The sequence below is a fragment of the Hyla sarda genome, chromosome 5 (genome assembly GCF_029499605.1).
Source record: "Hyla sarda isolate aHylSar1 chromosome 5, aHylSar1.hap1, whole genome shotgun sequence".
NCBI lineage: Eukaryota > Metazoa > Chordata > Amphibia > Anura > Hylidae > Hyla > Hyla sarda.
The window spans coordinates 232966071-233110249 of NC_079193.1; the positions used below are offsets into that span (position 1 = coordinate 232966071).

The following is a 144179-nucleotide window of genomic DNA, read 5'->3' on the forward strand; positions in this document are numbered from 1 at the left end:
AATGCCCAGTTGCCTAAAGGAACCAAACAGATCGCTTTGCAGAGGCCTTGTTAAAAATGAAAGAGGCAATCTGATAGGTTGCTATGGGCAGCTGGGCAACTTTTCCCCTGGACAGGTTTTGATAAATCTCCCCCTATGTTCCCTAAATACCCACCTATCAGGAGAATGAGTGGGTAGAGGTGGTTCTCAGCAATCTCCACCCTTCGTCCCTATTATAAGTCTAAGGGGCCATGTGTAAGCTGAAAATTTCTGCAAACCAAGGAGAGGGTCTTCTGATCTGTGGGGGTCTCAGCACTGAGACCCCAACATATCAAAACTTTTGACATGTCTAAATTCTAGATCTCCACTTAACTTCAGTACTGTTAGCTTAGAACTTTGGGTCCTAAAATGGCAAGTATAGGAAAGAGGTTCACATACACCTATATATAGAACAGAGAAAACATATGTTGAAAGCTAAATAACTGTTTAAATTGGCATAAAAGGAAGTTATCTCTAAATATTCAGTTAAATGTCATTGTAAATTGTCCAAATTGGTGCTCTCCACCTATATATACATAGCCAAATTTACATTGAAAAGAAGGAAAAACAATCTATATAATGAATTCATTATATACTGTGCACCCATACATGAACACACTAGGCCCCAAAAATACACACCATGCAAAAGATACGTCTCCAGTGTTTGTTCTGAAGCTGTCCTTACTAGATGCCAATCTGGCTTCTTCTTGCCAGGCCTGGGATTAATAGGGATTAATTTACAGGGTGGGCCATTTATATGGATACACCTTAATAAAATGGGAATGGTTGATGATATTAACTTCTTGTTTGTGGCACATTAGTATATGTGAGGAGGGAAACTTTTCAAGATGGGTGGTGACCATGGCGGCCATTTTGAAGTCGGCCATTTTGAATCCAACTTTTGTTTTCTCAATAGGAAGAGGGTCATGTGACACATCAATCTTATTGGGAATTTCACAAGAAAAACAATGATGTGTTTGGTTTTAACATAACTTTATTATTTCCTGAGTTATTTACAGGTTTCTGACCACTTATAAAATGTGTTCAATGTGCTGCCCATTGTGTTAGATTGTCAATGTAACCCTCTTCACTCTTCACACACTGATAGCAGCACCGCGGGAGAAATGCTAGCACAGGCTTCCAGTATCCGTAGTTTCAGGTGCTGCACATCTCGTATCTTCACAGCATAGACAATTGCCTTCAGATGACCCCAAAGATAAATGTCTAAGGGGGTCAGATCGGGAGACCTTGGGGGTCATTCAACTGGCACACGACGACCAATCCACTTTCCAGGAAACTGTTTGTTATGCCGAGCGCTCCGGGTCCCTGCTCCTCCCCGAAGCACTCACGGCGTTCACCTTCTTGCAGCGCCCCGGTCAGACCCGCTGACAGGGAGCGCTGCATTAATGTCACCGTCCTCACCCGTCCTGTTCCCCGACGGCTCTGTCCCGGCGCGCGCGACCCCGCTCCCTAGGGCGCGCGCGGGCTCTCTGCGATTTAAAGGGCCAGTGCGCCACTGATTGGCGCCTGGCCCAATTAGTGCTCACACCTGTGCCCTCTCTATATTACCTCACTTCCCCTTCCCAGTATTGCCAGATCTTGTTGCCTTGTGCCAGAGAAAGCGTTTCCTTGTGTGTCCCAAGCCAGTGTTCCAGACCCTCTGCCGTTGCCCCTGACTACTATCCTTGCTGCCTTCCCTGACCTTCTGCTACGTTCCGACCTTGCTCTTGCCTAATCCCTTGTACCGCGCCTGTCTCAGCCGTCAGTTGGGGTTGAGTCGCTATCGGGGGGAACGACCTGGGGTTACCTGCCGCTGCAAGTCCATCCCGCTTTGCGGCGGGCTCTGGTGTAAACCAGTAACCCCTTAGACTCCGTTCCCCTGGTACGGCCCACGTCATCACCTCACTGACACAGAGGATCTACCACCAGTATCCTCACAGTATCCGGATCCTGACACTGTTCACCTAGGAATGCTCGGACCTGACACCCATAATGTGGTAGTGCACAATCTTGCTGGAAAAACTGAGGGAACGTGCAAGCTTCAGTCCATAAAGAGGGAAACACATCATCAAGTAGGCCACTGGATATGCAAAATTGCTACATGATGATGTGTTTCCCTCGTTATGTACTGAAGATGGCACGTTCCCTGAGTTTTTTCCACCAAATTATGGGTGTCAGGTCCGAGCATTCCTAGAGGAACAGTTTCCTGGAAAGTGGATTGGTCATCGTGGGCCAGTTGAATGGCCCTCAACGTCTCCCGATCTGACCCCCTTAGACTTTTATCTTTGGGGGTCATCTGAAGGCAATCGTCTATGCTGTGAAGATACAAGATGTGCAAAACCTGAAACTACGGATACTGGAAGCATGTGCTAGCATTTCTCCTGCGGTGTTTCTATCAGTGTGTGAAGAGTTTGAGAAGAGGGTTGCATTGACAATCCAACACAATTGGCAGCACATTGAACACATTTTATTAGTGGTCAGAAACTTGCAAATAACTCATGAAAGAATAAAGATAGGTTAAAACCAAGCACATCATTGTTTTTCTTGTGAAATTCCCAATAAGTTTGATGTGTCACATGACCCTCTTCTTATCAAAAAAACTAAAGTTGGATTCAAAATGGCTGACTTCAAAATGGCCACCATGGTCACCACCCATCTTGAAAAGTTTCCCCCTCACATATACTAATGTGCCACAAGCAGGAGGTTAAGATCACCAACCATTCCCATTTTATTAAGGTGTATCCACATAAATGGCCTACCCTGTACATTGAAAAGGCATGAATAACAATATAGAGGAGATGCATAATATATAGGAGGCATGGTGCATTATATATATGGAAGGCATGAGGCACAATATATAGGAGACATGAGGGACAATATATGAGAGGCATGAGGCACAATATAGGGGAGACATAAGGGACAATTTATGGGAGGAGTGGGGACAATATATGGGAGGCATGAGGCACAATCTATGAGAGGCTTGAGGAACACTTTATGGGAGGCATGGGAGACAATATAGGAGGCATAAAGGGAAACATATGGGAGGGTAGAGGGACAATATAGAGGTGGAATGAGGCACATATATAAGAGGCATTAGGGACAATATATGGAAGATATGAGAGAGAATATATGGGGGCATGAGAAACAATATTTGGAAAGCGTAACGCACAGTATATGAAATGCATAAAGGACAATATATAAGAGACACAATATATGAGGTACTAACTGCATACATAACACAGCATCATGAGACAAAACATGCAGGAGAGATTCCATAGTCTGATGCTACTGCTATTATATGTCCTGGATGTGCTTTGCTCTGTCTCTAACTTTAATATCTCACCCTTGCTGCTTTCTGGCCACAACAATCTCTCCCTCTCTATTAAAACTTTCATCCTCTTAAGGACACTCCAATCTCATACACCTACAGAAACCTACGTACCATAAATACACAACAACTTATAGACAATCCACAGTCTTCACTGTCCCCAATCTCTTCCCTCTTTTGCCACAATCTGGCAGCCAAATATCATGACACCCTCGAGTCTACCCTGGACAAAGCAGCACCTTCTACAACAACTTTCTGGCACAAACAGCAGCAGCCCTGGCACACGCAAAGAACTCGCTTTTTAGGTGTGCTAGGTGGCCTGAACATCCGTAGAGGAAAACGGTGTGGATTTTATTTTTTATCAATAGAGCCTGGTCTACACAATAAAAGCACCACAGATGTCTCATCAGCCAACTCTGCAGTGGTCATGAGAAGTTATCATATTGATCCGGGCAGAATGAAGAAGATAAGGAAAGAGAAAATCTATAATGAGAGAAGACTTTTGCCTCACTAGATTTATAGAGTAGCTGTCGACTCTCCTGACTTGACAGTTTTAGTAAATACTTTTAGTAAATACTATTCCTCATAGAATAATTCTGAGGTATATTTTCTCTGTTATTTCTTATGGAAAAGTATGGCTACATGAAGAACTTCTGCAGAGCATCTAATTGATTTTAACTATAAAATTCCAGCTCCAGTATGAAGCAGTAGAGTCGTGTGACTAGAGTCGTGTGAAGTCTTGTAGACTGCAACTAAAAACCCAAAATTAAAAAGTAATTGAAAATCATTTTTGTTTGCACTTGATGAAGTGACACAACAACATGATGTCATGTTGTCATGTGTGTTACCATTACCTCTTTGATACGGAATGGTAACACCCAATTGTCTGTTAATTGATATAAGCATAACAAGGGGTTACTGTTTAATCAGAAGTACACTAGCACAGAATGGTGGAGTTATAGTGAGCCAAAAGTGAGGTGGTGGTGGTAAGGGGGACCTATGGTTAACTTAATCCATTGCTGTGTGCATTTTAAAGGACTGAGCTCCATCTGTAGCAAAAGCAACATACTGTAGTGCATAACTGCCTGCATTTTCTTTTCTTTTTTATTATTATTAAATAAGTTCTGCAGCAATATGAAATGTGCATCACAAAGAATAATGCACCCCCGGCTATAAATTATAAACAATATAAGAAGTCACCTTGGAGTTTCTCAACCTGTATAACAGTAACTCCCATAAGTGAGTACATCCCATACATTTTTGTAAATATTTTACTATATCTTTTCATGTGACAACACTGAAGAAATGACACTCTGCTACAATGTAAAGTAGTGAGGTCACAGCCTGTAAAACAGTCTCTAATGTTTGTCCCCTCTAGAAAACTCAACACACAGCCATTAATGTTTAAACCTTGGCGACAAAAGTGAGTACACCCCTAAGTGGAAATGTCCTAATTGGGCCCAAATTTTCAATATCTTGTGTCACCACCATTATTTTTCAGCACTGCCTTAGTACTCTTGGACATAAGGAGCTTAACAGGTTACCAATAGAGCCCTCTTCCACTCCATGGCAACATCACAGAGCTGGTGGAGGTTAGAGACTTGTGCTTCCCCCACCATCCTTTTAAAGATGCACCACAGATGCTCAATAGGGTTTAAGTTTGGAGACATTCTTGGCCAGTCCTTTAACTTTACCCTTATTTTCCTTAGCAAGACAATGGTCATCTTGGAGGTGTTTCGGGTCATTACGATGTTGGAATACTGCTACAGCCAAGTCTCTGAAGGGAAGGGGTCATGCTCTGCCTCAGTATGTCAAAGTACATGTTAGGATTCATGATTCCCTCAATGAACTGTGCCAGCAGCACTCATGTAGGCCCAGAGCCACCATGCTTGACTGTTGGCAAGAAAAAGTTGTCTTTGTATTCATGACCTGGTTGCTGCAACACACGCTTGACACCATCTGAACCAAATAAGTTTATCTTGGTCTCATCGGACCACAGGACATGGTTCCACAAATTTATGTCCTTAGTTCGCTCACCTTTAGAAAGCTGTTTACAGGCTTTCTTGTGCTTCATCTTTGGAAAAGGTTTCTTTGTGTGATGGCAGCCATGCAGACTAATTTGATGCAGTTTGCAGCATATGGTCTTAGCACTGAAAGGCTGACCCCCCCCCCCCCCCACTTTAACTTCTGCAGCCATGCTGCAGCACTCATTTATTGATTTCCCAAATAGAACTTCTGCATATGATGCTGAGCATGTGCATTTACTTGGTTGACAATTTCATTTCAAGGCCTGTTCTGAATGGAATCTGTCCTGTTAAGTCACTGTATGGCCTTGCCAACTGTCCTACAGCTCAGTCTCAGTGTTTTGGCAATCTTCCTATAGCCTAAGCCATCTTTATGCAGAGTAACATTTGTTTTTTTCAGATCCTCACATGTCATTGCCATGAGGTACCATGTTGAACTCCCATGACATTGGAGAGGGGAATTGGCCAATTAGGCCCAATTTGGACATTTCCACAATTTGGATGTACTAACTTTTGATGACAAGCTTTAGACATGGTTAATGGTTGTGTGGTTAAAAGGTTGTGTGTTGAGTCATTTTAAGGGGACACAATATTAACCCCTTAAGGACCAAGCCCATTTTCACCTTAAATGGGCACTGTCACCAACTTTATTTTTTGATATGTTGTAGTACTTATGTACCACAACATATCTCTAATATACTTTTATTTTTATTTTTTTCATTAAAAAGGTTTAATTTACATTTAAAAACCGGCCACTGAAAAAGGACTGATTTTGGAGTGGCAATCAGTCCTTTTTCAGTTAGGCTGCACTCGCTCCCTTCCTGTCAATCAGACAGGCGGGAGCGAGCGCATTGGCTCCCCGGCCACTGGCTGGGAGGCCACTCCTCCCGCACATCGCCGCTGCCTCGTTGCCGACGCAGTCCCTGCACGCCCGCTGCCGGACTCTGCAGTAACTGCAAGTGTAATGAGGGAACGGGGTATGCAGGGCGGGGGAGGGAACGGGCTAGTGCCGTAGCGGGGGGGGGGAACGGGCTAGCAAAAAAAATAGGATGGTGGGAGCTACCGTTTAAGGACCAGAGCGTTTTTGCATATCTTACCACTGTCACTTTAATAACTCTGAGATGCTTTTACTTTTCATTCTGATTCTGAGATTGTTTTTTCGTGACATATTCTACTTTATGTTATTGGTAAATTTTCATCGATACTTGCATCATTTCTTGGTGAAAAATTCTAAAATTTGATGAAAAAATTTTAAATTTTGCATTTTCTAGCTTTGAAGCTCTCTGCTTGTAAGGAAAATAGACATTCCAAATAAATTATATATTGATTCACATATACAATATGTCTACTATATGTTTGCATCATAAAGTTGACATGTTTTTACTTTTGGAAGACATGAGAGGGCTTCAAACTTCAGCAGCAATTTTCAAATTTTTCACAAAATTTTCAAAATCGGAATTTTTTAGGGACCAGTTCAGTTTTGAAGTGGATTTGAAGGGCCTTCATATTAGAAATACCCCATAAATTACCCCATTATAAAAACTGCACCCCTCAAAGTATTCAAAAATGACAATCAGAAAGTTTGTTTACCCTTTAGGTGTTTCACAGGAATGGCAGCAAAGTGAAGGAGAAAATTCAAAATCTTTATAGGGGTAATAGGAGAAAAAGCCCCCCAAAATTTGTAACCCAATTTCTCCCGAGTAAGGAAATACCTCATATATGTATGTGAAGTGTTCGGCGGGCGCAGTAGAGGGCTCAGAAGGGAAGGATCGACAATGGGATTTTGGAGAGTGAATTTTGCTAAAATGGTTTTTGGGGGCATGTCAAAATTAGGAAGCCCCTTTCCCAAAAGTGCTGTTTTTTTCCCCAAATTTACAATTTTTACAAAGGGGGATTTTGGGAGAAAATTACATATCTTTGAAACAGTGGGCTGTGCAAATGAAAAAGTAAATTTTTCATTTTCACGGACTACTGTTCCAAAAATCGGTCAGACACCTGTGTGGCGTAAATGCTCACTGCACCCATTGTTACATTCCTTGAGAGGTGTAGTTTCCAAAATAGGGTCACATGTGGGGTGGGTCCAATGTTCTTGTACTATGGGGGCTTTTTAAACACACGTGGCCTTCAATTCCAGGCAAATTTTCTCTCCAAAAGCCCAATGGCGCTCCTTCTCTTCTGGGCATTGTAGTGTGCCCGCAGAGCACTTTACATCCACATATGGTGGGGTATGTTCTTACTCAGAAGAAATGGGTTTACAAATTGTGGGGGGCTTTTTTTCTATTTTCCCTTGTGAAAATGAAAAATTTGGGGTAACATCATCATTTTAGTGAAATTTTTATTTTTCATTTTCCCTTTCAACTTTAACGAATGTTCGTCAAACACCTATGGGGTGTTAAGGCTCACTATACCCCTTGTTACGTTCTGTAAAAGGTTGTAGCTTCCAAAATGTGGTCACATATGGGTATTTATTTTTTTGCATTTATGTAAGAACCACTGTAAAATTAGCCACCCCTGTGCAAATCACCAATTTAGTCATCAAATGTACATAGTGCGCTCTCACTCCTGAGCCTTGTTGTGCGTCCGCAGAGCATTTTACGCCCACATATGGGGTATTTCCGTACTCAGGAGAAATTGTGTTACATATTTTGGGGGTCTTTTTTTCCTTTTACCTCTTGTGAAAATAAAAAGTATGGAACAACACCAGCATGTTAGTGTAATTTTTTTTTTTTTTTACACTAACAGGCTGGTGTAGACCCCAACTTTTCCTTTTCATAGGGGTAAAAGGAGGAAAAGCCCCTTAAAATTTTTAGCGCAATTTATCTCGAGTACGGAAATACCCCATATGTGCCCCTAAACTGTTTCCTTGAAATACGACAGGGCTTCAAAGTGAGAGAGCGCCAGGTGCATTTGAGGACTAATTTAGGGATTGCATAGGGGTGGACATAGGGGTATTCCACGCCATTGCTTCCCAAACAGGGTGCCTCCAGCTGTTGCTAAACTCCCAAAATGCCTGGACAGTCAGTGGCTGTCCGGAAATGCTGGGAGTTGTCGTTTTGGAAACACTGCCATGTGATACGTTTTCATTTTTATTGGGGGGGACAGTATTAGGGGGTGTATATGTGTTTTACCTTTTATTATGTGTTAGTGTAGTGTAGTGTAGTGTTTTTAGGGTTCATTCACATGGGCAGGGGTTTACGGTGAGTTTCCCGCTAGGAGTTTGCGCTGCAGCGGAAAATTTGCCTCAGCTCAAACTTGAAGCAGGAAACTCACTGTAAACCCACCCGTGTGAATGTACTGTGTACATTTACATGGGGCGGCAAACCTCCAGCTGTTTCAAAACTACAATTCCCAGCATGTACTGACAGACCGTGTATGCTGGGAGTTCTACTTTTGCAACAGCTGGAGGCACACTGGTTGGAAAACCTTCAGTTAGGTTCTGTTACCTAACTCAGTATTTTCCAACCAGTGTGCCTCCAGCAGTTGCAAAACTACAACTCCCAGCATGTACTGATCGCCGAAGGGCATGCTTGGAGAAGTAGCTATACAACAGCTGGAGGTATGCAACTACAACTCCCAGCAGATACTGATCGCCGAAAGGCATGCTGGGAGATGTAGTTATACAACAGCTGGAGTTACGCAACTACAACTCCCAGCATACCGAGACAGCTGTTTGCTGTTTGGGCATGCTAGGAGTTGTAGTTTTGAAAGATCTGAAGGGCCACAATTTAGAAACCACTGCACAGTGACCTAAAAACTGTGGCCCTCCAGATGTTACAAAACTACAAATCCCAGCATGCCCAGACAGCAAACTGCGGTGTGGGAATGCTGGGAATTGTAGTTTTGCAAGATCTAGAGGGCCACAGTTTAGAGACCCCTGCACAGTGATCTCCAAACTGTATCCCTCCAGCTGTTGCAAAACTGCAAATCCCAGCATGCCCAAACAGCAAACAGCTGTCTGGGCATGCTGGGAGTTGTAGTTTTGCAACATCTGGAGGGCTACAGTTTAGAGACCACTGTATAGTGGTCTCAATACTGTAGCCCTCCAGATGGTGCTAGGCGATCCTACTCCCCGGCTTCAGTAGGATCGCCGCACCAGGAAGCTGCATCGCCGTCCTCTGCCGCCCGCCACCGATCGCCTAGGGTAAGTGAACCTCCGGTGCCAGTCACTGTTGGTTCCCCCGTTCTGCCTAGACTACTGTGGGTGGGCAGAACGGGGGAACTGAACTTTAACCCCCGCCTCCGATCTGCTATTGGTCGGTCGCTTCTAACCAACCAATAGCAGGGATAGGAGGGGTGGCACCCCTGCCACCTAACTCCTATCCCTTCAGGGGGATCGGGGGGGGTCTTAGACAACCCTGATCCCCCTTATTTTCCGCTTCACCAAACACCCGTATGACCCAGAATCGCCGCAAATCGCTGGTGGGAATTCACAGTCTCAGGACCCCCCTGGGCATTGTCATGGGATGCCTGCTGATAGATATCAGCAGTCATCCCAGTCTGGTCCCCGCCAGGCACGCGGCGGGGACCGAAATTCCCACGGGCGTACAGGTACGCCCTTGGTCCTTAAGTACCAGGATGACAGGGTGTACCCATACGCCCATGGTCCTTAAGGGGTTAAACACTGTTATACAGGCTGTGCACTCACTACTTTACATTGTAGCAGAGTGTCATTTCTTCAGTGTTGTCACATGAAAAACTATAATAAAATATTTACAAAAATGTGAGGGCTGGACTCACTTATATGAGATACTGTACATGTACTCAACTTGCAGCCATGTGCTTTTATATGGTCATGGAACTCCTTGATAAACTGTTATCCTTATAATTTCTTGTTGGGACAGCAGTACCGACATTTTATGCAACATTCTATGAAATGTGTGTTCCCAGAACATTTACCTCAGGCATTGGTGACATAGTGCCACCTATATCCTGTTATTAATGTTCGTAGCTTGCGCTGTAGTGTTTGCTGTAAAGTTCTGTCATACTTATAATGAATGTTTGAGTATACTTTTGATATATTGTGTATCTGTAAATGTTGAACTATGTCACAATAAACAGTACTGGAGACATTTCTGTGAATGCCTCCGATTTGCTGATGGCAAAAAGAAAGACTAAAGAGCTTCACAAGAGCAAAACCTTCTGCTTCAAGTTAGAATTTGTTTTGACTTTCTCTAGGTCATTACCTTCTTAAAGGCCATGCACAGTCATGCAAGTAATTTATCATTGCTTAAGGACAGTCTCTTTGTCTTCCCTTATATAATGCTTTTTCAGTGTTCATATTGATCTCCATGGAACTAAATCTGATTCTCTTCAGTTTCAGCCACATAACTCACACATATCTTAAAGCTGCTCTGTGGCTCTTTACAGGGTCTGAAAAAAGAGAAAACAACAAATAGGCTGTTTATCCCCACATTGTACAGTATTCACAGTAGATGCCATGCTTGTCATAGTAAATCTTTACTTATTTCAACAGAACACATATTTGCATTATAGGATCAGGCTTACTTAACCTAGGATAGGATCATGTTACTTATAATGCTAAGTAAGCCATTAAAGGGAATCTGTCACTATGTGTACTCTACCCTCTCTGAGGGCTGCATTAAGTCATGACAAGCAGGCTGATTTCAGCGCTGTGTCGTTTCTGTGTGACAGTTTGTGAAAAAGTACAATTTATTTGTTGCGAGTTGTTTGTTATGAGTGCTGTGAAATAGGAGGATGGCGTATTCATGAGCTGTGGGCTCCCCCTGTCCTCCTGCCCTTGACTGACAGCCTTCTCCCTATGTACACTGTCAATCGGCAGCAGGAAGGCGGGGGTAGCTCACAGGTCATGAATATTCCAGACCCTTAGTTCACAGCAAGCGCATTGCACTACAACTAAACTGCAAGTTGTGCAAGATGACACCATAGTCACACATAAATCACACATCATTGAATTCAGCGCGCCTGTCAATACTACATGTTGTTCACGAGCGGTGACATAAAAGTGATGACAGATTCCCTTGAGGAATTTAGTTTTGTTTACTGCTTTAAAAAAATTCCTGTGTATATAATAATGAGGGGGGGGGGGGGGGTGTTATCCAATACTGCACAAAGAAACAGGGGTGCTGTTGCCCAAAACAACCAATCAGATTCAAACTTTGATTTTTAAAAAGGCTGGAATCTGATTGGCTGCTATGGGCAACAATTTCACTGTTCCTTTGCACTAGGTTTGATAAATAGACTATAAACTAGAGAATGAAACTAAAAAAGGATAATTATAGGGTCGGCCATACTGATTGTCGTCAGTCCAACTTCTGGCAGTCGCACTGCTCAGCGTGAAAAGGCCTAGAATTCTGCTACAAAACCGCACTCCATCATCTTCAATGGGAATCTGCAGAATACTATATGCAGCATGGACTTTCCTAATGCAGTTTGGAAAACCCACATCCAGAAAGTGTCATTTCATGTGTAATGTGTTCTCGTGAGGATTCAAAGTAGGTTCTGCCAGTCAAAAAAGCCCCTGCAAAATGTGCAGCATTCAGAGTTAAAATACAGGTTGGAAATGTAAGGGTGTGTCCCGAGATTTCTGACACAGATAAGCAACTTATTTTTGGCACAGGGTTGAGGAGTTCTTTATGGTCTGAGAGTTACTGTATCTGGAAAGTGCAGCAGAAAAAGGACCAACAAAAGACCACAAAAAGCAAGAGTCCCCATATTGACCTTGTATTTGTCCCAACATCTTCTGCCAGTCCACTGGCTTACAGGAACGCAGTACCACTCTTACACTACTCTTAACCCTTAAACCATGTTGTAACGTCCGGAAGCTCCTCAGTAGACAAGCTCAGGCCTACACCTTTCAGACCACAGCTGGTTTCCCAGACACCTTATAGAGTGCCACCATAAGCCCTCCAACTGACATTAAACAATGCCATAAAATTATCTTGCCAACTCTCCTACCAATATGTGGTGCAGTATTTAAGGGCCACAATCCTTACTTCTACATCATTGTCAAGTGGTTCTACACCGACACTGTTACGTTCCTCTGCAAGCTAGCAACCAAGGAAATGAACATCTGCACTGTCCAGCAATACTGCTAAGTACACAACATGGTATTTGCTGTAGACACAATATGAAAATGCAATAAAGTGGCCAATAACATCAGCTTCTTCAACCTACATGTAATGTCAATCGTAGAAGAAATCAGCGGCACTCACTAATAGATGCAAGGCTTCTTTAATGTGGGGGGATCAAACAGGATACACGAAGATAACTGGAGACGTTCCACAGGTAGAGTGACACAGTGTTTCACAGGTGTCTTCTTCCGGCTCTATGCTGTGACGTGGTGGTGGTGCCCCTTAAATACGTCAACAACGTATGCCAGTGGCGCCCTTCATCATGGCAACAGCGTACACTACACTTCTAGCGCATGCACTCCGCTCAAACACAGAGAGCGGAGCGCAGGCACATTACAAACCCAACCTACATTTACCTTATGTGCTGCTGGGGACCCCCGTGCACAATGCCAGAATAGACTGCATTAAAGGGGTACTCCGCCCCTAGACATCATATCCCCTATCCAAAGGATATGGGATAAGATGTCTGATCACAGGGGTCCCCCCGCTGGGGACCCCACGATCTCACTGCTGCACCCGACATTCGTTTAGAGTGTCGGATGCAGCACCGGAGGCTCGTGACATCAGGGCCACACCCCCTCAAAGCAATTCTATTGGAGGGGGTGTGAAGGCAGTCACACCCCCTCCCATAGACTTGCATTGAGAGGTCATGGCTGTGACTTCATGATCATCACACTACAACCCTCTAGTGTTCCACCTAATACCCAGAGAAAGTAAAAAATCCCCATGAGGCAGAAACCAATTTTCCTCATTTGTTGAGCTAACAATTCCTTTTTGACTCCAAGTCTGGCAATTGGAATAAATCCCTGGATCCACGTTCAGAACACTAAACACTCAGACCCTGACCAATCACTAAAACAAGATGGGAGAAGTGTGGGCTTAAAGGGGTACTCCGCTCCTAGATATCTTATCACCTATCCAAAGGATAGCGAATAAGATTTCTGATCACGGGGGTCTCGCCGGTGGGGACCCCTGCGAACCCGGCTGCGGCACCCCAGACATCCAGTGCACGGAGCGAACTTTGCTCTGTGCTGGATAACTAGTGATGCGGGGCGGAGGCTCGTGACGTCATGGCCATGCCCCCTCAATGCAAGTCTATGCAATGCAAGTCTAGACTTGCATTGAGGGGGCGTGGACATGACGTCACGAGCCTCCAGTGCTGCACCCGATGCTCTAAACGAATGCCGGGTGCAGCAGGGAGATTGTGGGGGTCCCCAGCGGAGGGACCCCTGTGATCAGACATCTTATCCCCTATCCTTTGGATAGGGGATATGATGTCTAGGGGGGGTACCCCTTTAATGCAGTCTATTCTGGAGACGCTCCTATAATGCAAGTCTATAGGACAGTCTTACTTGCCCTTTTTTTCCACAAGTTTGATAAACTGTATTTGTTAGAACTTTTGCCTCTCAACACTGAGAAACTGGCTTTATATCAAACCAGGGGCAACATCTGCATGGCTTCTGATGTTCTCCTTCTGTTTACATGGTTTTCTAGACTGTGAACCTTTTTGAGGACATAGGCTGTTGTGAGTGATGAAAATCTCTCTACAAAGGTATTGGATATAGGCACTTTATAAGCAATACCTAATAAATAATAATAATGTATATGATGCATTGCTTTTGATTTGTTTATATAGCTACCTACAACCTCTCTTGCTTGTAATAGAACGAATCTCCTTGAGCTAAAAATCAGACATCAATATGTTGTATCTGGAATGATAATACAAGAAATTCTTTGAACATGATACATGATGTGTGTTATTGTTAAAGCGAAATGCATGCAGCGATTATGGGGAAACAAACTACAGGCCACGCTTGACATTGAAAAATGAAGCTGACACAAAGGTATGCAACACTCACGCCCCTTTTTATTTTAGCACTGACCTCTCCTATATATGATAAGGGCTATAGAACCAGGGGAGCATCTAAGGACATGATCCTTCTCAGAATTCTGTCAAACAGGCATTTAAATTATTATATTTTCCTACATAGCTGACTAATGAAGTCAGTCTGCCGGAGTGCACTTGAGGATATCTCCCTGTGTGGAAATGTACATGTTCCACTGCTGCCTCTCACTTTCTGTATCCTAAGCTGAACTTCTGTTCTGTCAGACCTGTCTTGCAGCTATACTGTAAATTGCCATACTGTACATTTAGTTAGTAGGCTCAGACCCATTTAGAAGGGGAAAAAAAAATAAACGCGAGGAGACGTCACACATGTATAAGCCTTATATTATCCATTTAACAGCAAGCTCCAGGTGGCAATGTAATCTCTCACATTTTGGTGAAAGGTTAATGAAACTGTTTAGACAGCTCCATCGTCTTTACCTCCGTCACCGGATCCTGCTGATTAATATGTCTGATTTCGCCCTGAAATCCCATTAATCTCCCACTATGGTCGAATGTTGTACATATACTTACACATTACACAGTGCCCACAACGCATTAACGCTCGGCCTTTTTGTAAACTCCAAGTGTAAGAGAAATGTATCCTGACTATGGTGACCATTTTTATACATCTCTGCAGAAGTGAAATCTAAATGTATCCTTCTATCATCTCCTCGAAATATTTCAAAACTAAACATGAATATATCAGCTTACTGTAAGGTTGCCAATGCTCTTCTTGGAATATAAACAGCTCCACAGTTAACAGACACTGCTCTGCTTTAGATTATAGGCAAGGTCCGGACCGGCTCAGACTTGACTTTGTAAGAGGCTGTCCTGCACACTAGCAAAGGAAAAGGGACTTGTTTACATTAAACAGATATAGAAAGTTTTTATTTGACTCTATATCTCCCCTAAAAGCTTCAGAAATCTCTGTATATTAAAGGTTTTAAGCTGCAAGTGCTAAATAATGTGGTGTAGATGGAAAGCGTTTGTGCTTATTTAGGAACTTTAGGAAGCTTGGCATTCTGTACTGCACAGGAACATATCAATTTCCCATCTAATTTTCTGGCCTTATAATGAAGATGAAACTTTATTAGAGAAACCTTATCCGCAGGACTTGTGAAATAGCTGTAATACAGGATGCGAAGGCCAAGAGTGATAATATATTTGAGCAGGATGAATAGTTTGTGCCCTACGGAAATAAACAAAATAGCAGGATGTGGAAGATGTTGGTATGTGGTGGTCTTTGTATGTGGTGGAAAGGTATGCTTTCAAAGGTTTTCTGGGATTTTTTTAGTGCTTGCCTATCCTAAGGATAGACCATTAAAGGGGTACTCCGGCGCTTAGACATCTTATCCCCTATCCAAAGGATAGGGGATAAGATGCCTGATTGCTGGGGTCCCACCACTGGGGACCCCCATGATCTTGCATGCCGCACCCAGTTAAAATCAGTCCCCGGAGCGTGTTCGCTCCGGGTCTGATTACTGTCGATCACGGGGCTCCAACCCGTGTGATGTCACGCTCCGCCCCCTCAATGCAAGCCTATGTTAGGGGGCGTGGCAGGTGTGTAACCAATTCTACTTTGTAATGACCTCTCATTTTACCATAAAATGTTCGGCAAACCCGCAAAATAGTTTTTTTTTAGGGAGGAAATTTAAATGAAAACCACAATTTTGCACATTTTGGAGGGTTTCGTTTTCACACGGTACACTTTACAGTAAAAATGACATGTGTTCTTTATTATGTGGGTCAGTACAATTAAATGATACCCCTCTTTACATACTTTTCTATTATTGTATCACTTTAAAAAAATCTTAAACTTTTTGTACAAAATCAGTATGTTTAAAATCGCCTCTTTTGACCACCTATAACTTTTTCATTTTTCTGTATATGGGGCGGTATGGGGGCAATTTTTTTTGCGCAGTGACCTGTACTTTTTACTTATACCACATTTGCACATATGAAACTTTTAAATCACTTTTTATACATTTTTTTTATAAAACGTGACAAAAAAGCAGCATTTTTTTATTGTTTACGCCGTTCAACGTACTGGATCATTAACATTTAATTTTGATAGTTTGGACATTTACACATGCGGTGATACCAAATATGTTTATTAAAAATATTTTTTTGCACTTTTTGGGGGTAAAATGGGAAAAAGGGGCAATTTTAATTTTTATTGGGGGAGGGGATTTAAAAAAAATATTTAAATGTTTTTTTTGTTTTGTTTTACACTTTTTTTTGTCTCCATAGGGGACTATCTATATCATTCACTTGATTGCTAATACTGTCCAGTGCTATGCATAGGGCAGAAGAACCCAGGAGACAGCAAAGGGCAGGTGAGGGGACCTCTGGCCACCATTTTAGATGATCGGATCCCTGCAGCAGTGCCGCGGGTGATCCAATCACCTATTTGAACGTGTGCTTTGCTGCAGATGCTGTGATCTGTATTGATCACGGGATCTGAGGGGTTAATGGCGGACATCAGCGCGACTGTTGCTGTCCGCAATTACCGGCTGGTCCCCGGCTGCTCATAGAAGTCGGGAACTGCAGTACATGATGTGAGCACTGCTCCAATGCTCTCGTCATGTACAGGACGTAAATGTACCTCCGCACCAGGACGTATATTTACGTCCGTGGTTGTTAAGGGGTTAAAATCAAATCAGTGGGGTCAACCCACAGCATCCCCACCAATCAGTCTTTCAAGCACAGCTCCATAAATTTGGTAATGGCTGTAATTGGTACTACAACATGTCTCAGTGTAGAAAATGGACAGAGCTGTGACTTGCAAGCAACAAAGCCATCTGATTGGCAGGGGTGCCAGGAGTTGAGTTGAGCTGATGTGTGGCGTGCAATGCCATCATCCTGGGGGGATGAGCCTAGAAAGATGACAACAAGACAGAGTTAGAAAGAAAGGCAGAGAGTAAAGAGACAGTTTTGTGAAAGGCAATAAAACATGCTGCTTGCCTGCATGCATTAGGCCTTGGTCTATATGTTGGAAAGGGTTGATCCTTTGTAACAGAATCAGTTGTGCTGCATTGACAAGTAGGGCCTGGGCTTTGTGAAATGCTGGTGACATTACTGATTCTTGGGTTACAGATGGGTTCACTGAGGAGAGGAATTGGATTTCTGTACTATGTGCTGTCTTAGCTACTGTTAAAGCTGTTTAGGTGTGGTGACATGGGGTGGTGTTGGTGGAAATACCTGATCACTTCATGTCGCCAGGGCACCGTTATCCTATACATGATCCGAGATTGGAAACAGCTTCTCCTGGGCCAGACACGAGGAGGAAATTAACACACCAACGTCAGGTTACACATAACTTCAGCAGATGGTAATACACTTACAGCTAGCTTTTGATGTGAGAATGCAACATGGGAGCCCTGTTGAGACTTGTGGTGCTTACACCAAACAGATTAATCCTGTCTTGGGAGACAGACGATTGAATCCTGGTTTCTAGGGTCCTGTCAAGGTACTGAAGACTGATCCGCTGAGGCATGAATTTCCTCCTTGCGAGTAATCCTTGCAAGATGAAGATGACCTTTTGAGAGATTAGATTTGAAGTAGGCCTCTCCTCAGAGCACACAATACACAACACACCTGAGCTAAGCTGTTGCTTAGGAGCCTCGCTAAGGTGAACTAACAGTGGACTGAACCAGCAGTGGACTTAGTAACTCCTCCCCTGCACCTTACTAAACAGGGGAGACTTTGGGGTTCTCATTGGCAGGCAGGGTCACATGGGGTTCACTGCAGGGTCTCATGGGTAGCACCCTTAAAGGCACAATAACATATAAAACATATATACATAGAACAGAATTAATTTAAGAAAAATATATTTTCTGACATTAAAATATACAAAATCAATTTAACAGTAGAACTCTAGTGAGCCCAACACCTTGTGCTGCCAGGCTGCCCCAGACAGTCCATAGACACGGGACAGCCACTGGTGCTGCGACACCATGTAGGCTAAGTGCATCATCAGCCTCTGAGAGTCTACTAGGAAAGTCCATTAGGGTTGCAGGACAGACTAATTTGCTATTTCCTATCTGTTGTGGAAAGAGAACTGAAGGTGGTCTTTATGGGGGCCTAGTGATTCCAGTAGTGTGAGATAGTTTAGATTGATGAGAAACTATGTCTGGGTTAGTGTGCTTAATGTTAGGGTCTGATAGAGTGAATTTATTGAAAAACAAGTGAGGCTGCCTCAGACCTCAAAATCTATGTGCTACTGGAACCTTCACATGCCTTCTGTTATAGTTCTGCATTTCCAATTCCACCTCCTATTTCTGCTTTGCAAATTTTTATTAATAAAATAAATATAATTATTATAATAAATATATATTGATGATTTCTTATTTTTATATACTGTACATACTCTAGAATGTTACAATTAACTACTGTCTGCTCTAGCACTTAACTTATTATATATTGGAGCGTTTCCAATTTACATTGAAATCCACAGACCACATGTAAACGTATTTATGTAACATATTTCCTTATGGTCAGAAATTTAAAAAACAAATTCAAAAGCAAAAAGCCTATACCCTTTAAAAACAAATGCATAATTCCTATCTATCTATCTATCTATCGATCCAGCTATCCATTTATCTATCTGTCTATCTATCCATCTATCTATTTATCTATCTATCTATCTATCTATCTATCTATCAACAGCGATTGAAATAAGTATTGAACATATCACCTTTTTCTCACTAAATACTGTTTCTTTGACACAACAGTACCTGCTAATTCCAGGACATTATGTAATACTCCACAAGTGGTCCTTGGCTCTTGGACAACTCTTCCTATGATTCTTTTTACTCTCTGTCAGAAATCTTGTGAGGAGCACCTTGTCGAGGCAAACATGGTGAAATGATTCTTTCCACTCCCGTATAATGGTCTCACCAATGCTCACTAGACCATTCAGAAGCTTAGAAATGAACCTGAAACCAACGCCATGGGTATGTCTAAACAATTAGGTTGTGAAGGTCTTGAGAAAGCTTTTTGCTTTTACCCATCAGAGGTAAATGATACTGTCTAGATTTACACAATATATATCTAAAGCAATTGCCAAACATGATGTGAACAAAACCTAAAAGTATCAACAGGGCTGGTGCAAAGATTTTTGCCACCCTAGGCAAAAGCTAATTTTGCCATCCCCTTGACCCTGTCCATTGGCTCCACCCTTTTACATGCCCCCCCCCCCCCCCCTTACTATGGGCATGACACACTATAACAAACCTCCTCCTCATGTAATCTCCTTACTACTGGGGTGTCACACTGCAACAAACCTCCTCCTCATGTAATCACCTTACTACTTGGGTGACACACTGCAACAAACCTCCTCCTCATGTAACAGGATGTCTGGGCATTACATGCCCTTACTACTGAGGTTTGGTGGTGTTGTGCGATTGGGTTAAGTGTGAGCAGAGAGACAGTGAACGGTAACTTGCGCCGGGCACCAGACCAAGCTGCGCCCCCATCAAGAGGGCGCTCTAGGTGGCTGCTTTATTTGCCTATAGGTGGTGCCGGCCCTGAGTATCAATAATGAGTGCCTGGGTGCTATATTTACTTCATGTAATGCCCAGAAATCCTGTTATCCACCAACAAGGCATTTGATTTAGGAAGTATGAGCAAGTCATTCTATTTTTAATAATACTAAATTTCACACATCATTATTTAAAGAAAACAAAAAAAACTTAATCTAATGTGCGATGTGAAGTGCCCTACAAGTGCACTACATGCAGTGCTTTTTTTTTGTATTTTTTTTTTACATTTTTCAATAGGGATCTGTATAGTAATTGAAAAGCACCAGAATTAATATACAATTGCAACAAAACAAAAAAAGCCAAAGATGCTGGTTTAAAAACACAATGAAAAATGTTTTAAGGCCTTAGCCAGATAACAATATGTGAGACCTGGCGTCCATTGTAGAAGGGTTTCTTTAAAGAGTGGAATGTCACATGCCAGAATATTTTGTGATAATTCCATTTTTTTGTGCCTCAGTACGCTAGGTATATTTTGACAGATCTGTTTGAGGAAGTGCTCAGCCAAACCTGTCATATTTGGTGAATATTTACTTGCTAGCTGTGAATATTGCTGCCACTGCTCTATGTCTTATACTTCTAGGAATCATCTTTTTGGATATACCACAATACATAACATGTGTGCCTTGTATGTCCTGACATCAGTTTTTTTAGAAAGCTGCACAAGTATGATGTTTTTATTTATTTATTTGCTATTTTCAGATTGAAACCTACTTCCAAATCAGTATTTTATAGGTAACCTACTAGATCTAACATCTAGGCCTAAGGCCTACACTGCACATGGTTTGCCTATGTAATGCCACTTTGCCACTCATGGCATGTTCACACGGCAGATTTTTTGCATAATATTTTCCCGGAAAATTCCCTGGGTACATTCTGCAGACAGCAGGTGCTGGCAGAACATGACAGCACTAGGACTGCTCAGAAATGAGCCATCTCCATAGATGGCAATGCAGTTCTGAGCAGATTCCACAGAAAGAATTGACACGTCAATTCTTTCTGCAGAGATTTTTCTGGCAGTTTCTACTTGGAAATTCTGCCATGTGAACAAGACCTCACTGTCTGGGATTCTGTGCTGGACACAACTTAAATTGGTAAGGCTGGGTTCACTTATGTCCGGCATCAGACATAGATGAACTCAGCCTAGATCTGGATGCAACTGAAGCTTCAACTGATGGCACAACTGATGACACGTTTTCATCAGTTGTATGGCATCCGGTGTCCATTGTTTCTGGACAGCGGTCCGGTGCCCTCCTGCGTTTCCAACCATCCGGTGTAAAAATTGAGATGCTGGATGATTGTGAACTGTCCCATTCAAATGAATAGGATCAGTACTAGCATCACTTTCCCTCCAGTGCACACCAGAGAGAAACTATGCCGGACAACTGATATATTCAAACTCTGCCTTACAGGGGTGCTTTGCACATAAAAGCACCAGCAGGATAAATGAGCCTAAAAACCAGGTGGGTCTGAAATCTAACAACAGATGTGACTTATCCTATTGTACTTGTAATCAGATATGACTTTGCATGTTGACCTTAACATAAGGCTTGTGTTTGCATACTTGGCAACAGATGTGCTCAGTTGTATGCACTTACAACCAGACATAGACTGACACATTATATGAGGTGTCAGATACAATATGGTATAGCATGTTATATTTGGTGCTGTGACCCTCATGTCATATTTTCTCTATATAAGTTAGCCTAACATTTAGGCTACCACCAATATTTAGGACAGATGTAATAACTTGTGCCGACACAAAGCTGAACAGTTGCACATAGTAGCCAATAACATTCTAGCTTTTATTTGTTGGGCAGAATAGAAAATCATTGACTGGTAAGGAAATCTGTTCTGCGTCTTGACTGCATTAGGTTTTGTACTTCATCCCTATTGCTGACATCAAGGGGCAGACTGACAACACTCAGGGCCCCCTGCGATGCTTCGCCGCTGGTCACACTTCTGCCCCCTATTCAACCCAAATCCCTTGACCAGCCCTACACACAAAATAAACTACATAAACTACATTTTATATATAAGAAACACTTTAAAGTAGATAAAATAATATTCCATGACCAATGAGTAAATATACATCACTACACAATAACTGGATAATACTGCCATACTGTACTGAATAAAACCACTATACACAGACCAGTATACTATACAGGATCTGTATAAAATATAGGTGATTATATACAGGAACATATGGCGTTAGATATCCACTGTACACAGGATGGGGGAGATTTATCAAAACCTGTCCAGAGGAAAAGTTGCCCACAGCAACCAATCAGCTCGCTACTTTCATTTCTAACAAGGCCTTGTTAGAAATGAAAAAAGTAGGCTGATTGGTTGCTATGGGCAACTGGGCAACTTTTCCTCTGCACAGTTTTTGATAAATCTCCCCCGATATGTATACCATATAAGTGATTACAGTTACATAAAGGGACTCACAATTGCGTCTTTTCTTCTCCGTCTGGATCAGACTGCCATGTCGATCTCATCTAAGGACAAACATGTTAGACTCTGCATTTTTCCAGTGCCCTCCCCTCCTCTACAAAATCTTCCCATTTATAGGCCCACAAACTGTAATAATGCCCTCTTTGGTGTACTGCACAGTAAAAGGGCAGGTAGGTAGGTAGCCAGGTAAATAGGTAGGTAAATCAGAAAGCCAGATATGTAGGTAGGTGACAAGCTAGGTACTTTAGCAGCCATGTGTGAAGACCAGGTATGTACATAGTTAGGTAGCCAGGTATGTAGGTAGGTATCAAGATATGTGGGTAGGTAGTTAGGCAGCCAGGTATGTAGGTAGTTAGATAGGCAGGTATGTAGGTAAGTAGTTAGGCATCCAGGTATAAAGTTAGGTAGCCAGGTAGTTAGTCAAGTATGTAGCCAGCAAATCCCCTCCACCCAGTGGCAGATCCAGAGTCTAGTCTCGGGAGGGGCACTATCAGAATATTTTTTGTTAGCGGACAGAAAATAAGACATTGCTTACGGAAGTTACAGGTAGGTAATGTCCTCAGGAGGTAGTGGCCCCTAGTAGATCATGCCCCCAAGTAGTTAATGTCCCCCAGGTAGGTAGTTATGCCCCATGTTGGTTAATCCCCCAGATAGCTGCCCTTCGATGAAAACCCCCTATGCAGGTAGTAGGTAGCCCTCCTATTAGTTTGGTAGTTTGTCCTCATATTAGCTAGGCAGGGACATAGTAGCTAGTCCTTCACATTTGTGTAGGCAGCAGAGTTCCCCCACAGTAGGTGTAGGCAGCAGAGTTCCCCCAAAGTGGGTGTAGGCAGCAGAGTTCCCCCACAGTGGGTGTAGTCAGTAGAGTTCCCCCACAGTGGGTGTAGGCAGCAGAGTTTCCCCAAAGTGGGGGTAGGCAGCAGAGTTCCCCCACAGCGGGTATAGGCAGCAGAGTTCCCTCACAATAGGTGTAGGCAGTAGAGTTCCCCCACAGTAGGTGTAGGCCGCAGAGATCCACCACAGTAGGTGTAGGTCGCAGAGTTCCCTCACAGTAAGTGTAGGCAGCTGGGTCCCCCCACAGTAGGTGTAGGCAGCGGGGTTCTCTCACAGTAGGAAAAAATAAATTATGCTCACCTGATGTCCCATGCAGTGATCTCCTCAGCAGCAGGGCCTGCATCTTTGTTCCTCCACAGTGCAGGCGCTGATGAGTGATGTCATCAGCGTCTGCACTGCGCAGCGGGGGCAGTGGTCACGTCTCCTCTGTGTAGGCGCAGATGCTATGCTCACACAGAAGGGACGCCTTCTCCTGTATGTGGGTCTACCGCACATACAGGAGAAGGCAGCGCTGTCTGCTGGGGATCCGGGTCCTCCGGGTCCTCAGTGTCCCGGATCCTCAGGAGCGGCGGCAGTGGCGGGCCCTGTACTCGGCCGAGCACTTGGACAACGTCCGATCAGACCAGCCGGTCAGTCCACCCCTGCTGACATAATTAGTTCTGTGAACATTTAGTAATTTAGGTACGTTCAATTGGTGATATATCCTCTGACCAGCCATAGTGTTAAAACCCCTGACAAGTGAAGTGAATACCTTGGTTGACTTGTTATAATGGCACCTATCAATGGGAAATATATAAGAGGAAGCAATCGATCAGTCAATTCTTGAACATGATTCTTTGGAAGCTGGAGTAAGGATTTAAGTGAATTTGATAATAGTCAAATTGTAATGGCTAAATGACTGGATCAGAGCATCTCAAACATAGGATGTTTCCAGCATGTAGTAGATAGTGTTGCTCGCGAATATTCGCAATTCGAATTTTATTCGCGAATATCGCATATTCGCGAATTCGCGAATATTCGCGAATATAGCGCTATATATTCGTAATTACGAATATTGTTTATTTTTTTTTTTTTTTTTTTTTTTTTACAGTACACATCACAGTGATCATCCCTCTCTGCTTCCAGCTTGTGTGGTGTAAAGAAGGCTCTAATACTACTGTGTGAGACTGGTGTGAAAATTTTCGCATATGCGAATATTCGCGTATGCTAATTTTCGCATGTGCGAATTTTCGCTTATGCAAGTTTTAGTATGTGCAAATTTTCGCATATGTTAATTGTCGCACATGCGAATATTCGCATATGCGAAAATAAAACGAGAATATTACGAATATGCGAATATTCGCGAATATGACGAATGTTCGTCCATATATTCGCGAATATTCGCAAATTCGAATATGGCCTATGCCGCTCAACACTAGTAGTAGATGGTACCTATTTAAAAAAAAAAAGTTCTAAATAAGAACAACTGATAAACCTGGGACAAGGTTATGGATGCCCAGTGCTTACCAGCTTGCATCCAAGCAATGAAGGCTTCATCCTTAACAGGTTATTTGGTAATTTAGCTTATAACAAGCAGTACTAAATGCCAAATCAGTCCCACAAGGGATTGTATTCTGCTAGATTTTTGGACCCATTATTGTGTCAGGTTGACATTTTACAGTAAAGTGTTATATTTAACCCCTTAAGCCCATTTTGGCCTTAAGGACTCAGACAATTAAATTTTTACGTTTTCATTTTTTCCTCCTCGCCTTCTAAAAATCATAACTCTTTTATATTTTCATCCACAGACTAGTATGAGGGCTTGTTTTTTGCGGGACCAGTTGTCCTTTGTAATGACATAACTCATTATATCATAAAATGTATGTCGCAACCAAAAAACACTATTTTTGTGGGGAAATTAAAAAGAAAAATGCAATTTTGCTAATTTTGGAAGGTTTCGTTTTCACGGCGTACAATTTACGGTAAAAATGATGTGTGTTCTTTATTCTGAGGGTCAATATGATTAAAATGATACCCATTATTACATACTTTTATATTATTGTTGTGCTTAAAAAAAAATCACAAACTTTTTAACCAAATTAGTATGTTTATAATCCCTTTATTTTGATGACCTATAACTTTTTTATTTTTCCGTATAAGCGGCGGTGTGAGGGCTCATTTTTTGCGCCATGATCTGTACTTTTTTTTAAACCACATTTGCATATAAAACTTTTAATAAATTTTTAATATTTTTTTTTTATAAAATGTATTAAAAAAGTAGCAATTTTGGACTTTTTTTTTTTACGTTCACGACGTTCACCGTATGGGATCATTAACATTTTATTTTAATATTTTGGACATTTACGCATGCAGCGATACCAAATATGTCTATAAAATTTATTTTTTATGCTTTTTGGGGGTAAAATAGGAAAAAACGGACGTTTTACTTTTTTATTGGGGGAGGGGATTTTTCACTTTTTTTTTACTTTTACATTTTTTTACATTTTTTTTTTACACTTGAATAGTCCCCATAGGGGACTATTCATAGCAATATCATGATTGCTAATACTGATCTGTTCTATGTATAGGACATAGAACAGATCAGTGTTATCGGCTATCCTCTGTTCTGGTCTGCTCGATCTCAGACCTGAGCAGAAGACGCCGGGAGCCGGAAGCAGGAAGGTGAGGGGACCTCCGTGTGGCGTTCTGAATGATCGGATCCCCGCAGCAGCGCTGCGGGCGATCCGATCGTTCATTTAAATCGCGCACTGCCGCAGATGCCGGGATCTGTATTGATCCCGGCACCTGAGGGGTTAATAGCGGACGCCCGTGAGATCGCGGGCGTCAGCCATTGCCGGCGGGTCCCTGGCAGCGATCAGCAGCCGGGATCAGCCGCGCATGACACGGGCATCGCTCCGATGCCCGCGGTTATGCCCAGGACGTAAATGTACGACCTGGTGCGTTAAGTACCACCGCACCAGGACGTACATTTACGTCCTGCGTCCTTAAGGGGTTGATAAATGGGGAAAAAAAAGGTTGTCCTGTTAAAATAAGGGAATTTGTTTCTTATTAATAAAGCAAAAAAAGGGAACCTGTTATGTCTAAAATGCAGTAGAATTCTCAGCATGTTATAGAGTAGCAGGAGCTGAATTACACACTGCTCAAAAAATAAAGGGAACACTAAGATAACACTTCCATGATCTCAATGAATGGACTAATTGTATGAAATACTTTCGTCTTTACATAGTTGAATGTGCTGATGACAAAATCACACAAAAATTATCAATGGAAATCAAATTTATCAACCCATGGAGGCCTGGATATGGAGTCACACTCAAAATCAAAGTGGAAAACCACACTACAAGCTGATCCAACTTTGATGTAATGTCCTTAAAAAATGAGGCTCAGTAGTGTGTGTGGCCTCCACGTGCCCGTATGACCTCCCTACAACGTCTGGGCATGGTCCTCCTGAGGGATTTCCTTCCAGACTTGGATTAAAGCATCTGCCAACTTCTGGACAGTCTGTGGTGCAACGTGGCTTTGGTGAATGGAGCGAGACATGATGTGCCAGATGTGCTCAATCGGATTCAGGTCTGGGGAACAAGCGGGCCAGTCCATAGCATCAATGCCTTCATCTTGCAGGAACTGCTGACATACTCCAGCCACATGAGGTCTAGCATTGTCTTGCATTAGGAGGAACCCAGGGCCAACTGCACCAGCATATGGTCTCACAAGGGCTCTGAAGATCTCATCTCGGAGCCTAATGGCAGTCAGGCTACCTCTGGCAAGCAAATGGAAGGCTGTGTGGCCCCCCCATAGAAATGCCATCCCACACCATTACTGACCCACTGCCAAACTGGTCATGCTGGAGGATGTTGCAGACAGCCGAACGTTCTCCACAGCGTCTCCTCACATGTGCTCAGTGTGAACCTGCTTTCATCTGTGAAGAGCACAGGGTGCCAGTGGCAAATTTGCTAATCTTGGTGTTCTCTGGCAAATGCCAAACGTCCTGCACGGTGTTGGGCTGTAAGCACAACCCCCACCTGTCGACGTCGGGCCCTCATACCACCCTCATGTAGTCTGTTTCTGACCGTTTGAGTGGACACATGCACATTTGTGGCCTGCTGGAGGTCATTTAGTAGGGCTTTGGCAGTGCTCCTCCTCCTCCTTACACAAAGGCAGTGGTAGTGGTCCTGCTGCTGGGTTGTTGCCCTCCTATGGCCACCTCCATGTCTCCTGATGTACTGGCCTGTCTCCTGGTAGTGCCTCCATGCTCTGGACACTATGCTGACAGACACAGCAAACCTTCTTGCCACAGCTCGCATTGATGTGCCATCCTGGATGAGCTGCGTTACTTGAGCCACGTGTGTGAGTTGTAGATGCTGTCTCATGCTACCACTAGAGTGAAAGCACCGCCAGCATTCAAAAGGGACTAAAATATCAGCCAGGAAGCATAGGAACTGAGAAGTGGTCTGTGGTCACCACCTGCAGAACCACACTGAAGAGTGATTGACTTGGAGTTACATTGTGTTGTTTAAGTGTTCCCTTTATTTTTTTGAGCAGACTATATAGTTTTGTGAAAAAAAGGTTTAGGATAACTTTATATATATTCATGTAAATCTCATGTAATTCATGTAGATCTTTCTGATTAAGTTGTCAAGTGGGCGGTCTAACTCAATGATTAACCGCTATATGCCTATAAGTGTTCATGTAGAGATGGCTGTCAAACACTTAGTAGAACCATCAAATTGACTACTTGACTACCACAGAATGAGTAGAGATTTAAACGAATAAATGACAAGTTATACTGGAACTTTTTCCACAAAACTAAATATCGCTCAGCTCTACCTGCCCTATAACATGCTGCCTGCAGACTGGACTGCATTTCAATGTGATGAGTCCCTTTTAATATGTATGTATATATATATATATATATATATATATATATATATATATATATATATATATATATAATCCAAGTCAGATGTGTTTGACATATGTGTTTCAATGCACAGTACACCTAAAGGCAGTATGCTTCATCTGTATATATTGCATAAAATGCTTTACTTTCCCTTTAACAGTGAAAACATTACAACATTGTCCTTCTGTTAAGTGATATGAAAAGGGAATCTTACAGATGAAAGTGTTTTCCCTGTGGCTAAATGTGACAGATGCTGCTCAACTAACTTTGATATCCTACAACACAATACTCATGTATTGTGAATTATTTAGAATCGAAAAACGCTCCCGTCGATGTGCCTGCACTTTATTATGGCTGTTCGAGGCATATCAACAGTTTTCATAGGTTAGCTGTTGTTTTAATGTTCCTATTAATCCTGAACTAATACATTTGCTTTCCTCCAATGTATGAAAATTGTATCAAATGTCCTCATAGAAATGTCGGCTAGACAATGCAGCAATTTTAAGCTGGAAGCCTTTGAGATCTGCATTTATTTCTCAAATACTGGATTAAAGTTGTCCTCAACGCAAGGTCAAGATGGAAAAGAAGTATATTGTTAAGAGAGCAACTTCAGACACACAAGCCCTCTCCGCTTTAAGGATTGCTCTTTTTTCTAGCACATGATTGCTATTGGCTGTAATCTTCCCAATCCATAATCCGGGGGATGATCTTTAATTACGGCTGCTTTGCACCTTGTTAATAGTAGTTAGTTGTGGCATCCTGTAATTTAGACTACTCCATAAACCCTTCTACTTTATTTTCATTACTTACTAGATTTGTTCTTCCATCCTCTTAATTTTAATTACAAACTAGTTTACAAATTGGTGGATGTTAATTCTATACAAACTGCAAAGGGGAAAACAAATGGTAAGCCGTTCCATGCCTTCTAAAAACATTGCCATTTCGGAAACAGTCAGCATACCAGCAGACACTGTCTTTAAGACAAAAGAACATAGAAAAGAAAATATATCAGTATTAAAGCATTCAGAGCAATACCCTCCCAATTCTCAGATGGAGCACTGGCAATGCAATTTATTTTTATAGTGGTCTAGTAGTCCCTTACACAGTCATAATGGCAACCTGCAATGTAGTTTCCATTGAGCCCTTTGGCGCTGTTGTCAGTCATGTCTCGCTAGGCACATTATCTAATGGTACCCTGACTGAACTTCTGTCATACAAAACATGTTTCATTTTGAAATACAATCCACTAAGGTTTTTGAGCCCTCAAATGTTGTGGCAAATATACAAACATAGGAGAGTTAATAGCCATAGTGTTACTTCATAAAGACTTTATTTAGAATAATACTGAAAAGAAACACAATCTCTGAAGAAATGAGGACAATGCTGAAAGTAAAAGTATTGTTCTTGCACAGGTCAAAGGGTTTTATTGCTGTTATGGTGGCGAACTGGAGATATTTGTAAATATACATATTCACGATATGCGGTATTCAGCCATTTGTGAATGTGTATTTCTTTTCTCCATATAAACCCATGCTTGTTCTCAGATGGGCATAGACAATGATAGAAGTAGATACTAGTAAATTAGAATCAATCACTAATTTTAGCAGCAGGTACAAGCTCTTTCTTCTTGAGGACCTTGACTGTCTCATGAAAGATCATAAACACAGCTCCAGTTTTTAGCCCTTCCAACCACTTTTATTATGAAATATATAGATGATTCCCCTTCAGGCCTATCAAGCACCACACTGGAGACCTTGGCTTGGATTGAACCCTCTGACAAAGGGCTGGAGACACTATGTACGGTCTCTGAGGACCAGCTTGGGCATGAGGTGACTGGTCAGTGTATTGACAATACTAGGAACCATCTTTAGGGAGGAAGTGTGGTAGATTGACTTACAAGGCAGCTGATATGCAGTTTAAATATTGGGGTTAGAGGGAGAGGTGGCATTTTAAGTGTACCACTATTCAAAATCACTATCCACAATGTACTTACCTACATATCTACATAGCTACTTACCTACCTGGTAACCTACCTATATAGTTATCAACCTACCTTCTTACCAACTTAGTTACTTGGCTGCCTACCAAGCTAGCTGCATGACTACCTTCATAGCTACCTGGCTACCTACCTTCCTGGCTACCAGCCTAGCTAAATAGCTACCTATCTGGCCACCTACCTACCAACATATTTACCTACCTACCTAAGCATGCATTTACTTAGAGGCCATACTTACCTATAGTAAGAACTAATTAATAAGGCAACAATCTAACTACTGCTGGACATATCTAGTGATAGGTGAACTACCTGTCTACTGTGTGCGATATACCTACTTAATGGAAGACTTATTGGGGGGCAGCATAGCTACCCAGCTACCTACCTACCTATGTAGCCACCTACGTATCTACATAGATACTTACCTACCTAGCTACTTATTTATGCTTGAGAATGATGGCATGATGCCTTTGAAATGTCGCATCCACTGCTGACCCTGGGTCAATAAACTATGTTTTTTTCACGTACCAATGGAGTGCTGTTGGATCTTTGTGGGCTTGGATCTTAAATATCAGTGTGCGACTGGGACTGTGTTTGCATCCGCTTGCACCCTGCACCTTGGTGTATCCACATTACTTACCTGGCTGTGCTGCTTCTACCATTGGAGTTTACTTATCTATATAGGGACAGAAAAAAGGCTATTCAGTTTCATGAGTATATCAATCTAAATAACTTTAATCTACAATTTACATACAATTTACAAAACAATACTATTGACTTTCTTGATGTAACTCTCCCTGGAAACCCGTCCACCCATACCATTCATAGTAGTTTATACCTCAAACCCACTTCGGGCAACACCATACTTCATGCCACAAGCTGCCATCCATATCACACAGTGAGAAATCTGCCCATTGGCGAATACATTAGAGCCCGTAGGGCTTCATCATCCACAGAGACATATAACAATACTGTGAAGGACATAGATAAGAGATTGAAAAACAGGGGATATAAATAATCTGTGCTCATCATAGCCAAAGCTATTGCCGATAAGAAAAATGTAGAATATCACCCACAGGGAAATATGGAGAAAAAATCAAGTAAATCATTTCACAAGAAAAAACTACAAAAAAAATCACTTTTTCTACTCCATATTCTCCTCAATTTAAAGATATCTGTAGTATTCTACAAAATCATTTACCGGTAGTTTACCAGGATGCCACAGTAGCAGACATTCTTCGACAAGGAGTCAGATTGGTCTCAAGAAGAGCCAGGTCCCTAGGTAACCAATTTATCCCCCAGTGAATATCGGGACACTACAAATACTACAGCCTGGCTATCCACCACAGGTTTCTACAAATGTAATCAGCCTCGCTGCCTGATGTGCAAATATGTAATCACATCTCAAACTTTCACTTCAACTGTCAATCAAAGAATTTTCCATATAAAATCACTTATCAACTGCAATTCCACTCACGTAGTTTATTTGGCTACATGTCTAACATGCCAATTACAATATGTGGGGTGTACCATTAGAAAGCTAAAGGCCCGCATAGCAGAGCATGTGAGAAGAGGCTCGCCTACATTGGGATTTAACCTGACTCATAATGTACAGTGGTCCCTCAACATACGATGGTAATTCGTTCCAAACGACCCATCGTTTGTCGAATCCATCGTATGTTGAGGGATCCGTGCAATGTAAAGTATAGGCATCTGTACTCACCTGTCCCCGTCGCTCCGGACCAGGTCCTCACCGCTCCCGCTGCTGTTCCAGGGGCTCCCGATGCTGTCCCGCTGCTCCAGTGTCTTCTTCGCAATCCTCCGGTGTCTTGCGCATCTTCTGCAGGGTCCGGGCCTTGTTTTCCGGTGACGTTATTACGGCGTGCGTAGTGACGTAATAACGACGCCGGAAAGCAAGGCCCGGACCCTGGAGAAGATGCGCAAGACGCCGGAGGATCGCGAAGTGGACCCGGAGCAGCGGGGATAGGTAAGTGAACCTGCTGGGGCACATTACACTGCTATCCGACAGCAGCTTAAGCATTTTGCGCTGTTGGATAGCAGTTAATGCGATGGCCCCGACATATAAAAGCATCGTATGTCGATGCTGACATCGACATGCGATGGCCTCTGAGAGGCCATCGTATGTCGATTTTATCATATGTCGGGGCCATCGTAGGTCGGGGGGTTACTGTATCTGGTCTCAGCAAACACATTCGTGACATTCACGGAGGTGGCACTTCGAGTGTCAGCATTTGTGGCATACAGAAAGTGCAACAACCTCATCGCGGAGGGGATTGGTCACGCCTGGTACACTCTCGGGAGGCATACTGGATTTTGTCCTTGGACTCCTGAGTGCCAGGCGGACTAAATTACCGCAACGATCTTATGTATATTTTCTAACCATTCTCACTATTGTTTGCTTTTTTAGACATGATTATACTGTGTGGGTTATTTTCTCCCAGGTGTTAATGTAGATTTTTTTCAGGCGCAAAAATACTAGCCTGTTACACTATTTTATGACTTAGACTCTTGGTCTCTCGATATACTGTGAGGTCTTTGTATATATGTTCATTTAATTTTTGCCCATGATATATTTTCATAATTTACTATTTATTTATTATTGTTTATCTATTCCGTGGCATTTGCTTCTACTGATATAGTGTACACTATTGCTATTGGGACATCTCTATAGATATTTAATTTAATTCATATGTCTAGTCTGCCATCGTGTATTTATCTACTTATTTTTGGTATATTTCATCATTATCTTATAGTATCATGATATGAACGTATTGTGTTTATTTTGAAACGCACGTTGGAGTGGTGCTATCCCGGTTTCTGCTAGTGTATTCTATCTTTTTGGTACGATTTTATTAGGTCTGTATCCCTTACACCTGCTCAGTAGGTTTGCCGCTACATGCACGTTGCACTTTGGTTATATGCAGTAATCTCACTTAAGTCTTAAACTCGTTTTTGTGCAAATATATATTTATGTGCAATAAGTGCAGCATAGTAACTTTTTGTATGTGCAATAGGTGTGCTGTTGCCACCTCCACCACAGTCCTCACAATTTTTATATTTTTCTTGGGATATATCCTATACATATAACCACTAGTACTGTTTTCATCATCTGTGCAGAACCGGTGATATCACCATTTTGTTGTTGTATTCGTCTTTCCAATATACATGTTTTTTATTAATGCCTTTTTCTACGGAAATAATAGATTGGTGTCTTTTGGACACACACTTCTTTTTAAAAATGACTCCGTTGTTTTCTCTTGGTTTTATGTACCTTTATTTACCCTCAGCGAGATTACAGCAGGTATCATCCATTACAGGTTTTCTTGGACGCCTCTCATCCAACTCATGTTTTTAAGAACACTTACTTGTTCTCATCACCGGATCTGACGTCACACGCCGACTCCGGGTGAAGCTGCATCGCTCTGGTAATTGTTTCACACATTGCAGATATAAAAGGAAGCATTTTCCCATTATTCTTTGCCATGGCTAAGGGCTAGTATAAAGCCCGAAACGCATTGGAGTTTCTTTCATCCCATTTTTTTCTCCATGTTTTAAATGGTTCTATTAAAGATTGGATTTTAACAGTATCTCTGCTGTGAAGCTGGATCCATCGTTGTTTTTTATCCTTATCTATGTGGCTACTTACTTACTTACCTACCTACATAGCTACCTAACTAGCTACTTAGCTACCTAGCTACCTACTTACCGACCGGCATTGATAGATAACTAGCTACTTGGCTACCTACTTACTTACCTATCTAGATAGCTAGCTAATTATCTACGTACCTACCTAGCTACTTGGCTACCTACCTACCTTGCTAGCTACATGGCTACTTACCTACATTCCTGTCTAACTACCTTGCTAGCTACCTACCTACCAACATGTTTACCTATTGGAGGGTTGATCTACCTACCTAAGGATGTATTTACCTATTGGGGGGGCTACCTACCTGAGGCCATACCTGCCTATGGGAGGAATACCTAATAAGGGAATTATATAACTAATGTGGGAAATATCTACCTATAGAAGAGCTACCTGCCAACTGTGTGGGCTAGACCTACTTAAAGGAGATATCCAGTGGTGAAAAACGTATCCCCTATCATAAGGATATGGGATAAGTTTCAGATCGCATGGGGTTCGATCATCGGGGCCCCCTGCGATCTCCTATATGGGGCCCCTACAGCCCACAGGAAGGGGGCGTGTTGACCACTTCACAAAGCCCCCTCAAGACAACTCTATGGCAGAGCTGGAGTGCTGCCTTCGGCAATCTCCGGCTCTTCCATAGCAATGTATTGAGGGGCGTGTCGGCCACCGCTTCATGCGGTGGTCGACACCCGCTATCTGGCCAGCAAGCCGGGGCCCCGTACAGAGAGATCGCAGGGGGCCCCAGCGGTCAGATTCCCAGCGATCTGAAACTTATCCCCTAATCTTAGTATAGGGGATATGTTTTTCACCACTGGACTACCCCTTTAATGGTGGACCTATTAACCTACTCACTTTTACTGTGTGGGACGCCAAGAGGGGCAATATTACAGTTAGAGGGCCTAAAGATGGAGAGATTGTAGAGAGGTGAGAAAGGCATTGAAAAAATGTGTAGTCTAAGATGTTTTTCCTGGAGAAGCTACAAAGATGAGTTTTGGCTGGAAGAAATCAATATGACAGTTTGAGCCTGATGGAGAAGAAAAGAGGGAGGATGGCAATTGTGAGACACTTAAAGGGGCAATCTGATTGGTGGGTATTTTTTTAGGATTTTGCCCATTTTACATTAGATAAAAAATAAATAAAAAATGTTTGCATACCTCCAGCGCTCCTGTGGTACGTTCGGTGCCTTTCTCTGGTCCCTGGCTGCAATCTTCTTCCTGTCAGAAATGCATGCACAATGGTCAGTAGCACACAACAGTATCAATTACTTGAAAGCACTATAGTGGTAGTCCTGATTATAAATCCACAATTTCACATAGCAGCTACGCTGTATAAAAGCATCAATAATTCTCTGTATGTGTTAACAAGTATAAAAAAAAAAACTTCCAACAAAATATGTAATAAAAAAAAAAAACTGTTGCTTACTTGTTCTCCCAGGTTAATCACTTCTGCCAATCCCTATTTACAGTACATGCCATAAGCAATGACATGCTATATAATTGTCCTCAATAAACTTATTCCATATCTGCTGGTGTGGATTTCTATTTTTTTTTTTCTTTCTATTTTTTAAATTAAGTATTCAACCTTGTCACCATCCGGTAAGTGAATGTGTTGCCTCCTGATTCTGTAATATTGATCATATACACGGTCGCAGCACATGATGCCAGCAAGTGTTTAAATGCTACATATCCATCAGTTTTAAATAAAAACATTTTTGTTTGCCTTCAATTGTTATTTCTTTTCCTTATTTTATCTTATGTTAACATATTATATCATTTTAACCTTTAGGGCTAAGCATTGCTATTATATAACATTGTTGCACTCTTATCTTATTCAGGAAGATAATAATAATAATAAAAAAAACATTTCCAATGAAGAAGAATTTGAACAGAATGCAATAATGGAGGTGGAGGAATGAAAATTTCCCTCCCTTGCTGTTTCCATAGCAGGATGGAAGAAAACATATTAGACTCGTCCACAGTATGTGGGCTTACAATGGCTTTTTGCAGTGTTGTTGGGGAGAAACTGCCACAAGCGAGCTTACGGAGCGGCACCACCTAATCACCTGGCTGCTTTCCAGCTCCAGAATGACCCAATAAACTCTCGAGGATTTCTATTCCTGCTGTCTGATTTGCTTCCTCTCTCCTCGGAGCCCAGAAACAGTTGAAATCTAAACACTGCCTTGACAACTGGAATAAAGCGAGAAGAAGGAGGTGGTGGGGGGAGACAGGGCAGATATCTAGCAGCCAAATGGAATCAGCATTTTATTACTATAGGCAGGAAAAGGGAAGAGGGAAAAAGTTGGAGCAAGGAAAGTCAATTATGGTTAGATTACATGGAAGGAAATTACTAGATATTAAGACAGTGAATGCAAGGTATGTATATAGATCGATTCCCTTATCTTACAGTGTAGAAACTAGATAGTAGATAGGACTCTGATAGTCTGAATGTTTTTACTGTGCTGACACTAACATTAGCATTATAGTTAAATGTGCATACTGTCTTGTTTGTAAGATATACATTACTGACATACATTAGTTTAGGTTGTTTTAGCAGTTTTAGAATTCCCACCCCATGAATTCTATGGAAAGCTAACCTTTTGCAAACAATATATTAACGCAACAATGTTCTCCAATTTGCATTTTAGTCCAAACTGGAAAATGATGCTATTTACAATGCTTCAGAGGTAAAGTTAATTGAGAGCACCATGAAAGCGTTCCTGTCAGACACCATAAAAACAATATTTTTATGCCTCTATCACTTATATGTGTTATAAAAATAACCCTTTCATTAGCTCACATTGTTAGAAATCCTCTCAGGGAAAGGGGGCGTGTCCATCACTTGTGGTTGTGGGAGGTGATTGGTGTGTCTGCTCATGCAGCCTTGTCCATATGTCAATCTTGTCTATGACTCATGGACAAGCCTGATGCTGTTTAAGGACTGGTCAGCGTCCCAGTAGGTATGGGGACCCCTTGTGGTGGGATTTTCAGGAGCCGTTTTCTTTTTGAAATATTCAAAAGATTTTAAACAACCATATTACAAAAGGTCTTTAATTTTAAGGTTTTTGGATCTGACAGTGCCTGTTGAAGTCACTTGCTCACAAAGCAATTTAGCTGTGAACTAGTTACACCAATCTTTTTTGGGGCACACTTGAAAAAAATATTTTTACTTCAGGGCACACCTACCAGGAGCCCCTCCTGTATGCAGTTCGCGCCCTGTGGGTAGGACCCACCTGTAGATAGCTTACCCCCTATAGATAGCTTGCAGGTATCATGCTCACCTGTAAGTAGAAGACCCTAAAGGTTGAACCCATTGCAGGTAGTTTGCCCAGCCCCCCTGGAGGTAGGACAACCAGTAGATAGTTTTCCCCTGTAGCTAGGACCCCTGTAGATAGGACAACATGTAGGTAGTTTGCCCTCCCGACCCCTTTAGTTATGACCCCCAGCGGGTAGTTTTCCCCATGTAGGTAGTTTGTAGGTTGGACCTTCCATTTGAGGCACTTTATATACTTAATTCTGTCTACTTGTCCTGTGCTGTAGAACTGTAGCTCTGTTTTGCTTTCCCATTTTCTAGTGTGCCGGATGGTTAATCTGTCAAAATCATAGAGTCCTATGGAAGCTTCCTCCATAGAGTTACACTTCGCAGGCACAGTGGAAGATGAAGAGTGACGTTTATTGTCGCATGCTTCTCCATAAGACACCATGATATGTATAGGAAAACCAGCTAGCACATCAAAGAATGGGGGAGAGGAGCAACCTACAGTTTTGCAGAATGGAGCAGCGACACTGTGAAGTGAGCACCATTAGCTTGTGGCACACCTATGGATGTTTAGCTTCTTTCACACTACAAAATTCTCAGTTTTTAAACATGCTTATGAAGTTTGTCTGAAAACCAGCTGAAAATGGCAGTAACAAAATCCTATACGTCCGTTAGAAAAGCCCATTATAGTCTATGGGATTTAGCCATTTGAACCCGTTATAGTCTATTATTGATAATGGACGTTATTTTGTGATGGAAGATAGTTCGGAAGAAAATAGTTCATGAATTATTTTCTTCCGAACTATCTTCTGTCACAAAATAACGTCCGTTATCAACAACGGACTATAACGGTAAGGGGACCCTCCTGCTGTCCTACAGCTGTTCAGAATGCTGCGATTTTGCCGCGGCGGTCCCGAACAGCCCCCTGAGCTAACCGGCATTCGTTTACTTTCACTTTAGACATGGCGTTAAACTTTGAACGGCATGTACGCCCTCCGTCCCCAACAGGTTAATGAATATATTAAATAGAATAGGACAAAAGACTGACCCCTGTGGTAATCCACCAGTAATAGTCACCCAATCAGAATAAGTACAATCAATAACCACCCCCTGTTTCCTATCACTGAGCCAGATACCCACTTGCACACATTTTCCCCCAGCCCAATCCTTCTCATTTTATGTACCAATCTTTTATGTGGCACTGTATCAAATGCTTTGGAAAAATCTAGATGTACGACATTCAGCGATTCACCCTGGTCCAGTCTGGAGCTCACCTCCTCATAAAATCTGATCAGGTTATTTTGACCCTTTTTAAATATTGGCACCACATTTGCCATGTGCCAGTCCTGGGGAACCTTCCCTGTCACTATAGAGTACTTGAATATTAAAAATAGAGGTCTGTCTATTACTTTACTTAATTCCTTTAGAACACGGGGGTGAATGCCATTTGGGCCTGGTGATTTGTCTATTTCGATTTTTTGTAGGTGGCACTTTACTTCTTCCTGGGTTAGACAGGTGACCTGTGCTGGGAAGTTTACCTTATCTCGCTGTATTTCACCTGGCATTTAATTTCACAGTGAAAACAGTGGAGAAGAATTTGTTTAATATATTAGCTTTTTCCTTATCCCCGTCTATAATTTCTTCCTCATCATGTTTTAAAGGGCTTACACTTTCATTTTTGACCTTTTTGCTATTTATATAGTTAGGGGTTAATTTTACCCTCTTTGGCAATGAGTCTTTCTGTCTCTATTTTTGTGACTTTTATCTGTTTTTTACATAATTTACATTTTTCTCTATAGCTTTTTAATGCTTCTTCACTGCCGTCCTGTTTTAGTTGTTTAAATGCATCATTTTTGTCATTTATTACATACTGCCTAAAATTCAATAGAGATTGTTTGACCCACCTGGCAGACTTATTGTTTCCAATACTGGGTCATTAATTAGTCCTTTGTCTATTTTTCGGACCATGTACTACAACCTTTGGTGCTTATGTTGAAGTCCTTTGTCTTGGCCATGTAGGACTTTTTGTCTAAGATTGCTTATTTATCCTCTCTTAAAGGGGCATGTCTTGGGTGATTTGATGTGTGTGTAGTTTATTCAAACCAATTGGAGATACAACAGGCCTACAAACAGAGGAAACAAATAGAATGGGGATGTTGAGTCTGAGACACAAGGATTCATTTTGTCATTGCTGGAGAGAAATTGCTTTCTGTTTTGTGATGTGTTCTATGCCCAGTGAAAGAGTACAGCCATGAGGACAATGTGGCCCCCACAAATGCTATTCTTTTTATGACTGACCTTGAGGGGTTGTTGGTGTACCAGAGCCACCTGGATTTGCAAAATTGTGTTGTGTGGTTCTAATATATTGACAATATCTTTGCTATCTGGACTGGTTATCAATCCATGTTTTGATGAGTTCAATTCTTTTCATGAAACAGTCAAAGTCACCATGATCCAGTGACTGAATTAAGCTTTCTTGGCACTTTGGATTGCAGTCAGAGCACTAGATTGGTCATCGATCTCTTTACCGAACCAATGGACAAAAAGTCCCTATTGTCCTCTACCTTATACCATCAGGTCTTTACCAAAAAGTCAGTTTAAATGGCTAGATACGATTTTTTCGACCCATTGTGGAAAACTGCACGACAGATTGATATGATCAGGTTATATAGTAGGAAATATGCCGAACATAAATTACTGTATGTTATTATTAAGTGTACAGTCACACAGAAGGAAAATTGAAAAGATTCCCTTTGTATCACGGTTTTGGCTGCACAGCAATGCAAACCATCATGTATTAAGAAAACACTGGCCAATAGTACAAATGCACTAATCTGCAATCAAGATTTTCCATGAACTCCATATTATAGCCTATTGTGGAGCAAGGCCCTTACTGATTAAAGGTCCGCTTTTGATTAAAGCAGATTTGGAAGGCAGTGGGAATGGAAAACAAAGATTTTCACTCCTTAAAGGGGTACTATTGTGGAAAACTATTTTTTTTTATGAACTAGTGCCAGAAAGCTAAACAGATTTGTAAATTACTTCTATTAAAAAATCTTAATCCTCCCAGTACTTTTTAGGGGCTGTATACTACAGAGGAAATGTTTATCTCTTTGGATTTCTCTTATGTCACGACCACAGTGCTCTCTTCTGACCTCTGCTGTTCATTTTAGGAACTGTCCAGAGCAGGAGAAAATCCCCATAGCAAACATATGCTGCTCTGGACAGTTCCTAAAATGGACAGCAGAGGTCAGCAGAGAGCACTGTGGTCGTGACATAAGAGAAATCCAAAAAGATAAACATTTCCTCTGTAGTACTAGAAGGATTAAGATTTTTTAATAGAAGTAATTTACAAATCTGTTTAACTTTCTGGCCCCAGTTGATAAAAAAAAAAAGTTTTCCACAGTAGTACCCCTTTAATGACGAATGGCATTAGTGTTATGGGGCCATTAAAGGGGTTCTCCGGTGCTTAGACATCTTATCCCCGATCGCGGGAGTCCCGCCACTGGGGACCCCCGTGATCTTGCACGCGGCACCCCGTTTGTAATCAGTCCCCGGAGCGTGTTCACTCTGGATCTGATTACCGGCGACTACAGGGCCGGCGGGGTGTGACGTCTCGCCTCCGCCCTGTGTGACGTCACGCTCCGCCTCTCAATGCAAGCCTATGGGAGGGGGCGTGATAGCTGTCACGCCCCCTCCCATAGGCTTGCATTGAGGGGCGGAGTGTGACATCACACGGGGGCAGAGGCGTGGCCTCACATACTGTCGGCCCTGTGGTCGCCGGTAATCAGACCTGGAACGAACACGCTCTGGGGACTGATTACAAATGGGGTGCCGCGTGCAAGATTTCTGGGGTCCCTAGCGGCGGGACTCCCGCGATAAGGCATCTTATACCCTATCATTTGGATAGGGGATAAGATGTCTAAGCACCGGAGAACCCCTTTAAGGATGTATGGAGAGTCAAGAGTCTGGCCACTCCATACTTGGTGGCACCCGGCTACTTTCAGCATCTGAAGGCCGCTGCTGCAATCTCTATTGCCATGTATTTACCAGCTAGATGCCAATGCCAGTTCGACAATGTACTACTATATTTCTGATCTGTGTTACACAGATTCATACCATGAACATGTACATAAGGACTTACACATGTAACAGTTTTGTCTGAAACCATCCTTTAAATGTGGATTGCATTTACAGTTATTTAAAGTGTAAGTCACATATGCACAATCATTGGCTCCTGCATAGGCAAACTCAGGCCTTTTGGATGAATGGGACCTGTGTTCTGGAACTTTGCTGAGCAGCCGCAACACCCAGCATAGCCTGTCTCCCCCGCCCCCCCCCCCCCCCCCCCAAGCTGGAGCTGAAAATCGTGCGAGGTCCAAGTATGGGACTTACGCTTTCATGCCTAAAAAAACTGTAAACAAAAGTGTAATTCTTAAAGGGCCTGTCTGCTTAGATAAGACTCTGTTCCATGCTCTTGTTGGGTATGTTGAGCAAGGAAAGCAATTAGTTCCTAAATTATTCTACTACCTCATACTGAAAGTGCGACCTATATATCTTTTACCTCTAATAGAGTCCGCTAATAGCCACACACACTCATTACATTAACAATAACTAATTACATTGTTGTAATGTATAAGTTGTAGTCATGCTCTCATACTATTTATTGGTAGCCCAGAATGTATGTGCTTACATTACTGTTCAGCAGATGAATGAAACGCCGGTTAAGTCTATATTATCCTATTTATTGAAGCTGTGAGGCTAAATGTTTTGAACACCTCTTTTACATGGATCTGAAAAGCCAAAAGTAATTGTATTCTGTATCCTATGTGACTTTCCCATACTGAGTGTGACAATAGGATAAGGTCTTCAGACACTCATTTTAAAGAACATTTCCATGCAAATAGGCAGTAAGCACAATGTACATGTTTTAAAATTTTCTGGGAAAAACATTTAGGTATGAGAACAAGACATTATCTAATTTTCATTTTTTTCTTATTACAGCATGTGAATTTGTAGCTCAAACTGTAAGTACAACTGTGAGTGGATGGGTTTAGAATTACAATATTGTTTCCATTCTGATTTTACATGGTAGTGTAATGGTATAAAACAGTCAGATGTTTTCTGCTGCTTATAATGTTCTGCAATTTTATGCCCCTTTTTCTCATTTTTCAGAGAACCACTCAAAATTGAATTTCAGTCTAAACATTGGAACACAGATCAGATCATTTTTAAGAACACATAGCACCTGCATAGCTTTTCTTCTCATTTCGCATTCTAAAATCTTGCAAACCAATAAAACTTCTCTAGAAAATAAAAGACCACGAAGCCGCAGAGGAGAATTCTTAGAAACCTGACTATAACACATAGGAGGAATTGGGTTTCCATCAGATAACAAGGTACAATAGTTTGAAAGTCAATGATGAAGGGATTCATTGTAAGTATATCACACAGTGAAGAAAGAAGTCTATTCAATGGCATTTGAAAGCAGTTCTAGAGCTTTTAGTTATTTTAAGATACAGTTTTGAAGATGAAAAATAAACATACCCCTTTGTCCAATTTCAATGTTGTGATGATTCTGAAGACTATGTAAAAAAAAAAAAAAAAAACATATATTATGAATATGTTTCCTCTATAGTATCAAGCAGTAGCAAATAAAGCTGAAATCTGATTATAGTAGAACTCCAGCCAAATGAAATTACCTTTATATAGCTGCAAATGTTTATATAACTTAATATTTGCTCAGCACTTACCCTGTTTCTCTAAGAATTTCCTTCAGACAGGAAGTCCAGTAGTTCTTAGCATACAGGATGACAGTCAGGCACCAGTTTCCTGGCTTCAGCTGCCATTTTGGGCCCAACACATCACTTTACAATGCCTTCTCCTCAGCTTAGAGAGCTACGCTTCAGTGTGCAGTGTGTGACATTCCCTGATTAACTGAGGCACACACACCTCCCTCATCTATATTCACTGCTTCTCAAACCTTGTGACCTGCTCAGCTCTCTCAAAGCAGCCTCTCGCTGCAGCTCACACAGGAAACAAGCGCAGAGGCTAATGGATTGTGTAGTTTGTTTTATGCAGCTCTCAGTTTGATTTTCAAATGCTATTTATGGGGGCTATGGGGGTCCGATTTTGAAACAAATCAGATGGGATGCCTTGTGTAGTAACAATGATATTGTTAAATTTTTTTATTTTTACCACTTGGCTGGATATTTACCAATATGTCATATTATTCCACCAGTCAAATAGTCAATAATTCTATTTCTTTACATTCATGTTTGAGAGTTCGTACTATGGTCAATGATACTTACATTTTATATTGATACAAAGTTGAATGACATTGTTGATATCCTCAGTGAATAGAAACAGGCACCACTAATGATATAAAAAAAAAATGGGTGCAATCAGTGGCTACATATAATCATGACCAAAAAAAAAAAAGAAAAGCTAACCACTATATAATGCACATCACGAATCATAAAGTGCAAAATACAATCTTTATTAAGAACACCATCATAACACAAACACTTAAAACCACTTAAGAACATATACAAAACATGGTGGAGGAAAATAATCCTACTCTACACTAGCCCCCTAGTAGGTATAAATGACCTAATGGGAGGGTCCCTGGATTTAATACTAGCAAGAAAACACCACATATGAGGTAAGAACTGTGGAAGAGAGAATTACATGCATACAATGCTGCAGGGCATAAATGTGAAAAATAATTATAAAATGTAAGTAGGCACGCTATATCAATATACAATTAGGTGAACACTGATTACCCATACAGTGACCAAACACTAATGCCAGACTGCTAACACTGCTAGCAACATTATGAACCATAACAGGGACACCCTCACCAACTAGTGGGAACACCGCTGCCCTTCTGACCTCCTCAGGATTTTTTTTTGTCATTGTTGATATCCTAGCATCACTAGACTCTCCAGGATAAAATTCAGCACAGTGTGTGACCATGTTAACCTCATGTCAGCTTAATTTACTAACAATAGGCAATAGTGATACTCTTCATTCTATTATTGATTTTATTGCCATTGCAGGGGTCTACATATTAATGTGATTCTTGTCTTCAGTCTAAAATAACAGTTACATGGTACCTGATTATTTTGGTAGTCTATATGCCCTTACATTTATTTAATATGTGTGTAATCTATCCTATACAAAAATGGCTTCCATGTACGGTATGCATAATCTTACCTAGTAGAAATAGACTCAGAACTCATATGCAATCAAGTATGTGTAGGTTTATTCTGCATATTAAGCAATCCAACAGATTATTATATGATTTTTCGAGCCATAAGAGAATCTTCATCAGATATCTGAAAATCAGTCAATATACAAATAGTGAAAACATGACCATAAATCAAAACAAAAACAACAAAGAAAAAAGCTAAAGTACTTGCGTGGGGCCAGGATCTGGGGCATCGAAGAAACAAGCTAATTTTACAATGATATGGAGTATTGTTGTAAGTAGCAAAATAGTAATAATCAATCCTGTATCAAAAAACCCTATAGACAGCATAGTGCAGAGTGAGCAAATGTGCAGTACATTATATACAGTTATGCTGTGCATACTATATTTAAATATATACACTGCGGTATATACAGTATAATAGCAAAATATCCAGTGTCCACTGTTGGGTAACCTAGGAAGGTAAATGCGAGTGTAATGGCTCATAGTATAGAAAAACAATAGCATGAGAGGTGGCTTAAGCCTCAGACAGAAATTGTACAGGAGTATGACTCATATTACAAAATTGCAATGCAATAAACTGCAGTGGACACATATTTAAAAGTACAAACAAATAAATATATAATGCAGGATGAAATCAGGTCACATGATCTCCCAGGGAGAACCAGCCACAGAAGGTCGCAGTAAACTAACCTCGTAGAATTTAATAGCTTTGTATATTGTATATGGACTGATATTAAGGATGCATGCATGAAGTGCCATCAAAGGCTCACCAGAAGTCGGTATTCAATCATTTTCCTTGAGATGTAGAGTTTCATAAGTTATGACACACCCAGCTGCCTTATCACTTCATGACTTCTCAAGTAATATTATAGAACGCCGTTGTTTCAAGGCCTTGGCTACAACGTCAGCAACCTGCGACAGTTTTTCATTTTGTTTTGCAAATATTTCAAGCAATTTTTTTATCAGAAAAACTCAATATTATGGGACAACTTTATTGTTTGCAACAGATTCTTGCATGAAACAATTTCTCAGCATTTCCCGACTTCCTTCCGGCACTTCTTTTTCTTCACTTTGAGCCTTTGACCCAATAACAAATGAAGAACTCTCCATGCCTCTCTCTTCTTCCTGCTCTCCTACTTGCATTAGCGATCGTATTTCCTCGTACCTTGTGCAGCCTTAGGCTTTGCCTAGTTACCTAATTAAAGAAGAAAAAAAAACTTGTCTCTTTGCTCTGATATTTGCCCATATAAAAAACATGCTGTTATAACCCTATCACTGAGAAATTTATGACCCATCCTGTGCCACTAACTATTGACCTGTCTATTCTCCCTTTCATCTCTAAACTCCTGATCACTTGGTCTTCTTTCACCTAAACACTATCTCTCTACAGTCTTCTTGACCCCTTTCAATATGGTTGCTATACTGTAAACTTTACACAAAATGCATTTATTTATTCTTCAGTGTGCTTCACTTTGTGTGCTTCACTTTATGGGCCTTAGAGGATACTGCTCTCTCTTTGGGAATAGTTTTAGTTTTTCTGCTGTCTGCGGCAAAAAGTAGAAAAAAGTTTTTTGTGCAAAATATTTGCAGTATACCATCAAGTGTACTTTATGGGGGAGATTTATCAAAACCTGTGCAGAGTTAAAGTTGCCCAGTTACCCATAGCAACCAATCAGCTTGCTTCTTACATTCTTCACAAGGTCTGTGAAATATGAAAGAAGCAAGCTGGTTGGTTGCTATGGGCAATCGGGCAACTTTACTTGTGCTCAGGTTTTGAGAAATCTCCCCCCTATATCTCTATATAATAGACATACAGTTCTCAAAAAATAACAACTCCAAGTCCTGACTGTCTTGCATTTTAAATCTGTATGAAAAAAATGTTAGACCAAATTAAATCTGTATGAAAAAAATGTTAGACCAAATGACTGCCAATCCATTGAACATACCACTACCATACATTCTGAATTTGGCTGTCTGAGGTGCCATTTGTACCTTGGTGCCTGTTCTAGCTGAGCAGTACTTCCTGCTCTTGACTCGACATGCAGGAAGCACCTGCAAAGTTAATCACTGATGGCGGTGATATGCCTCAGTCTGTGATTGGCTTACTAGGCACTTCCTGTGTTTTGAGAAAGCACTGTTAAGCCACAATTGGGAAATACCGGATCAGGGCAGTGAGTCTAACTTTTTTCCTCTAACCCCAGACTATGGGTGATAACTTTTTGAAACAATCCTTTAAAGCTGAAACCATTTACACAGATATCTCTGTACTTGTGGTGTCACAGTACTGGAGTGCGTCCTGTCAGGTAAACATTTCTTAAGGTGCCTACGCTAGGCCCAGCTGCTCAGTTAATTTTTATTGTTTTGTGCTGTATCTTTAAGAAATGTACAGGATATCCTTAAGGAAGTATGATACAGAGTACCCATGTGACCATGATTGCCTAGTGGGAGGCCCCCTAGCTAGGCCATATATAGTGTGGGGGGAGAAGCTATTCAGTTAGTGCATAGTCTTAGCCTAGCGCTAAGTTGCAGCTGCAGTGCAGAGTTCAGTGTGAGCTGCAGTGTTCGGGAGAGACATCAGGAGTGTGAGGTGATTCAAGGGAAGCCAAAAGAAAATCTTCAAGTAAGCGACCACGCCAATCTGCAAGTGTTCCCTGCCCATGAGAAGTCGGAAATTCCTAACTGTGAGCACAAGAGCCAGTGAGTTTACGGGCAACACTGTGCAAGTTCATACCCAGAGGGTATAGCATTAATTGAACACTATTAGAACCCTAGTCAGCGTGGGAGAACTCAGAATTAAGACTACAGTCCCAAGGCTGCAACAAGTAAAGCCAAGTGGGTGTAATAAACTACAAATCACAGCAAGTCTACAGGGCTCCTAAAGGTTACTCTGCATCTACTCTAATCTGCTCTATGAGGATTGTAACATTTACTCGTGTAACCTGGCATCAGTGTATTTATTATCCTGTGCCTGGCCCAGGAGAAGCTGTCCTATCCTCAGACCGTGTAGGTTAATGGCGTCATGCATATATCCAAAGACCCTGCACAGTACCCCCCTAATTGGGCACTACAACCCGTTCATTTATATATTTGTACATTGTGACCAAATAACCTCTAAGACATCTTTTCTGTAAACTAAATAACCCCAAGCTTGATTACCTGTCTTAGTCCTGTAATTGTCTTAGTCCTGTAATCCTCCCATACCATTTATTATCTTTGTTGCCCTCCTCTGCACCCTCTCCAGTTCAGCCATGTCCTTCTTATATACAGGTGCCCAAAATACACAATACTCCATGTGCGGTTTGACTAATGATTTATACAGAAGCAAAACTATGATTCTGTCCTGGGCTCTATGCCTCCCTTGATACATCCCATGACTTTGTTAGCCTTGGCAGCAGTTGCCTGGCTCTGATAAAGTTCAGTTTACTGTCCACCAGTACCCCCAAGTCCTTTTCATTTGAAGTTTTTCCTAATGTTTTATTATTTAGCACATAATTGTAAATGCTGTTTTTATGGCCCAAGTGCATAACCTTTCATTTATCCACATTAAACTTTATTTGCCATGTCTGTGTTCAAGTCTCCAGCTTTCTATGTCCCATCTATAATATTCTATTCTCCTCCTCTGTGGTGATTACCTTTCTTAGTGTCATCAACTCAGCTCTGAGTGAAAGCTCTGGCTGTCTTTTGATTGAATGCCAGTGAGAGGAGATGCCAGGAAGCATGAAAAGTCCACCTCCTTGTCCCTTAAAATAGCCATGGTTATAAATTAAAAATGCTGTCAGATTCTCTTTAAAGGGAAACTGACAGCTTGTTCACCCACACTAAACCCAATTTACTGGATTATAGTGCGGGAGAACACCATTAAAAAGAGGGGTTACTCACAATTATTGGTGAAGTAGTTGTTGAGTTACCTCAGTTTATATCTTTTCTCTGTGCAATGGAGACGGGGAGCCAACTTGCCAAGCTCCCCTCCCTCCTTAATATTCTCTGATTCACCGCCCCTTGCTGATGTGAGAGCCAGCTGGTAAGAGCTTCCGGAAGGCAGCAGCACCTGTGCTCTCCTCTGACAGCAGAGTGCTCACCCCCAGCATACATTTGCATATTTGTCACAGGGGCGGCCCGAACTAAGAATTTTGAGGAGGCAGGGGAGCTCAACAAGCCAGCTCCCCTCCTCCATTGCACAGAGCTGGGCAATAGAAACAAAGATAAAAACGAACCTAACTCAGCAACTACTTCACTGATAAATTCAATTGACCCCTCTTTTTAAAGCTGTTCCCCCACACTATAACCTAGTATAATGGATTTAGAGCGAGTGAACAAACTGTCAGATTATCTTGAAGCAATACAATATGTACTGAAATGCTGCATGATAGCATAATTCTTTTTCTTTACAATCTGTTTCAAATGTAATGTCTTTCTTGGGTTATGTTAGACTGCCGTTTAATTTTGGTGGTCTGAACAGTTTTATGTTCCCTGGCCAGGGAAAAGCTTTTACCTTTTCATCCAATAGCTCTTTGGGTGTGTCTAGATAAGGCCAGCTCAGTCTAGCTTCTGGGCTGGTGATTGACATCCTGTCTTGCTGCTACTTGCTTGACATGTTGCTATAGAGCTCTTGGTGAAGCGCTGTTTGAACTTTAATTCTACTATGTTTGCTTTAGCATGCACTTTGTATGTTCTGGGTTTAAGCCATGGTTATGTAGCATGCTCATAGTAGATTTTAATCTGTGTTTGATTTGTCTTTTTTAGGATTTGTATATTCTTTCTGTTATGTATCTGTACACACTGGGTTTTCTCTTGTATCCGTTTTCTGTGGTTCTGTACCAAGATATCCCTTTTACCTGTCCATGGTGACTCCGGGGAATTGAGAATTAGAGCAAGAGATCTCCATGCTCCATGGTGGACTCTGGGAGATTGCTTTCTAGTTTCAAGACATTCCTGTGTCTTCTGGTGGTTCTGGGGTATTGTGTTTATTCCTTTTAAGCAATAGATCCCATTTACCTTTGTGTAAGGGACTCTGGGGGTATTTATTATTCCCTTTTCCTACAAAGGTTATCTGCAGGATTGAGCTTTTTCCTGTTTGTTCATGGAGTCTATTTTGACTCATCAATTTTCTAGTCTTGTGTTCAGTTTGAACAGTGTCCTATATTTATATCCTGTTTGGTTGATCTCATCTTTGTCCTTTGTACTTCTACCTGTTTGGGAACAGTGTCTTATGTTCCGTTTGCCTGTTTATATTCTGCCCTGTTAGTATTTGTATCCTGTCTTGTGTATCTGGTTGTCTAGTAGTTTTCCGTTTCTGGCCAGTGACCGATACTATGTATTTGTGTTTTTACTCCACTGCACTTTAGCGCAGGAAGGGACCAGCGTCAAATTGTCGATCCATCATTTAGGATGGATGGGCAAGTAGGCAGGGAGAGTGGTTTTAAGGTCAGTTTAGGGCTCACTCTCCCTGTATCCCCCAGTCGGTCCTGACATCAACTTGGTCTTCCAAACCATCTACTTTACCCTTTTAGCGATATAAGAGCATTTTGAATGATAGGGTATGAACATGTTGTACTTGGTTAGTGTAATAACTGCATGGTTAGGTAAAGTACTTTTTTCTGTTTACTCTGTTGTTGAGTGTTCCAAAACCCAGATTTTTTTTCCCTCAAAGGAATGGAAACGGTATACTACGAATGTGACTGGAATAACATTGCCTCGATTTGAAGGCTGTTTCTCCATATAGTATTCTTCAGTGTTTCAGAATAATTAGAAATTGTAAACCATAGCTGTTTGGTGAGGCTGTCACCATTTAACATCTCAGCTAATATTTTTGATAGATTTCCAGTTTAGAAATATAGGAGCTTTAAAATTTAGTAAATGTAGTTCAAGGTCATGGAGCGGGAGGGGCTACATAGTCAGATTTTAAATTACTTTTAAACAATAACCCTGTGTATTTTTTTTTCTTATTTCATTAACTTTACAGAGTTGTGAAGTAGCATTAGTAAAAAAACAGTCAGTACTTTTCTAAGTCATAAAAGTTCACTTGTATATTTTATTGCTGAGGGAATTTCTAAGGGGAACTCTGAAATCTGAGACTCCACAGTACATTGATTGCCAAGATTCTTTCATGTGAAGCTCAAAGACCTTAGCTCAGGTTCAGACTCTCTAATAATACCATACGTTGCAAAACGGCATTGAGTGAGTTATTGAGTTGCAGTTTACAATATTGTAAAGGTTTTGTTAAAGTGTATAGCCTTAATAAATGTGTAAAATACAAATATTACATCTGCTGAAATTATACATGTTTATCCCAACCATTCTAACACAGTCCTGCAGATATATCTAGTGTTTCACCAGCTAGATCTAGTGCATGAACACTTAGTATCAGAACCACATGCTGTTCAGGATTTTCCTATATCTTTTCAGTAGGGTGAAGTTGCAGATTCCTAGGCAAGTTATAACAATCTTAATCTTTTATTTGCACAGTAAAAAAAAATCTGATACATTCTTATCAAGCCAGCAGCTTTTCATATTCCCTTTTGCAGCATAGGATTGTTATGACTCCAGTCCACTCTTTTAGCTAGGGACACTAAGTATGACTGTGTTACTTAGGGGTACTCAGCCCCTAGACATTTTATCCCCTATTCAAAGGATAGCAGATGAGAGATAATGGGAGTCCAGACGCTGGGACCCCCAGCAATCTCCAGCCCGGAACCCCATCATTCTCAACATTTGTATTCAGAATGCTGACTTTGGGTGGTGGCGGTCATGTTGTCATCCCCCCTCCATTCATGCGTGAGGCCCCCTCCCATAGACATGACTGGAGGGGAGGGATGTCACGACCACAGGTGCCCGAAGCCAGGTTCCGTTCAGATTGCCAGGGTGGCGGGATAGGGGATATGTTGTCTAGGAGCAGAGTACCCCTTCAAAGCAAAATTAATTTCAATGTTGGTTATGTATCACTACTTTCTTCTTGAATCATTTCTTGTTGATGGTCACCGATTTCAAAAGTCAGACCTGCACATACCTGCTGTGATGACTTATAATTCAGTGAATTTTGATGGTTAAATCTCAACATGGCAACTCCTTCTATCAATAAAGTTTATGGATGTCTCTAAAATGAACCACCTAGCCAGACATAGGATAAGGTGAAAGATGCACTTACCAACCAAAGGATGGATTGGGGAAGTTTTACTTTTGGCAATTTTTTTTTTAAGGATACTGACATGTAGAACATTGAAGAATTTGTACAGTCATTGATTAACCCCACCAGGACCAAGGGCTTACAGGTATGCCCTCGCATCCTGGGACTTAAGGAGCAAGTGCGTACCTGTACACCCTGGTCCCATTAACAGGGTTTAAACCGTTCTCGTGAGCAGAGAACAGGTTAAACCCGGGCCGGTAACTCAGTGGAGCTGATTGGGACATCCGCGGTAACATCGGGGTTCCCGATCAGCTGAGTGAATGACGGGAGGGTCCTCACCTGCCTCCGCACCGTTCAATCTGTCATCTGCTGCTTGTAGCATGCTATGCAGGCTAGAGCAGCAGAGCGCCGAGAACTCTGATCAATGATGTGCTTTGGCATAACATTGATCAGTATATGCAATAGCTACCCCCTATGGTAGCTAAAAAAAAATAGAGTGTAAAAATTTAAGTTAATACATTTGAATTAACCCTTTCCATCCTTTTACCCTTTTTTTTATAAAATTATGTAATAATAAAAAAAAAATAATCATATATGGTGTCCAAAATTTCCGAACTATTAAAATGTAAGGGTAGCTAAACTGCAGGGTCCATGGCGTACACAAAAAAATACCAAAGTCCAAAATTGTGCATTTTTTGTCACTTCATATACCATAAAAAACAAATAAAAAGCGATCAAAAAGTCCAAACTTCAAAACAAAAATAGTACCAATAAAAACTACAGACCATGGCACAAAAAATGAGCACTCATATAGCCCCATATGCGGAAAAATAAAAAGTTATAGGGGTAAGAATATGACAATTGTAAACATTCTAATTTTGGTGCATGTAGTTAGCATTTTTTAAGTACCGTATTTATCGGGGGTATACCACGCACCGGCCTATAACATGCACCCTCATTTTACCACGGATATTTGGGTAAAAAAAGTTTTTCACCCAAATATCCATGAAAAAATGAGGGTGCGTGTGTGCGCGTGTATACCCCGATATACCCCCAGGAAAGGCAGGGGGAGAGAGGCCGTCGCTGCCCGCTTCTCTCCTGGGGTCTAGAGCGCTGCTGTCAGCCCTTTTCACCCCCTGGTTATCGGCGCCGCTGCCCGTTCTGTCCCCCTGACTATCGGTGCCGGAGCCGATAGCCAGGGGGAGAGAAGCGGTGCCGACAGCCAGGGGGAGAGAAGGGGCAGCGGCACCCATTGCCGGCGCCGCTGCCCCGTTGCCTCCCCCATCCCCGGTGGCATAATTACCTGAGTCCGGTCCGCGCTGCTCCAGGCCTCCGTCGTGCGTCCCCAGCGTCGTTGCTATGCACGGCGCGGCGCTCTGACGTCATGCGCCGCGCCGTTCAGCGCATAGCAATGACGCCGGGGACGCACGACGGAGGCCTGGAGCAGCGGAGCAGAGCGGACCGGACTCAGGAAATTATGCCACCGGGGATGGGGGGAGGCAATGGGGCAGCGGCGCCGGCAATGGGTGCCGGTGCCGCTGCCCCTTCTCTCCCCCTGGCTGTCGGCGCCGCTTCTCTCTCCCTGGCTATCGGCGCCGGCACCGATAGTCAGGGGGACAGAACGGGCAGCGGCGCCGATAACCAGGGGGTGAAAAGGGCCGACAGCAGCGCTCTAGACCCCAGGAAAGGCAGGGGGAGAGAAGCGGGCAGCGACAGCCTCTCTCCCCCTGCCTTTCCTGGGGGTGTATCGGCGTATAACACGCACACAGACTTTAGGCTAAAAATTTTAGCCTAAAAAGTGCGTGTTATACGCCGATAAATACGGTAGTAAAATAAAATAAAACCTAAATAAATTGGATATCCTTGTAACCATATCCGTGTAGAAACGGATGCGCCCAAAAGTTACAAAATTCCTTTTTTTTTTCAATTTCACCCCACAAATATATATATTTTTTGTTTTTCTAAAGATTTTGTTATTAAATGATTGATGAAATTACAAAGTACAATTGGTGGCGCAAAAAACAAGCCCTTATATGGGTCTGTAGGTGTGAAAATGAAAGCAATATGATTTTTAGAAGAAGAGGAGGAGAAAACTAAAGTCTAAAAGCAAAAATTGGCCTGGTCCTTAAAGGGGTACTCCGCTGCTCAGCGTTTGGAACAAACTGCTCCGAATGCTGGAAACGGCGCCAGGAGCTCGTGATGTCATTGCCCAGCACCCTCATGACATTACAGCCTGCCCCCCAAATGCAAGTCTATGGAAAAGGCTGTGACATCATGAGGGGGTGGGACTATGACGTCACGAGCTCCCGGTGTCGGCGCCGGAACAGTTTGTTCCAAACGCTGAGCAGCGGAGTACCACTTTAAGCTGAAAATGGGCTTGGTCCTTAAGGGGTTAAGCAAGTTATTATTCATGGGAGGTATGGTCTTTTAGGGTTTTATTGTGCTATACAGTTGCAATATGATTTTGTTTGTGGAACAGTTGCATCTCAAACATAGAAAGGGGGAAATGGAGAAAAAAGAGTGTTGAATTCTAGTTGTAGTACTGTATTTAAGAAAACCACACATTGAGGCAGGTGTTAAAATATAGGTGTGACCTTACTACCCTTTTTACACTGTGCCATGTGGGTTTGAAGCATCATTCCTATCATCTCCATGGTATAGCAGTCCGTTATTGCAATCCTCAGAAAAATTACTTTTATTCCGCCACAAGCTGTATGCTTATGCTACCAAGTAGTCATTAGGGCATTGGGGTAATAACTAGTCACAGCAGTTTGCCTGAAATCATGCCTCGGCAAGTGTGATTGACAGGCAAGGGGCTTTCTCCATCACTCAAAGCAACCGGTCAGCTTCAGGGCATCACTGCGCCTCCGTCTGATAGCCTCAAACGCAGATAAAGAAAAGGATCACCATAGGATACCTTCTAAGACTTTTATGCTGCTAGACAGGAAAACATAAGATCTATTCTGGCCAAAAAAGTAAAACACTGCCATGCTAAGGTGATCCCTGGCTCCTGGAAGATGTCCTGCAGCGATCCTCTTCTTCACTCTGCATTTGAGTGTTTTACACACAGACGCTTCAGTGGTTGCAGAGAGTGACATGGGAAGCTCCTTGCTTGTCAATGAATCCTGCAGGCAAATAGCAGTGACTAGTTACGGTCCCAATGAATACTAAGTAACCTTTAGCACAAAGGTTAGGACAGAATAAAAGTTATTTTTCTGTGGATTGCAAGAAGGCCTAATATACCACAGACATGGTAAAAAGAGAAGATGGGAATTAAACCCCCTAGCACAGTGTGAGAAGCCTTAGGCTAGGTTCATACGGCAGAATTCCATGCAGAATTCCATTGTCATATTCCGTTTGGAAATTCTGCAAAATTTCCTGCACATTAAATTGAATGGGAATTCTGCTGTCCCATTCACATGGCAGAACTTTTGCTGTAGATATTCTTCCACAGAAATTCTGCTTTCCGGATTCTGTGAAAATATTCCATTAAATTTTGACGAATTTCGGGCAAATCCTACTGAACTCAACAGGGCTTTGAATTACGGCAAAATTCTATGTTTTGAGCACACAGATATTCCTCCAAAATTCTGCTCAGATTCAGCAAAACTGCAAAAATTCTGCTGCAAGCTTTGAGGAATGGAATTTGAGTGGAATAGAATAATTTTCTCCATGTGAACATATCACAATAGGGTAAAATCTGATGACAAAAGGCCTTGTCTTTCCATACTTGAAAAACAACAACAGGGCCATTGAAAGTTGTCCTTTTTACCTTTACTCCCTGAAAATATTATTTGATAAAAAAAAAAAAAAAAATATATATATATATATATATATATATATATATATATATACAATGTGTGTGTGTGCCTGTAGGTAGATTACAAGGGTCCATTTTTAGCTTATCTGCTCATCAAAACATTTGCTCTCTGTTTGAGACCTTGTCTTTCCCTTCCAGACTGTAGTTGTGTTTTACACCTCTTAAAATCCATGCATGCATCCATCTGCTATAGTTCATTCAAAATTCACACTTTTTCCCAGACATCTAAGAAGCATTAGGAGGTAAAGTTGAGCATGCAAAAGTTTGTGCTTTTATACTTCCTGTTGGCATTAAAATTAACTTTTAGAGCCAAATGGAAAATTCATCACTAAGCCTGTTATCTCTGCCAGCTGTTGCTGGGTGACATTTCCACTGTCTATAGCAAATTAGATTTTTTTATATTATGGATTTTAATGAAGATATTCCTGGGTTTTCACTTCCTTTATGGTTGGGTAACAGCTTCAGATTACTTGGTATGAAATATGTTAGTCATACAACCATACATCATATTATATGCTATTTTATTTTGCTATGTATTGTTCATGAAGAATGATCTATGGTCTACATTGCGAGATTATTTATATATATTGTAAATATCTTTTATTTCTGTGTTAGACCTAGCCATATCCTAAAAATTAGAATTTCTGTACAGGTTGGAATTGTGTGGAATATAGTAACATTACATGTAAAGTAAATACCAAGTATATACAAAACAGTATTCACGCATCAGAAACACACTATAGACATTTAGTTAGGATTAGTGATGACTGAATCGATTTCAAACTAATTGGATTAGTTCCAAATTTTACAAAACAATTCTAATTTTTCTTATTCACTTTGGGCTTTGGCGAGTGGCTGTATGCATTAGGAGTCAGCCCAATAGATGTGTAGAAACAGTGCTCACCTGCTCCCCACTCATGTTTGTGGCCTGGTCCAGACTGGTTTCCTCATCACTTGAGTACTGAAGGGGTTTTGACCACTAATACACAGAAGAGGCCAAAGAGGAAGATGCTTATAGGTCCGGCCTCAGACAGAAGCAGGAAGCAACTGAGTATTCCACAGCCCACAGAGGAGCAGGGACTGTGCTATGCATTGCTGCTTACTGTACTTACAAGGAGGTAAGTGAGACTGATATGCATCATAATTTAAAGGAAGACTGTCAGCATGATCACCCACTCTAAGCCCAAAACACTGGGTTCTAGAGTGGGTGACCAGAAGTCCACAGAGGAGACTCTTACTAAATTCTTCCCACTTCTTCCGGAAATATACGCTGCAGAAGTCCCACTGCTCAATTCAGGGAATCATGTACAGGAGGCGGGGCCCGCTGGCTGGCCGCCCCTGCCTCCATCAATCATCTCATAACATAGAAGAGAATCAATTGCTGGAGTATAAAAATATTGCAGCCGTAGATATCAAATTCTGGAGAAGACTTATTCTGATTGCTAGATTTGGAGTCAGGATGTAAGGAATTTTTTTAGCCTCAGTTTAAAAAAAATGGTTTCAACTGTTTTTTTGCCTTTCCTTGGAATCAAAGTTGTAAGTTTGACTGATTCATACACCAGTGCAGAGTGGCAATATTGGGCAAATACATTTTCTGTACAAGCCATGTGTTTATGCAAATAAAAGTTGCGAAACACCCACTTTGCACAATTTTTTTTTCAAAAGGTGACTCTGCTCTGGTGCAGGAAAATACAATTTTTCCCTTATATTAATTACGGGTGACCTTTTGTTATCTTCTTTAGGGATAAAATCTGGAAAGCGGTAAGCATGGCATGTAACCACTGTGTGAGTGGATAGGGTTTTATTAGCAATAGTGAATTCTGTTTATCTATCCCCATAGGATAGGGGATAAGTGTCTGATCGCAGAGGGCCTGATTGCTGGGACCTCTAACAATTCCCGGAATGGACCCCGGCTTTCTGAGAGGAATGCATGCTGGGAACAGCACATACTACATTCATTACTATGGGTGTGACGGAGATGTCCGAGTACAGCATTCAGGTCTCTTTGGCGCTCCCATGGAGAATGAATGGAGCGCGTGCTCTCAGAGAGCCGGGGCGCGTTCAGGAGAAAGGGGATAAGTTGTTTATAGTCGGAAGACCCCTTTAAACGTGAAGTAGCAAACTTCACTTCCCAGCTGGACACAATCTCCCACCAGTTGGAGGAGCCAGCTCCTTAGACTTATAATAGAGCCATCTGGATAGAGGCCGTAGCCATCTGGAGAGTGAAACAGGCTACATAAGCTAAATCTAGGGTTCGGTAGGGATGGAAACACTAAGAGCCTGACCATCCAAATGTCGCTAAGGCATCAAATTATTTGTATAATGGCAGGACACTAAGTTTTTTTTTTATATTTATTTGTCAAGCATTAAATAATTTGTTATCAAAACATTGTAACTTGTAAAATGCTTGAGATATGTTTGGATATTTGTTTGGATATTTTGGATTTGGGATAGATTAGGATTGTGGATTTTGGAATAGTTAGAAAATTTTCTTTGTGAGTGTTTTTCATCATCATCATCATCATGCTATCTGAAACTATCCAAATTATAGTAGACGACTCAAGGGCTCATTTCATTCAAATTAACATTTCTCAGCAAGGATTTAATAATTACAAACACCTTTGAAAGTCTCCTAATTTCTGCTTAGACGGGTTTTCTTATAAAAATAGTTTCAAGTAATGATGTTCTTAGCATTAAGCTGTAATGGGATTTCGTTCCTTGCATAATTGTACAACTGCTGCATAAATTTCATATCATGCTGAATAAGGGTAATAACAATGGACTTCTAAATTAGACATTCACTTAATCATATGCCACTAATACAAATAGTGATAGTGCACTTTTATTATTTTGACATAAGCCTAAAAACGTACCAAAATATGATTAAGTAGTTCTATACTTCTTTACTCTTGTAGCCAAATTTAATTACAGTAGGTCTTGCCTGGATAGAGAATGAAATAGTGAAGTTTTACCACAATTCTATTTTTTTAATATTTTGTTGCAATTTTCTTAACATTTTGTTGCTCACCATTGGTGACTTTATACATCACATGTTCAGGAATAATAATGTTTTAGGACAATTTAAATGACCCTCACATTGACTGTAAAAGTGGTGAAGCGATAAGGAGGGTTTATTGAGAAAGCATTATGACATTTTTACTGTTTTGGGAAGCTTGAAGATGGTTTCTGGAAAATATCTGTACAATACCTACCATTAATATAATAATATATTCTGCACTGGCTGCCCTCGAGATCTTTGTCTGGAATATTTCCATCCAGAGGTTTCTCAATGGGAACCTAGCCTTATTGTTTCTGTCTCCCTACTGTCCAGTGCCACTCCAAATCCCTGGCAAAACTCCAACAGTGCCCCATTCCTCCCTTATAGCATTCTTTAATATGATGACATCACCATGTGTGGTATGCTGTGTTTAACCCCTTCAGGACCAAGCCCATTTTGGCCTTAAGGACCGGAGCGTTTTTTGCACATCTGACCACTGTCACTTTAAACATTAATAACTCTGGTATGCTTTTAGTTATTATTCTGATTCCAAGATTGTTTTTCATGACATATTATTCTTTAACAAAGTGGTAAATTTTTGTCGATACTTGCATCCTTTCTTGGTGAAAAATCCGTAAATTTGATGAAAAATTAGAAAATTTAGCATTTTTCTAACTTTGAAGCTTTCTGCTTGTAAGGAAAATGGATATTACGAATACATTTTTTTTTTGTTCACATATACAGTATGTTTAATTTATGTTTGCATCATAAAATTGATGAGTTTTTACTTTTGGAAGACACCAGAGGGCTTCAAAGTTTAGCAGCAATTTTCCAATTTTTCACAAAATTTTCAAACTCGATATTTTTCAGGGACAAGTTCAGGTTTGAAGTGGATTTGAAGGGTCTTCATATTAGAAATACCCCATAAATGACCCCATTATAAAAACTGCACCCCCCAAAGTATTCAAAATGACATTCACTCAGTGTTTTAACCCTTTAGGTGTTTCACAGGAATAGCAGCAAAGTGAAGGAGAAATTTCACAATCTTCATTTTTTACACTCACATGTTCTTGTAGACCCAATTTTTGAATTTTTACAAGGGGTAAAAGGAGAAGATTTTTACTTGTGTTTGTAGCCCAATTTCTCTTGAGTAAGCACATACCTCATATGTCTATGTAAAGTGTTCGGCGGGTGCAGAAGAGGGCTCAGAAGGGAAGGAGCGACAAGGGGATTTTGGAGAGTACGTTTTTCTGAAATGGTTTTTGGGGGGCATGTTGCATTTAGGAAGCCCTTATGGTGCCAGAACAGCAAAAAAAAAACCACATGGCATACTATTTTGGAAACTAGTCCCCTCGGGGAATGTAACATGGGATAAAGTGAGCCTTAATACCCCACAGGTGTTTCACGACTTTTGCAAATGTAAAAAAAAAAAAATACATTTTTACCTAAAATGGTTGTTTTCCCAAAAATTTTGCATTTTTAAAAAGGGTAATAGCAGAAAATACCCCTAAAAATTTGAAGCACAATTTCTCCTGATTCAGAAAACATACCATATGGGGGTGAAAAGTGCTCTGCTGGTGCACTACAGGTCTCAGAAGAGAAGGAGTCACATTTGGCTTTTTGAAAGCAAATTTTGCTCTGGGGGCATGCCGCATTTAGGAAGCCCCTATGGTGCCAGGACAGCAAAAAAAAAAACCACATGGCATACCATTTTGGAAACTAGACCCTTCGGGGAACGTAACAACTTTTGCAAATGTAAAAAAAAAAAAAAACATTTTTACCTAAAATGCTTGTTTTGCCAAAAATTTTACATTTTTAAAAAGGGTAAAAGCAGAAAATACCCCCCAAAATTTGTAACACAATTTCTCCCGAGTACGGTGATACCCCATATGTGACCCTAAACTGTTGCCTTGAAATACGACAGGGCTCCAAAGGGAGAGCGCCATGCGCATTTGAGGCCTAAATTAGGGATTGCATAGGGGTGGACATAGGGGAATTCTACGCCAGTGATTCCCAAACAGGGCGCCTCCAGCTGTTGCAAAACTCCCAGCATGCCTGGACAGTCAACGGCTGTCCGACAATACTTGGAGTTGTTGTTTTGCAACAGCTGGAGGCTCCGTTTTGGAAACAGTGGCGTACCAGACGCTTTCATTTTAATTGGGAAGGGGAGGGGGGCTGTGTAGGGGTATGTGTATATGTAGTGTTTTTTACTTTTTATTTTATTTTGTGTTAGTGTAGTGTTTTTAGGGTACAGTCGCACGGGCGGGTGTTCACAGTAGTTTCTCGCTGGCAGTTTGAGCTGCGGCAGAAAATTTGCCGCAGCTCAAACCTGCAGCCAGATACTTGCTGTAAACCTCCGCCCATGTGAGTTTACCCTGTACATTCACATTAGGGGGGGGGGGGACATCCAGCTGTTGCAAAACTACAGCTACGACATGCTGAGAGTTTTAGTTTTAGTTTGTGACCTCCAGCAAAACTACAACTCCCAGCATGTACGGTGCATGGTGTACATTGACTGCAAAGAGTTGGAGTTTGCAACAGCTGGAGGCACACCGGTCGTGAAACACTGAGTGAGGTAAAAAAAAACTCTGAGTTTCACAACCAGTGTGCCTTCAGCTGTTGCAAAACTACAACTCTCAGCAGTCACCGACAGCCTACTGGCATGCTGGGAGTTGTAGTTATGCAACCAGCAGATGCACCACTACAACTCCCAGCATGCACTTTAGCTTATTGTGCAAGCTGGGCGTTGTAGTTATACAACAGCTGAAGGTACACTTTCCATAGAAAAATGTGCCTCCAGCTGTTGCAAAACTATAAGTCCCAGCATGCCCATAAGGGAATGCTGGGAGTTGTGGTTGTCTGCCTCCTGCTGTTGCATAACTACAGCTCCCAGCATGCCCTTTTTGCATGCTGGGAGCTGTTGCTAAGCAACAGCAGGAGGCTGTCACTCACCTCCTTCTGCTGCCTGCACACAGGTCAGTCCCTCGTGACGCCAGGGATCGGGGTCCCCAGCTCCCGAGGTCCACGTCCCGCACCCGCTCACGTCCTCCGGAAGAGGGAAGCGGGTTGCGGGAGTGACACCCGCAGCAGGCGCCCTGATTGATCGGCCGGTAATCCGGCCAACGAATCAGGGCGATCGTGAGGTGGCACCAGTGCCACCTCACCCCTGCAGGCTATGGCTGTTCCGGTTTGTATTGGTCTTGCGTGACAATAAAAACACACTGGCTATGTCATTTGTTGCTTGAAAATGGTTTGGTGAGCAAACCGAAATGTCGCCTCACGTTGTGTGAATAAAATCCACTTTTTGAACCTTATGGAGTTGCTGCTGCCTATTTGCTACTATTAATAATTTTAGCTATATTTCATAGAAGTGTATAGAAATGAATAGTACTTATCTTGTTCAGCGTCGCAGGACCTTACCTCTATGGCATGTTGCAGAACCTTAGGAGGTCCTAGGGTCATGTGTTACCCACAAATCTCTGTAAAGATGATTGACATCCGTTTGGACCAATTAACATTAGTCCAGCCCTTGGCCATATAAGGGAGCTGCGTCCAATTATCGCTCTCTTGGGTTGCTGCTCTCATGGATGCCGGACTAACAGGATGGTGTGCTACACAACTTTCAAAGACACGCTAGGCCTCAAAACCTACGGCCTCAGCAGAACCAAAAATCGTGAGTTTTTCTCTAACTCCTGCTAATGCTAGCGTGACTACTGGACCACAACTAATTCCCCTAAATCCAGTGGAACAGCGCAATGGACTAAAGACCTTTAAAGCTAAAGTCCCAACCATTGTCAATCTCCAAAAGGAAGCTGTTGTATTGATTAGAGACTGTTATGTTAATGAAGTGTACAGAAAATCTTCAGTAAAGTTAACGCTGTTTACAGAAGCTTTCCGGTTGTGGACAATCCATTATTACTCACTACCTCAAACCTATTATCATCTACCTCCCTATCGTTCCTGGGAAGGACAGCGGTAGGAAAAGCTTTATTGAGGAGCCCTTACCCTGGCGTCACGAATAGCAAGGGTTAACAAGCACCCTTTAAAACCCACACAGCTACACTCCCCATACCCTACATCCCCCTGGCTACCACATATGGTCCAAGTAAAGGCATCAGGTTATCACATTAGACATTATCTTATGCCAAAAAATTACAGACATTTTTTTGTGTTTCATATCAGATAATAATTTACAATCCTTTGAATCTTACAATTGGCCAATACATCTTTATTCACTTCTAGTTTTTGAGACTTTATATTTAAAAATGAAAGCTTAGGGTGCCCTGATTTTACATTTTCTTGATCTGCCCTTCTGTTCCAGAGATATGTGGGTTTATAATTTGTCTGACAATTTAGGGAATCATTCAGATGGGTGAAATTCCTTTTAATAATGGAAGGGTTTATACAGCCAGTGGTTGTATATTAGCCATACACCCCCTAACTGTATAATCCTGCCCCTTAATCTGATAGTCACTCCCATTTTATAAATGACGTTCATGCCCATCTGATTGATTCCCTGATTTGTCCCACAAACCTTAAACCCACATATCCCAGGAACACAAGGGTGTATGAAGAAAATGTAAAAAGGCATGTGATCAAGGTACCCTAATATATTTAGTGACAGTAAAATCAAATTTTGTGGGGTTTGGCCACAGGTCCTCTTTAACAGATGTTTTTTTGGTTGGAATCCCAACATAAATAGTTCCTGACACAGACCTCATTCCTCCAACCCTGATTCCCGCCCGGAGATGACAGAGCTAAGTTTTTAATTCCTATTTGTTGGAAGACTAGTAAAGGGGAACCGTTGGCAAGTACAACACTTAAACTCAGTTTTCACAAATTGGTTTGAAAATAAAAAGAAATGATTTCACTGGCTACAAATAGTAACACATACATTACCTATAGTGTCAGTATTGATACAACCTGTGCCCTTCTTTCCTATACATTTGTAGACAAGAACTAAGTGAAACATCATTCAGGCTACTGGATGTTCAAAACACATTTAGTCCAGTTGTTACCCATTACCTGGAGAACGTATCTACTTCTCACCCCCTGGCAACAAATTGCTCTGAGCATCTTTAAATGTATTTTCTGACTGCTGCCAGTTAAACGGTTATAATAGTGATGATATTTATGTAACATGTTTGTTCAGAATTTCTTTCCAGGCTGTTGGCAGTTCTTCCTTTATCAGCTGGTATGTTTTACTAAGAGCTGTTTTACCTCACCCTGCCCTAGGCCTGTCAAAGCCTCAGACTTTGGGACTCCAGTGCTTTTATTTAGACATGTTTTTTTTCTCTTTACCTCATTTGGGAAGGGCATGGATTTTGGTTACTTGAATTGCAGGAATAAAGTTATCAGGCTTGCCAGATGTTCTGACTGCATCTGAAATTAAGAGTGAATGAGAAAACTAGGCTTACAAGTCACTGACCATTTCATGCCAGATGAAGTATCCCTGTTATGTTTTAACCCTTTCAGCAATAAGGTCATCAAATACCTGAAAATCCTTTTTTTTATGATATATTTTTTATGCTTTTGCCAAATATTCATTTGAATATTTTTTTTCATGAAAGTACTGGTATGCTTTAAATAAATACTGGCAGGGCTGGGGAGACAAAAAATAGTCACAGTTATAAAGTTGATGGCGAAAATAAAATGCAAAGGGATATTTTCATGTACACTATGGAATAAATATCACTTTGTACTTTATTTTCGCCTGGTGTGATGCATTGACCCTTTAGGTATTACATTGGATCCAGGATCCTGATGGTAAATCTGCTTGCACTCTCACTGACTGGACTGGACTTTAGTTCTGCTGCTTCTCTGAATATCATTTGGTGCTTACCCTAATAAATCTAAAAATGTTACTTGCTGGGGAAGGAGATATGGAATATATTGTCCTACGGTAACTGCTGACTTACAATTTATCTCTTCCTCATATTGTGGTGAACACAAGTAGGATAGGTGCATCTCCTGCTTTCTGTCTGACTCCCTGACCTGCCGCTGTTTGTTTGCAACTGAAAAATAAAGTAGATTGGTGAGTGCCGTCTTGTCTCTCCATTCTTCTGTATTTGAGTTCTCATCTTGATCTGACTGAGCACCATCTCGCAGGAGACAGTTGCGGTGCCGGTGCGGCATCTTCCGCTCCTGGAGCAGTGTGGTATCCCGACCACATATTACAAGCTGCAGCAGTGCCGGTGAGCTGCTTTCTTCTCTATGTATCCTTGTCCTAGATTCTAGGAAATTTAGTTAGTTAGTGCTGGTTCAGTTAGTGCTACAGTAGACACAATAAGAGTTTTATATCCTTGGGATACTGGATCATAGACCACAATATTTGTTACTTGCATAAAGCAGGTACTGCACCTACACAAAACATGCTCAATTTACAGGGTGCTGTTGCTGCAATTTGACTGGTGCACCCCTGTTACGTCGAGCGCTCCGGGTCCCTGCTCCTCCCCGGAGCACTCGCGGTGTTCTTCTCTATGCAGCGCCCCGGTCAGACCTGCACTGGTATCACCGGCGGGGATGCGATCCGCGTAGTGGGACGCGCCCGCCCGCGGGTCGCATCCCAATCTCCTCACCTGTCCCGTCCTCTTGCTGTTCTGTCCCGGCGCACGCGGCCCCGCTCTCTAGGGCACGCGCGCGCCGGCTCTCTGAAATTTAAAGAGCCAGTGCACCATTAATTGGTGACTGGCCCAATTAGCACCTACACCTGCTCTATGTGTATAAAAACCCACTTCCCCTTCCTGTCCTTGCCGGATCTTGTTGCCTTGTGCCCTGTGAAAGCGTTTAGTGTGTTCCCAAGCCTGTGTACCCAGACCTTCTGCTGTTGCCCCTGACTATGACTCTTGCTGCCTGCCCTGACCTTCTGCTACATCCGACCTTGCTCTTGCATTGTCCCTGTGTACCGTACCTGTCTCAGCTGTCAGCTGGGGTTGAGTCGCTATCGGGTGGAACGATCTGGGGGTTACCTGCCGCTGCAAGTCCATCCCGCTTTGTGGCGGGCTCTGGTTAAAACCAGTAACCCCTTAGACTCCATTCCCCTGGTATGGCCCACGCCACCACCCCACTGACACAGAGGATCCACCACCAGTGTCCTCGCTGCATACCAGTCCGGATCCTGACAGTAGATCCGGCCATGGATCCCGCTGAGGCCCCGCTGCCTAGTGTCGCTGACCTAACCATGGTGGTCGCCCAGCAATCACAGCAGATCGCGCAACAAGGACAGCAGCTGACTCAACTGACCGTCATGCTGCAACAGCTTCTGCCGCAACTTCAGCAATCATCTCCTCTGCCAGCTCCTGCATCTCCTCCGCAGCGAGTGGCTGCTCCCAGCTTCCGCCTGTCTCTACCGGACAGTCCTTTGCAATCTGTTCCTGTGCCTTCCGCCGAGGAGGCTATGCAAGTGGATCGGTCCCGCCTGACCTTACAAGAGAGGACTCGCCACCGTAACGAGAATCTGTGCCTGTACTGTGCTAGTACCAAACATTTCCTAAAAGACTGTCCTATCCACCCTCCGCGTCAGGAGAAACACACTCTATCACCTCACAAAGGTGAGACGACTCTTGGTGTGAATTCTGCTTCTCCACGTCTGACTGTGCCTGTGCGGATTTCTCCTTCCGCAAATTCCTCCGTCTCAGCTGTGGCCTTCTTGGACTCTGGTTCTGCAGGAAATATTATTTTGGCCTCTTTTGTTAATAGGTTCAGCATCCTAGTAACCTGTCTCGTCAAACCACTCTATATTTCTTCTGTTAACGGAGAAAAGTTGGACTGCACTGTGCGCTGCCGCACAGAACCCCTGCCTATGAGCATTGGACTGCATCATGAAAAAATTTGAATTTTTTGTTCTGCCCAACTGCACCTCTGAAGTTCTTCGCGGCCTGCCCTAGCTCCAACGTCATGCTCCTACCCTCGACTGGACCACCGGGGAGATCAAAAGTTGGGGTCCTTCTTGTCACAAACGATGCCTCACATCTGCTCCCACTTGTCAAACCCCTGTGGCTCCACCCATACCGGGCCTTCCCAAGGCCTACCAAGACTTTTCAGATGTTTTCAGCAAAAAGCAAGCAGAGATCTTACCACCTCATAGGCCTTATGATTGTCCCATTGACCTCCTTCCTGGTACCACTCCGCCCCGGGGCAGGATCTACCCTCTGTCTGCCCCAGAGACTCAAGCCATGTCTGAGTATATCCAAGAGAACCTAAAGAGAGGTTTTATTCGGAAGTCCTCATCCCCTGCTGGAGCGGGGTTCTTCTTTGTTTCTAAAAAGGATGGATCCTTACGACCATGCATTGACTACCGCGGTTTAAATAAAATTACCAACAAAAAAAGCTATCCCCTGCCTTTGATCTCTGAACTCTTTGACCGTCTTCGCGGAGCTAATATATTCACTAAATTGAACTTAAGGGGCACGAATAATCTTATTCGCATCAGGAAGGGTGATGAGTGGAAGACCGCGTTAAATACTTGAGATGGACATTTTGAATATCTAGTTATGCCCTTTGGGCTCTGCAACGCCCCTGCAGTCTTCCAGGACTTCGTTAATGAGATATTTCGGGACTTATTGTATACCTGTGTTGTGGTTTACTTGGACGACATCTTGATTTTTTCCTCTAACTTAGAGGAACACCATCATCATGTCCGTCTAGTGTTCCAAAGACTTTGTGAAAACCACCTGTATGCCATATTTGTAAAATGTCTCTTTGAATGCAACAGTCTTCCTTTCCTAGGTTACCTAGTCTCTGGCCAAGGGCTTCAAATGGATCCAGATAAACTGTCAGCGGTTTTGGATTGGCCACGCCCTTCTGGACTCCACGCTATCCAACGCTTCCTGGGATTTGCCAACTATCACCGACATTATTATTCCCCACTTCTCCATCATTATGGCCCCCTATTGTGGCCCTGACCAGGAAGAATGCTAATCCTAAGTCATGGCCTCCTCAAGCAGATAAGGCCTTCAATCGTCTCAAAACTGATCCATTGAAGCCATTCTTCCTGGAAGTTGACGCTTCCTCAGTCGGAGCCGGAGCCATACTTCTTCAAAAAAATGCTACCAGACGTAACATTACTTGTGGTTTTTTTTTTAAAACTTTCTCTACGGCAAAAAAAGAATTACTCCATTGGAGATCGTGAACTTCTGGCCATCAAGTTAGCACTCGAGGAGTGGAGGCATCTATTGGAGGGTTCCAAACACCCCATTGTCATTTACACTGACCACAAGAATCTCTCATACCTCCAGTCTGCTCAGCGTCTGAATCCTTGCCAGGCTAGATGGTCGTTGTTTTTTGCCCGCTTTAACTTCGAGATACACTTCCGTCAGAGCTGACGCCCTTTCTCGTTCCTCTGATGCCACCGAATCTGAAACCCCTCTGCAGCATATCGTACCGCCTGAGTGCCTGGTCTCCTCTGCTTCAGCCTCACTGGGACAAGCCCCCCCTGGAAAGACTTTTATTCCTCCACGCCTTCGCCTCAAGATCCTTAAATGGGGGCATTCCTCTCACCTGGCTGGTCATGCTGGCATTAAAAAGTCCATCCAGCTCATCTCCCGTCTGTATTGGTGGCCTACACTAGAGGGTGACGTTACTGATTTCGTTCGGGCCTGTACTATTTGTGCCCGGGATAAAAACCCTCGCCAGAAGCCTGCTGGACTCCTCCTTCCTTTGCCCGTCCCTGAGCAACCATGGTCCCAACTTGCCATAGATTTCATTACTGATCTGCCCGTATCCCATGGCAACACCGTCATCTGGGTGGTCGTTGATTGTTTTTCCAAAATGGCTCACTTCATTCTGCTTCCAGGTCTTCCTTCTGCGCCACAGTTGGCGAAGCAATTTTTTCTGCATATTTTTCACCTTCACGCTCTTCCCACGCATATCGTCTCGGATAGAGGCGTTCAATTTGTGTCGAAATTTTGGAGAGCTCTCTGTAACCAATTAAAAATCTAATTAAATTTCTTGTCCTCCTATCACCCCCAATCCAATGGACAAGTAGAGAGAGTAAACCAGATTCTTGGTGACTACTTGCAACATTTTGTCTCCTCCCGCCAAGACGATTGGGTCGACCTTCTGCCCTCGGCTGAATTCTCGTACAATTTCAAAAATTCAGAATCCTCTGCCAAATCCCCATTCTTTGTGGTGTACAGCTGTCACCCTCTGCCCCCCATCCCAATTCCCACTTCTTCTGGAGTTCCTGCTGTAGATGAAGTAACCCGGGATTTCTCTGTTATCTGGAAGAAGACTCAAAAGTCGCTCCTACTGTCCTCGTCTCGTATGAAGAGACATGCAGATAAGAAGAGAAAAACTCCTCCTGTCTTCGCTCCTGGGGACAAAGTGTGGCTCTCGGCCAAATATATACGGTTTCGTGTTCCTAGCTACAAGCTGGGTCCACGTTACCTTGGACCATTTAGAGTCAAAAGTCAAATCCATTCTGTCTCCTACAAACTTCATCTTCCTCCTTCTCTTCGTATTCCTAACTCCTTTCATGTTTCCCTTCTCAAACCTCTCGTTCTTAACCACTTTTCCCCCAAGGTCACCGCTCCTGCTCCTGTCTCTGGCTCCTCTGATGTCTTCACAGTAAAAGAAATCCTCGCCTCCAAGGTGGTCAGAGGTAAAAAAAAAAATTCTCGTTGACTGGGAGAATTGTGGCCCCGAAGAGAGGTCTTGGGAGCCCGAGGACAATATCCTCGACAAGGAGCTCATCCATAGGTTCCTGGGCTCCAAAAAGAGGGGGAGACCAAAGGGGGGGGGGGGTACTGTTACGCCGAGCGCTCCGGGTCCCTGCTCCTCCACGGAGCGCTCGCGGCTTTCTTCTCTATGCAGCGCCCCGGTCAGACCCGCTGACCGGGAGCGCTGCACTGGTATCACCGGCGGGGATGCCATCCGCGTAGCGGGATGCACCCGCCCGCGGGTCACATCCCTGTCTCCTCACCTGCTCCGTCCTCTTGCTGTTCTGTCCCGGCGCGCACTGCCCCGCTCTCTAGGGCGTGCGCACGCCGGCTCTCTGAAATTTAAAGGGTCAGTGCACCATTAATTGGTGCCTGGCCCAATCAGTACCTACACCTGCTCTATGTGTATAAAAACCCACTTCCCCTTCCTGTCCTTGCCTGATCTTTTTGCCTTGTACCCTGTGAAAGTGTTTAGTGTGTTCCCAAGCCTGTGTACCCAGACGTTCTGCTGTTGCCCCTGACTACAACTCTTGCTGCCCTGACCTTCTGCTACGTCCGACCTTGCTCTTGCCTTGTCCCTGTGTATCGTGCCTGTCTCAGCTGTCAGCTGGGGTTGAGTCGCTATCGGGTGGAACGACCTGGGGGTTACCTGCCACTGCAAGTCCATCCCGCTTTGCAGCGGGCTCTGGTGAAAACCAGTAACCCCTTAGACTCCGTTCCCCTGGTACGGCCCACGTCATCACCCCACTGACACAGAGGATCCACCACCAGTGTCCTCGCTGCATACCAGTCCGGATCCTGACAACCCCTATGAGTGGCAGATAGGCGGAGCAGACCATAGCCCCATTGGAGACCCCCCACCCAGGTGCACGGTACAGCTGACTTCATTGCCTGCATACATTTTGACATAGTCTGATCTGGTGGAAACTCCTACAGAGAATTCCAACCGTGGTTTGAAGACTGTGCTGAAAGGTTGTGTGACTTGTTGATAAAAATTACTGTTCAACAAACACATTATGTAGAAATCCCTTCTGACAAGCAGTTTCCTGGCAGTAATATTTATTTATGTCTGGTGTTATGGTGGGCTGGCAGCTGTAGTCAGTATATATAGATATGGAATAAATATTAGTATTGGAAGATATACCTCAGACCTCACCTATAATATTCTATTTAAAATGTCTTTAATCCTTACTGTATATGTACATTATAACTCTATTACATTATAACTCTATTATAAACTATTGTTGAAATTATAACTTCATTAGTATATTATTATATTATTGTCCAAAGGCTTTATTAACATTACTAGTAGCTCCTACCTTAAATCATTATTATATTGTAAAATTGTCTGTTAACATGGGGAGTGCTGCCATATTAACATATTAACAGAAGTACAGATACATTATATTAAACAATGAGAATAGAAAAACATTGCCACCTAGTGTTCACATTCTCATAGGTAAGTGCTGAATTCCTGTTTGTCTTCATACTATAATTTCTGACCTGATGTCTTTTAGATATAGGTGCACCTATTCCCCTGAAATGTTAGTTATGTACTATAAAATTTGTAATATTCTGTCCTTATATTGGTAAAAGCACAATATTATTATCATTATTAGTAGTACGATTTGAATACAATAAATATGGGTAACAACAAAATTTTCTCAGGGGTTTCCCTCACAAAGAGCATTTTCAGAACCTATAGTAGCAGTTGTTGCATGAAAAATGTGTGTTTTTTTGCCATTGTGTTTTATAGTATTGGAAACTATCAATGATAACTTTTCAGTGTTGTCTGCAATGCTGCTCTTAAAGGGGTATTCCGGCTTTATACATCTTATCCCCTATCCATAGGGGATAAGATGTATGATTGCAGGGGTCTCACCGCTGGGGACCCCCGTGATCTCGATGCAGCCCCCGGCATTCTGTGCTGGGCACTACCTCCAAGACGGGGGCCATGATGTAATGGCCACGCCCCCTAGTGACATCACACCACGCCCCCTCCATTCATGTCTATGGGAGGGGTGTGATGCCCCCTCCCATAGAAATGAATGGAGGGGGAGTGGTGTGAAGTCACTAGGGGGCATAGCCATGATGTCTCATCTCTGTCTCGGAGGTAGAGCCCGGCAAAGAATGCTGGGGGCTGCTCCAAGATCACTGGGTCCCCAGCGGCGGGACCCCTGCGATTGTACATCTTAACCCCTATCCTTTAGATAGGGGATTAGATATATATTGCCAAAATATCCCTTTAATTTCATTGCCAAATAGAAATATCCTTCTCAGCAGAAGATCAGGTTGGCTGCTCTGTCCATGTTCCATGCTGTACAGTGCAGCACTGATTGCCTTGATTACCAGCTGTGCACAAGTGAACTGCACCGGATCCCAATTGAGAAACATAACATATTGCCAGTCATATACTAAAACAAAGGGGGCTCAATAGAAAGAAACTAAGAATGCAGCTTTGCTCCCTTGGGACATGGTGTAACAGCTCTTGGCTCCTGGACTTCCATTTAGATAAGTTTATTAGCTATGATATTAAAACACATATTTCTACATTCTATTAGCACTAATTTGTATCTTACTGGCAGGTTCCTGTGCTAAAAATCCATCTGCTAACAAACAGTGTTAAACAGAATCCAAATGAGAGAAACCCAAGGAATGTGGTGTAGAGAGGACACAGCCTGTGTTTTATTAGAAGGTGACAAGACATTGTAAACAGCAGACACACAAGTTGCTCTTCTATGAGAAAAGAGAATTAAATAAGCAAAATAAACCTTGTTTGTCCTAACAATACATACTACTGGACAATATCTACCGTATTTATCGGGGTATACCACGCACCGGCCTATAACACGCACCCTCATTTTACCAAGGATATTTGGGTAAAAAAAGTTTTTTACCCAAATATCCATGGTAAAATGAGGGTGCGTGTGTGCGAGTGTATACCCCGATAAACCCCCAGGAAAGGCAGGGGGAGAGAGGCCGTCGCTGCCCGCTTCTCTCCCCCTGCCTTCCCTGGGGTCTAGAGCCCTGCTGCCGGCCCTTCTCTCCCCCTGGCTATCGGCGCCGCTGCCCGTTCTTTCCCCCTGACTATCGGTACCGGCGCCCCACTGCCGGCGCCGATAGCCAGGGGGAGAGAAGTGGCGCCGACAGCCAGGGGGAGAGAAGGGGCAGCGGCACCCATTGCCGGCGCCGCTGCCCCGTTGCCTCCCCCCATCCCCGGTAACATAATTACCTGGGTCGGGTCCGCGCTGCTGCAGGCCTCCGGCGTGCGTTCCCGGCGTCGTTGCTATGCGCTGCACGGCGCAGCGCATGACGTCAGTGGGGTGCCGGCACCGATAGTCAGGGGGAAAGAACGGGCAGCGGCGCCGATAGCCAGGGGGAGAGAAGGGCCGGCAGCAGGGCTCTAGACCCCGGGGAAGGCAGGGGGAGAGAAGTGGGCAGCGACGGCCTCTCTCCCCCTGCCTTTCCTGGGGGTGTATCGGTGTATAACACGCACAAAGACTTTAGGCTAAAAATTTTAGCCTAAAAAGTGCGTGTTATACGCCGATAAATACGGTATATATCAGGATTTACAGTACTGTGAACAAAATCAAAAGTAGTTGTATTCCTGCATTTTTTTTCCTGGATATTTTAATTTGACAATGCTACATGGGCTGGAAAGTTATTGTAGTTCATAGTATAGTGTCTGTAGCTGTTTTTGTGATCTTTGCTCTGGATGTTCATTTTAGCAGAATAAAAAATGAGGGTTTTCGCAGGTTGCAGTGTGGCCCCAGACATTACATCACTAGTCAGGTGTTCAAAGGGAGCCTGTGAAAGGGAGAACATTCTCCACAGGGCTACAGAGAATTGTTGTTTGAAACACAGACGACATGCAAGACAGCTTAGCTGTGCTGCAATGGGTGAGGTGGCTGATGTGTGGGAGGGAGAAAATTAACCTCCCACTTACAAACAAGGGATGCTGGGACTTGTAGTTGGAGGGAAGGCACTCCACCAGTAAATAGCCATTTCACAAAAAAAAGCAGCAGTGTTATGGTGGACTCATAACACAGCCATTTAGGCCCAAGGCAAGCATGGATCCTTCCTAAGCATGTTCTATTACTGTCTGGTAGGTACGTACTAAAATCACCTTATGGTAAATAACCCCTTTAATAACAGATGTTTCCATTTTCCTTTACCAAATTATTGCAAATTATTGATTTTCCCATCTTGTATAGTAAAAGAATAACAATTCTTTATTTCCCATACACTGAGATGTATGAGAATGTGCAGAGGGGACTAAGCCTCAGCCAGACACTTATGGAAGCACCCTATCCCTAGGGATCGGGCCCTGACATTTAACATACATGATCTTTTTTTTCTTTGACATGATCCAGTCCAATCCAGCATGGAATTGTCAAGTTTGGTTCTTGTACAGAGGCCTAAACCAACATTTTGGATCAGTAACTAGTAAGGTACAGACAGGAAGAAATAGTGTATGACAGCACTGCACAAACTTTGTTATCATGGAGATGCCTAGGCCTGTAAAAGAAATGTAAACGTAAACTGGTAGAAAAGTAATTTCTCTTGGTGTTTTTGCTTTTTTGGAGTATTCAAAATATGTACAGTCGGTCACAGCCTTTAAAGACCACACAAGGAACAGGAATTATATTGGTTCTGTACTTAAGTTATACTCAGGGGCGTAGCTAGAAACCACAGGGCCCCAATGCAAAAAATTATCCCGGGCCCCCCAACCTCCCCCTTTCCCATTTTTTACTGGTAAACAACTAAGAAATTGCGTGTTTTTGGTCAATTTGTATAACCTAAAAAATAAAAAAAAAACAATCAAAAAGTCCCATGAAAACAAGAATGGTACCAATAAAACTATAGACAATGGTGAAAATAAATTTGCCCTCACACATTCCTGTATATGAAAAAATAAAAAAGTTATAGGGGTCAGGGGAGGACATTTTTAAACCTACTAATTTTTGTGCATAAAGTTGTAATTTTTTTAACAGAAGTAAAACAAAATTCAACATATGTAAGTAGGGTATCATTTTAATCGTATGGACCTACAGAAAAAAGATAAGGTATCATTTTTACCAAGAAGTGCTCTGCGTAGAGTCAGTAGCCCCAAAAAGTTACAAAATGCTGTAAAAAGCAATTTTTTAATTTAGCCCCATAAATATTTTTTTTCTGGTTTCGGCGTAGATTTTGTGGTGAAGTTATTGATATCATTACAAAGTAAAATTGGTTGTGCAAAAAACAAGCCCTCATATGTCTGTAGGTGGAAAATTTTAATTATTAGAAGGTGAGGAGTAAAAAACAAAAGTTCAAAAATGAAAATAACTGTGGTCCTTAAAGGTTTAAATAAAATTATATAAAAAAAAACATGAACAAAGGTAGTGTTGCTGCGTGCATTCATGTTCGAACTATTAAAATATGCTAATATTGTGTCACACATAACAGATCAGCAGCATATTTTATGCTGCGGATCTACCGATGACCCGACCCTATAGTGTGCCTCCAGCTGTTTTCCCAGGTGTCCTGCTTGCAGCAGCAATCTGTGTGGCTGCTCGTAGCGGTGGATTGCTGTTGTGAGCAGCACACAGGGGGGGGGAAACAGCTGGAGGCAAGCTATAGGGTCGGGTCATCGGCAGATCCGCAGCGGAAAATGCGCTGCGGATCCGTTACGTGTGATCCTAACCTAATGTTAATCTGTACAAGATGATTTATGGTAATAAGTGAGGTTTCCACAATATATATATATATATATATATATATATATATATATATATATATATATATATAGTTAAGACATTTACTGTAAGTCAGTGTTTTCCAACCATGGAGCCTCCAGCTGTTGCAAAACTGCAGCTCCCAGCATGCCCAAACAACCTTTGGCTGTCAGAGCATACTGAGAGTTGCAGTTTTACTACAGCTGAAGGCACCCTGGTACGAAAACACTGGCTTCTAAGTTCACTTTGCAAAACTACTATGAAGTGAGTGCAGGAGCTCCTGCGCTCACTTCATAGTCATTCCGTAAATGAACAGCGCTGTGCACTGCAGCGCCGTACATTTATTATGCACTTCGGTTCAATCTTACCAGGCAGGATAGCACGGTCGGCGAGCTGGTGGGCAGAGAGACCGGCAGGCGGCTGGGCAGACGTATGGGCGGGTGGATGAGTGGACGGTCACTCTCTCTAGCGGGCAGACGTGCTACACTGCAGAAGGAGGAGAAGGGCAGGGCTTCCTGTACTTGGAACCGTATGTGCCCTGCCCCTCCTCCTCCACTTTAGGCGGCAAGGCAGGGGTGGCGACCATAGTGACCTCTATAGCTATGCCACTGGGTATACTGCCGCCCACTGCTCAACTTGCAGTAATCAATTCAAAGACTTGTGGAATGGTAAGATGTGCTCTTCATGCAGGTGGTTGACCCAATACCTGCGGACAAGTTTACATGGTATTATATTGTGCAGATAATGGGCAGACATATTAGAGAAACACAGAGGGGGAGATTTATCAAAACCTGTGCAGAGGAAAAGTTGTCCACTTGCCCATAGCAGCCAATCAGATCGCTTCTTTGATTTTTAGAAAGGCCTGTGAAAAATGAAAGAAGTTATCTGATTGGTTGCTATGGGCAACTGGACAACTTTTCCTCTGCACAGGTTTTGATAAATCTCCCCCATAAAGAATGAGAAAAGGGAGAAACAAGTTATATCTATAGGAATGGATCTTCCTTGTTTATGAAGAACGATAGGGCAACCAAGACCTAATCTCGTCTGACTCTTAAAAGGACATCCAAAGCTGCCAAACAGCAAAGGAAAAAGAAAGCCTATTTTTGTTTTGCTGTACATTTTATGGTAAAACGAAAGGGGTTATTACATAGTACAATGATTCCCACAAAAACAAGCCCTCATATGGTTCTGGGGATGGAAAAATAAAAGAATTGTGTCTCTTAAAAGGCGAGAAGAACAAACAAAAATTCAAAAATGAATATTGTCCACAAGGCCAAAGCTGTTGTTGTTCACACTTTTCATGTATCATATCATGTACAATATTGTCGAATAATAATTGGCTGAAAACGATGTCTTAATAGCTGTCATGCTTTGGCACCATTATTTAGAGAAGACATTATCCCTGTGGTGACAGTTTTATTAGATATTTCAGCCATAGACAGACCAGAGTCGTCCAACTTGAACAGTGTTTAAATAATATCTACTGCTTCTTGGCTGCTCAGTCTTTTTCCTTATTGTATTCTGCTGCAATTTAATACCTAAAATAAACACACCCCAGCAGACAGATTATCTAGGCCAACTTATTCCATTCTAATATTTACAAATCATAGAAGTCCATCATCTCTGCAGTTTTCTGTTGCTTTCTGACTAAAAATAAAATTTTAAAGGTAACTAGTGTCACCTGTTCATGCTGGGAAACCATGGGCAGAATAAAACAGGTGCATGCAGCATGATATTGACGCACTATAACTTTCTCTGAAAGGCTTCGGCTTTTCAAATAAATCATAGTTTAAAAAAGCCACCAGGACCAGGGTAAGTGGTCATGGGCGATGGTCCCCACAGATGGTTCCCACCCGGCCTGAGTAACACATCTTTCCCTATCTGCTTTGCCAGTCATCTGGCACGGATCGGAGTTCGCTCCATGACCTGAATGACAGGGGTGCTGGGCCGGAGATCGCGGGGGTCTTCAGCGGTTGGACCCTCGCAATCTAACATCCTTTAGATAGGCGATAAGATATGTGCACTGGAGTACCCATTTAATGCAGTGTAGCATGGTTTGTTGTCACTGACCAAATTTTACAGGTTTGTAAGATTAGATAGATGAATGAAAGTGCTAGTACTCCATATTGGAGGTAAAGATTTTGGAGTATGGCCTTTACATGAATTAATCAAAGACATAAAAAAATAATAATAATAATACGGCCGCCTGAGACCAGCGTTCTGAACAAAAATGTTCAGAACGCTGGGGTGCGGCATCATATCCCTTATGCCCTTGGTGTTATCCTGTGGATAGGGGATTAAAACGTATGTATCAGAGTTCTCCTTTAAGACTGCCCTAAAAGGACATTGATTTCCAAAACCAGGTTAACCCAGTCGTTATTTCTAACTTCATGAGACATAAGTGGCTAACCTGTAAATGTGTTCTAGAATATTGTTGAGTGTCTTTTTGTGGTATCTATCACTAAACTTTTCAAGACACATAAATTTGGGAGCTTTTTCTTCCCTACACTCAGATACTTGGGATCACAGAATATTGGCAGTTGGTGTACTTGTTAATGTAGAATGAAGCCAGCCTGTCTAGAGTGCAGGTTAGGTGTATGACTAAAGAACAAATGAACACTATGTCTCACTGTTTCAAACACATCATATAACAACTCACAATCGACAACAACAATATTTTGACACTAATACTTAATACTTGGTATTATTCCAGAATCTTGCTATGTCTGAATGAGCACATTGTTTTACGGAAAATGAACAAGACACATCTCCCTTTGTGTAATTAGGCTTTTATTTCATCCTGCCTAGAAACATGACTTGATAACCTGAGGCTGTATTGTATTAGGAGCCTGAGCTGACCTCAGACTGCAGTACCATTATGGGCTGTTTTTGTCTTCATGGATGCGTGACAAAGTTTAGCAGGAAATCCAATAATAAATTGCTTTATGCTTAGAAGGAAAATTGTGTTGTTTAGTTCAACTGGGTTACTGTTGCATATTGATATAGCAGAGCTCATCAGTTATTCATTTCCACAGAGTTCCTCATTTGTTAGTGTGTATGTTTATTAAGAATTGCTGTTGATGTTACACAAATAAGGGTTATTATTATTCTTAATATTGTGTCATCATGGTACTGCAGATTAACATACTGAGATATTGCACTGTCTCAGTATGTGATTAGTATTGTACATATCTTAAAGGGTGTACTCCGCCCCTAGACATCTTATCCCCTATGATGTCTGATCGCTGGGGTCCCTCCGCTGGGGACCCCCCTGATCTAACTGCTGCACCTGGCATTCGTTTAGAGTGTAGGGTGCAGCGCCGGAGGCTCATGACATCACATTAACACACTCGTGACATCACGGCCACTCCCACTTAATGCAAGTCTATGGACGGGGCGCGATGGCCGTCACAAGCCTTTACCCTGCATCGCCATTCTTCCGCCACTTCACTCCGCCACATGCACCAGATGTCTGAGGTGCCACAGCTGAGATTGTGGGGGACCCCTGGATAGGGAATAAGATGTCTAGGGGGGGAGTACCCCTTTAACTTGGATTAATTTTTTTTGTTCATTTTAATTTTCCCATCCAAACCCACCCCATACACTGCAGCAGAAGATTTTAAAAATAAAAAAAAAGGGGGCTGCCTTTCCTAGATTCCTGGCCTATCCAGCCAACAGGACCATATCTGTTGGTATACAAATGCTCTATTCTGTTGAGATACATAGCTTTTTCCCACCTCAAGCTTTTTCCCACCTCAAGCAATTCCACCTTAAAGATAAATTGTTTTAGTGTTGGGGGATTTGTGTCCTTTCAGTATTGAGCGATTACTTTTCTAGCCAAATATAAGAAGCAATGCACAGCGATTTTAGATCTTTCTACTAGCGGTAGGTCCCCAAGATAACCAGATATACATATTTTGGGTTGCCCAGAGATTATAATATCAAATGATCTTCAGCTTCAATAATTTTTAATACAGAGGACCAGTATTGCATTATGCCAGGACAGGACCATGACACGTGAAGCATATCAGCCCCAGTTTGAGAACAATGGGGGCACCTGGAATTGTCTCTCCTACCTATTTTATAAAAGAAGGTGGGGGTCTGATAGACCCAATATAATACTGTCTATATATATATATATATATATATATATATATATATATATATCTGGGATAGATGTCCTCCCTCCCCCAGTGATTGATTCAATACTGCCTTGTTGATTCAATACTGGCCATTGTTCCCTATTATCTATTCCTACATCTAGTTGCTACTTAGAGAAAGCTGACACCGAGTATTGGTCAAGAAAGTTTATAAGCGGAAGTTTGTACATCTTAGAAATAAGACTGGTGAAGTGTTTACAATTAGTTATCAGATCTAGTGCCATATCATTCGTAATCTGTAATGGGACCAGCTTTTGTTGGGCAATAACACCAGGCTGTAAATATATAATATACAATTAAGAAATATACAGTAAACAGTACGGTAAATACGAACTTACGCACACCAACATACATTTATGGTGTTAAAATAAAAAATCACTGTTTACAAAGATGGTTGATGCAGTCATTGGCTGACATATGTAATCATGGGACCAATCACAGTGCTCCCATGTTGGTGATTTCTATGATTGTTCAGTGCAGATTAACCAATCGCAGTGCTTACTATCAAAATAGGCTGGCTTACCCAGAAATCCTTGCTTTGATTGCTATTGTTTGTAGTGTGCTAGAAAATGTAAGTATCAGATTTAGAGACATTACAAATAAGGTAGGGTTAAATATAGTGTTGGTTGAGTGTCAGGGTAGTTTTTAATCATAAATAGGGTTAGATATATTGTTTAGGAATAGATTGGATTTAGCCCTAGGGACAGTTTGTACCAGTAATTGGATGTTTACAAAATATTTTTGCCCCATATGTCGAATGAGTTGATTATGTTACAACTATAAGTTTTAGATGCTATGTTTTAGTTGCTAGGAGAAATGAGGGACACTCTTAATTCCTCCCGCAATCAGTCTCCAGGACTGAATAGTCTCCTTGTGGAATTTTACAAGGAATATGAGGATAAGCTGCTTTCAGTGTTGACAGTATAGCATTAAGCCAACCAGGATAGATGTTTAACACAGTCAATGAGGAAGGCTGTCTTTTTTTTTTATATTGAAACATGACTTGCGGAAGACTTGCTACTTTTCCTAGGAGATACTTGTGAGTTCCTGATATATGCAATGGAAATTATAACTGTGCTTGGGCCTTTTTTTCTAGTCTCCAAATACAATAGATAATTTGTCTGTGGTGAAACTCCCTTAATAGTTGCTTTAAAGTGTAAATATTTGGGTTCAGAGACGTCTTAATCTAACTTCAAGGTTTTGATGGATAAGAAAAGCGGGAGGTCCTGTTTATTAATCAAGTCTCTACAAATTCAATTTTAAAGAATTTTTCACAGCTTTTTACTGAATATGCCACCCTTGGAATGCACAAGTCCAGTTATTAAATATGAAAGTTAGAAATTAAATATTGTTCTTTTATATTTCATACAAATGGAGTAGGTCCTGTGTATACATTATTTAGATATCTGGACAAGTATCCAGTGGCAAGTTAAGAAAAGTGGGAAGGGGATACTGGGCAGTGGGAACAGGTGTTGGTGCTCAAGCATGTCAACTAACTGGAACAAAGTGGCGGCAATCTAATGCCCCATGTTGCACCAATTGGTCATGAAAGTGGAGTGGGTTGTAAGGCATATGAAATCTACAATTGTAGAAAAACTTTTAAGTTCAATAAAAGTTGGGGAGCATGGATTAGATATCATAGGAACAGAATTAACTGTTATGGGCAGGATAGAGTTTTAGTATAGTGAAGTGAATTAAAGGGGTGGGGTTGAGGGATAGGGATTGTTTTCTTTAGTTTTGTTGTAGGTTTTTATGCTATTATTGTGTCTATTTTAAACTTCTTTGATAATCAGATATAAAATGTAGACCGTATGCTTTTATGTGTCAAAATAGTATGCTTTGTGGGTTGTGGAGTATGCAAAAAATAATTTAAAAAAATATTCATAAGGTTGTAAAAACTATTAGGCTGCACTCAATGGCCTGCACATCAATCAAAAACGTACTATGATGTCTTCTTAATGGATTGTTAATGGTCACATGGTTTTGCACACACATTAATGAATAGACCCTTGATGGCTGCAAGATTTTGCAGGTAAATAAGAGTTTTAGCCACAGAACAATACATCCATTTGTGTTTTTTCCAAATGCCTCCTTAGGTTTGTGCTTGCTTGCATTTTCTATTATAGATGTAGCACCCTGATGCCAGTCACTTGATAATACAACTTTTATTTATTGATTCATTTCCTCATGCATTATCTAATTTCCAGGCTTCTATATTTTATTAGTAAAGCCACCTAACTGGGCCAATTGGACAAACAGACATGGAACAAGCCAAGCATTTCCATTCTTTCTCGCAATCTGACTATAAACTTATTCAAGTATACCAAATGTTAATTCTGGAATACATAGAAGTTTCGGAAGTCAATGCAGTTATCAAGCTTATCAAAATGAAATTTATCAATCTAGTAAAATGCAACAGATCTTAATACCACTATATGCTGTGGTTTATTGTCAAGCATAGAATTCACAATACATATGATAATGTATTGCATCTATATTCAAATTGTATTAGAGCTACTTACAGAGTTGGCCCAGTCCCTTCTGGAAACATACTGAACACATGTTCTAATGTTGTTTGAAAGTCCTGGGAGAAGCATGGCTTGATTGAAGGTTCTCGGTTCTACTGAAGTGGGTGGCCAAGGAGCTGGAACAGAATGGGAACAGCTGCTATAAACTTACTGAACTTTGTCATTTATAAATTATTTTGCATGCCATCTGGAGCAAGAATGATGCCACTGTCTATCAAAATGAATGCCTGGCTATATGCGGAATACATCTCAAGTCATTTTCTCAAGAAAATGTCAGACTTTTTTTTAAATGTTCCAAATGTATGCACACATTTGTATGCATTTACTTTACTTCTTTATGGGATGCATTTTTATTTTTAGTTCTTTTGCAAATTGATCTTTTATCCAAAATTGCCTTGGAGGATTCCGTTGTAATGTGCTATGCCAGCTGGACTACATTCTCTCCCTTCCGCTTGTTAGTAACCTTTAGGCTAAATTTTGCCAAAATGAATTGTACTATGCTGGCCAAAACTTTTCATGATTGATTTTTATCATACTGTACTACCTAGTGCACATGCTTAGCTTTAGTCATGACATTAAAATACTAAATTCATTAAAGCTCGACTGCCTCACTATATGAAATTCAGATTTAGGAATGTAAAAAAGGGTCTGTTTAGTAGAGATAACATATGGATATGTTTTCACAACAAGATTTATCCAATAAAGTAAAACATATTTTAGAGTATAGTATGTGGATTTTTAAATAGGTGCACTATTCTTCATTGCCTTTGTAAATGAGTTCCCATACAGGAGACTGAAAAACTGAAAGGGCTTCACAGACCACTTCCCACAGTCATTGCATGAATCCAATAAACATTCATAGGGCCATGGCTTCCTTTTACTTTTCACAAGGCACAAAACCACCAAAATGACTTGAGCTTCTTGTAGCAGCCAACGAGCTTGGGGATTTAGTGTTTTTTCAGGACTCAACATCCTGATGTGGGTTGGGATGCTCCTACCAAGTTGGCTGACAGTTTTCCTTTCAGAGCCTCTGTATCAAGCCAATGCCTCAACTCATCCATGCCTGAACAGGACATCAAACTGTGTAAGAATATATATATATATATATATATATATATATATATACATATATATATACACACAGGGTGGTCCATTTATATGGATACATCTTAATAAAATGGAAATGGTTGGTGATATTAACTTCCTGTTTGTGGCACATTAGTATATGTGAGGAGGGAAACTTTTCCAGATGGGTGGTGACCATGGCGACCATTTTGAAGTCGGCCATTTTGAATCCAACTTTAGTTTTTTCAATAGGAAGAGGGTCATGTTACACATCAAACTTATTGGGAATTTCACAAGAAAATCAATGATGTGCTTGGTTTTAATGTAACTTTCATGAGTTATTTACAAGTTTCTGACCACTTATTCAATGTGTTCAATGTGCTGCCTATTGTGTTGTATTATCAATGCAACCCTCTTCTCCCACTCTTCACACACTGATAGCAACACCGCAGGAGAAATGGTAGCACAGGCTTCCAGTATCCGTAGTTTCAGGTGCTGCAGAATGGGCAAAACAAAAATTGGAACAGGACCCTCAATTTACGCAGAAGATTTTGTTCAGTGATGAGGCAAACTTTTATGTGAATGGTGAAGTTAACAAACAAAACCACCGCTATTGGTCTGACACTAACCCACATTGGATAGATCCCTCCAAGACTGTTGAAACACAAAAATTGATGGTATTGTGTGGTATATGGGGTACAAAGATAGTGGGGCCATTCTTCATCAATGGAAACCTCAAAGCTACTGGATATGCAAAATGATGATGTGTTTCCCTCTTTATGCACTGAAGCTGGCATGTTCCCTGAGTTTTTCCAGCAAGATGGTGCACCACCACATTATGGGTATCCAACACAATGTGCAGCACATTTAACACATTTTATAAGTGGTCAGAAACTTGTAAATAACTCATGAAATAATAAAGTTACGTTAAAACCAAGCACATCATTATTTTTCTTGTGGAATTCCCAATAAATTTGATGTGTCACATGACCCTCTTCCTATTGAAAAAACTAAAGTTGGATTCAAAATGGCTGACTTCAAAATGGCTGCCATGGTCATCACCCATCTTGAAAAGTTTCCCCCCACACATATACTAATGTGCCACAAACAAGAAGTTAATATCACCAACCATTCCCATTTTATTAAGGTGTATCCATATAAATGGCCCACCCTGTATGGTGGAGCCACAGTAAGCTCCTGGGGTACGCCTGTAGAGGCCTGTAGACCCGGCCTCAGCTCTGTGACTGCTAGAGTGGGCCTGGTAGGGCCCCCGGGCAATTGATTTAACAACTTGACTTTACGAACATATACACTTTGTAGGGGGCAGGTAGATTGACAGGCCTTTTCAATATTTCGGCCTTTGCTGCCTGGAATCAGTTTATTAACAACTTCAAGATATTTGCTTGTACCTCTCGGGTCAGGATTTCCATCATCTTTTGGCAGAGCTGACAGACTTGTTCATATGAGGCAGGGGAGGTCTTCTTGCCCTGATTGTTGCTCTTCTTTAGGGATGCGGTACAGCTGAGACAGAGGAGGTAGCCATCCGCTGTCGGCACAGCAGCATGTGCTCTAATTTTAGCCCACCATTTTCTTACTATGGCTGTACCCCTTGATGGCTTGCAGGCTACTGGCCCTTTAAGAGGCCTGGTGTGAGGCTGCAGCGGTCTGGACCGTACTAGGTGGGACCCCCCTTCTAGTGCCTCCCCCTTACGCCCCTTAGGGGCATTACTGGGCACTAAAGGATGTATACAGGTGCCCCCCCCCCCGGTATCAGCAAATACTTTTTGCAGGCGTTTGCAGAGTCTGCGCAGTAGCGGGTACTTGAGCCGGGCCGGGCGCAGTCACCGGAATTCGTGGCACGGTTGTGTCCAGGGATCTTCCTGCTTTGGTCCCCTCGGAAACGGGCTCTGGTTCCATCTTGGGACACCCGACACACGTGGATCGCTGTGACTCCGCCATGTTACTGCTCACTGCCAGCACCTCCTGTAGATTGAATAGGTCTGGCTCTGCTTCGCATTTTATATTGGTCTGCAACACAATGGCCGCTGGCCGGAAGGACGTTACCAGCGGGGCCCGGTACTGGAAGCGAGTCAGTGGTGCATCCTCTTCATCCGCCCCCTTGGCAACAAGGGGCTGACTTTTCAAGTTCCATTTTGGGCTGGACACCACAACATTATTTCCACGCCCGGGAGCAGGACGGTGGCCCTGCGGGGACCTTTGGCGCGCATCTCGACCATCAGGTTAACCCTTGCAGGTATAGCAAACATTTTGGTGCGCAACATGGCCTCCGGCCTAGTTTTGCACATTGTAAATACAACTTTTGCAGATTTCTTTACCACCGACAATACTGTAATTTTAACCTCCCCCCTAACTTTTTCAGTGCCAGCACAGAAACATGTTTCAATGACACAGTCCCATACACTTTGCTGGCGCTCATCTTTTCGCAACAGCATGCGACTTCGACCTGGACAGAGTTCAGACTTGGTTGAGAGAAATTGCAGCAACTTGCACATTGCACACACCTGTTTCCTGTTGCGGGTGGCCTGACTTAATTTGACTTGGTGGTTGAGTGGTTAACGCACACACCCGTATCCTTTTGCGGGTGGCCTGGTGGCTGAGTGGTTAAGTCACACACCCGTATACTGTTCGTGATGCCAAAGTTGTGGTGACTCATGGTGTATGGCAGGACCACAGGGTGTAGTGGTGTAGGTGGTGGGGCCAGATGGTATTAAGCCCTGGGGCAAGATGTTGTTAACCCCTAGTGTTTGTGACACCAGGATGTGGTTGTATGGTGTAGGGCACTGCCGAAAACAAACCCAGAAGCGTCATATATTAAATGAGAGTCCAAAACAGGTTTTGATGCAACTGGAACTTTACTGAAGAAGGCAGTATAACATTTCTTACAGATAACCAACTTCCACAGAGGTGACCGGGACACAGTTAACCTCTCAGGCTTCCTTGGACTTGTAGGGATAATAATGATGATGCAGGCCACTGTGCTACTGTTATGATTTTGGTAGGGACAGTAGAGACTTGACTTGTAGACACAAATGAGACTTAAAAATCGGATGTGGCTGCAGACTTGTAAGCTTTGTCCTAGCTGTACTGGACTTAACTTGTACAGGACTTGTGCTTGCTTTAGTGTCCAGGAATAGTGCAGGAACTAAGAGAGCTAGGGTGGAGACTACAGCCCTTTATATATCAGGGGGCTGGACTAATGCCCATTGGTAGCTGGTTGCCTGTGTTATCTGTGCCTCTGGAACTCTGGGTATCAGGTGAACACATATCACATGACCATGTCACATGGCCTTAGGAAGGACCTATGCAGTTTAAACTTCCTAATAACCTTTTCACTTACAATACCTAAAATAAACATACATACCGTATTTATCGGCATATAACACACATTTTTTAGGCTAAAATGTTTAGCCTAAAGTCTATCTGCATGTTATACGCCGATATGCCACTGCAGTTCAATGATTTTAAAGTGGGCGAGAAGGAGAATCATCAGGAGAAGAGAATTGCAGGTTGTCAGTGAGGCAGCAGGTGAGCCAGCAAGGTGGTAGCATGGTTGGCAGTCAGCATGGTGGCAGAAGTGGAAAGTCTGAAGCCAAATGTGCCCAGGGCAGAGCACCTGCTTCGTGGCAGCCTACCTTCACGGGAGGTAGTGGAACAGTAGTTCCTGGAGTCAGCGGCAGTAGCAGTCAATCAGTGTAGACTGTTGGTGGGAAAATCAGCTACTCAGCGATTTGGCAGTTTTTCATCAAGCATCCGGAGGATATTAACCTGACCACATTCAAGATGTGTTGGCAGAAGGTGAAGCATGGCCAGGGTCCCAATGTTGGCACTACGGCCCTGCGTCAACATATGCAGCGTCACCATAAAGTGGCCTAGGAGAACCGTGGTTCTGATGAGGTGGTTCAGCCTGCTGCATTACCCAGTGGCAAGTTGCTCTCTCTGAGTCAGTCATTCCGCCAGCAATCCATCGGCGAAGCCATGTCCAAGAGACAACAGTATGCGCCCACTCATCCAACAGTACAGAAGCTGAATGTGCTCCTGTTCAAGTTGCTGGAGCTGCAGTTCCTCCCTTTTCAAGTGGTGGACTCTGCAACTTTCAGAGAACTGATGGCTTGTGCCAAAGCCATCATTTCTTTGCGAAGAAGGCAGTACCAGCCCTGCACAATTTTGTGGAAAAGAAGGTGGGCCAGTCCTTGAGCCTGTCGGTGTGTACCAAAGTGCACGGCAGCGCCAACGTGTAAAGTTGTAACTACGGACAGGGACAATACATGCCGCCTCCTCATCTTCCACCGTGTCTCAGCCTCCACTGCACAGACAAGTCTCAGTGCCCCTCCAGCATACCATGTGTGAAGGGCACAGCGGTGTCATGCTGTTCTTCACATGGTTTACCTTGGCTAATGGAGTCACACAGGGGAGGAACTGCTAAAAGTCAAAGAAATTGAAAAATGGAAATGGAAACCATGGTGACCGATAGAGATGAGCGAACTTACAGTAAATTCGATTCTTCACGAACTTCTCGGCTCGGCAGTTGATGACTTTTCCTGCATAAATTAGTTCAGCTTTCCGGTGCTCCGGTGGGCTGGAAAAGGTGGATACAGTCCTAGGAGACTCTTTCCTAGGAATGTATCCACCTTTTCCAGCCCACCGGAGCACCTGAAGGCTGAACTAATTTACAAAGGAAAAGTCATCAACTGCCGAGCCGAGAAGTTCGTGACGAATCAAATTTACTGTAAGTTCGCACATCTCAAGTGACCGACAACGGGAAGAACATTTTGTCTGCGCTGCGACAAGGAAGAATAAGACATGCGCCCTACATGGCACACATGTTCAATCTGGTTGTCAAGTTGTTCTTAAAGTGTTTCCCCCTCCATTTGCATAACATCCTAACAATGGGAAAAAACTTTGCGTGCAATTCAGCCACTCATACAATGCAAAGCACACCCTCCTTGAGCTGCAGCGTCAGAACGGTATCCCACAACATAGTCTGATTTGTGACGTTTCCGCATGTTGCAATTCCACCCTCCATATGTTGAACCGACTATATGAAAAGAGAAAAGCCATCAACAATTTCTTGATGATCCAAGCAGATAGGGGGACTCCCCTGTGTAACTTCAATGTCAACCAGTGGCAGCTCATACGTGACACCTGCTGTTTACTCATGCCCATTGAGAAAGCCACATTATTAGTCAGTCGACAGGATTACGGGATGAACAACGTCATTCCACTGTTTCATTTACTACAGCATGTGTTGGAAACAATGGCTGGTCAGGGAACTAGAAACGTGGTGCCTACATCTCATGGCCACATGAGCCCTGTGGGGGCTGAACTGGAGGAGGAGGGGGAGGGGCACAGTGCAGCACAGTTTAGATTTCCAGAGATGGGTGGTTTTTCTAGTCATCTGACAGGTGAGGAGGAGCAGGAGTAGCTAGACGGTTATGAGGTAGGTGAGACACAGGACCCAGGCACTCAATGGCAGTATGCAGTGGAGATGGAGGCAGGGAGTCCATCCGAGTCACTTGCACAAATGGCACGATGCACTTTGAATTGTCACCATTCTGCAGCTGGATGACTTATGGCTCTCCACCTTGGACCCTTGCTATCGGCACAAAAAGGGGCCTTTTTTATACCCGCTGAGAGGGAGGAAAAACTGACATACTACAGAGACATCCTACGTGGTCAGTTGGCCGATGCCTATCTGCACCATCGTCCATCCTCTTGTAGGTTTTACCCTTGGGGACCTCTGCGCTCACCTTCCACTGCCATGGCTCCTGGGGAGGGGTGGCAATACCAGTAGCAGCTCCATCAGCAGTAGCCTGAGTCTACAGTTGCTGATGAGTACCTTTCTTCACCCGCATAGTGAAGCAACTCATCATCAGCAGGTAGACGGGGAGCAGGACCTGAACCAGCAGGTGGTGGCATACCTTGAAATGCCCATGCCAGCACACCTTGAAGATCCGCTGGACTTCTGGGCAGCCAAACTTGATTTGTGGCTGCAACTAGCAGAGTTTGCCATGGAAAAGCTGTCCTGCCTGGCTAGTAGTGTGGCATCAGAGCGGGTGTTTAGTGCGGCAGGGGCCATAGTAACCCCAAGGAGAATTCATCTGTCTATGAAAAATGTGGAGAGACTGACCTTTGTGAAGATGAATCAGGCATGGATCAGCCAGGATTTCCACCCACCAATGCCAGATGCCTTGACCATGGTGCAACACCAACACTTCACAAATATGGATACGCAAAACATATTTAAGGTGCTGCTCCAACGTTACAGACATTCCTCTGCCTCAGACCACAAGTAAGTATTGAGGAAATGCATTAGATAAAACTTAAAGGGGTACTCCGGTGGTCAACATGTTTTTACGTTTGTGACTTTGTTTTGTTTCATTTCTATTCTTGTTGTTTAGGCGATTCTATTTCCGTTCTTTGTTGTCCTTTTATCCCCCCTTTGTTTTCCTAATCCTTCTATTTCCTGTTTCTTGCTGTGCTGAAAACTACAAATCCCAACATGTCACGTGCCTTGCTGGTTTGGGATGGCTCCTTTTTTTTTTTGTTTGTTTGTTCCGCCCTTTACCCATCCTACTATTGCACCCGGTCATCCTCCCCTTCAGATAACACTTATTTTCTCTGTGTTCTTTCTCCTGTGCAGACCTACGTCCTTAGAATACAGAGAAGGGGGAGGGGAGGTGAGGAGCTGTGTACTCAGCTGGATGAGATGAGGGGGCGCGGCTTATTTCTCTCATTCAGACAGAGAAGGAAAAAAAAAGCTATGACATCTTGTCCACAACAGACTCAGAACTGTGGACAACAGTAAAAGAAAACCCTCTGAACTACAGAACTTCCTGCCCAACAAACAGGTAAGCAAAACACACACATGCTGCCAAAACTTATAACACATGTATATTGCAAAAAAACTAAACTTACAAAGAAGATGCCATATAGTTTAAAAAAATTAACCACCAGAGTACCCCTTTAACTCTTCTTAGGATAACATATATATGCCCAAATTTTTTTTTAAATGAAACAAAAAAAAAAGATGTGCAAAAAACACCATGTGCCACATACACCACCAAGTATTTATATGATGCAAAGACCTCAAAATGGTGGAAGGGAACAACGTATGGTCCATTTTAACCGGTGGGGGTAAAAACTTCCCCTGTAAGGCCCTACTCTCGAATTATTAATTCCATTCTTTTCAAGGGTTACTTGCCCTAAAAAGGGCAGCCCCACACCGGAACCTCTCCCTATTTCCACCTACAAACACTGCCATTTCACAGGGTTTTTAGGTGGAAAAAGGGAGAGTTTCCTGTGTGGGGCTGCCCTTTTTAGGGAGAGTAACACTTGCCAAGTAGGGAATTAATAGGGTGAGATTAGGGCCCTACAGGGGGATTTTTTACCGCCCACCTGCTACAATGGATAATACCTTGTTCCCTTCCACCTTTTAGAGGTCTTTGCATCACATCAAAACATGGGTTTGGGTACATATATTTTATCCTAAGAATATAATTAAAAGTTACGTTTTACGTAATGCCTTTCCTCAATACTTACTTGTGCACGCTAACACTTTTACAAAAGAGACAGATTTTTTCTGCCTACCTGCCTCAGCTATTCTTCTGATCCTGCCACCCGGCCGGAGAGACCGCACGTCTCATGCCAAATTCTCCTTTTTTCACCCACCTTCCTCTCCGGGTAAAGGTATTGCCACCCACCGCCCCACTATGTTACTGGGTCACTTTTAGGACTCCTGTTGCTGCTGATGCCACCTCCAGGCTGTCTCATTCTGCCACCATATGTTCTCCTCATACTGATGCCACCTCCAGGCTTTCTCATACTGCCACCATATGTCCTCCTCACGCTGAAGCCAGTTCCAGGCTGTCTCATTCTGCCACCATATGTTCCCCTCATGCTGATGCTAGCTCCAGGCTGTCTCATACTGCCACCATATGTTCTCCTTATGTTGCTGTCACCTCCAGGCTGTCTCTTTCTGCAACTATATGGTCTCCTCATGCTTCCGCCACCTCCAGGCTGTGTCATTCAGCCACTTTATAGGCAATGTAATCTTGGCATCTCTGGCTGTCAAGAGTCTATATAGCTCCATTCTGCACTGGTTAGACATCCAGACAGTGCACAAGATCATCTCCTCTGACTTTTCACCCAATCAGGTCACTTTCATTATTTAACTGTTAGAACTGGTTTTGCAGTATAATTATTTTCTGTTTAATGATCACTTTTATTTACAAACAGCAGGCACAGCCATTGGGACCAATGTGGCTCCCAGCTATGCCAATTTGTTCATGGCTGAGATCAAGGAGATGCCCATAGCAATGGACCACAAGTGCAGGCTTGCCCCCCCCAGTATCTATGCACATCTGTATTCAGGGGTTGAGCACCTTCTGCCATCTGACACCTGTAAATGTATTTGTTCAATTCCTGGACACACTGTTCATTTCTCAAAATGGTAAACTCAATACAGACCTATATACCAAGCCAAAAGACAGCAATTCCATTTTACAGTATGAAAGTCACCACCCACAACCTATGGTCAAGTCACTTTCAAAAAGCCAAATGTTGAGGGCCCACTGTATTGTCAGTCTGGAGGACCGTGTCGAGTCAGCACTGGACAAGATGGGTAAGTTCTTTACACGCAGGGGCTTCCCCAGATCCCTGGTTCTAAATAGTAAACAAAAGGTGCTCGCCTAAATAAAAACCAAGTACTACACCCCACACGTGAAAAAACCCTAGCAACCGTTTTGTCTCCACGCACAACACCAGGTCAAATTCCATTGCCCGTATCATCAATAGACATTGGCACATCCTCAAAGACAGTTTTCCAACTATGGATGAGTTTCAGCACAATCCAATCATGTCATATCATCACCCCCCCCCCCCCCAACCTACGAGACGAACTCGTAAAAACTGATTTCTCAACAGGGAAAGTGGGGCAACAATGATATACTACCATACAGAACAAAGGAAGCTATTGTATCAATTGTACATGGATGGACAAAGGTCCCAATTTCATACATCTCACCACAAACAAGGAATACAGGATCAGATGGTATCTGACCTGCACTACTGAGTTCGTGGTATACATATTGACATGCCCATGCCACCTTCTTTATGTAGGTGAAACTACACTTGATTTCAGAACACGTTTCAGTCAACATCGATATTCTAGCCACAAAAAGCGGATGGATCTCCCCGTGTCAAAACACTTTTCTGAAAGGGGACACAGTGAACATGATTTACTCTTTACCCTGCTGGACCACATACAGTTGACCAAAAGGGGAGTGGACAGAATTAGTAAACTGAAACGGTGCAAATTGAGATGGATTCCCAAATTAGGCTCTCTTCGTCCGTATGGGCTTAATGTGGACTTCACGGTCACAACAGGAATTTATGAATTATCTTGTTAGGAAGTATCTTGTGATCTCACGATTGTCTATTGTGTTGGGGCCTTGATCAAGCTTCACCATTTACTACATTTTTTTGATTGTTTCATTTGTCATATGATAAGTTGAACAAACCTGTTATGTGTTACAGTTAATTGTGGTGTATCCAATCATTACACAATAAAACATATTTACTCCATATTCACATTGTGGGACATATTGTTCTAAGGAGCCCATTCACATCCGTAGTGAGTCCCCATTCTGCTTTTCACAGGAAAGTCCTTTTCTCGGGTTAGACACAGTTATCCACTCACATAGTACATTATTTTTACATGCCACTCACTGCACAGTTTAATTTATTTTTCACTTTTATTTTTTTAATCTTTAATTTTACTGGTAGTACTCATAAATCAATCTCACAAAGACAACCTATGAATATGATGCTGAGCATGTGCACTCACCTTCTTTGGTCGACCATGCCAAGTCCTGTTCTAAGTGAAAACTGTCCTGTAAAACCACAGTATGGTCTTGACCATTGTGCTGCATATTTGGCAATCTTCTTATAGCCTAGACCATCTCTATGTAGAGCAATAATTCTTTTTTTCCGAGAATTCTTTGCCATTAGGTGCAATGTTGAACTTCCAGTAACCAGTATTGGAAAGTGTAAAAGCGATAACACAAAATGTAAAATACCTCCTCCTCAGTAACACCTGAGACCTGTTTTCACTTTAGTTTCCAAGGTTTAGACATTATTGGCTGTGTGTTGAGCTATTTTGAGGGAACACAACATTAAACACTGTTATACAGGCTGTGCACTCTCCACTTTACATTGTAGCAGAGTGTAATTTCTTCAGTGTTGTCCCTTTAAAAGATATAATAAAATATTTACAAAAATGTGAGATATTGTATATGCAGTGAATCTCCATTAGAGTGAATTGAAAAAACAGTAAAATGTTTGTCCACTTACTTGCATTGTACACCTAGTTAATATGCTATAACATTTTTGATGAGGTGAGGTAAAAGGTAAATACATCTTTGAATGACATCCAGCAGACTGTAATATCTGCTTCAGCTAAAATTGGTCAATTGATGGGAGGTTTATGAAAGTTATTAAAAATAAGTTGGCTATATATATACATATATATATATATACCATGAGGTGAGTGCCCAGGCTCTAGCATCATCATTCCTTTACAGTAGAGAACAGCAACCAAGGCCATTCATTCCAGCACTGAAGTCCATGTTGTCAAAAGAAGAAGAATTTGCATATTTCTATTAGGTAATTGCTATGAAACTTAGCTCTGGTTGCTCCCATTTCTCTTGATCATCTCTGAAATGTTTCTACCCCTTGATTGGAGTCATCTGGGGTAAATTCAGTAGATTGGACAGGATTTGTAAAGACACAGCCCTGTCTATATAAGGTCTCACAGTTGACAATGCATATCAGTGAAAACTCCATGCTAAGAAAGGGGGAAGAACTGCCTGTAGAAAGACACAGATCTGGAGAAGGGTACAAAAAAAATTCTGCTGCACTAAAGGTTCCCAAGAGCACAATGGTCTCCATATTTCTCAAATGGAAGATATTTTAAACAGTCAGGATTCTTCGAGAGCAGACTGTCCCACCAAACTAAGTGATTGGGGAGAAAGACCTTGGTAAGAGAGGTGACCAAGAACCAATTGGTCACCATGGTTGTGCTTCAAAGATCATATGTTTAGTTAGGTGAAACTTCTGTAAGATCATTCACTACTGCAGCACCCCACCAATCTGGACTTCATGGCAGAGTGGTAAAAAAAAAGCATTTCCTCTGTAAAGGACACATGAAAGCCCACATGGAAAAAAATAAAAAAACATCTAAAGGGATAGTAAACTATGATAAACAAGATTCTCTGGACTATCCTGAATGTTTACCTTCCAAAAAGACAATGGGGGAGATTTATCAAAACCTGTGTAGAGAAGGAGTGGTGCAGTTTCCCATAGCAACCAATCAGCTTGCTTCTTTCATTTTTAAAGAGGCCTGGGAAAAATGAAAGAAGCGATCTGATTGGTTGCTATGGGCAACTGCACCACTCTTCCTCTACACAGGTTTTGATAAATCTCCCCCAATGACCCTAAGCATACAGTCAATACAATGCAGAAGCGGTTGAGGGGAAAATCTGTGAATATCCTTTAGACCTGACTAAACCCAACTGAACATCTCCAGATAGACCTCAAAATGTCTGTCCCCCCAACGGTCTCCATCCAACCTTACAGAGCTTAAGAGGATCTGCAGAGAGAAATCTTAGAAAATACTCAAATCCTTGTGTGCAAACCTTGTGGCATCATCCCGAAGAAAACAGAAGTCTGTAATCGCTGCCAAAGCTGCTCCACATAAACACCAAGTAAAGAGTCTGATTACTTTTGTCAATGCAATATTTATTTTTTTCTTTTCAATACATTTGCAAAGATTACTAACATTCTGTTGATAGCAGAATGATGGGGGGAGGGGACTTGACTATTATTTATTTTAGCACATGGCCACACGTTTCTGAATGCACTGTAATCATTTCTTGGTATTAGTTGCTGCAATTGTATGTGGTGAAGTAAAAAAATGTCTTTCACTGTGTAAGAATGCAGAGATTCAAATATACTTATCTCTTGGTATAAGAGCTAAATTAAATGTTCACTGAACCTTTGGTAGAAATAATAAGAACATTTTCCTTTGCTAGCTCTTGGCTTTATACATTGTGTAGACAGGGAGAAAGTGCAGACTTTGCTAATCATTGCTCTCAATGATCATATTCTGGAGGTGCTTTCAACGTGTAGGATCGGAATTGATGAGCAAGCAGTAATTATTTCCAGATCAATTAATGGACCGTTACTTTAACATTCAATTAGTCAATAGGAATCTAGGAAGTGAATGTCATTGATAAGACTGCACAATAAAAAGAAATCAATTTCCATTTGTTATTTAAAATAATGAACAGGACAAAAGAATTAACCTGAAACGCAAAGCAGGATCATTTTATGGAAGTTCTGGAGCTCGGCACATTTTAAATAATTTACAATTCAGCAGCAGAGAACTATTGGAAAAAGTAAGTGTTCTTTTTCTTGAACTCCATATATTAAAATTCTTTTAAGTAAATGCAAAGTTCACTGATACATGACATTGAGGTATTGTGCAGCTCTGCGACACTATGAAAGACATTGTGCAAATGCAGAATTTATGGTACCCTAAGTGACTCAATGGAAATTGACAGAACATCTGCTTAATTGAATCTATTCAAAGTCGTGCAGACAGCAATTCAAATGAACTAATGACCTTATTACATTTTAACCTCTCTCTGTGGTGGGGCAGGACAAGGCAAAAGCAAATGAATCTTGAATTGACATGTTAAGAGAAGTATACCACAACATCCAAAACGAATTTACTAATCGATTTAAGACACAATCCAATAAACAAGAAGCATACAAAAAAATTACCGAGCTGAGTAAAATGTAAAGTCAAGATGTATAAAGAGAATGATTATTGTAATTTGGTTGTTTCTACTGACTGCAGTATAATAGAGAAGACTGTACAATTAATGCATTGACCATTATTACCGGAATAAACAATTCTGTTGTTTGGAAGAATTAGCAAAGCAAATGTGTCCTCTTTGTAGCACCATCTTTTAAATGAAATGTTAATATTTTTAATGTTTCAAATCAAAACAGTTAACAATTGAAATTACAACAAATGTTTTGACATATTTAAATAACGTCAGCAAGCACAGATACAGCCATCATTTCTTAGTAATATTGTTCTATATGCCTTGATGTCCACACATATCGTCTTATACAGTAGGATTTAGAATAAGGAGACAATGGATTTGATGTGTCACATAACTTCTGTCTTGTTCCTCCAGCTACATCGATCATGAAGCCATTCTGGCAACTCTAACCCAGAAAAGTCTGGCCACACAGATTTTGTTTACTTAAAACACAGTTAAAGAGAATCTGTCATGGGAGATAGACTTATCCGCATATAAAAGTCTGCTTAACCTTATCTAGGAAGCCAGCAATGCTGTTCCTAAGAGTAAACTCCAGATATTCTATTTAAATGCTGTTTGCCTCCTCATTTTACAGCCCATCTGTCATAGAGTCATTCAGGGGTATAACTACAAGGGGTGCAGAAGCTGTGGTTATCCCCAGGTTCTAGAGTCTGAGAAGGCCCAAAATATATTTGTGCCATAAGAGAATATCAGTACTATATATTGTATGTGATAGTTGGGGGTGTGGATGGAGATTTCAAAATTAGAACCCATTAGTTTAAAGTTACGCCTCTAGAATCATTGACTTAAATATACGCTCAAAGATTTTAGAAGTTACATCCATCAATTGGCAAAGGTGTGAATTCCAGAGTAGCAGGCATAAAAGCTTCTATATGGGCCAGAAACTAACAAGGTCCTTTTTCAGTCAGTAGTGAAGTGTGGTTAGTGATACCTGTGTGTAATAGAAGTGGAAGTTAGAAAGCTAATGCAAGCCGCAGAGTTTTTAAAGGAGTTATCCTAGTAATTAATGCTTACTATACCTATGATTCAGGTACCCTTTTTTAGTTTTTTGGTTACTTTCTATCTCCCTGATTCTTGAGCTAAATCTTCTAAACCACTAGAAGTTTTAATAAGCATTAATAAGGGTGAAAAAGTGGGAAACAATGAGGGGTGAAGTTGTTGTGGTCTCTTGATCCTTGAAGGAATCAAAAGGATCAGTTGTATTCTATATTGCAGAAAACTTTAGCTTGACATTTTAATTTGATGTGATATGTTAAATGTCCATTTGAAGTAGATGGATGCCCTTGTAACTGAATTGGAACTTCACATTACCCATCCATACATGCAGCGCTGACAGAGGCCTACTCAGCTTCAGGTAGTGCACCCCCACCCTTCTTTCACTCCTTTACACCTCTCTGTCACCCCTCGTAACCTCTCTGTAACCCCTGGACACCCTTCTGTTATCCCCTACGCCGTTCTCTCACCCCTCTACACCCTTCTGTCACCCTTCTAAATCCTTCTGTCACCTCTGTACACCCCATGGTTACCCCTCTAAACCCCTCTGTCACCACTCTACACCCCTCTGTCATTCATGTACACCCCTGTCTCCCATGTACACCCCTCTGTCACTGTGTGACAGGACATATGTGTGCTTTTGGGGGGTGGGGCTGGAGGCATTTGAGTGAGGCTGGAAACATTGGGGGAGATTTATCAAAACCTGTGCAAAGGAAAAGTTGCCCATAGCAACCAGTCAGATTTCTTATTTCATTTTGTAAATGCCTTGTTAAAAATGAAAGAAGCAAGCTGATTCGTTGCTATGGGCAACTGGGCAACTTTTCCTCTGCACAGGTTTTGACAAATCACCCCCCCCCCCCTCCCTTGTGCATTGTGGGAAGGCTGGTGGCATTGTGTTTGGAGGAGGCTGGAGTAATTTGAAGGGAAAAGGGGAGGATAATACTGGAAAAGTGCAGAGCCTAATACCAATATGTTTGTGTTGCAGGTTCTGCCCAAGAGTTTTGGCTGGAACAGATTATCATGATGTCCTGTGCCAGATGGGGAAGGAAAAAAAAATATGTTCTCGCCTCAGGAGCAAAAAGAGCTGGCTACAGCTCTGTCTGAAAAGCACATCATGTAACAATGTTTAGCACTTATCTGATCACTGTTATTTTCTGTTCTCAACTCAAGAGCAAAAAGAGCTAGCTACAGCTCTGTCTGTAATGCATATCATGCAACATTGTTTAGCACTTTTCTGATCGCTGTTATAAGAGCCTTGTAGTTTGCAGACTTTGTTTTATCATTTATTTATTTTTAAATAATATTTAATATAATTTAAATAAATAATTGCTATACATAAAAGCCAGGTAAGATGTCCAGAATGGAAGGTAACTCTTATCACTACATTCTCATGGCATGAAGGACATTTCCAAAAGAATCTGCATGTCATATTGAATAACAGTATTATTTCACTAACCTCACTCAGCCTATGTGTGTTACAGCAAGGCTAAGTGTTCTACACCCCTCTCAGTAGGCCAGAAATAGCCATTTTTCATAGCGATTTGCCGCATATAAATTCAGACCGAAACAAAAAATTCAGCAAATTCAGCAAATGCCGAATGGAATTTTTCAAAAATTCGCTCAGCTCTATGCACAACTTTCCTGGATTGTCTTAAGAAATGGCTTAAATGTTGTTTCTAAAATGATGGTAACTATGTGTCTTTAAAGAGGACCTGTGGCCGAATATGAAAATAGTTGTTGTTTTGTATGTGCAGATAGTCACATACCTGTTTGCGGTATGTTTGTCAGCCCTCGGACGGTCTGCAAAACTATCAGATGGGAGAGAACTTCATTACAATTCGAGCCAGGTATGACATGTATGGTGGTGGGAAGTGCGGGTATATAAAATTGTGGTGGCTTTTCAGCGCTGCCTGCACTAAGACACAATATAAGTATACAGAAATGCTGCTCCCATTTTATAACCCCTACTGAGTCTGCATTAACCTCCACTCCTTCTGCATTAACCTTTACTCCATCTCACATTGTGGACGCAGTTGTGCTCCGCTGCCAGTGTTTTGTGGTCCATGGGTCCACATCGCTGTTTTCCACTTCAATCACTGTGCAGTCCCTTGATCTGCCTAGGTTTACATTGCTGTGCAGTCCCCATGTCTGTCTAGTCCATACCACTGTACAGTCCCTGGGTCTTCTTCACAGTGCTTTGCAGTCCATGGGTCTTCTTTACAGTGCTGAGCTGTGCTCTACACTCTCCACTCTGTGTGCAGCACTCTTTCCCGCCTGTGTGTCTGGAAGCTGATGAAGAGAGAGTGCCTCACAGTGCTGTGATTAAGAACCTTTGACTGCACAACCCAGGCAGACCGGGGGACCACACAGCACTGTTAACCCAGGCAGATCGGGGGACCGCACCTTGCTGGAAGTTGAGAACCTCTGCGACCATATGGTATAATAGAGTAGGGGTTAATGCAGAGGGAGTAGGCACTAAGGGAGAGTCAATAATGGTTCTTAACCCCTTAAGGACCAAGGACGTACCGGTACCTCCTTGGTCCTGCTCTCCTGATATAACGCGGGGTTACACAGTAACCCCGCGTCATATCACGGCGGGCCCGGCGTCATAGTGAAGCCGGGACCCGCCTCTTATAGCACGCAGCGCCGACCGTGGCGCCGCGCGCTATTAACCCTTTAGCCGCGCGCTCAGAGCTGAGCCGCGCGGCTAAAAGCGAAAGTTGCCGGCTAGCTCAGTGGGCTGTTCGGGATAGCCGCGGAGAAATCGCTGTCCAATCGCTTTCCGATCGCCGAATGACTGCTCAGTGCCTGAGATCCAGGCATGAGCAGTCATGCGGCAGAATCGTTGATCACTGGTTTCCTATGAGAAACCAGTGATCAATGATGAAGATCAGTGTGTGCAGTGTTATAGGTCCCTATGGGACCTATAACACTGCAAAAAAAAAGTGAAGAAAAAAAGTGAATAAAGATTTTTTAACTCCTCCCCTATTAAAAGTTTGAATCACCCCCCTTTTCCAATAAAAAAAAAACACAGTGTAAATAAAAATAAACATATATGGTATCACCGCATGCGGAAATGTCCGAATTATAAAAATATATCATTAATTAAACCGCTCGGTCAATGGCGTGCGCGCAAAAAAATTCCAAATTCCAAAATAGTTCATTTTTGGTCACTTTTTATATCATTTAAAAATGAATAAAAAGCGATCACGGCGCAAAATATGAGCCCTCATACCGCCCCATACACGGAAAAATAAAAAAGTTATAGGGGTCAGAAGATGACAATTTTAAACGTATTAATTTTCCTGCATGTAGTTATGATTTTTTCCAGAAGTCCGACAAAATCAAACCTATATAAGTAGGGGATCATTTTAATCGCATGGACCTACAGAATAAAGATAAGGTGTCATTTTTACCGAAAAATTTACTACGTAGAAACGGAAGCCCCCAAAATTTACAAAACGGTGTTTTTTTTTTCAATTTTGTCGCACGATTTTTTTTTCCATTTCACCGTAGATTTTTGGGCAAAATGACTGACGTTATTACAAAGAAGAATTGGTGGCGCAAAAAATAAGTTATCATATGGATTTTTAGGTGCAAAATTTAAAGAGTTATGATTTTTTTAAAGGCAAGGAGCAAAAAACAAAAATGCAAAAACAGAGAAACCCCGGTCCTTAAGGGGTTAAATAGGAGCATGCAGCTGCTTTGTGTACTTATATAGTGTCTCAGTTAAGGCAGTGCTGAGCTCACCACCCCTCACAACCTGCACTGTGAAACATAGCTCCTATTGTAATGAAGTTCCTGCCCATCTGATGGATTCAAAGATCATCAGATGGAAATAACCCCACTCCCTCATATCTCAGAACAAGTATGTACTCAGCCCCCCTTAACCTACCTGAACATACTAAAAAAAAAATGCTATTTCGGATTAAGCTACAGGTCCTCTTTAAAATGTACCTGTCTTTTGCAAAAACTTTGTATATGATGTTGAAAACAACATTATATATATATTTATAATATACATTGGTAAAAAAAATATATATATATATATATGTTTTAAGATTAGAAAATGCTGTTCTTGCAGCTATTGCCTGTGTGGAGAAAAATAGAGGAAGTAAGGGCAGGACAAGCAGGGCTCTGTGCAGGCTTCTGGCCTATCAATCATCCTGCTGGGTAAGCTGGGTACATGTCACAGAGTGTCACTGAACAGAGCCCTGCTTGTCCTCACTGCACAGAGCCCTGCTTGTCCTCAGTGTACAGAGCCCTTCTTGTCCTCAGTGCACAGAGCCCTGCTTCTTCTCAGTGTACAGAACCCTGTTTCTCCTCAGTGTACAGAGCCCTGCTTGTCCTAACTGCAGAGCCCTGCTTGTCCTTAGTGCACAGATCCCTGCTTGTCCTCAGTGCACAGAGCCCTGCTTGTCCTCAGTGTACAGAGCCCTGCGTGTCCTTAGTGCACAGAGCCCTGCTTGTCCTCAGTGCACAGAGCCCTGCTTGTCCTCAGTGTACAGAGCCCTTCTTGTCCTCAGTGTACAGAGCCCTGCTTGTCCTCAGTGCACAGAGCCCTGCTTGTTCTCACTGCACACAACCCGGCTTGTCCTCACTGCACAGAGCCCTGCTTGTACTAAGTGTACAGAGCCCTTCTTGCCCTCAATTCACAGAGCCCTGCTTGTCCTCAGTACACAGAAACCTGCTTGTTCTCAGTGTACAGAGCCCTGCTTGTCCTCAGTGCACAGAGCCCTGCTTCTCCTCAGTGTACAGAACCCTGTTTCTCCTCAGTGTACAGAGCCCTGATTGTCCTAACTGCAGAGCCCTGCTTGTCCTTAGTGCACAGATCCCTGCTTGTCCTCAGTGTACAGAGCCCTGCTTGTCCTTAGTGCACAGAGCCCTGCTTGTCCTCAGTGCACAGAGCCCTGCTTGTCCTCAGTGCACAGAGCCCTGCTTGTTCTCACTGCACACAACCCGGCTTGTCCTCATTGCACAGAACCCTGCTTGTCCTAAGTGTACAGAGCCCTGCTTGCCCTCAGTGCACAGAAACCTGCTTGTTCTCAGTGTACGGAGCCCTGCTTGTCCTCAGTGCACAGAGCCCTGCTTGTCCTCACTGCACAGAGTCCTGCTTGTCCTCACTTCAGAGAGCCCTGCTTGTCCTCAGTGCACAGAGCCCTGCTTGTCCTCAGTGTACAGAGCCCTTCTTGTCCTCAGTGTACAGAGCCCTGCTTGTCCTCAGTGCACAGAGCCCTGCTTGTTCTCACTGCACACAACCCGTCTTGTCCTCACTGCACAGAGCCCTGCTTGTCCTCACTGCACAGAGCCCTGCTTGTCCTAAGTGTACAGAGCCCTGCTTGCCCTCACTTCACAGAGCCCTGCTTGTCCTCAGTGCACAGAAACCTGCTTGTTCTCAGTGTACGGAGCCTTGCTTGTCCTCAGTGCACAGAGCCCTGCTTGTCCTCACTGCACAGAGCCCTGCTTGTCCTCACTTCAGAGAGCCCTGCTTGTCCACAGTGCACAGAGCCCTGCTTGTCCTCAGTGTACAGAGCCCTGTTTGTTCTCAGTGCACATAGCCCTTCTTGCCCTTAGTGCACAGAGCCCTGCTTCTCCTCAGTGTACAGAGCCCTGCTTATCCTTAGTGCACAGAGCCCTGCATGTCCCTAGTGCACAGAGCCCTGCTTGTCCTCAGTGCACAGAGCCCTGCTTCTCCTCAGTGTACAGAACCCTGCTTCTCCTCAGTGTACAGAGCCCTGCTTGTCCTCAGTGCACAGAGCCCTGCATGTCCCTAGTGCACAGAGCCCTGCTTGTCCTCAGTGCACAGAGCCCTGCTTGTCCTCAGTGTACAGAGTTCTGCTTGTCCTCAGTGCACAGAGCCCTGCTTGTCCTCAGTGCACAGAGCCCTGCTTGTCCACAGTGCACAGAGCCCTGCTTGTCCTCAGGACACAGAGCCCTGCTTGTCCTCACTGCACAGAGCCCTGCTTGTCCTCAGTGTACAGAGCCCTGTTTGTCTTCAGTGCACAGAGCACTGCTTGCCCTCAGTGCACAGAGCCCTGCTTCTCCTCAGTGTACAGATCCCTGCTTCTCCTCAGTGTACAGAGCCCTGCTTGTCCTCACTGCACAGAGCCCTGCTTGTCCTCACTGCACAGAGCTCTGCTTGTCCTCAGTGTACAGAGCCCTGCTTGTCCTTAGTGCACAGAGCCCTGCTAGTTCTCAGTGCACAGAGCCCTTCTTGTCCTCAGTGTACAGAGCCCTGCTTGCCCTCACTTCACAGAGCCCTGCTTGTCCTCAGTGTACAGAAACCTGCTTGTCCACAGTGTACAGAGCCATGCTTGCCCTCACTGCACAAAACCCTGCTTATCCTCAGTGTACAGAGCCCTGCTTGTCCTCAGTGTACAGAGCCCTGCTTGTCCTCAGTGCACAGAGCCCTGCTTGTCCTTAGTGCACAGAGCCCCTCTTGTCCTTATGGCAGAGAACTCTGCTTGTTCACCCACACTTCCTGTATTTTGTCTATGCACAGAGACATATAAAGACAGGACTTTTTTTACCCAACAATATACAGATTTTGAATGAATGTATATTACAAATATACATATGTTACTATCTACATTATATCTCCTGCAGACCTTGTGTACTGAGACAGTATTTTACTTGAAGGTTGTTAATGAACAATTAAGTCGACTGAATCAAAATCTAAAATATTGACGATGTTATTTCTAATGCTATGAGCTATACCATTCTAGAAAATTTCTATTCCTTTAGATAAGAAAATGGGATACTCCCGATCGATGGCATACAGTTATGTCTAATGGGTTGAATGTTACTTCTATTACAGTAATAAAATGTAAATTGCATTGAAAAAGTTAAGAACACAAAGTCCCATTTCATAGCTCCAGTAATATCTGTCTATCTTACTTGTCTGTGACAATCTTTATAATAATAAATGCTAAGAGATGTCTGACCATTCAATCTGGCAATTTTTACAAATCAATATAAATGCCATTACTTTGTCTACAGAGGAGGCTTAAAATGATTTAATTGGTAACAAAGGCAAACAAAAGGATAGAGAACTTTTACTGACAAGAAAAATGAGTAGAACAAAACTTGTGGTCAGATAGTTAAGAAGAGTGTATCTCTGCATCTATATTTATTGTTGACAATCGTGTCAAGCTGCCACGTCTAAAAGACTTGAATTAAAGTGCAAACTTTCTGTAGGGAGGAACATGACCGCACTATTTCTTTTAAGTCTATATTTTTAACACAGGCCATAATGATTTGTGATAGGGGTCTGATAAGAGCATAATCAAAAAGTGCCATTTCTCCAGGTCCTCAATCTCCAAAATGTCAAAGAGGGGTAAAAATTATTTTATAAACAAATAAATATGGTGGTTCCCATTTGTAATCATATCAAAGTATACAAATCTAAAGAAAAGAATCCTATGTAGCCATATGTACATTAGAAGGTATCATTTGTATATATGGTGATTGTAAAGTAGAGCAGACATTGACATCCCATAGACGGCAATGTCTGTGGCACAGACTCTGCCAGAACATTGAGCATAGGTCAGAACATAGGTCAGAATTTTCTGACAGAAATTCCGCCCAGAAAATGGGTGTGAATTGGTTAACAGAAACCCTATTTTCCTGCATTTTACCTTCAGGCAGTGGAATTTCTAGCCGAAATTCAGAACTGGAATTCTGGTTGGAAATTCTGTGGTGTAAACCCAGCCTAAGGGTTGTTCCACCTGGATAACCCCTTCATTTAAGCTAGGAATCTGGATGAATTGCAGCTGTTTTTTGGCAGAAAGCTATGTTTTTTAATCCTGGAAAACCCCTTTAAGGGTGCATTCACACTACGGAATTCCCGCAGGAATTCCACGAGTGGAACTCCGCGAGCGGAATTCCACGGTGTGAACTTAACATTAGTGTGGATGGGTCTCCGCGAGACCCCTTCACACTGCGGAATTTCAGCGGCAGACAATACCGCTCTGAAATTGTTCCGCGCAAAGAAAGAACATGTTCATTCTTTGCGCGGATTCTGCGAGCACTGCATAGCCGTCAATGGTGATGGCTCAGTGCCCCGTGGCCCTAGCAGAGCAGAGATTCCACAGTGTGAACGCACCCTTAGGAGTCTGGTCTGGGATCTGATAACTAAGTGGTCTGGTCTTGAGTTTGATTAAGTGTGATCTGGCACCTGAATTGAAGTTATTTACATGTCACAGAGACATGTTAAACATCTTTTGGAAATGACAGGGACATTTTAACTTACAGATCTGTTCTGGAATCTAAAAAATGTTAGGGTCTCGGTCAGAGTAATTGTATGCATCTGGTATGGGTCTGACTTCAAGAAATAGGTATGTGGTATGACTAGATTTAGTGATCTGGTCTGGGGTAGTATATTGCTGCTTACCAGTTTGATAGATAGTTTTTTTTTTTATTGCAGTTAGATTTGAAAGCTTGTCTTTGCCTTAAAGAGTACCTATCATCAAAATTAATTTTCTTAACTAACTCATATTATATTCCCTAACTACTCCTGCCCTTACAGAGTTTTTCAAAGCTGTGAAATTTTTTGTATCAAACCTTTCCCCTTCCTCACATTGTGTGAGCTCCCAGCAGGAGAAAGTGGGTGTTCTCCAGCAGGTGCAACATCACTGAATCCTGTGAGAGCTGTGCCTCGCCATGCCCTGCACGCATTTCCTGAGTTTGATCTCCTGCCAGGCTGGGAGAAGATCAAACTAACTGTTTGACTTGCGCTGGGAACAGAACAGAGCCACCTAGTGGCCGTTCAGAATTTTAAAGGTTGAGAATTTTAACCGCAAGTAAATAGCAATGTGTTGTATAATTACATAAGGAACAATATATTAAAAGCTTAGTTTGGTGACAGGCACCCTTTAACCTCTATTAAATGATAAAGGGCCTATCAAACTAATAACATGAATTCTATATCCACAGGATAGAGAATAAGTGTCTAAACGCAGGGGGGCTGACCGCTACCCATTTCTTACCTCTGAGCATTCTTGTTACGCCTAGCGCTCCGGGTCCCCGCTCCTCCCCGGAGCGCTTACGGCGTCCCTCTCTCCGCAGCGCCCCGGTCGGTCCCGCTGACCGGGAGCGCTGCACTGTCATGGCCGTCGGGGATGCGATTCGCACAGCGGGACGCGCCCGCTCGCGAATCGCATCCCAGGTCACTTACCCGTTCCCGTCCCCTGCTGTCATGTGCTGGCGCGCGCGGCTCCGCTCTCTAGGGCGCGCGCGCGCCAGCTCCCTGAGACTTAAAGGGCCAGTGCACCAATGATTGGTGCCTGGCCCAATTAGCTTGATTGGCTTCCACCTGCTCCCAGACTATATCTGTTCTCTGTCCCTGCACTTCCCTGCCGGATCTTGTTGCCTTAGAGCCTAGTGAAAGCGTTACTGTGTTTGTCCATACCGTGTACTTGACCTCCTGCTATTACCTTATTGACTACGATCCTTGCTGCCTGCCCCGACCTTCTGCTACGTCCGACCTTGCTTCTGCCTACTCCCTTGTACCGTGCCTATCTTCAGCAGTCAGAGAGGTTGAGCCGTTGCTAGTGGATACGACCTGGTCACTACCGCCGCAGCAAGACCATCCCGCTTTGCGGCGGGCTCTGGTGAAAACCAGTAGTGACTTAGAACCGGTCCACTAGCACGGTCCACGCCAATCTCTCTCTGGCACAGAGGATCCACCTCCTGCCAGCCGGCATCGTGACAATTCTGGACCCCATCGTCCAACATAAACTGGTAATCACTGCCAAGTTTTGTAAATCTTGAAAGATGGGGGTTAGAGTGCACAGAAGTAAAAGGCAGGCAATGCTCTAGATATCACAGGGGGTCCCAGTGGTCCAACCTCCCCAGCTATCAGACACTTACCCCGTATGCTGTAAATAGAGGATAAGTGTTATTAACTGTTAACCACTTTAATGAGCAGGGATTTTGCCAGTCAAATGTTTTCTATGGGCCTGTGTATCTTTTCTACTTATACCACTGTATGATGCAATGTCAGTCCTATAGATATGGCCTAGATAGGAGAGTGGTGTAGTGCATTCAATTGTTGTAGAACTCAAAACAATAACATGACAATGACATTATTAAGTATTACTGCATCCTAGAATCCTTGACAATATACAGAAGAAAAGTCAGTATATTAATATAAATTATAACTATTTAACTAAAAAAGCAAAGAAAGTTCAAGATTGATCAAGGATACACTCAAAGGCTTTAATAAATAGGTTCAATGTACAGGCTGTTATTTTACAGAGGTCACAGGCACAGCTGAGGTTACATGTCACTGTATAGAATTTAAGATGAGGATGTATATGACCTGCAGGTGTCATTTACAATACTAGCAGTCCTAGCAATATACTAATGTGACAATACATCAGCACATGTGAGCTTTCTGTACTTTGAGGTGACATTCAGAATAACAATGAGATCAATCTGGAGACTAAATATTTCTACACAAGTAATATATACAATGCATTTGGAATGTCTTTAGACCCTTTTAAATTTAGTTATGGTGTGTCCTTCTGCTTAAAAAAAAACAACAACAACAATGTTTTCCCTTCATTCTGCACTCAATACCCCATCTTGAGAATGTGAAAACAGAATAAAAAAAAAAAGAAAAACAAACATTTTGTATGGACTTAAGTATTCACACCTTCTGTACTTCAATTAAACTGATCTGATACCATATAAAACCTGAAGATAGGAGTGGTGCTGTTTTTTGGAATATATCAGCTCTGATTTTTCACTCCTGGATAACCCCTTTAACCCCTTAAGGACCCAGCCATTTTACACCTTAGGACCTGGCCACTGTCACTTTAAACATTAATAACTCTGGAATGCTTTTAGTTATCATTCTGATTCCGAGACTGTTTTTTTCTGACATATTCTACTTTAATAGAGTGGTAAAATTTTGTGGTAACTTGCATTCTTTCTTGGGGAAAAATCCCAAAATTTGATGAAAATTTTGAAAATTTTGCATTTTTCTAACTTTGAAGCTCTCTGCTTGTAAGGAAAATGGATATTCCAAATATTTTTTTTATTCGAATATACAATATGTCTACTTTATGTTTGCATCATAACATTGACGTTTTTAGTTTTGGAAGACACCAGAGGGCTTCAAAGTTGAGCAGCAATTTTAAAATTTTTCACAAAATTTTCAAACTCACTATTTTTCAGGGACCAGTTCAGTTTTGAAGTGGATTGGAGGGGCCTTCATCTTAGAAATACCCCATAAATGACCCCAAACTGCACCCCTCAAAGTATTCAAAATGACATTCAGTAAGCGTTTTAACCCTTTAGGTGTTTCACAGGAATAGCAGCAAAGTGAAGGAGAAAATTCACAATCTTCATTTTTTACACTCACATGTTCTTGTAGACCCAATTTTTGAATTTTTACAAGGGGTAAAAGGAGAAAATGTATACTTATATTTGTAGCCCAATTTCTCTAGAGTAAACACATACCTCATATGTCTATATAAAGTGTTCGGCGGGCGCAGTAGAGGGCTCAGAAGCGAAGGAGCGACAAGGGGATTTTGGAGAGTATTTTTTACTGAAATGGTTTTTGGGGGGCATGTTGCATTGAGGAAGCCCCTATGGTGCCAGAACAGCAAAAACACCCCACATGAAATACCATTTTGGAAACTAGACCCCTTGAGGAATGTAACAACCTATGCATATGAAAAAAAAATGAAATTTTCACTAAAATGTGTGTTTCCCCCCAAATTTCACATTTTTGCAAGGGTTAATAGCAGAAAATACCCCCAAAATGTATCTCTTCTGAATATGGAGGTACCCCATAAGTTGACCTGAAGTGCACTACGGGCAAACTACAATGCTCAGAAGAGTCATATTTGTCTTTTTGAGAGCAAATTTTGCTCGGGGGGGGCATGTCGCATTTAGGAAGCCCCTATGGTGCCAGGACAGCAAAATAGCCCCCACATGGCATACCATCTTGGAAACTACACCCCTTGAGGAACGTAACAAGGGGTACAGTGAGCATTTACCCCCCCCCCCACTGGTGTCTGTCAGATCTTTGGAACAGTGGGCTGTACAAAATTTTTTATTTGCACAGCCCACTGTTCCAAAGATCTGTCAGACACCAGTGGGTTGTAAATTCTCACTGCACCCCTCATTACATTCCGTGAGGGGTGTAGTTTCCGAAATGGGGTCACATGTGTTTTTTTTTTTTTTTTTGCGTTTGTCAAAACCGCTGTAACAATCAGCCACCCCTGTGCAAATCACCTCAAAAGTACATGGTGCACTCTCCCTTCTGGGCCTTGTTATGCGCCCCCAGAGCACTTTGCGCCCACATATGGGGTATCTCCGTAGTCGGGAGAAATTACATTAACATTTTTGGGGGGCTTTTTTCCCTTTTACCTCTTGTCAAAATGAAAAGTATAGGGTAACACCAGCTAGTGTAAATTTTGGGGGGCTTTTTTCCCTTTTACCTCTTGTCAAACTGAAAAGTATAGGGCAACACCAGTTAGTGTAAACATTTTTTTTTTACACTAACATGCTGGTGTAGACCCCAACTTCACCTTTTCATAAGGGGTGAAAGGAGAAAAAGCACCACAAAATTTGTTAGGCAATTTCTCCCGAGTACGGCGATACCCCATATGTGGCCCTAAACTGTTGCCTTGAAATACGACAGGGCTCCAAAGTGAGAGCGCCATGTGCATTTGAGGCCTAAATTAGGGATTTGCATAAGGGTAGACATAGAGGTATTCTACCCCAGTGATTCCCAAACAGGGGGCCTCCAGCTGTTGCAAAACTCCCAGCATGCTTGGACAGTCAACGGCTCTCTGGCAATACTGGGAGTTGCTGTATTGCAACAGCTGGAGGCTCCGTTTTGGAAACAGTGGCGTACCAGACGTTTTTCATTTTTATTGGGGAGGGGAGCTGTGTAGCCTGATACTCACTGTAAGCCCCCTACCCATGTGAATGTACCCTGTACATTCACTGGGGGGGGGGGGGGGGGGAACCTCCAGCTGTTGCAAAACTACAACTCCCAGCATTCACGGTCTACCAGTGCATGCTGGCAGTTATAGTTTTGCAACAGCTGGAGGCACATGGGTTGGTAAACACTGAGTTAGGAAACAGACAATGTTTCCCAACCAGTGTGCCTCCAGTTGTTGCAAAACCACAACTCCCAAACATTCTCAGGCATGCTGGAAGTAGTAGTTCAGCAACATCTTTAGAGCTAGATGTTGCCGAACTACAACTCCCAGCATGCTTGGAGTTGTAGTCTTGCAACATCTGGAGGACAACAGTTTGCAGACCACTAATACAGTGGTTCCCAATCTGTGCCTTCCAGATGTTGCAAAACTACAACTCCCAGTATGCCAAAACTGTCCAGGTATGCTGGGAGTTGTAGTTCTGCAACATCTGAAGGGCCAGATGTTACAGAAATACAACTCCCAGCATGCCTGGACAGTAAGAGCATGCTGAGGATGTGTAGTTTTGCAACATCTGGAAGGGCACAGTGGTCTCCAAACTGTGGACCTCCAGATGTTGCAAAACTGCAACTCCCAGCATGCCCAGACGCCAAGGGCTGTCTGGGCATGCTGGGAGTTGTAGTATAAGGGGACCAGATGGAGCAGTCCAGATCGTTTTACGGCGGTCTGGACTGCTGCAAAGGTCCCGCAACGCCGCCAAAGATACACTCACCTGCGGCCACCGCCGCTGTCTGCACTGCTGGGATCAAGGTCTTCAGGGACGAGGTAAGTACCGGGGCCAGGCCCTAGCACTCCCCCATCCCCCGCCGCATCCTCCGATCTTCCTCCCGTTCTCTCCGGACTTCCAGGGGCCACCTCACTCCTATACTTCAGCATGGTCCTGGCTGTCTGTGACAACCGGGATCATGCAAATATACCGGGCGGTAGGGTCCCAGAGACCCGATCAGCCTGGTAACACCGCAGATCGCAGGGGCGATTTCCCTCGCGATTTGCGACGATCGCCGTCATGTGGGCTGACATGGCCCCCCTCGACGTTTGCCCTGGATGCCTGCTTGAAGCATTTCAGCAGGCATCCGCTTCCGATCTCTGCCCGGCGCGCGGCAGGGACCGGAAAACGGCAGAACGTCCGAGGACGTCCAAGGTCCTTAAATCCCAGGGTGCCAGGACGTTCCCGGACATCCTGGGTCCTTAAGGGGTTAAAGGGGTACTCCACTGGAAAACATTTTTTTTTAAACATCAACTGGTGCCAGAAAGTTAAACAGATTTGTAAAATGCTTTTATTAAAAAAAAATCTTAATCCTTCCAGTACTTATCAGCTGCTGTATGATCCACAGGAAGTTCTTTTCTTTTTGAATTTCCCTTCTGCCTGACCACAGTGCTCTCTGCTGACACCTCTGTCCATTTTAGGAACTGTCCAGAGCAGGATAAGTTTTCTATTGGGATTTGTTCCTACTCTGGACAGTTCTTAAAATGGACAGTGCTGTCAGCACAGAGCACTCTGGTAAGGCAGAAAAAAATTTCTAAAAGAAAAGAACTTCATGTGGTTCATACAGCAGCTGATAAGTACTGGAAGGATTACAATTTTTAAATAGAAGTAATTTACAAATGTTTAACTTTCTGGCAACAGTTGTTTTAAATTAATTTTTTTCCCCCAGTGGAATACCCCTTTAACCATGCAGAAAAGGCGTGAGAAGAAAGTTTGTTTCTGGTATTTACTACTCTTTCAGTAAAGTATTTTATGACATTACCTCTGATAAGATAAGGAGATAAGATGTCTTATAGTGGGGGCCTGCCGCTGGGACCACATATCGCCATAATGCATAACACATACCGTATAACACATAACGGCATGCCCCCTCCCGTAGACATAAATGGAGGGGGCATGGTGTGACATCACAAAGGGGGCGTGGCGTTACGCCATGTCCCCAGTCCCGGAAACAAAGAGCTTTCCAGACTGGGGAAATACAGAATAAATCTAAAAAGGATAGCTTGAAGCAGCATCTATGTAAATGCCTCCTCCCAAATCCTTTGTCAGTATTGTACTTTGTCCTCCTTTGCAACCTGTATTCCCAACAGGCTTACAGCTGGAAATATAAATGTATCTTATACTAAGGATGTTAACAATACTTGTTTTCTGAACTGTGATAGTAACTAGTATCTAGTAGTAAGAGTAATTCCTAAATATTCAGCGACATAATTGGACACATGATTAAAGTGTATGTGAAGCTTCAGAAAAGGTCTAATATGTCATAGTGACATGTGAGTAGTTTGGATTGGTGAGGGTCAAGGAGCTTAGGTCACCTCCAACTGCCGAAACGAAATGGAAAGAAGTACGTAGCTATGTCCCTTTGGCTCTGTTTAGCTCAACTCACCTTGTATATAGGAACAGAGGGGGATATTTATCAAAGTTGTCTATGTCCCGCATCAATATAGACCAAACTACAGAGGGTTAGGCTGGTCTATTGAGCACCTAATTTATCAAATGGTGCACGGCTCTTGATAAATTCTGTGCACAGACTGCATGATCTATGCTTTAGTCTATATTTAAACCTGCTCCAACATGGTCTGACATTTCGGCGTACTTTCAGCCTATGCGACTTGTTGCTGAAAAGTCGCTTTTGATAAATTCAGCACCAATGCATTTTTCAATGCATTTCAGTCTAAAATAGACTTGCATGCATCATGTTCTAAAAATCCTCTAGAGCAAAAGTCGCAGAAAAGTCGCACATATTTAGACTGCGACTTTCTGTGCGACAAATTTAGACAAGAAAAAACAGTCTAAATCCTTTGATAAATCTCCCCCAGAGAGTTGTACAGACTCAAATACATCCTGATCTCAGGATGAGCCACAGCTGGACACAGCTGAAGGACACAATGCTCAGCACCTCTGCCCCTTTGTTTCAGAGAGTGGGGGTCTTACTGATCAAAGCTTCCCATATGTCCCTATAACTTGTCAAAGGTTTATTGAAATTGGAGACATACATTAATACATAATAACATATCTTTCTTAAGCGTTTAATAAAATATAGGCTTATTATAATGACTTTTTGTCTGAGGGTTAAACCTTTTTAGGTTCTGGCTAAGCTTGTGGTTGCTGTGGCTAAGTCCTAGCCAATCTAGAGTTGTAGACATAGAGATAGTGGCAATCTGTCAATGTCATAATGCACAATATATTCCATGACACAAAATTTCCATCTGCTAAGTGCCCGGAGATGGTCCAGATACAGAAAAAAATGCCAGAAAAACTGCCACAGTTTTTCCCTGCGTTTTTGCGTTTTTCTGGTGTTTTTTTTCTTTCGTTTTTACCTTTGTGTGGAATTTGCCGTTTTTGGCCCCTTTGGCATTTTTTTTTTTTAATAGTTGGGTACCAAAAAGAAAGAAAAAAAAGAATAAGAAAATGATGCAGTAGGGATGTAAAAATGTATTTAACTAAATATTTATTTTCTATAACAACATTTTTATAATTTTTTTTATAAAGTGTGTGTGTTTAACTTTTTATTTTTTTATTTTTTATGTAGTACTACTACTCCCAGCATGGAACACTGTTCCATGCTGGGAGTAGTAGTACCTGTACTATAGACATATCGCCCCGGGTGTCAGTCTGGCACCCGATGCGATCGTCCATAATATAGCAGAGATATGACTCTATACAATGCTCGCATCTCTGCTCTATTCACATCACTCATTCATATTTTCCGCCCAGAGCTGTGATTGGCCGGATGGTTTCAGCCAGTCACAGCTCTGAGGAAAAGATGAATGAATGAGCGGCCGGCCCGGAGCATAGTGCAGAGCAGGGATGCGAGCGATATATACAGCCGCTCTGCATCTCTGCTATAGACAGGACGGTCACAGCGGGTGTCAGTAGTGACATCCACTGTGATGTGTCCTTAAGCAAGTACTCCTACTCCCAACATGGAGCACACTCTGCTCCATGCTGGGAGCTGTAGTACCTGCATTAATAGACAGATCGCAGTGAGTGTAACTTCTGACACATGATGCGATCTGTCTATTAATGCAGATACTACAGCTCCCAGCATTAAGCAGAATGTACTCCATGTTGGGAGTAGTAGTACTTGTAGTTAAGGAAAGATCATTGCGGGTATCACTCCTGACACCCGCTGTGATTCTCCTGTATAATGTATGGATGCAGCGGCCACTCTCCTATGGTCCCCTGCACGGCCGTGTATATATACACATATTCCGATTTCTCACAGAGAGCTGTGATTGGCTGGAACCATCTGGCCAATCACATGAATATGTGTATATATACGTCAGTGCAGAGGACCATAGAAGAGCGTCCGCTGCATCTATACATTACACAAGAGGATCGCAAGGGACCCCGGCGATCTGTCAATTAGTACAGGTAACTACTACTCCCATCATGGAACAGTGTGTTCCATGCTGGGAGTAGTAGTACTACCTAAAAAAAAAAAAAAAAAAAGGGAAAAATACAGACACACACACTACATTTTTATTATTGTCGGCTACATTTTTAGCGCTTTACCCGCTCACATAAATTGATCCCTGTTTAAAAATTAATAAACATTTCATAATTAAAAAGATACATTTCGTTAGATACAATTTTATCCATCACTACTGTATCATTTTTATTATTATTTTTTTATGGTATTTTTATAAAAAAGGTATCTCCATAATTTTTTGGGATCGCTAAAGTCCAAAAAAGAATAAAAAAAACGCATGCAAAAACTGAAAATTTTAAACCAACGTGGCGTTTTTTTTGGCGTTTTTGCTCTCCCATAGACTTCTATGGAAGGAAAACGCCACAATTTCAGGGCAAAAAACGCCAAACTAGTTTTTTTCGGGCGATTTGAAAATCCAGCCTCTGAGCCCAAAATTGCTGAAAAACGCCAAAAGGATTTAAAAAAAACGCCAAACTGAAAAACGCCAAGTGAATCTGGCATTTTGCAGTTTACTATTGACTTGCAGCTAACATCTGGACGCATTGGCGTTTTTAATGGCGTTTTTGCAAAAAGAAACTCAGTGGAGTTCCAGCCTTATAACAGGAAGTGGTGTAGCAGGGGGACAGAAAACATATTGGTGGATGTTAAGAAGGCTATGATTCGTTTTGTGTCATTCAGGCATCTCAACAGGCCTCCAAATGTAAGCCTGTTGACATGCCTGAATGGCACACAAACTTTTATATCTGTATTGACTATGTATGAAATTTGTGATTGGCAAAAAAAAATTTGCACGTAAAAAAAAAAGTTTATTTTTACATACATTTTTTTTTACAAAATGGGAAGATTAATAAATTGATGTAATAGATGACAACCTTGGTAACCCATTCCTTACATTGTTTTTCTCTACCATCTTGTTCATTTGATCCCAATGTTTTTAATATGACAAAAAAAAAATGTATGACATTTTAAAATAATGTGGACTCTCCAATAATTATGATTAGTGACACAGTGTTACATCAGTTTTTTTTTTTTTTTTTTGTCAGTAGCTAATTCTTTCATAAACAGAATGAAAAACAAAAACACACAAAGCTGGACACAATCTCTGGAGTAAACATCACATTAAATTCTGATAATGAAGCCAAATATTAAATTACTCTGTACATGATTATTCAAGCAATCTAGTGAATGGTAAAGTTATTATCATCTGTGTTTTCTGCATTCATTATAAAATAATATTTTTGCTTGGAATTGAGCAGCAGCATTACAAATGACTATTTAGGATTTCTATTTGTGTTAATCGGGGGTACAGACTAGGAGAAAGGCATATAAAATATTGGAAAATGTACATTCTTACCCCTTTTCACTCCATTTCACTCCAATCCCGGACGAAGGTCAGCGTGCCGAAACGCGCGTTGGAGTGGCAGCACCCCGGTTCCTGCAGCTTTTCAGTGACTACTATATCTGTTGTGGGTATCTTGCTAGCATTATTTGCACTATTATATATTGTACTTCTGATGTATAGATTGTCTATACACCGTAATATATAGCACCTTATTGACTTGCAGTGTTGTACTTCTCATACTGTTTACATATATGTCACTTTTATTCATAATGGTGCTTATATATATATTTATATATACTGTTTGATTACGGATTTATGTGCAATACCCCCCCACCACCATCTCCCCTGCAGGATATCCGGTGGTGCCGTTTTTTGTGATGCATTGTCTTCCTCTTTGTGTGTATCTAATTTTAGTGCATACCAATAAAATTTGTTTTTACCTTTTCATCAAAGTGACTCTTTTTGGGGCTTCTTTGCTTTCTTTTTGCCATGATGAAATAGCAGATTGTGATGAGCTAGTTATTCCTACAATTTTCCTTACTTTTACATCATGGTCATGTCACAAGGAGCTGTGCCTGCATCATCACCAGTGGGTTCCAACTGTATATAACAGCCGACATCTGGCTGTAAAGGCTGCGATCGGTAAAACTCTTTAAATGCCGTGGTCAGTAGCCCCCTTGACATCCAAGGAGTTTAAAAGAGGCAGGCGAGTATTGGAATAGTTAACAGTAGGGTTGATTTCGTAGTGAAGTCTCAATGTTGCATTTAAAAAAAAACTAAATTAAGATTAAAATTAAAAAAGGCTTAACGCGAAAGAAAAAATAAGTATTTGTTGTATTAAAAATGCAAAAAAGATTGAAAATAAATAAAATATGAAAGGTAACAACTAAAATGCTACTTATTTCAGTATATAACTAAAGTGTACAGTGATTAGCAATCAAGGGTGTGTTCACAAGGGAAAAAAAATCAGAACAGTCTTTGCCCATGTGAACATACCCTAAGAAATCAGAAGAAGGGTGGAGCCAGCACTGAATAAAAGCATCCTTTAAGATCCAAGTTAAAATTCCATGGCAGGCAAACAATGTAACACAAGGACAATAGTGCAAGACTGCATAGCTGGAATTCCTCAAACGCAGACGCGTTTCAGGCCACAAGTCCTTTAGTCATGGCATGCCATGACTAAAGGCCTTGTGGCCGGAAACGCGTCAGCGTTTGAGGACTTCCAGCTATGCAGTCTTGCACTATTGTCCTTGTGTTACATTGTTTGCCTGCCATTGGAGTTTAACCTGGATCTAAATAAAGGATACTTTTATTCAGTGCTGGCTCCACCCTTCTTCTTAAATTTGCTTTGCTTCAGAGGCTGGCTGTGTACGTGTGGGATCAGGTGAGCTGATACAAACTCTCTTTCAACCTTTGATATACCCTAAGAAATGTTTACTCTTAGTGAATTAGGCACAAATTAGGCCAGTCACTTCAGCCTTTCACTGCAGAGAGATAGCTATGGACAGATAGCGCTGTGTTTTGAACAGAAAAGCTTTTTCCAGCAGCGATTCACCTCCTAGTCAAGTCAGCGTTCTGTTGCACAGAGAGAGGGACAGAGAGCAGTGTGTGTTTCACAGAAAAGCATTATTTGGCTAAGTTTCCACTTGTTTTTTTTTCTGGCAGTTTTTTGAATACTGCCACTGCAGTTTTTGAGCCAAAGCCAGAAGTGTTTTCAAAAGCAATGGGACATGTAAAGGAAGGACTTACACTTCTCCTCCTTTATGGATTCACTTCTGGCTTTGGCTCAAAAACTGCAGTGGCAGTTTTCCAAAAACTGACAGAAAAAAAAAACAAGTGGAAACTTAGCCTTACTGCAGCGATTCAACTCCCAGTCACTGTCTACAGCGTTCTATTAGAGAGAGGGACAGAGAGCAGTGTGTTGCACAGAACAACAGTGATTCACCTCAAGCACAAATCCTGCCTAGAAGCACTGATAGGGAAGGGAGTGAGATTGAGAGAGAAAGTGCAATTTTGGGTGTAGTACACAGCGACTATGTGCTGCAGCACTGGTGTGTACTGCTGGTGTTGTGCACATATACTTTTTTAAGCGTACTGTAGCACATTTTTCTCCCCTCCTAAGTGCATACCACACGTACGTACATCTAAGTGGCGTACTATTTTGTACCTGTTAAAGTCTCAAAGGCCTAGATCAGTGATGGCGAACCATTTTGAGCCCGAGTGCCCAAACCGTAATGCACGCCAACCTTTTTTCCCTCAAAGTGCCAGCACAGCAATTAAATCAGAGTACTGAGGTTTAAGTTTAGAAAAAAACATCTCATACAGTTGCCATAACTAATTAACATTTTTTGTTTTAAAAGAAGAACACAACAACAGAGATCAATGATCCAAACTAGTTTTTTTTTTTATTCTAGTAAAGAAAACACACTGGTGGTTGGTGGTGCATCACCTAAATAAGCACCTATTCCTACCTATCCACCTGCAGTTTGCATGTATCCTACATGCTGCTTTGGTACAGTTTACATCAGAATTACATCCTGTTTTGGTGCAGCTATGTATGTCAATAGACCTGCATTTTTCTTCAGGTTTCTGATTGTCCAGCTGCACCAAAGATGCGTACAAGGGGATACTCAACTTGTGATATGATTACATACCAGACTGAAATTGTATGAGGTGCTGTGTGTGGGGTGCTGGGTGTGTGTGTTTGAGGGGTGCTGTGGGTGTGTGAGGTGCTGTGTGTGTGTGAGGTGCTGTGTGTTTGAGGGGTGCTGTGTGTGTGGTTGATGTGCAGACCTGCATCCTCCGAAGGCAGAGAAGGGGGAGGGGAGATGCGTGCAGTATGTCCCCCTTTACACACAGAAATCATCCCCAGTCTGTGATGTCCCCCCCTCATCCCAAGCCCGTGCAGTGTGTCCCCCTTCACACATAGAAATCATCCCCAGTCTGTGATGTCCCCCCACCCCCAGCCCTTATCCCCAGCCCGTGCAGTATGTCCCCCTACACACATAGAAATCATCCCCAGTCTGTGATGTCCCCCCTTTTCCCCAGCAGTATGTTCCCCTTCACACATAGAAATCATCCCCAGTCTGTGATGTCCCCCTTCCCCTTATCCCCAGCCCGTGCAGTATGTTGCCCTTCACACATAGAAATCACCCCCAGTCTGTGATGTCCCCCCTCCCCTTATCCCCAGCCCATGCAGTATGTCCCCCTTTACACATAGAAATCATTAGGGAGGGGAGATGAGGAGCCGTGTATGTCCTCTCTCCCCTGCTCTGCCTTCTTTCTCCCATGCAGACCTGCTTCCTCCCGGAGGAGGAGATGAGGGGGGCGTGGTTTCTTCTCCCGTGCAGACCTGCATCCGTGGCAGCATGCAGTGGAGTGAGGCAGGGAGTCCCTACGAGTCACTTGCACGCATAGCTCGATGCATGCTCACTTGCTTGCATGGTGACCGCAGAATTGTCACCATTCGGCAGCGCAATGACTTCTGGCTCTCCACCTTATTGGACCCTCGCTACCGGCACAAAATGGGGGCCTTTTTTACACTCACTGACAGGAAGTACAAACTGACCTACTACAGAGACATCCGACGTAGTCAGTTGGCCGATGCCTATCTGCGCCATCATCCATCCTCTCGCAGGTCTGACTCGGGGGGTCCTCTGAGCTCACCTTCCACTGCCATGGCTGCTGGGGAGGGGTGGCAGCAGGAGCAGTACCAGCTCTATCATCAGCAGCCTAAGTCTACAGTCGCTGATGAGTAGCTTTCTTCACCCGCATAGTGAAGCAACTCATCAGCAGCTGGTAGAGCTGGAGCAGGACCTTAACCAGCACATGATGGCATACCTTGACATGACCATGCCAACACACCTTGAAGATACGCTGGACTTCTGGGCAGCCAAACTGGATTTGTGGCCGCAACTGGCAGAGTTTGCCTTGCAAAAGCTGTCCTGCCTGGCCAGTAGTGTGCCATCAGAGCGGGTGTTTAGTGCAGGGGCCATAGTAACCCCAAGGAGAACTCGTCTGTCCACGAAAAATGTAGAAAGACTGACCTTTGTGAAGATGAATCAGGCATGGATCTGCCAGGATTTCCACCCACCAATGCCTGATGCATCAGAGTGAATTGACCATGGTGCCACACCAACACTTCACAAATATGGATATTGCAAAACATGTTTAAGGTGCTGCTCTCCAGTTACAGACATTCCTCGCCATCAGACCACAAGTAAGTATTCAGAATATGCATAAGCTTAAACTTAACTTTTCTTGGGATAAAATATACGTACTCAAACAAAATGAAAGGTGTGCAAAAAACACCACTTGCCACCTACACCACCAAGTATTGATGTGATGCAAAGACCTCTAAAAGGTGGAAGGGAACAACATATGGTCCATTGTAACCGGTGGGGATAAAAACTTCCCTTGTAAGGCCCTACTTTCGCATTATTAATTCCCTTCTTTGCAAGTGTTACTCACCCTAACAAGGGTGTCCCCATACCTCTCCCTATTTTCCCCTACAAACACTGCCATTTTCCAGGGTTTTTAGGTGGAAATAGAGAGTTTCCTGTGTGGGGCCACCCTTTTTAGGGTGAGTAACACTTGCCATGAAGGGAATTAATAGGGAGAGAGTAGGGCCTTACAAGGGAAGTTTTTACCCCCACCTGCTACAATGGAAAATATATTGTTCCCTTCCACCTTTTTGAGGAAAGTATTACTCATCTTAAAAAGGGCGGCCCCACACAGGAACCAATCTCTATTCCCACCTAAAAACCCTGGGAAATGGCAGTGTTTCCAGGTAGAAATAGGGAGAGGTTCCTGAGTGTGAGGCCGCTCTTTATAGGGCGAGTAACACTTACCAAGAAGGGAATTAATAATGTGAGAGTAGGGCCTTACAGGGGAAGTGTTTACCCCCACCAGTTACAATGGACCATACGTTGTTCCCTTCCACCTTTTAGAGGTCTTTGCATCACATCAATACTTGGTGGTGTAGGTGGTACATGGTGTTTTTTGCATAACTTTCCTTTGGTTTGATTTAAAAAAATTGGGGGCCATATATTTTATCCTAAGCATATTATTAAAATTTATATAATGCATATCCTCAATACTTATTTGTGCACACTAACACTTTTACAAAAGAGACTGTTTTCATCTGCCTACCTGCCTCAGCTACTATTCTGATCCTACCACCCACCTGATGCCACACATCAGTTGCCAAGTTTTTTTTTTTTCACCCACCTTCGTCACCGGGTACTGGTATTACCTCCCACCGCACCACTCAGTCACCGGGCCAGCTCCAAGCTGTCTCATACTGCCACCATATGTTCTCCTCATGCTGCCGCCAACTCTATGCTGTGTCATTCAGCCACTATATGGTCTCCTCATGCTGCCGCAAACTCCAGGCTTTGACATTCAGCCACTATATGCTGCCGCCAACTCCAGGCTTTGTCATTCAACCACTATATGTTCTCTTCATGCTGCCGCCACCTCCACGCTGTGTCATTTAGCCACTATATGGTTTTTTCATGCTTCCCACACCTCCAGGCTGTGTCATTCAGCCACTATATGTTCTCCTCATGTTGCTGCCACCTCCATGCTTTGTCATTCAGCCACTATATGGTCTCCTCATGCTTCCGCCACCTCCAGGCTGTGTCACTCAGCCACTATATGGTCTCCTCATGCTGCCGCCAAATCCAGTGTTACGCCTAGCGCTCCGGGTCCCCGCTCCTCCCCGGAGCGCTCACGGCGTCTCTTTCCCTGCAGCTCCCCGGTCAGTCCCGCTGACCGGGAGCGCTGCTCTCTCATGGCCGTTGGGGATGCGATTCGCACAGCGGGACGCGCCCGCTCGCGAATCGCATCCCAGGTCACTTACCCGTTCCCGTCTCCTGCGGTCATGTGCTGGCGCGCGCGGCTCCGCTCTCTAGGGCGCGCGCGCGCCAGCTCCCTGAGACTTAAAGGGCCAGTGCACCAATGATTGGTGCCTGGCCCAATTAGCTTAATTGGTTCCCACCTGTTCCCTGCTTATATCTAGTCTCCTCCCTTGCACTCCCTTGCCGGATCTTGTTGCCTTGAGCCTAGTGAAAGCGTTTTTGTGTGTTTATACCCTGTGTACCAGACCTTCTGTTATCTCCCCTGACTACGAACCTTGCCGCCTGCCCCCGACCTTCTGCTACGTCCGACTTTGCTTCTGCCTACTCCCTTGTACCTCGCCTATCTTCAGCAGCCAGAGAGGTGAGCCGTTGCTAGTGGATACGACCTGGTCACTACCGCCGCAGCAAGACCATCCCGCTTTGCGGCGGGCTCTGGTGAAAACCTGTAGTGTCTTAGAACCGGTCCACTAGCACGGTCCTCGCTATCCCTCTCTGGCACAGAGGATCCACCTCCTGCCAGCCGGCATCGTGACAGTAGATCCGGCCATGGATCCCGCTGAAGTTCCTCTGCCAGGGGTCGCTGACCTCCCTACGCTGGTCGCCCAGCAAGCTCGTCAGATCGCCCAGCAGTCGCAACAGATAGCGCAACAAGATCACCAGCTGTCGTACTTGACTACCATGACACAGCAACTCCAGTCACAACTACAGCAAGTACAGTCGCAGCTACAGCAGCAACAATCATCTCCTCCGCCAGCTCCAGCACCCCTTCCGCGGCGAGTGGCCGCTCCTAGCCTCCGCCTGTCCTTGCCGGACAAATTTAATGGGGACTCTAAGTTTTGCCGTGGCTTTCTTTCGCAATGTTCCTTGCACTTAGAGATGATGTCGGATCAGTTTCCTACTGAAAGGTCTAAGGTGGCTTTCGTAGTCAGCCTTCTGTCTGGAAAAGCCCTCTCATGGGCCACACCGCTCTGGGACCGCGATGATCCCGTCACTGCCTCTGTACACTCCTTCTTCTCGGAAATTCGAAGTGTCTTTGAGGAACCTGCCCGAGCCTCTTCTGCTGAGACTGCCCTGTTGAACCTGGTCCAGGGTAATTCCTCTGTTGGCGAGTACGCCATACAATTCCGTACTCTTGCTTCTGAACTTTCCTGGAATAATGAGGCTCTCTGCGCGACCTTTAAAAAAGGCCTATCCAGCAACATTAAAGATGTTCTGGCCGCACGAGAGACTCCTGCTAGCCTGCATGAACTCATTCATCTAGCCACTCGCATTGACATGCGTTTTTCTGAGAGGCATCAAGAGCTCCGCCAGGAAAAAGACTTAGATCTCTGGCCACCTCTCCCACAGTCTCCACTGCAATCTGCGCCTAGGCCTCCCGCCGAGGAGGCCATGCAAGTGGATCGGTCTCGCCTGACCCTGGAAGAGAGGAATCGCCGTAAGGAAGAGAATCTTTGTTTGTACTGTGCCAGTACTGAACATTTTCTGGTGGATTGCCCAATCCGTCCTCCACGTCTGGGAAACGCACGCTCGCACTCAGCTCTCGTGGGTGTGGCGTCTCTTGATGCCAAGTCGGCTTCTCCACGTCTCACGGTACCTGTTCGGATTTCCACTTCAGCCAGCTCTCCCCTCTCAGCCGTGGCCTGCCTGGACTCTGGAGCTTCTGGGAATTTTATTCGGGACTCCTTTGTGAATAAATTCCGTATTCCGGTGACCCGTCTTGTCAAGCCACTCCACATTTCCGCGGTCAACGGAGCCAGGTTGGACTGTACCATACGTTTCCGCACGGAGCCCCTTCTTATGAGCATCGGATCTCACCACGAGAGGATTGAACTTTTGGTCCTCCCCAATTGCACCTCGGAAATTCTCCTTGGACTTCCCTGGCTTCAACTTCATTCCCCAACCCTGGATTGGTCCACTGGGGAGATCAAGAGTTGGGGGTCCTCTTGTTCCAAGAACTGTCTAAAACCGGTTCCCAGTAACCCTTGCCGTAACTCTGTGGTTCCTCCTGTATCTGGTCCCCCTAAGGTCATTAAGGACTCTGCCTGCCACAGGAAATGCCCCTCCCCCCCTCCCAGTTCCATCAGGCAAGCTTCTGTGTCCCCTCATGGCCCTCGTCCTGGTGTCACACTGCCCCGTGCCAGGTCCCGCCCTCTGCCCTCTCTCCCCATTCCTACTCCTGCGGTTCTGCCTGCCGTTGAGGAATCCCTCCATCCTTTCCCGGTGTCCTCATCCCAGGGGAGGCAGTTACCCGATAAAGAGAAGGGGAGACCTAAGGGGGGGGGTACTGTTACGCCTAGCGCTCCGGGTCCCCGCTCCTCCCCGGAGCGCTCACGGCGTCTCTTTCCCTGCAGCTCCCCGGTCAGTCCCGCTGACCGGGAGCGCTGCTCTCTCATGGCCGTTGGGGATGCGATTCGCACAGCGGGACGCGCCCGCTCGCGAATCGCATCCCAGGTCACTTACCCGTTCCCGTCTCCTGCGGTCATGTGCTGGCGCGCGCGGCTCCGCTCTCTAGGGCGCGCGCGCGCCAGCTCCCTGAGACTTAAAGGGCCAGTGCACCAATGATTGGTGCCTGGCCCAATTAGCTTAATTGGTTCCCACCTGTTCCCTGCTTATATCTAGTCTCCTCCCTTGCACTCCCTTGCCGGATCTTGTTGCCTTGAGCCTAGTGAAAGCGTTTTTGTGTGTTTATACCCTGTGTACCAGACCTTCTGTTATCTCCCCTGACTACGAACCTTGCCGCCTGCCCCCGACCTTCTGCTACGTCCGACTTTGCTTCTGCCTACTCCCTTGTACCTCGCCTATCTTCAGCAGCCAGAGAGGTGAGCCGTTGCTAGTGGATACGACCTGGTCACTACCGCCGCAGCAAGACCATCCCGCTTTGCGGCGGGCTCTGGTGAAAACCTGTAGTGTCTTAGAACCGGTCCACTAGCACGGTCCTCGCTATCCCTCTCTGGCACAGAGGATCCACCTCCTGCCAGCCGGCATCGTGACATCCAGGCTGTGTCACTCAGCCACTATATGTTCTTTTCATGCTGCTGCCACCTCCACACTGTGTCATTCAGCCACTATATGGTCTCCTCATGCTGCCGCAAACTCCAGGCTGTGTCATTCAGCCACTATGTGGCCTCCTCATGATGCCGCCTCCTCCACGCTGTGTCATTCAGACACTATATGGTCTCCTTATGCTTCCGCCACTTCAAGGCTTTGTCATTCAGCCACTAAATGTTTTGCTTATGCTGCCACCACCTCCAGGCTGTGTCTTTCAGCCACTATATGGTGTCCTCATACTGCCGCCACCTTTAAGTTGTGTCATTCAACCACTATGCGTTCTCCTTATGCTGCCGCCACCTCCATGCTTTGTCATTCAGCCACTATATGGTCTCCTCATGCTTCCGCCACCTCCAGGCTGTGTCACTCAGCCACTATATAGTCTCTTCATGTTGCCGCCAAATCCAGGCTGTGTCACTCAGCCACTATATGTTCTCTTCATGCTGCTGCCACCTCCACACTGTGTCATTCAGCCACTATATGGTCTCCTCATCCTGCCGCAAATTTCAGGCTTTGTCATTCAGCCACTATATGCTGCCACCACCTCTGTGCTCTGTCATTCAGCCACTTTATGCTGCCGCCAACTTCAGGCTTTGTCATTCAGCCACTATGTGGTCTCCTCATGCTGCTGCCAACTCCAGGCTGTGTCATTCAGCAACTATATGCTGCCACCAACTCCACGCTGTGTCATTCAGGCACTATATGGTTTCCTCATGCTGCTGCTCCCTTTACGCTGTGTCGTTCAGCCACTATAAGGTCTCATCATGCTGCTGGGAAATTACCTAAACAAATTTATGGTAACACTAGCTATCAAAAATCTTCAATTAAAATGTGAAAATGTATATTTTAATCTTTGGTATTGTGATGCCCTATAGACTCCTCATGCTGCTGCCACAGCCAGGCTGTGTCATTCTGCCTCAATATGGTCTCCTTATGCTGTTGGCACCTTAGATTAAATTTGAAAAATTTCCATGTATCTAAAATCTTTAATTACAATTTTACTAAATATCTTTAATCTTTTCTAATGTGAGGCCCTATGGTCTTGTCGGGCTGCTGCCACCTGTAGGTTCTGTCATTGTGCCGCCATGTGACTCCTTGTTAGATTGGGTTTTGTGATCATACAGTATTAGTTCAAAGTAAATGCCAGGACATTAAACTTCGGAATCTAATATCATTCTTAAATTAAAATTTAAAAAAATCTATGTAATCTTTCAAGACTAAGGCCTTATGGTCATCAACGTCATATATTACCTATGGAATTATCACAAGAATCCAAGAAACAGCTTGGAGTGATAACAATGAACCATAACTGATTAAATGAAACATTCACACTTTCACAGTCAGGGGGGCGCTGAGAGGCAGGGGCTGGAACAAGTGGTATCTCGTCTGGCAGAGCACTGCCAGCTCGATGCTCACCAGAATGAGTACTCACTTTTTTCCTGTAATGCTGGCTTTTAGACAATAAAAGACGAAGATTTTTGCACATTACCTGCGCTGGACATATCCTTTCCTCAGTAACCAATCAGATAGCTTCTTTCGTTTTTAAAGTTCCTCTAAAAAATGAAGGAAACATTCTGATTGTTGTTATGGGCAACTATTTCACTTTTTCTCCACACAGGTTTTGATAAGTTTCCTCCAACATTTATACTGTAATGTATACTGTGTATGGCAAGATGACTTTCTCCTTTTTTTCCCCGCCACATTTGTTATCATTGTTTTTCTTTTTCCCTTTTTCATTTCTTTCTTTGTATTACCACAACCTATTCTAAGACTGTTACTCAGGTAGTACCGAGTCATCTGTTTACTTTTTAACTCTGTATTGTTAGATTGTTATTGTCAAACTCAGAACAGTATGGAGCACTCCAGTCATTTATATATCTAAATTAAACCTGAATTAGCACATAGCTTTAAGAGGATCACTATAGGTAAGCTTTTAGAGGGTAAAGTCTTTTCTGACCTGTCAAGAACATACAGGATATCAGCAGGCAAGCAATAGGGGGTTTCTCAGAATATTAAGAACAAACTGTGCTAGCGCTGTTTTAATGGAAAGTAGACCGCACATGCATGCCCTCCACAGCTCTCAAATCAAAGGCAATTACAGATAGAAACCTTAAAGGGAATATGTCATCAGATATGGGCCAACCTGACTGCTGCCACCACTGCATAGGGGATGGAAAGTTATGTGTAAAAATTCCTATGTATCCAATCATACCACAAGTGTGCGGGAAAGTGGTGGATGCGGTGTATATTTCACCTGGTTTACTCAGCCAGGCACGATAAAGGAAATCCAGAAGGATATGCTGCTTTAGCAGAGCTAGTCTTCTAGGCCTCTTTTGTTTGAACTTCATGGACTGGATTTCCTGGACTGGAGGACAGGTTGGATGTGAGAGTACTCCAGTCCACATCCCTAGTCCACTATGGGTTTCCCTATTTCAAGGTTTCCTCAGGTGAGGTTGGGTGACTGCTGATTGTTGGAGGGAGGGAGGGGGAGAGAGAGAGAGAGAGAGAGAGAGAGAGAGAGAGATAGAGAGAGAGAGAGAGAGAGAGAGACATTAGGCTCATAGAAGTATAGAGAGGTATCCTTATGTATAGTTAGAGCCGGACAGCCGTAGGTTTTGTTGTTTTATTTGCACTATGCTTTGTGCCAAAAATCATTTAAAATAAACATCCTCTTGGACATTTGAAGCCTTCTGCCTATGTGAATACTGTCATTGCTGACATCACCATGTGAGCTGTTACCTACATAATATGGACTATTAATAACTCATGTGTTTCATGTAAATGAGCAGCCAAGTGGTTTAAACTGTAAACATTTTCTGTTCCCTCTTGTGCTCTCGATTGATGTGGCCAAAAGCGTGCACTAGGGTTCCAGCATCTAAACAGTGACTTTCCCTTAATGTGGGTAATGGTTTCAGTGATGCAATGTGTTTGTGCCAATTTAAGGGCAGTATTAGCCTATTCATGATCATTATGTCAGTAAATCCTTTAGGAAAGGCGTCAATCCACTGTGGGTTCCACAGTTCATGTCCCAAGCGACATCAATCAAGGGGGAAGGATTGGATAGGGGTTACAGCTAAAGAGTCAAGACACTTGCGCATTCTAGTAACAAATAGTTCTTAAATATTTCTGATCTGTGATTGCTGCCCCCCGACTCATTTGTATAACCAATCTCCTCTAAATGAAGATGTTCTTATGATTGGGGAATGGCCAAATGTTGGGCCTATCCACAAGAAAGGTAGTAGAGAAAATGCGAGCAACTACAGTCTATTAAGCTTGACCTCCATAGTAGTCAAAATGCTAGAAATGCTTCTAAGAAAAAAAAGTAAAAAAAACTCCTAGAAAGCAGTAGCTTTTGGGCCCAAAATAACATGGCTTTACTGAGGACAAATCATGTTAGACTAATATCTTTGATTTAGTACTAGATAAATGTGGTGCCATGAATATCACCTACCTGGACTTCAGCAAAGCCTTTCATACAGTTCCATATGAAGAGTTGATAGAGAAGTTAGTGAAAAGTCAACTTAATCCTTGGACAGTTCAGTGGATTTCCAGCAAACATGGTTGGTAAATCTACAGGAAGTAAATTAAAAGGGTTGTCATTTTTTTTCTTTCTTTACATGTTTCTGGGGCTGTAAAGAAACACTTACCTGGCTTGTTGGTTTTCCCAGGGCCCGGTCTCAGCCATGTCCTCTTATTGACTAGTTCTGCTGACATTCCGTGTAGATAGGAAAAGCCTGCTCAGTGACTGATGAGAAATGACAGCAAAGAGATCGGCTGCTGAGTGGGTATTTCCTATCAACATAGTATTCCCTCGCCACACTGGTCAGGACGATGACTGCATTTAAGACAGGTGCTGGGGAAACCATAGGCTATGGGGAGCCATCGAGGTAACTATACCTCTTTGTTCCCTGCAGCAACACAAAAAAAGAACATCCTCTTCCCAAACAACACCTTGAGGCACTCTTGGGGAAAACATATATCTATCCTAAGATAACAAGAAAAATAAGAATAATAAATAATATAAATAAATAAGGGCACACTAGATGGACCATATGGCCTTTTCCTGCAAGCAATTTCCTTGTAAAATCAGTGCTGTGAGCTATATGACCCTGTTCCAGGTCCTCATTATGACTCTTCTGAAATATCATTGACTTGTTTTTATTGGGCTCTCTCTTTAAATACAGAACAGAGTAATGCAATAGTAAAATTACTCACCAATTTAAGAAAGGAGCATAAGAGATGTGTATTCTTTGTAAAAAGCTCAATGGCCAGCTAGGTAATGGCTCCAAATTGAGGAGTATGTACATAGTGTAATGAGCCCTCAACTACTAATATTTGCTGTTATTACATCGCCTTCCCTGTAGTATCATTTCCTTTAGCTTTTCTTTATTCCATATAGAATTAGCTTTTACAGTAACCATTATATATATAGCAATTAACCTTTAATTAACAGTAAAGAAAACAAAACAAAAAATAACTACAAAGTATATTTTCCTTTTTGTCTTTATTTTCGAACATTGCTTTGTAAAAAACCTATAAGCAGCAATGGTAAGTAAAATGTTGAAATTCTTCACAATAAAATCCCTGTTATACGGTTTACCTTATTTATATTCATGTGTATTATGCCTCGGAAATTAAATCTGGTAGAAACCAAGTTATAGCGGTTTGATTTCATCTAATAAGTTACAGAAGAGCCTTGAAGGAACATAGTGGCTAAAATGTTATTTAGCTACAGACTTACTGGAGACATTTTTCTAGTCTGTATAAATTAAATAATTGGCTTTTCTACTGATTCTAATGTCAATGTTAATAAGACCAAACTAGTTGTAATATTCTGCATTAAAAGTTAAAAGTACAATGTATTGCTTGTGTGAAGATCATTGTGAAAATAAAAGGTAAAACAAAACACATTTTTTTTTTCTTTTTACTCATTTACTTTGTGTTACTGTTACCTCACTTAGTTCCACAGCTGCACCCAACAAGTGGCAGCGGCCCACACCAAAGCCATGTCTGTTTGCCTGGCAACTGGACGCTTCCTTCCCTGCTGCTCCATCTCCTGTCTTCTGCTACCCCAGCTTAATTGGACCATGGCTGTCCTGTTTTGATTGCAAAGCGACATTGGGTTGTCATACATTGCCTGGTGATTGAGGTTTATACCCTTTTCTGGCTCCTGTTCCTTATGTTGTTCCTGGCTTGACTACAGATTGACCCTGATACTCACCATGGCTTGGTACACTCTAACTTGGCTTTAGCTAGTCAGAGGAGGAGAATAGCTGAGCAAAAACTTCTCTGCATACTTCCTGGATCTATGGTTGAAGTAAGTGCTGTGTGGCTCAACATAAAAAAGGTTTTTTTAAGTGTACACATGGGGTATGGTGCCACAAAACTGCGAGTAAAGTATTTGCATATTTCCTTGTCTGTTTATCCTATTAGTTTAAGCTCTCTTTATGCACTTTTACCACATTGACTTAGCATAATACACACCAACCCAAGTCACATTATTTCACTTGTCCGTGTAATAAATCTTGAGCATACAGTATAGTGGTCACAACTGAGGGGCGGGATCTAACCTCCGACACTGGCACTACAGAGCAGACACAGTATCATGTGATCAGACCTGATCACATGAGTGCCTCCTTGCGCGATCACGACATTGCAATTCACGCGTTCAGGATGCGCATCATGCGCCTCTTGGAAGACCACGGCAATGCGATCTATAGGAACCGGACGTGCGTCATGTGATGCCCGTCACGTGACAGCGGCGTTCCGTATGTGAGGCCAGACGCCGCCAAGGGTGGGCAGAGCGCCAGTAGCCAGCAGCGTGGCTCCCTACCACTGTAGGTAACGCTCATGCCCATATTGAACATCCGGACACTTAAAAGTTAGTAGCCAGTTCCTGGCATGAACTTCTCTTTCAGGCACTGAGCTACTTGGACAATACCCCTAATGGGGGATTTCTTTTCTCTTTTGCCTTTTAGGATTCCTAGGTGACTGAATGTAGAAATCACTATAGGTGGACATTGGCCGATTGAAAACACTGGTTGTATATGGAGTAAATGTTCCCTTTCTCTGCTGTTTTTTATTTCAGGTCATCCTGGGAATTTGGCCAGTCCGGTACTTTTATACCTTTATATCCTTGCTTTGCACTGTTACTACATCATTTGACATTGCATACTGCTGGGTCTTTGTGATGTTTTAGACCCGTATTTAAGGAAATGACATGTGCTTGTGAGACAGTGGATCTTAATAATGATGTATCTAGCCTATTTTTTACATGTCGTTTGATTGTACCAATGCTATTCTCCTGAGGAAACTGTTATACACAGTGAAAACGCGTTGGGCCGCAATCCTTGGTACAATTGATGTTTGTATTTAGTCTCATTTTAATGGGTCACAATTGTTTTGGTGGTTTCTTTTATGATGGAACTATTAAAAATTATGTTTTAGAGCTCTTCCCATGGGCTTAATAATTACCCCTTATTATTTGAGTAGAGTATCTGCATCGCAGTAAGCCAAGATGAGTGTGCCCACCACAGCAGAGTTTGAACTAATTGAACTGTGTCCTTGAGGAGTCTTGTACTTGACTCTCTAATGTTTAGGCACATTTTATCACTCTATGGGGGATATTTATCAAAGCTGTCTATGTCCCGCATCAATATAGACCAAACTATAGAGTGTTTGGCTGATCTATTGTGCGCCTAATTTATCAAATGATGCCCGGCTCTTGATAAATTCTGTGCACAGACTTCATGATCTATGCTTTAGTCTATATTTAAACCTGCTCCAACATGGTCTGACTTTTCGGCGTACTTTCAGCTGATGCAACTTATCGCTGAAAAGTCGCTTTTGATAAATTTAGCACCAATGCATTTTTCAATGCATTTCAGTCTAAAATAGACTAGCATGCATCACGTTCTAAAAATCCTCTAGAGCAAAAGTCGCAGAAAAGTTGCACAATTTTAGACTACGACTTTCTGTGCGACAAATTTAGACAGGAAAAATCAGTCTAAATACTTTGATAAATCTCCCCCTATATTCTAAACCTTTTGAACAGGTATGGATGAACTGTCACTTATTTGCCTGTATAGCATCACAGTATGAACAGGTTTAGGATAACATGGGAATTAAGTCAACAGAAGTGCTGACAAATGCAACAATTAAAGAGGTTGTGCGCTGCCCTGACTTTCGGAGCTCCGCTCACAGCGTCCGGAAGTTCATTATGCCGAACACTGTGTGCGGGCTTCCGTGTTCGCGGCCGCCGGGTGTGACGTCACGCCCGGCCCCTCGTGACGTCTCGCCCGCCCCCTCGTGACATCATGCCCGCCCCCTCTACCAAAGTCTATGGGAAGGGGGCGTGACAGCGGTCGTGCCCCCTTCCCATAGACTTTCGTTGAGGGGGTGGGCAAGACCTCACGAGGGGGCGGGCGAGACGTCACGAGGGGCTGGGCGTGACGTCACGCCCGGCGGCCGCGGACATGGAAGCCCGCACACAGCGTTCGGAGTAATGAACTTCCGGACGCTGTGAGCGGAGCTCCAAAAGTCAGGGCAGCGCACAACCCCTTTAAGGCTATGATCACACGCCAGAATTTGTGCATGGAATTCCGCATAAAAATTCTGCATGAATATATAGCCAATACACTTCAATGGGATTCCACTGTTTCATTCACACTGCAGAATTTCTGCTGCAAAATTTCCGCTGCAGGAATTCCATTGAAGTGAACGGGAAATTCATTTCTTCAGAATTTACTGCAAAATGTTCATGCAGAATTCTGTGCAGAAATTCTGCCGTATGAACATAGCCTCATTGCACAACCAAAATCCTCCAATTAGAGAATCCCTCCAATGGAGTGCACAATTTACAGCTCAAAAGCTATATCGGTACCATAGAAACAAGCCGTCTTTGCTAGAAGCCATCTCTTAGTAAGTTCAATCTTCTGGCATCTGCTAGGCCTGTCTGGTTCACCTCAGCTCAGGACCACACAGTTACTCTTTCTATCTGCTGTCCCTCAATAGCATGTTGTTCAGCCCCTAGTGGGCAGTCCTGCCCATTCACACCAGATCCAGATACCACTCCCATCTGTAGCACTAGCAGCTTTTACACTGAGGCTCAAATCACCACAAAACCTCTTTCCTGATTCAGAAGCCATTATCTGAGGATGTGTCAATAAAGTGCCACACAGAAATCATTTTGCCATCTTTAATGGATCAATTTCTTTTATACAGATATATTTACTTTATCTCTAATTTGGTTATGCAGGGCGCTGTTCTAGCTATAGGGTATCAGCACAGTGATGCCAAAAAGCTACTCTTCCTTAGTCAGGATATTGTAAAACAGGATTGATGGATTTTCTGTTTTTGTGAGATTTTCCTGCAAGACAACTCATGCAGTGAGCAGGGCTTGTCCAAATATATTTGAAGGCAGATTGGGTGTTATTTAAGGGTATGGTCCCATGGTAAGGACACACTGACATTTCTGTCCAAATTTTGTGGATGATAAATTTGCAGTGTATTACAATACCAGCAAGAGTAGTTAGAGGATATACTGTACATAGGGAACCTGTGGTAAGGATTTTACATCTGTAGTATGTCAAATTGCGTTGGTTATGCATTGTCGATTTATTGTCAATCTTCCCCGTTGACATCAATAGGAAAGTCAAAATATGCAATAAATCTACAATGAAATGTATTGTTGCCAATTGTGTAGTGTTGACGGGGTCTAAGGAGAAGCCAAAAAGGAAGGGCACCCCAAAAGGGAAAGGGGTCGTCCTCAAGCCTGCAGTACACCTGCTAACAACAAAACTTCTGCGTCACACCCAGGGAACTGTCCCACCAACTCTGGTGCCTTAAATTGAGCCACTTTAGCTTTATCATCCTTGAATTTATCATCCCTTTTTTTTACAGCAGAGATCATCATCCACAATGTATGGTCTTCAGGACAGAATGCTAGCAGGCCGCAAGGTCTAACATCCCCACAGAGGGAACAAACACCTTATATCATTAATTTCTCACGTCTGACATTGAACCAAGCTAAAATATCACTTATTAATAAAGGACTTTCATTTGTTCCAACCTTGGACTTCATCAGGTTCACACAGGTTAAGAAGATTTAAAATTTTTGTAGCAAATTGTGTTGGAACAGATTTTTCAAGCATGTTGACAGGAAGACATGTACTAAATTGGAAATAGAGATGGGGTAGCATGTAAAAGTCAGGGACCTCTTAACTCTACACTCAGATAATGAGAGAAACAGGGCGACTGGCCCATTTACTGACTTACAGCTAAAAAGCACTCAATTCCATCCTCAAGGTTACTCCACTAACATCGATTTGCTCCATCAAGTAGTTCTTTGAATAACTAGCAACCACTCATATGATATCGCTTTTTAACTATACTCATGAGGAAATGATGGCGCTTCTAAGACTTGAAAGAGATAAAGGTAATGTGATCAAACATTTGGATGCTTTTAGAAGTTTTAGAAGCAACCTTCCCCTACCAAAGGGCTGTGGCTCAGATTACCTATTTGGGCATTACTATAACTACCCCCCTGTCGAACATAGTCCAGGTGAACTTGACTAATTTGGCCTTTTCAATATTTCGGGCCGTGGCCACATACACTAAATTACCGCTATCTTGGGCAGGCCATATAGCCGCTGTGAAAATGTGCTACCCCAAATACTTTATCATTTTCGCAACCTGCTGGTTCCACTTACCAATATACATGATTAAAAAACTGCAGTGACTACTCATGAAATTGATTTGGCAACATAAAAGAGCAAGGTTACAGACAAGGCTACCATACCTTTCAATAGATAGAGGAGGAATGTTACGCCTGTGCTCTGGCCGAACTCGCCGGCCGTGATCGTTCTCTGTCCTCGCTGTTGGCGGGACTGATATTCGCATTGCGGGATGCACCTGCATGCGAGTCTCAGCCCGTCACTCACCGTCCTCGGTGTTTTCTTCCTGGTGTCCCTGCAGCCCCGACACGCTTGCCTCCGCCTTCTAGGGCACGCGCATGCCGGAGCTCTTACTTTTAAAGGGCCAGTATTCAATATATTAAAGTGCCTGCACCTGTCCCCTGGTCCATAAGTATCTGCTCCTCCCTGTTTTCCCTGCCGTGACTCCTAACAGTAAGATCCGGCCATGGATCCCACTGGGGTGCCTTTGCCAGATGTCTCGAATCTTCCCTCCGTCGTGGCCCAGCAGTCACAGCAGTTAGCCTGTCAGGCGCAACAACTGAACCAACTTACAGCCATGATGCAACAGCTCCTTGCTGCGCAGCAGCAACAACAGCAGCAGCCACCTGTTCCTGAGCCTCCTCCTGTGCCTGCAGCTTCTCCCGGGACCAAGCATCATTTGTCCTTGCCTTCTAAGACAGAGACCCCAAGCTGTGTAGAGGCTTTGTGACACAGTGTTCAGTCCATCTTGAACTCATGGCGGATCTGTTCCCGACAGAGCTTGCTAAAGTGGTGCTTGTCTCCAGTCTACTGTCCGGAAAAGCCCTGGCCTGGGCTACTCCTCTCTGGGATTGTAGAGATATGGTCTCCTTGAACCTGTCAGCATTCCTTATTGAATTCCGTAATGCTCTTGAAGAAACCGTGCGAGCCTCCTCAGCTGAGACGGCTCTACAGAACCTCTGCCAAGGTAACGCCCCCGTTGGCGACTACGCGGTTCAGTTCTGAACTCTTGCCTCAGAACTTTCTTGGAACGACGAGGCCTTGTGAGCTAACTTTAAAAAAGGACTTTCCTCTCAAATCAAGGATGCTCTCGCTGCACGAGATTCTCCGAATAACCTGAACTTATCCATTTGGCCACCCGTGTTGATGTGCGTTTTGCCGAGCGGCAGGAAGAACTTCTTTTGGAAGGAGAACCTGCCGAACACGACTGGCCCCTGTGTTCCAATAGCCTCCTATACTATCTACTTTGCCTCCTGCCAAAAAGGCTATGGAAGTGGACCGTTTTCGCTTAACGCAACAACAGGAAAGATCCCGTCGATGCAATGAGAATTTGTGCTTATATTGCACCAGTCCAGAGCACTTTCTCAAAGACTGCTCTGTACGTCCAAGAAAATGCTCTCATCTTGGTCAAGTTGGAGTGGCATCCCTTGGTGTGAATACTTCCTCTCCTTGCTTGATCACCCCGGTTCAAGTGTTCACCTCTGCCAGCACTTCTTTCATTGCTTCTGCTCTTTTGGACTCCGGTTCCGCTGGTTACTCCTGGTCCATAAATACCATCTTCCAGTGTCTCGTCTTACCAAGCCCTTCCACATCTCTTCGGTAAATGAACAAAATCTGAACTGTATGGTGCAATTTCGCACGGAACCCCTCGACATGCATGTAGGAAATTTGCATAGGGGAAAATTGTATTCTATGTATTACCACAGTGTACCTTCTTGGTCTTCCTTGGTTTCAACGCCATTCTCCCCATCTCGACTGGAAGACCGGAGAAATTTGTTAGGGACTATATTGCCAAGATCACTGTCTTGCTCCTCCTGTGTTGTCTCCTGTGAGATGTAAAGTCTTGAATTTGCGACATTCTTCCTCGCCTGTTGGTCCCCTTAAAAGACGGAAGACTCCTCAACAGAAGCCTGCAAGTTCCATACAGCCTTTGCCCATTCCTGAAACCCCTGTCATTCCAGTAATTCTCTAAGGGAGGCTCTATGGATCCAAAGGGTGTCTCCTAGGCCACATACAATGGACTTCCCTACAGTGGCAGCGACATTTCAAGTTTGGATGTTGCCAGTCGTTAGAGAATCCTTATTACCATTGACCATGCACGACCTCCCCTTAACCATAATTAAGTCTGAGATACAAGATTCCAACTATGTGAGATGGGAGAACCAGGGTATAGGTAGCTGTGCTGATATGGCGATGGGAAGCATCTCCTCACCTTTTTACAAGATCCCATCTGTAGATTTTTACAAATATCTGCAGTAAAGACACTTCACCGCCTCACTGAATCTCCCATAGGACGTTGAAAGCTCCCCATTAAAGAATGCATTTTTTGGGCCCACTACCCTCATTAGGGGAATTTCCAAAATGTATTAAGCACTGATCTGTGGAGATGAGTGCTTGCCTTTCCGCCTTAGATGGGAGACAGACCTGGGCCATACTTTTTCTGATGTGCAATGGGCTGGTGCATTTGCACTAAGCTCTAAAAATTCTAGGTGCGCATCTCACCTTGAGGCTCACAGGAAATTACTATATAGGTGGTATCTCACCCCATATAAAATGTCTAGAATCTATCCGGGCCTGTCGGATATCTGTTGGCGATGTGGCCTACAGGTTGGTAAACTTCTTCATGTGTGGTGGGAATGTAGCCGTATTCAGAACCTATGGATACAGGTTTTTAACACACTATGCAGCATAATAGGTTATACAATTCCCTGGGGCCCAGAGGTAGCTCTCCTAAACCTTGGTTTGAATGATTTACCCCTGTCAGATATGACAGTGATCGCCCACTTCCTAACAGTGACTAGAAGCAAAATAGCTGCAAAATGGAGGAGCAAGGATATTCCGGACCTTAAATCCATAATTAACTCAACTCATCTTAACTGCTGTATGGAAAGGTCCATATCATCTGCAACCGACAGGCTCTCCCATTTTTGTAAGGCCTGGATTAAATGGCTTGAATTTAGGCCAATAGGTAGTTGTTAGTCCCTTAATTGAGTACGAATAGATAACATACCGCCCTCCCTCCCCTTCCCTCTATCTTGTTGTGTCTTCTTTTTCTCTTCCTTTTTTCTCTTTTATCCCCCCTTTTTTTTTTTCCCTCCCCCCCTTTTTTTTTTTTTTTTTACCTCTTTCTTTCTTTTTTTTTCTTTCTTCTTTTTTCTTTTTCTTGAGTGACCGAGCTAGGTTATTTGTGTCTGTAGAACCTTATGTATTTTTGAAAATTAAATAAACAGTTTAAAAAAACAGAATTGAAGTTTTATCCATTACTTCTGCTAGCACTGGACTACTTTTCCTGTTTCATTATCCACATGCACAGTGGCGGCCCGTGTGCTGAGATCTTCTCTGCAATAGTGGGGGAGCAGATTCAGTCTTCTTTGTGTTTGGATGCATGGGGAGCTTCAGAATGTCCCGCATGCACCAAGCAGTTTATTTGCATGTACCGAAGAACCAGGATTGTGGTGTAACGGAGGCATGAAGAGAAGACTGGAAAGTCAACATAACAATAAGTACACCCCTTGATGAGCTGTGCTATTTCACACATAACTTTGGAGCCAACACCATCTGTCCATTTGTTATATGCTGTGTGGAGTGTGTCCCCACCTGTTGAGGAAGCTCCATAACTACAGGAAGTATAAATAAACTGGTGGCTCTCTTTAAATATCACTTTCTAAGATTGTTTTATGCCATGTAAATATTTAAAATATGATTTAGTAGGATTGGTCTATCTTACCCTGTTAGTCTAAGGGATGGGCCTTTGCTTCAAGGGTCTTATGTGTGATCATCCTTGTTAGGATGGCAATCTTATGGTGCTAGGCAGGATTTAGATAGGTAGCAGTGACCAGAGCCTGTCAAATTCCTATTGATAAATTATTCCCATTGCTTATGTCACCCTACAGTGTTCCCTAATTGAAGCCTTTAAGTAATATTCTTTCTTTCTTAGGGTGCCTGTAGTGTAAACAGCTATTTTGTTCACACCTCTTGGGTAGTTAGTATTTTAGTACATCTTTTTCCCTTGCTGACACATTGGGCAGGGAATAGTGCAATCCTGCTCTTCCAAACCCAACTCCACTATTCCTGCCTACTTGTGTAATCCTTCTAAGCAATGATTGCACAACTTGGAGACAGTCCCTCTGCTGGACTAAGCTTAGGGGCGACAAGTCAAAAACAAAACAAGTCAGGGAAACAGGTTGGGAAGTAAGAGGAAAACAAAGAAATAGAGTAATAAACTTGTCGGGGCTTAATACCAAGAGGACTGCAAAGTACAGATATGAGAGCCAAAAATTAGAAACCCGAGATACAAATAGGCATAGAGTATACAAGCTAGTCGTCAGGACAAATTTCCCTATCACAGACAATGAAGTGAGACAACTGAATTCCTCTATAGCCCAGCCAAACAGGGTGTGGACGCCAAGGCAGAGTACCATTTGAAAGTTGTCAACAAATCCTCATTGGTCCCAGCATCGCCAGGCTACACATGATGCTTTGGCCGAAAACCCTACGAGCAGAACCTGGTCAAGGCATTGCACATGCGTTTCTGAGAGTAGTAAGCCTGAAATTCCTACTTCTTTCATCATATGGTGTGGAGATTCCCTTCTTCAAGGGATTATATCCTTTTTATTTTTTTTTTACATCATTTTCTATTGCCATTTTGTGGCACAATGTGTTTGCCTGGCACTTTTATATTTTAGACAGTGAACAGCCCCGATTGTTCAATTGTGTTGTGTTTCAGCAAATCCTCAGCACCAATTCTACTACATATACTTCTTTCCATAGTAACACTCTCTGCGCTTTCAATAGTTGCCTGAGTGTTGAACTACATAATAAAGGAGAGAAATTGAATTTGAGCACCTGTGACATCAACTATGGAGTCATTTCAGCAGCAGATTGGAGGACAGATATCCTCTAATGAGACATTACAAGCTGGTCACTGGGAAAATGACCCAATTATCCATGCTGAAGTTACTTAAAGGAAAATCTAATTCACTAAGTAACCGTGTAAAGGGAAATGCATGCTGCCAGTGTAATGTTTGCTCTCTCTATCAGTCTAAACGAACAGGGATGCAAGGTGGCTGCGGTACAGTATATTCATTTGTGTTGTCTAAAATTTTACCAAATAGCCACAAAACATCTATTTAGTAGCAATACTTGCTCTATTATTTTAAAGGGATATTCCAGGATTTTTTTTCTTTAGCCTTTGTGCCAATGATGCCAAATTATAATACTGTGTATTGGGCTTTTATTACCTCATTGTGCTGCTTTGTCCTGTTTTCATGCAGGAGACCCACACCCGGAAGTGCCATTTATGTTACTGTTGTCTCTGATCTTTCCCTGGTTTCCAGAGATGTGGCTATGCTGCAGTGGGTGGGTGGATAGCATCGAAGAAGAATTCATGATTTTTTTCAGCCTTTGAGCCAATGATGCCCAATTATAATATTGTTTGTGATCGGGGCTCCATACGTGTACTAGTGACAGGAAAGATTGCCTACATACCTATACAAGATCTTACCCTAGCATAGCGGTCTGAGTTGTGCCATAACCGCACAATGAGGGCACGCCTATAGAGGGCATGCACTATAGTGAAGGAATAAGATAAGGGAGGGTTGGGAGGGTTCCACAAACCACACGTGCTCCGCCCCTGTAGGAGAGGGGGAAGTTATATACACACGCCCCCACCTGTTCCCAATGAGCCCCACCTGGAAGTGCAGGGAGCGATAATTACTTCCGCCCCTCGCACAAACACAGCCCATCAGGCTTTATACTTGTGATCGGGGCTCCATACGTGTACTAGTGACAGGAAAGATTGCCTACATACCTATACAAGATCTTACCCTAGCATAGCGGTCTGAGTTGTGCCATAACCGCGCAATGAGGGCACGCCTATAGAGGGCAAAAAGCAACCATGCTAGGATGAATACAATTCCTGAAATAAAACATCCTACATCCAGCATCAATCTTCACATACCCGAAGTAGACTATACCTAATGTGCTGAAAGAGTAGCCCTGACCAACTAGTGACTACTAGAGGTGGTAACCATACCTTTGAAACCGTGGTAGTAACTTCCATCTAAAGAATCAACCTGAGAATAACCTTCCCTGCCAAATACTAACTGAACTATACCTATCACCATCCCTACTTGTGACATTACTTCAAATGGACACGGAAAGGCTAACTTCATGGCAGGTCTGACAAGCACCAATCCCCTGCTATTTAAGAGGCAAAAACTAAACTGACAGGTAAATGACAAGAAATACCTATCTACCTGATAGATCGTGTGGGTCATGTCGCATGACAAGGTTCACGAAGGCACCTTACCTGATTGAGACTAACAGACATACCTAACTAGCCACTGTACTGACCCAACTGGACTTGGAAGTGATGACCCATTGCAGATGACAGCTCCCTGCGAGAGCAACGTATCTGTAGACGTGACCAGTGTTTAGATGAACCATCATGTCTGTAGACCTGACAGGTCTTTGTGACACCGTCGTGCCTGAACCAGTCACAGGTCCCCGTGGAACCATCGAGCCTGTAGACATGACAGGTCTTTGTGAAATCATTGTGCCTGTAAACGTCACAGGTCTTTGTAAACCACTTTTTTTTTTTTTTCTCAAATACGTAAGTGTGAAATGCCATATTGAGATTGTATACTATCTGAAACGTGTCAGATTACCTACATAACCATGTCAAATCAATTGCTCTGAAATGAGACAGCAGCAACCATGATTCAATCCCCGATCCTAAAGAAATGAGTCATGAAACTGTGTATTAAATGCAGAATATATCTGCAACTAAATGCTGGCCCTCCTTAAAAGAGAACGTGCAATTATGCCGGATAGTTGAATCTGTGTACTATAACGAAATTATAACGTCATCGAGAAATACAACAGACGAGGTTGTATCTGACCTGAAAACGTGTCAGGTCATAACAAATATAACACACGACAAAATTGCTCTGAAAACGAGTCAGTAGCAACTGGCATTACCCCTTTAACCTGAAGAGGAGTCAGGCAACAGGGTAACATCATGAGTATTCATGACAAGATACCTGTATGAAGCTGGCGTGTTGTTCTGAAGGCGTGTCAGTAACAAAAATGACCAATTGTGTCCAATACCCTAAGCAAAGGATCTACCTCCCCTGTGTGCACCACATGAAACATGTTAACCGTATGTGCGGCATAACCTGCTAACAGTATACCCAACTACAAGTCGCTACTCAATATGTTATTGCTCTGAGACATGTCTAACAATAACCTATGTGGTGCATCCCCCCCTGCAGACGTAGGAGGTTTAAGAATATGTGCTCGATATATCTGCAATGAATATAAGCACCATATGAATACTGTAATCGTGTCTTGTAAATATATGTACAGCCAGAGGTGCAACTGCTATTCAACACTAGGAACGAATGCACATAACCTACCCGCATACAACTATGGTAGTATGCAACAAATGCTGTGTACTGGTGCATGTATCATACACAAGCTGGGAGCGTAAGTACCGTGAAAACGTAAGGAACGTTATGAATTTATGCTCTAACATCATTATGAGTACAGCATACATGCCTAGAAAATAAAGTGTAAACATATATCTAAAAAGATAGACAACGTGCAACTATGCCGGATAGTTGAATATGTCTACTATAAGTAACTGATAACGTGGTCATGAAATACCACGGAGGAGGCTGTATCTGTCCTGAGAACGTCTCAGGTCGTGACAATGAACCACAATGTAATTGCTCTGAAAATTTGTCGGTAGCAACCGACATTAACTCCTTAAGCTGAAGGAGTCAGGCAAATAGGGCAACATCCTAACAAAGCTGTATAACCTTTCCGTATAAACATTATGCACGAATATGCAGTATGAAAGCTATGAGCATATGTGTAGTGTAGACTCTAAGGATGGAAATGCAGAAAAACTATTACCCATGTGCAGTACAACAAAATAAAGCTATGAACGTAACCAGACTATGAGCGTAACGTGCAACTATGCCAGAGAGTTGAATCTGTGTACTATAACGAAATAACACAATCGAGAAATACAACAGACGAGGTTGTATCTGACCTGAAAACGTGTCAGGTCATAACAAATACACCAACGACAAAATTGCTCTGAATACGAGTCAGTAGCAACCGACATTACCCCTTAACCTGAAGAGGAGTCAGGCAACAGGTTAACATTGTGACTATTCCTGAAATTGGTTGCTCTGAATGTGAGTCAGTAACAACCGCGATTCAACCCCTGAAGGAACGAGTCAGGTGACCGGGTATTGAACAGCCGATTAGTGCCACTAAAATGATGACCACCCTTGAACGAGTACCTTTGCCGGATAGTTGAATATGTGTTCTATAACTAACTGATAACTTAGTCGTGAAATACAACAGAGGAGGTTGTATCTGACCTGAGAACTTGCAGGACATGACAATAAACAATGTGATTGCTCTGAACAAGTCAGTAGCAACCGACATTGACCCCTTAACCTGAAGAGGAGTCAGGCAATAGGGCTACATCCTGACAAACCTGAGTGAACTTTCCGTATAAAAGACTATGCACGAATACACAGAATGAATGCTATAAACATACGTACAGTAAAAGCTACAGGAGCATGTGTGTAGTGTAGACGCTATGGATGAACATGCAGAATAAATACCATTACCCATGTACAGTAAACGCTATGGATGTTAGTGCAGATAACATAACAGAATGAATGCTACATGTACGCAGAATAAGTACTACAACGTGTCAGCATAATAATTACTACCATCGTATGTACAGAATGAATGCTACGAATGTCCGTGTAGTGTATTGCTACAATTCTATGTGCAATATACATGACGTGAACATGTCTGTGGTATGAATACAACGAGCGTGTATGTGGTATAAATGCTATGAGCGTATAGTGATATGATACTATGAGCAGTATAATGCTATGAGTATACTTGCGATATCAATGCTAAGAGCGTATGTGCCTGATGTAGGCCATGTGTATGTGCAGTATAAACGCTACAAGTACATGTGCAGTATAAGCGTCGAGCATATGTGCTACGAATTAATATGTGGTATGACGCTATGAGGTATGAGTACTATGAGCAGTATAATGCTGTGAACATGCTATGAGTGCGTGGCCACAACTGCACGAAACAGCATGTCACTATGCGTGAGAACCATAGGAAACCTGCGTGTATGAATGCGGTGAACATGTGAACAACAAAACCATGACCGTGTAACCAATATAACTGCCATGAGTGTATGAACCCTGCATGTATGAATGCGGTGAACATGTGAACAACAAAACCATGACCGTGTAACCAATATAACTGCCATGAGTGTATGAACCCTGCATGTATGAATGCGGTGAACATGTGAACAACAAAACAATGACCGTGTAACCAATATAACTGCCATGAGCGTATGAACCCTGCGTGTATGAATGCGATGAACGTGTGAACAACTAAACCATAACCGTGTGACCGATGTAACTGCCATGAGCGTATGAAACCTGCGTGTATGAATGCGGTGAATGCGTGAACAACAAAACCATGATCGTGTAACCAATATAACTGCCATGAGCGTATGAACCCTGCGTGTATGAAAGCGATGAACGTGTGAACAACTAAACCATAACCGTGTGACCGATGTAACTGCCATGAGCGTATGAAACCTGCGTGTATGAATGCGGTGAACGTGTGAACAACAAAACCATGATCGTGTAACCCATATAACTGCCATGAGGGTATGAACCCTGCGTGTATGAATGCGATGAACGCGTGAACAACAAAACCATGACCGTGCAACCAATACAACCGCCATGAGCGTATGAACCCTGCGGTGAACATGTGAACAACTTAAGAACCGTGAGAGTGTGACCACTATAACTGCCATGAGTGTATGAACCGTATAATTGCTATAGGCAGTATACTGCCGTAACCAGTATGAATTACCATTAACATATGAGCCGAATGACACTTTGAGCGTATGAACCAGTGATAATTACAAGGTGTTTGATTGCCATGAACGTAACATGGTAGAAAGAACGTAAGACCGTGAATATGCCAAGAATATGTGAACAGCATTAATGCCAAGTTTGTGGACCGTGTAAAACACCAGTGAGTGAGAGAATAACCATAAGGTGAACAGCATAAACGAGTTTGTACAGTATAAATGCTGTGAATGTATCGTCAGTGAGTATATGTACCGTATATAATGATATTAGCACATGAAACTGTATACATACTAAGCGCGTACGAGCAGTGTGCCATAAGCGTATGAATTAACCATGAGAGTACGGACAATAAGAAATTCATGGAGTTATCAAACCGTGAAGATGCTCTACTCGTGTGCACCTTGAACCAGTAATGCGTGTATGCCCATAATAAACCAAGCGTATGAACCGTATGGATACCATGATCGTGCAAATAACACTGTGTATACTATGATTTATTTGGATGTAGCCTATGTTATATCTCTACAGAGCATTGCACCCTACTATATACTATATTGAAACAAGACAGTCTACAGAGCACTGTATCACCACACACAGCATATGCTACCCTGCAACGTGATCCTCTGCAGAGTATTGCACCACACCAAACAGTAAATGCCACCCTGTGTTGCAACGAGACCCTTCGCAGAGCACTGCACCACACTGGACAT

General features: G+C 42.8%; 1 long non-coding RNA gene across 1 annotated transcript; it reads right to left on the bottom strand.

Moving 5' to 3' along the window:
* Nucleotides 1–45341: 45341 nt before the first annotated feature.
* LOC130272735 (uncharacterized) lies at nt 45342–115460 on the bottom strand. Its single transcript, XR_008843709.1, has 3 exons — nt 115389–115460; nt 81231–81352; nt 45342–45430 (listed from the first exon to the last, which is right to left on the bottom strand). It is a non-coding gene; the product is annotated as an uncharacterized LOC130272735 (long non-coding RNA).
* Between the last annotated feature and the right edge of the window lie 28719 nt (nt 115461–144179).